General features: G+C 61.8%; 5 protein-coding genes and 1 long non-coding RNA gene across 14 annotated transcripts; 2 read left to right on the top strand and 4 right to left on the bottom strand.

Annotated features, from left to right (window-relative positions):
- The first annotated feature begins 16470 nt into the window (after positions 1-16470).
- BTBD2 (BTB domain containing 2) lies at positions 16471-37082 on the top strand. Its single transcript, XM_070491659.1, has 9 exons — positions 16471-16862; positions 27371-27490; positions 30487-30643; positions 31877-31982; positions 32090-32287; positions 34486-34678; positions 34796-34883; positions 35689-35835; positions 36199-37082. The coding sequence occupies exons 1-9, from the start codon at positions 16483-16485 to the stop codon at positions 36358-36360; spliced, it is 1551 nt and encodes a 516-aa protein (XP_070347760.1). The 5' UTR covers positions 16471-16482; the 3' UTR covers positions 36361-37082.
- Positions 37083-43437: 6355 nt separating this feature from the next.
- CSNK1G2 (casein kinase 1 gamma 2) lies at positions 43438-69705 on the bottom strand. 5 transcript variants are annotated; one of them, XM_070491655.1, is made up of 12 exons: positions 69566-69705; positions 51200-51633; positions 46220-46260; positions 46015-46084; positions 45780-45928; positions 45406-45640; positions 45255-45340; positions 45105-45189; positions 44713-44861; positions 44474-44557; positions 44291-44397; positions 43438-44200 (listed from the first exon to the last, which is right to left on the bottom strand). In XM_070491655.1, exons 2-12 carry the CDS (start codon positions 51381-51383, stop codon positions 44146-44148), a joined length of 1245 nt encoding a protein of 414 aa, XP_070347756.1. In that variant the 5' UTR covers positions 51384-51633; positions 69566-69705; the 3' UTR covers positions 43438-44145. The 5 variants fall into 5 exon arrangements, 4 of the variants coding, with proteins under 4 accessions (XP_070347756.1, XP_070347757.1, XP_070347759.1 ...); XM_070491656.1 differs by lacking the exon at positions 69566-69705 and adding an exon at positions 60322-60579; XM_070491658.1 differs by lacking the exon at positions 69566-69705 and adding an exon at positions 60330-60524.
- Positions 69706-78777: 9072 nt separating this feature from the next.
- On the bottom strand, positions 78778-98617 carry SCAMP4 (secretory carrier membrane protein 4). 2 transcript variants are annotated; one of them, XM_014845648.3, is made up of 7 exons: positions 98517-98617; positions 91696-91743; positions 89393-89521; positions 88923-89079; positions 87457-87558; positions 82274-82391; positions 78778-80441 (listed from the first exon to the last, which is right to left on the bottom strand). In XM_014845648.3, the coding sequence occupies exons 2-7, from the start codon at positions 91700-91702 to the stop codon at positions 80262-80264; spliced, it is 693 nt and encodes a 230-aa protein (XP_014701134.1). In that variant the 5' UTR covers positions 91703-91743; positions 98517-98617; the 3' UTR covers positions 78778-80261. The 2 variants fall into 2 exon arrangements, with proteins under 2 accessions (XP_014701134.1, XP_070347755.1); XM_070491654.1 differs by lacking the exon at positions 98517-98617 and adding an exon at positions 93130-93946 and having other exon boundaries at positions 78779-80441.
- ADAT3 (adenosine deaminase tRNA specific 3) lies at positions 93132-98604 on the bottom strand. The gene is made up of 2 exons (XM_044753684.2): positions 98517-98604; positions 93132-94883 (listed from the first exon to the last, which is right to left on the bottom strand). Exon 2 carries the CDS (start codon positions 94864-94866, stop codon positions 93799-93801), a length of 1068 nt encoding a protein of 355 aa, XP_044609619.2. The 5' UTR covers positions 94867-94883; positions 98517-98604; the 3' UTR covers positions 93132-93798.
- A 3109-nt stretch (positions 98618-101726) lies between the features above and the next one.
- LOC139041263 (uncharacterized) lies at positions 101727-111319 on the bottom strand. Of its 3 annotated transcripts, none has more exons than XR_011496090.1 (4): positions 111093-111319; positions 108593-108697; positions 107925-108237; positions 101727-106093 (listed from the first exon to the last, which is right to left on the bottom strand). It is a non-coding gene; the product is annotated as an uncharacterized lncRNA (long non-coding RNA). The 3 variants fall into 3 exon arrangements; XR_011496088.1 differs by adding an exon at positions 109107-109193 and having other exon boundaries at positions 107925-108697; positions 111093-111312; XR_011496089.1 differs by having other exon boundaries at positions 107925-108697; positions 111093-111312.
- A 263-nt stretch (positions 111320-111582) lies between these two features.
- On the top strand, positions 111583-120223 carry ABHD17A (abhydrolase domain containing 17A, depalmitoylase). 2 transcript variants are annotated; one of them, XM_044753688.2, is made up of 5 exons: positions 111583-111756; positions 115362-115898; positions 116956-117150; positions 119482-119661; positions 119738-120223. In XM_044753688.2, the coding sequence occupies exons 2-5, from the start codon at positions 115567-115569 to the stop codon at positions 119961-119963; spliced, it is 933 nt and encodes a 310-aa protein (XP_044609623.1). In that variant the 5' UTR covers positions 111583-111756; positions 115362-115566; the 3' UTR covers positions 119964-120223. The 2 variants fall into 2 exon arrangements, with proteins under 2 accessions (XP_044609623.1, XP_070347753.1); XM_070491652.1 differs by lacking the exon at positions 111583-111756 and adding an exon at positions 114822-114966.
- The last annotated feature ends 9017 nt before the right edge of the window (positions 120224-129240 follow it).

Raw genomic sequence — 129240 nt, 5'->3', positions numbered from 1 at the left:
ACCTGAACATGGGTCGGGGCTGGAGGGGGGCTCTTGGGGCTGTGGGCAAGGCTCGCCTGGCAAAGCATGGGCTCCAGGATCCTCTGGGGCAGTGGGGGGCAGTGGGTCACCCCCCTCCTGCCTAAGAGCCCAGCATCAGCAGGTGGCACACCCCCCAACCCGGCCCATCAGGAGGAAGCCTGGGCACCCTTGGGCCTGGTCCCTGCCCCCAAAATTTGTTCAGCTACCTCCAAGACCCTCCTCTCAGACCCCACAGATACCCCACCCCCAGTCTGGCCCCCACCAGCCCCCTCCAGGACCACTGACCCGCCTGGTTTCCTGGCCCACGCCACCCCCAATGTCCCCCCTCAATTCCCGGGGCCCCGCCCTGGCCCTGGCCGGGCCTGGCATATGCGTGGGGGAGGGGGTGTCACATGCCCAGCCACCGCCCTCCCTTGCAGGTGGCAGCGAGCCCTGCCCAGCCCTGCCAGGCCTGCCGCTGACCGCTCCCTGCCCCCTGCCACCCTCCAAGCCCGGGCCGCGGGCACAGCCTGTTCCCCAGCCTCACTCGCTGCAGCTCGGCAGCCCCGCTTCCTGCCGCCCGCCCGCCCCTCCCGCAGCGCTGGCCTCCAGCGGTGGCAGGAAACCCAGCCCTTCCCGACCGCCTGGGCCCAGGCTCCACCCCTGGAGTGGGGACGCCAGCTCGGGGCTCCCCTGGTCCCGCGAGTCCCAGCCAGCACGGAGCGCGTGCAGATCAGACGGTCACCCTGAGGTCACACCCGAGATCTGGGGAGCCGCCACACACTGATGTCAGCGCCAACAGGCAACCGGAGGAGGGGGGGCACGAAAACTGTGTGTTGTCTTCTGTCCACATGAGACTGTTTATTAAAAAATAAGTTGTATTAAAAAAATAATAAAGTGAGAGAAGCAGACACAGAAGGACACACGGCGTGTGACCCCATGGACGTGAAACGTCCAGAACAGGCAGATCCACAGACAGAGAGCGGGCTCGTGGGTGCCAGGGGCTGGGGGGGGGGGAGGTGGGGGTGATGCTGATGGCGACGGGATTTCTCTTTGGGATGGCGGAACGTTCTGGAATTAGATAGTGGTGACGGCTGTGCAACATGCTCAATGTACTGCATGGCACTGAAACGTTTATTTTTTTAACTTTGTAATTTTATGTTATGTGAATTTCACCTCAATAAAAATTAAAAAGGCAGTGAGACTGAGTCTGTGTAAGGTGCGGTGCACACAGCAAGTGCTCAATAAATGCATGGAGGAGTGACATCATCCCCAGGGAAGAGAGGAGGCCAGCTCGGGTGTCTCCTCCCTAGAGCTCAGGGACTCGTGCCAGAGTCTGTTCCCGTCATTGTCACTAGTCACCGTGCCGGGCCCTCCTCCGAACCACCCCATCTCATTGTTCTTCTTAGTCGTCCCATCTCCAGAGGAAGCCCGTGACCTGTCCTGGCCTTAGACTCCCCGGGAAGGAGGAGAAACTGGATCAAAGTAAAGTGCAATGAAATCAAGTCAGACGTGACGAAGAAGTCACCTCGTTGGTTGCAGCCTGGATGGGGTGATCCTGGGCAGGAGGGAGTGGGAGGGAGGGAGGGAAGGCTGGATTCCTGGGGCCGGGGACACCTGGGGGAGGACGGGATCTACCCGACCCACCTTGCTCGCCTCCGGGGTTTGGAGAGGCAGCTGGAGCCGGGCCGGCCATCGTGTGCCGTTGGCCCCGTCTGTTCCCGCTCTGGGCTGCGTCCACACCCTCTGTCACACAGGCATGGCACTCTCCCCTACGTAGGGTTTGGGGTGTGTGGGCAACCTTGGCAAGATGCTGTGGGGGTTCCGTCACGTCCATCATCACCCCAACGGAGACTCAGTTTCCCAACGTGGAATGGGAAAGCAACAGCTCCATCCTCCCCTGCCTCAGTTTCCCTTTTGTGACCTCCACGTGAGGTGGCAGAAGGCTCAGACACCAACAAAGGGGGACTTGCCCAAAGCTGCACCCTTGGCTCAGGGGTCAGGGAGACCTCCGGGGTCTGGGGCCCAGGCCACCCGTGTTCAAGGCCCTTGGGGCAGCATCTGGCATGAGGTCACCGAGTCCCAGAACAGACTCACAGACAAACAGGGACGCGCTCAAGTGGCCAGCGTTTTTTTTTTTTTTTTTTTTGAGGGAGATTAGCTCTGAGCTAACATCTGCTGCCAATCCTCCTCTTTTTTTTTTTTTTTTTTGCTGAGGAAGACTGGCCCTGAGCTAACATCCATGCCCATCTTCCTCTACTTTATACATGGGACGCCTGCCACAGCATGGCTTGCCAAGCGGTGCCGTGTTCGTACCTGGGATCCCAACCGGCGAACCCCGAGCCGCCGGGAAGTGGAACGTGCGAACTTAACCGCTGCGCCACCGGGCCGGCCCCTCAAGTGGCCAGTGTTTTATCTGCATGTTCAAAGCGGCATCTACTCCCTGGGTACAGGGGCCACATCGAGGTTGTGTATCTGAGCGCTGGTCACTCCCAACCTGAGGTCGTCAGCCTAGTGTCTCAACCCTGTCCAGCCTCTGGTCCTTCATTGTCATCCGTCACCGTCGCCGTCTGCCGGGGTGGCTTTATCCCTTCCCCGGTTCCTGGTGTCAGGCATGCAATGGTGAGAAACCGGCTCACAGCCACCCCCACGTCGGGGCCAGGACCAGGGAGAGGCGAGCACAACCCCTGCCAGGGTGCAAAGTTTAAGGCAGGACCAAAAAACCTAGCCATCAAGATAACACTACTCTGTGCTGGGAATTTTTGCTGCAACACTGGTGGATTCACAGGGAGCTGTAAGAAATAACGTTTTGCCCAGTTTTCCGCAGTGGTAACATTTTGCAAAACTCGATGACAATGTTGCAACCAGGATATTGACACGGCTACAAAGTGTCTTATTTGGAAGTTGCCCCTTTCACTCAAAACAGAACAGTGTCCTCCCTGAATTTGAGGACGCTCTGTTCGCCGCGTGTTCTCACTTGGAAATAAAAGCACATCAGACCGGACCATCAAACCTGGCGCCTTCCCATAGAACTTTCTGGAATGATGGACATGCTCTCCATCTGCACTGTCCAGTACAGCAGCCACCAGCCGCATGTGGCTCCTGAGCACGCGAAATGCGGTCGGTGTAAACGAGGGACGGAATGCTTCATTTAGTGCATTTTAATTGGTTAAATTTATGCGGCAGGTCAAGCCCTCCCTTTTCAGCCCAGGAGGCCCGGCCCCCCGCGTTGTCTTTGGTTGATCCTCAGCTCTCACGCCTTCAGTTCGTTAGTCCTGAGCTCTGGGCATACAGCTGGCGCTCAATTAATGCTCATGGAGGCAGAGAGGCTGAGTGGGTGAGGTCTCTGCATGGGTGGTCCCTCCTGACCTTCTACCCCCAACTCTGACCCTTCCAGGTGAAACTGGGCTTGTCCCCTCCAGGGCCTCACTATGCGCATCCGTGAAATGGGGTGGGGGCATCGTAATGCCGGGAGAGGGGGCTCCCTCATCTTCTGCACCTTCCCCCCTCACATGTGCAGCTTCTTGGGGTTCACGGCCCATGACAACCACCTAGAATAATAAACACACTCTATAGCAGTGGGTGGCATCTGGGGGAGGGTGTCACCCGGACCCCCACTCTACAGCAAGGGTGGAGGCAAGGGACCAGGTCCCATTGGGAAGACAGCCCCTGACCCCTCCACTTGGGGCCAAGGAGGGAGCACGCCGGGCACCCCGAGCAAGGAGGAGGAGGCAGTTTCAGATGGGGAAACTGAGGCACGACCATGTCAAGTCATCTGCCCCTGGGCAAATGGCCAATGTATTTGCAGGTGGAGCTGGGTTCTCTGACATCATCCAGAGTTTTAGTCGTTTTACTCTCTGGTCTCCTCTCCCTCCCTCTCTCTCTCTCTCCTTGACCCCGCCCTCCCTCCCTCCCACCTCCCTCCCTTCCCCTCCATGATAAAAAGAAGCGGCATAAACTTTCTTTGCTGTATATCCAGGACTGCTTTATTTCCCAGGATGAATATATCTAAAATATATTTGTGCTGTGGGTTTTTAAACATTCCCAAGTGAATAATTGTTTTTTTCTACCATGTCCACCCTGGGGGGGTGGGGATGACTGTTCTCCTGACCATCGGTGGGGCGGGGTGGGGCGGGAGGTCCGTGACACGTCTTGGCGTCTCCATCCCGCCTGGGTGGGTCGGGGGAAGGTGGCCTCTCCAGCTGGCTTCCTGGGGTCTGGTGTGGCCTGGACCCTCCCGTCGCTTGGCCAGGTTGCAGGGGCCAGGGAGGGCTGGATTTCTCCGTAAGAAGAATTTGGGAATCCAGAACCTTCTCAGAGGGGTAGGAGGTGAGAGACTGGAAACAGAGATGTGGCGGGGGATGGGGGAGCTCAGATGGGACCGTCCCCCCTCCCCAAATGGCCAGAATGTTCACAATCCATTTTGGGAGGTTGGTCGGGAGAGCTAAGGGCTGCGCTTTGCAATTGGGTTCGTGTCACGGGAACAAGACCAGACTCGGTACCCAAGGGGGTGGGGCGAAGATGGGACGACACCCCGCCTGCTACGGGGAGCCATACAAAACCGAGACAGAGTTCCAGCACCTTCTCCGTGCAAGGACCTGGGGAGAGGGCCGCATTCCAGTGACCTATGGCTGCATGACGTTCCCCAAAACCGCAGTTGAAAACAACCCTTTTGTTTTGCTCGTGATGCTGTGGGCCAGGAATCTGGGAAGCGATCAGCCGGGGGGTGTGTCTGGGACCCTCATGCCATCAGCTGAGGCCGCCAGGATGGAGGGTCCACGTCCAAGACAGTAACATCACTCACGGGGCTGGCTCCTCCATGGTGGGCCTCTCTCTGTCTCTACAGGGTGCTTCTCCTTCTAGAAGTTTCCAGACACAGCACGGTAGTCACACTTCTGGGTTACGCTGCAGTGACAAACAGCACCACCACCTTAGTGGCTTAAAACCACATCAGTTTCGTCCACACAAAGACTTGAATACAGATGTTCATGGCAGCCAAAGGGTGGAATCAACCCAAGTGTCTGGATGGATGATGGATACACACAGTGTGGTCCATCCACACCCTGGAATATTATGCAGCCGTGAAAAGGAAGGAGGTCCTGACACCTGCTCCCACGTGGAGGGACCTGGAGGACGTGATGCTCAGGGACGTGAGCCAGACACAGAGGGACACACACTGTGTGGTCCACTCACAGGAGGTCCCCAGAGGAGCCACATCCACAGAGACAGAAAGTGGATGGGGGGCCAGGGGCTGGGGGAGGGGTGGGAATCAGTGTTTCCTGGGGACCGAGCTGCAGTTTGGGGAGATGGAAAGTTCTGGAGACGGATGGAGGGGATGGTGGCACAGCAACGGGAATGTGCTTCATGCCGCTGAGCTGTGCCCTGAAAAACGGTTAAGATGGTCAGTTTATATTATGTATATTTTATTATAATAAAAAAAGAAAAAAAGAACCACAGGCTTATCTCCGGCTCAGCTCCCGGGTGGCTGGGGCCCTGCCCACGGCCCCCCATCCTGGACATGCAGGCTCCATTTCCAGTGGGAGCAAGGGACGGGCACCTGGAGGGTCTCGCCCCTTCTGTTCACAGCTCATCGGCCAGACCCTGCACGGAGCCCGCCCAGCCTCAGGGACTCAGGGACGCGGCCCTGCAGCCGAAGACGTGGACAGCAGACCTCCTGGCTCCTCGTCTGGGCCTGGGCCCAGGGGTCCACCGGGCCCGGCTCTGTCCTGCAGCGTTGGTGGGGGCTGGCGGGCGGGAGCTCTGCGGAGAACGGGGTTTGGCACCGGCACTTGGTGGGCAAGGGGAGCACATTGAGAGGAATAAACGGGACGTGGCGGGACCTGGCGCTGCCGTCCGCCTCATGTCACCCAACCGGCCGGGGCGGAATCGACACCCGCACTTCACCACTGAGTCAGGCCAGGCTCCCTGTCGTCCAGCCGCCGTTGCACCCGCACACCTCTCATCCGTTCCCCTCTGTGTCCCCGTGTAAAGACCTGGGACACCGCGGCAAACGACACAGAAACCGCGTCAGCCCCGTCGCCACCCCGGACTTTGCAAAATGGGTCCCCGGCTCTAAGCATCACCGGTTAACATTTCTCTCTTCCCAGAGGCCGGCTCGGGGAAGGAGGCGGGATGCCTCGCAAACCGTTGATGCAACCTCGTCAGTAAAGAAAGAATCTCTTTCTGTGGGGACTTCAGATTTTTCCAGTCCTGACGGGTGACCCTCCCCGATAACTTCCAGGAGGGGTGGAGGGAGACAGGTACGATCCTAACCACTTGGCTTGGGTGCCACCACTCCTCTGACTAAGGTCCCCGAGAGCTGCACCGTTCATTCCAGAATGTTCCAGAACATTCTGAAACATTCCAGAACATTCCAGAACATTCCAGCTCGTTAAATACGCATTCCTGGTCCACCTTCCTGGAGTAAAACGATTGACCTTGGAGCCTGTAAAACATTATTAGATTGTTGGCCAGTCTCTAGAAGACGTTTGACGTGGGGAACAGATTTGCTCCGTTGGGTTGTAAACAAATCAATGCGTTTAGTCCGACCCATCGCTCTATGAGTCTCAGAGGCCCTTCTGATTATCTGAAAAACTAGAGGTCCCCAATTCTAGTTTTTCCTTTGCTGTCTCTTTTGGGCCGGGATCCCTAGAATCAGGTCCTGAGACAGGATTTGTGGTTTATGAGGATTCCCCAGGAAAACCCAGTTGGGTGATGATTCTTATTGGGGTGCGATCCTGGCTCTCCCCTCTCCAGGGGACACTGGGCCATGTCTGGGGACACCTGTGGTTGTCACCCTGGGGGAGCTCCTGGCATCGAGTGAGTGGGGGCCATGGATGCTGCTCGACCCTCCAGTGCCCAAGACGGCCTCCTACACCAAGAGCCATCCAGCCTGGGGCACGGGAGCTGGGCTATTTGTACCCCACACCCGTCAGTCATCCGCTAGGGGCATCCCCATGGGGACGTGACTCCCAGGTTCTCCCCAGCTCGACCGGAGTTCAGGTGAAGCAGTTTCCAGCTGCCTGAGGGCTGTTCAAGGGCAGAGAGAAGAGGGTGCCGGCTGCCGGGGGGCAGGTGTGCACGAGCAAAGTTAGTAGGATCAGAGGGGTCAACACTCAGCGTCTGCCCCACGGGCTGTGTAAGCGGAATAAAAATGCACAGCAACCCCCAACATGTGGCCATCGACCAAGCAGGTGGCCCCAGGCTCGGATCTCCTGCTGCCCCCGGAGGGCGGGAGACCCATTTAAAAACCCTGCACTGGGGGCCGTTAGGGTGGAACTGCTGACACTGGCTGCCCACCACGGTCCGGGCTCCTGGCGCGGTTCGTTCCCTTTGCTCCTGGTGGTCACCAGCCTCCACGGTGGCCCTCGGTGACCGTGCTTTCGGATGCTCATGCCCTTGCGTGGTTCTCTCACCCCCGTGGAACAGGGCGGACCCGGGTACCAACGGGATGTTGGGGAAATGATGGAGTGTGGCCTCTGAGGTGAGGTCCTAAAAGCTGCTGTGGCTTCCGCGTCACGCTCCCTCCGGTTACTCGCTCCGGGGGACGCCAGCCACCATGCTGTGAGGACACCGCTGTGCTGTGGAGACGTCCTCAGGTGGGGACCAACAGCAGGTGGACTTAGCCACTTGTTCCTGCAGAAGGTCACCCACTGGCTTTAGCTCCTTTCCTGACCCCCTGAATTTCTCAGAAGTGGGATATTGGACCCCAAGCTTTTGGTGGAGTCCACTTAACACTTTTGGCTCCAGCACTTTCTAGGTGGCGCTGGGTACCTCATCTTGCATCACCTCTCATGATATCAGTCGTTCCACAGTTAGAGGTGCTACGATTCATCCTCATGCTAGAGCGATGCCAGTCACGTGGATGTGACCCGTGTGATGAGATCCCAGCACACAGACTGGCTCGGTTCCTCTTTCACGGCTCACCTAATTATCTCAACGCCACCAATCACCATCGCTTGAATCCAGGATTTCATCAAGAGCTGCAGACTCCTGGCCGGTCTCAGTCGAAGGTGTCTTCTTTCTTTCCGTAAACCCACTCACATGCCCCATTCATGACCTAACGGGGCCATGCTGTCCCTGTGAGTGAATATTCCGTTCTGTGCCGGGGCAAATCCCACAGCCTGACTGAGTGTGAGACTATTAATGGCCCAGAGAGTAAATCCAGGCTGAGTCCACTGGCACTAGGCAGCTGGCCTGGGCTCAGCCCCACCCGTTCAGGGTCACTGACCCATTCGTAGGAGGTCCCCTCCCGTGCCAGGGTGTCAAGGACAAGGCTGGGCTGGCTTGTCGGAAGTGTTTCCGCCTTCAACTCAGGCTAATGTTGGGCAAGTGGAATCAAGAAGTGCTAGCCCACAGCTGATCTTATTGGCAAACTTGAGTTGCATGGAGGATGAGAACCTTTCCCTCTTATGTTCTGTTCCTGGAGGCCTGCGAATTAAACTGATGAAAGGTATTTTAACAGGAGAAAAGGCATAGAATTTTACACACTCAGGGCATCACAGGAAGAAGTGAATGCCCAACGGAATGGCGAGATTTGAGAGTCCATGTACCCTCGTAACAGGGGAAAATGAAGGGAGAAAGGCCACTTATGGGAGAGCAAATGAATTTTAAGGAAGATAAATGGGCTTTAGGAGAACAAATGTGAGCTGCAATAGTTTGTGACAAAGTTTTTCTGGGAGCAGGGCTGACTTCTCTTCTCCGAGGAGGGAAAATTAGAGTTGATCTGGAAAGGGATTTATGACGATTGAGTTCTTTTCGGAGGCTCTCCTTTTTGGCAGATAAAGGATTTCAGGAACTCAAATGTCTTCAGCTCAAAATAATTCTTATGCCAAAGTGGCATATTTTGGGGAAGCATATCCTGATCCCCTTCAGTTGCAGTCCCCAAAATTATTGCTAGCCCTCCTATTTTTTTTGTCTCAATGCCAGGCATTTTTGTTGTGAATGATATTAAAATCCCTGGAGGGACCGGCCCCGTGGTGTAGTGGTTAAGTTCTCACACTATCCTTCAGTGACCTGGGGTTTGCAGGCTCGGATCCCAGGCACAGACCTAGCACTGCTCATCAAGCCACGCTGAGATGGCGTCCCACATACAAAATAGTGGAAGATTGGCAACAGATGTTAGCTTAGTGACAATCTTCCTCACCAAAAAAAAAAAAAGGAAAAAAAGGAAAAAATAATAAAATTCTTTGGATTGGCTATGTAAACAGCGCCCCCTAGAGGCCAACACCAGCTTAGACAGGGCGCGGCGGTTCAAGGACAGGTGTTGGATCAGCAAACAGCAAAAACTGTCAATGAGGTGGGGCAGAAAGGCTTGGTGGCTTTTCCTTGTCACCGAGGCGGCTCAGGTTTCTGCTTTCACAGCTAATGTGTGTGTGTGTCTTCAGAAAGACACCAGGAGCTGAAGATGTAATATCCTAATGCCGACGGAACTGAACTGAGGTGCAGTTACTCACAGGGACCTGCACGCACCCAAAGAGTCATTTGATGGGTTTCAGCAAAGGCAGGAACCTGTGCCACCCACACGCCATCAAGTTCTAGAACATTCCGGCATCCCAGAGAGCTCCCTCCACTCCCCGGACAGCCATCTTCCTGATTTCTGTCACCGCAGAAGTTACGCCCATTCCGGGATGTCCATCTAGTTGGGACGAGCAGGATGTCCCCAGCGTCCGGCTGAAGAGCTGTCCCCTCGTAAACGTGTGACCAGAGGTATGAGAGTTCGTGTTCCGAGAAACTGAGAACATTTTTTCCTTGAAACATAAACGCTTCTCTTGACGGCTGCGTTGGTTTCTCTGTCCCCCTGGCCAGGCATGGAAATGTGAGATGTTTAAACCAAAATAAATAAGGATCTTGTAAACTATGTCTCAAAAGCAACTTCACCCCCTTGACCGCTGAGGGGGTCAGTCGTAAAAATGGTCATTTGAAAAAACCGTTGTCGTCAATCCGCCAGCTTCTGTGTCTCAGGCTGATTTGTTTAGAAAAGATCATCCTGCTCGATTCAAAATGGTTGCAAATTTACGGGCTTTTGTGAAAGGCTTCCCGCTTAAAATAAAATAAAGAATGTGGCGTGTTAAAATGGAAACATCTATTTCTCACATTTCAGAATATTTCCTTGTTTATTAATAAAAGAAATATGTCCCAGAGATTCTTTTTTTTTTTTTTAGCGTTAATCCATCTCTCTAGCAATAGGGCGGTTACGAGAGGACACCACACTGGCGATTGAGAATTATTTGTCTCAATCCTTGCAAAGATTCCCATTTTTGCACCAAAGCTGAAATGGCGAAAACTTTCTGAATTCTTCTCTGCACTTGAATAAAAACTCTACCAGAAGGGGGACTACTACTATGTAAAATAAATTGTGAAATGGCTTTATGACCAAAATTCGCTATAATTTAATTGGCTGATGTCTTTTAAAACATTATTTGTGAAAACCCTTTTATTGTGAAATACAATGCGTTTTTGGAAAAATGCATGCAGTGCAAATGGATAGTTTAACAAGTTCTTGCAAAACCAACAGATGACCACTGCCCGGACCTCAGACGCTCTCCCTCGCTCCCTTCCACCACAGGAGCCGTCTGGACCCCGTCCTCCCTTCCCCCAGTGCAGCCAGTAACTCGAATTTTACGATTATTTCTTTCTCGCTTTGTTTATAGTTTGACCACAGGAGTATGCAGCCGAAATACATTTAATTTGCCTCTTTCAAAACTTTACATAAACGGAATTATACTGCATGTATTATTTTGTGTCTGTTTTTTTTCTTTTTTCTTTTTTGCTTTTTGGTGAGGAAGATTGGCCCTGAGCTGACACCTGTCACCATTCCTCCTCTTTTTGCTGAGGAAGACTGGCCCTGAGCTCACATCATGCCCATCTTCCTCTACTTTATATGTGGGACGCCCACCACAGCATGGCTTGCCAAGTAGTGCCATGTCCGCACCCGGGATCCAAACCGGCGAACCCCGGGCCACCAAATTGGAACATGTGCACTTAACCGCTGCACCACTCGGCTGGCCCCTGTTTGAGAGGTCTCGATGGCGATACGAGACAGCAGTGTGCATGATGAGCGTCCAGCAGTATGACGGCTCAGTCCCCATCAACAACGCACCCAAGGGTCTCCACGACACGGGTAACCTTTGCCTGGATCGCTCATTCCCGGAAGAAATGCAAACCCTTGGGGACATCATCCGCTTCACCAGCCTTCCGGTCGGCAAGCCCAGAAGCCCTCCAGCTTCAGAGTGAGTTGCAGGCTGTGTGCATTTGAATCCTAACTTGTCTCCACGGACAAATTCCATCGCGGGTGGGCGGTGGCAGGGTCTCTTGGTGAAAGCTTCAGACGTCGAATGGCCCACGTTGTTTTCCCTCCGTCTCATGAGTGAACTGCTCACAGCTAACCTCCGCGACCCTCTGGGGGCTAAATGCCATCATCAGGTAAGACCCGGCGGCTTAAAGCTCCAGAGCGAGAAATGTCAGGAGCCCAAACACCTTCTAACGGAACATGAACTGAAACAACGGGGCTGGAATACCTCGGTGGCTTGTGCAAAGGCCCCAAATTTCTCCATCCCCACATGCACACCCCTGTGTGTGCACGCCCCGGACGGGTCGTCTGTTCCTCCATCCGCTTTGAACCCGGGCTTGGCCCTGTGACTCGCTCTGCCCTACAGAACGTGGCAGAAGCGAGGTGCGGGAGCCCAAGCGCCACGACGTGAGGAAGTCAACGTGGCCTCTCGGAGGCTGGCGGGCTCCACGGAGAACGGAGGCCTCCCAGCCAGCAGCCAGCGCCAACCGCCCCGTATGCCAGGGAAGCCGTCTTGCACCTTCCAGCCCAGCCGACCCACAGAATGCTGAAAAATAATTTGAGGGGCCGGCCTGGTGGCGCAGAGGTTAAGTGCGCACATTCTGCTTCGGTGGCCCAGGGTTGGTAGGTTCAGATCCTGGGTGCGGACATGGCACTGCTTGGCACGCCACGCTGTGGTAGGCGTCCCACATATAAAGTAGAGGAAGATGGGCACCAATGTTAGCTCAGGGCCAGTCTTCCCCAGCAAAAAGAGGAGGATTGTCAGTAGTTAGCTCAGGGCTAATCTTCCTCAAAAAAATAAATAATAATAATAATTTGAGTGTTTTCCTGACAACATTTGGTTATGGAAATTTTCAAGTGTATAACAAAGTTTAAATAATTTTGCAGGGAACCCTCATATGCCTGACACATACATTCTACCATTGCCCTTTCACAGTACCTATGGGTGATCCATCCCCTTGTCCAGCCATCGCTCCATCTTATCTGTGATGCATTTCACAGTTGCACATATCAGTCCACAGCCCCTAAATGATCTGGTGTGCGTATCATCAGCTTATGATAAATGAGAGTTCAATATTCGTTTATATCTCTTCTTTCGAAGTAAAATTTATAGGTGATGACTTGCATAAATCTTTTTTTTTTTTTTTTTTGGTGAGGAAGATTGGCCCTGAGCTAACATCTGTTGCCAATCTTCCTCTTTTCGCTTGAGGAAGATTGCCCCTGAGCTAAAATCTGTGCCAATCTTCCTCTATTTTGTATGTGGGATGCTGCCACAGCATGACTCGGTGAACGGTGTGTAGGTCTGAACCCGGGATCTGAACCTGTGAATATACATTCTTAAGTATACATTTGCTGGGGCCAGCCCTGTGGCCTAGTGGTTAAGCTTGTGCCCTCGGCTTCAGTGGCCCGGTGTTCAAGGATTCAGATCCTGGGTGTGGACCTACACACTGCTCACTGGGCCGTGCTGTGGCGGCGTCCCACATAGAAGAACTGGAAGGACATACAACTAGGATATACAACTATGTACTGGGGCTTTGGGGAGAAAAAAAAAGAGGAAGACTGGCAACAGATGTTAGCTCAGGGCCAATCTTCCTCACCAAAAAGCACACCTTAAAGAAAAAAAAAAAAAGAGTAGTTTAAAAAAAAGTATACATTTGCTGAGTTTTGACAAATGCACGCTTCTGTGCAACTGAAACCTCCATTAAGGTGTAGAACATTCTATTCGCCCCGCGGTTGGCTGGATAATGGCTCTCAAGTATGTCCACTTCCTGAGCCCCAGAAGCTGACTCTGCAGATGGAACTACGTTAAGGATCTTGAAATGGGGAAATTATCCCACTAATTAACCCAGGGAAATTAACCCAGGGGACCCAGGGTCACCCCAGGGTCCTGAGCAGAGGGAGGCGGGAGGGTCAGAGGCCGAGATGGAGACGCTGCGCTGCTGGCCGTGTGGACGGAGGAAGGGGTCCCGAGCCCAGGACGTGGCGCCTCTGGAAGCTGGAGGAGGCGAGACACGCTCCTCCCCTGGGGCCTCCGGGGGGACCAGCCCTGGATTTAGCCCCGTGGGACCATGTCAGACTCCTGACCCCCAGGACTGTCAGAAAACAAACGTGCGCTGTTCTCAGTGGCTACATTGCTGCTGATTTGCTGCTGCGCCCCTAGAAACATGCACGCTCCCCGAAATTCCTCTCCTGCCCCTTCTCCCAGTGAAGCCCCGAGATCTTTCAGTGTTTTTGCTCCGTGCTGATAACCGAAATGCGCACCAGGCCTCTGTCTGTGTAAATCACCCCACGACGTCAGGATTATCATAAGGGAGGCAGGAACAGAGACATTTCGTCGTCTGTCCTTCCTGGCAGGGGTGCAGAGGAGGCCACGGGACAGCTGCATCCATTAGGCGCCTTGAGCTACACCTGACGCTGCCTGCCCAACTCCATAAAGACCTTCACCAGCTCGCAGAGCAGACAGCCCCGAGCGGGGGCGGCCTCCAGGCCCTGACGGATCAGCACGGTTCACACCGCCGGCCCAGACTCAGATTCCTTCCGTTTCCCGGCTCTGCCATCCTGAGGCTCCTTCCACGCAAACCTTTTCCCCACCAATCCCCCATCCCTGGAGACTCTTCCTCGCATCTCATTGGCCAGGACTGGTCACGTGCCCAGTCCCTGAACCAATCAGCAGGCGAGTCATTCACACACCCCGGCCCCACCCCATCCCCTGGGTAGCTTCCGGGATGTTAGATCTTAATTTTCAACTAGCAGTTATTTAAGATACTATCGATATGATTATTAGGGCCTGGACTTATATTTTACGTTAACAGATCAAACGAATAAAGAAGCCACATAAGCTATAATCGGGATCTTTAGGAATGTGCGGGGTTCACCAAATGCTAAAAGAAAAGGGTGAAATGATATTTATATATCATTTATATATAAATTTATATATATTTATAGAGCAGGGGTCTGCAAACGTTTTCCGTCAAGGGCCTGAGAGTAAACATTTTTGGCTTCGCCGGCCATGTGGTCTCAGTGGCAGCTACTCAGATGCACCCTGGACGCCTGGAAGAGCAGCCTGGAGACGATATGCAAATGAGTGGGCGTGCCTGCGTCCCAATAAAACTTTATTTACAACACCGGCTGGAGGGCCGATTCCGGCCCGCAGGCAGGCTGTACTTGCTGAGGACCCCTGTATGGACTACCCGACCAGTGAAGTAGCCTTTAAGTAGTTTTCTGCCTCAAATTTGTGTGCAATAATTGCCGCGCCTGATTTTATTCGGAGGAACCACTTTTCAGCATCCCCACCCTAAAGGCTGCCATCTCCTTACCAAATGGTGGGCATTCAGGGTGACCCCAGCTATATAAAAAGCTCCCACTCTTTGTGAAAAACAAACAAGAAAAAAAAAAAAATAAAGAAATACACCGAAGTGTTAACACTACTTATTTTGGGACAATAAGACGATAGATGACATTCGTCTTCTTTTCCCATATTTTTCTGGCATTTCCAAGTTCCTTTATTTTTCATGTATTGTTACTCTTAGAGTGAAAAAAATAAAGCTTTGGGAAAAAGCTTATCGCCAGGTTCGGGGAGCCCTTGGCGGTGGGTGTGTCAGGCTTGTTTACTGGGGTGAATCTCTCTCCCCAAAGGGCGGAGGCGGTGGGCCCGGGGCCAGGGGGAGTGCCCCGTGAGCAGCGGCTGCAAGGCGTGGAGCTGGCGGGGTGGGGGCGGCCCCCGGGCCTGTGGCTGCACCCTTGCCCCGGGGGGCGCCGTGTGTCTGTTGAGTCTTGAATGCCCAGAGCGCCTCTCCCACTCAGTGGCAGCTCCCTGGGCCTGAGTTCGCCCCTGTGCACAGTGGGGTGCCCTCCGCCGGGCAGACAGAGCTCCCGGGGCTGGGGACTGGGGTCCAGGATCCCAGGTGTGGACCCTGGAGTGCAAAGTCCAAGGTCTGGGATGGGGTCTGGACTGGGGACTTGGGGTTCTGGGTCAGAGATGGAGATCGACGATCCAGAGACTGGGCTTCAGTGTCTGGGGTTGGGGCCTGAGGTCTGGGTTCTGGGATCTGGAGCCCGGGGTCTGAGGCCTAAGGTCTGGGATGTAAGGTCTGCAGTCTGGGGTCCAGGCCCCGGGGTTCAGAGTCTGAGATCAAAGGGATGGGACCCCTGGGTCTGAAGATGTAGGAGCGGAGGCTGCTGACCTGGGATCTGAGGTCGGGGCTCTGAGGTCTGAGGTCTGGGGTCCCAGTTCCGGGGTCTGGGGCCTAGTATCTGAAGTATGAGGTCTAGGATCTAGGATCTGGGGTCCGAGGTCTGAGGTCTGGGATCTGGGGCCCAGGATTCTGGATCCGAGTCTGAGTGTGAGATCTGAGGTCTGAGATACGGGATCTAGAATCTGGGACCCAGGGTCTGAAGGAAAGGATCTAGAATCTGGGGCCAGGGTCTGAGATCAAGGATGTAGAATCTGGGGCTGGAGGGGGTCTGAGGAAAAGGATCTAGAATCTGGGTCCTGGGGTCTGAGGTAAAGGATCTAGAATCTGGGTCAACCTGGGTCCTAGGATCTGAGGTGAAGGATCTAGAATCTGGGACCCGGGTCTGAGGTAAAGGATCTAGAATCTTAGACCTGGGGTCTGAGGTGAAGGATCTAGAATCCGGGCCCCTGAGTCTGAGGTGAAGGATCTAGAATCTGGGACCCAGGGTCTGAGGTGAAGAATCTAGAATCTTGGACCTAGGGTCTGAGGTGAAGGATCTAGAATCTGGGACCTGGGGTCTGAGGTGAAGGATCTAGAATCTTGGACCTAGGGTCTGAGGTGAAGGATCTAGAATCTGGGACCTGGGGCCTGAGGTGAAGGATCTGGAATCCTGGACTCAGAGTCTGAGGTGAAGGATCTAGAATCTGGGACCCGGGGTCTGAGGTGAAGGATCTGGAATCTGGGACCCGGGGTCTGAGGTGAAGGATATGGAATCTGGGACCCAGGTCTGAGGTCAGGGATCTGGTAGGCGGTCCAGAGCGTGAGGGACGGGGCTCAGGACGTGCGGTCCGGGGTCTGAGGCGCCCGCTGTGGGCCGGCAGCGCGCCCCGCCCCGCCCTCCTCGTCGCCCCGCCCTCCTCGTCGCCCCGCCCCTCTCCCCGTCGCCCCGCCCTCGACAGGCCCCGCCCTCCGCGTTGCCCCGCCCCCGCCGGCCCCGCCCCGCGCCGCACCGACAAGATGGCGGCGGGTGGGAGCGGCGGGCGCGCGTCGTGCCCGCCGGGGGTCGGTCCGGGCGCTGGGGGCCCCGGGCCCAGCGCCAACGCCGCCCCCGCCCCCGGCAACGCGGCCGCCGCCGCCTCGGCCCCCGCCGCCCCCGGGCCGCCGCCGCCGCCGCCGCCGCCGCCGCCGGGCTCGGGGCCGGGCTCGGGCGCGCAGGCCGCGGCGGGCGCGGAGCGGGCGGCCGAGGAGCCGGCGGCGCGCGAGCCCGCGTACAACTGGCAGGCCACCAAGCCCACGGTGCAGGAGCGCTTCGCCTTCCTCTTCAACAACGAGGTGCTCTGCGACGTGCACTTCCTCGTGGGCAAGGGGCCCGGCGCGCAGCGCATCCCGGCGCACAGGTGGGACCGCCGGGCCGCCGGACCCCGCCCGGACCCCCGCGTCCCGGACCCCCGCATCCCCGGGCCCCCGCCATCCCGGGACCCCCGCCCCGGACCCCCGCCATCCCTGACCCCCAGCATTCCGGACCCCCGCCATCCCGGGACCCCCGGCATCCCGAACCCCCGGCATCCCGACCCCTGCGTCTCGGACCCCTGACCTGGACCCGCCACCACGGAACCCCGCCATCCCGGGACCCCCGCCCCGGACTCCCGCCATCCCGCACCCCCTCATCCCGCACCCCAGCCATCCTGGGCCCCCGCCATCCCTGACCCCCAGCATCGTGGACCCCCGCCATCCCCGGCCCCCGCCACCCCGGACCCCCGCCATCGCTGACTCCCAGCATCCTGGACCCCCGCCATCCCTGATGCCCAGCATCCTGGACCCTCACCATCTCAGACTCCCCCACCCCCCTCCCCCCGGCCCCCCTGATCCCCAGCATCCCGGGATCCCTGCCCTGGACCCACCATCCTGGAATCTGCCATCCTGGACCCCTGCATCCCGGAACCCCGCCATCTCAGATCTGCCATCCTGGACCCCTGCCCTGGACCTGCCACCCTACACCCCCAGAATCCCGGGATCTGCCACCCCAGACCCCCGCCCCGGGGCTCGCCACCCTGGGACTCACCATCCCGGATCCCCACCTGGATGCACAGCATCCCCGGGGCCCCTGCCCCCGACCCGCTATCCTGGGACCCCTGGGACCTAACCTCCCAGGCCCCCCACCCATCCTGCCCCAGTGACCTCCTGCGCCCAGTACCCCATCCTTCCCTGGTTGTGACCCCCAGGCCCCCTCCAGACTTCCCCCTCATGAACCCAGGACCCCAGACTCCCAAACCACACAACCCCCTGCCCCGTGACCCCAAGCTCTGTGACCCGCTGACCCTCCCCAGCCCCTGAACCCCTAGCCTAGGGCCTCCTCTCTGGCCAGGCCCCAGCCCTCTGCCTGGCTCCAGGGCGCAGCCGCTCCTGCTCCCTCTGACCCTGCTTCCATTGCACCCCACGACCTGGCGGGGGGAGGGCTCTGTTGAGGGAGGGAAGCGGGAGGCTTCTCAACGCTCTGCCTGGAGTGTCCCCACCCTGCTGCGAGGTCCTCCCGCCTTTCTGACGTGTGGCCTTTATCTAACCTGTACCTTCCAGATTTTTCTTTCCGGCTTTTTCTTGGTTATAACGGGGTCTAGATTCCTGCTGGCAGAAGGTTCCAGGCCCGCAGCTGGGTCCCCGGGGCCTCCTGTGGCTCGTCCCTCCCCCCTGTGTGTATTGCATCCCCCTCCCCCATCATCTGCATGGGCCTACCCCCAAAGCTGGGTGGTTTGTCTGCCAGCCCCCCCCCCCCGCCCTGCACCCGGGCCTGCTCCTAAATACTGCTCGGTCCGGTCCAGTCTCGATAGACGCTCCCCTCCTCTAGCCCACCCCCCGGCCCCCCGGGATGGGACCTGGCGTATGCAGCGAGAAACCCCACCAGTGGGGGAGTCCCGGGGTTTCTGCTTGAGTGGAGCGAGGGGGCCAGTGGGGGCCCCCCAGGCGCCGGCTGACCACAGGACTCGTACTTGATCGCACTTGGTGGCAAAGTGGGGACTCCCCGTGGGGAGCAGGAGAGGGGCCTGGCCCTGCCAAGAAGTGAGAGGGGGCAACAGGGCAGATGGTGGCCCCAGGGCCCAGGGTCTGGTGGGAAATGTAGGTTAAGTAAGAGGACAGGTGTGAGATTTAATAAGAATTTCGGAAAGCAGGCGGGAGATACGGGGTGGGGGTGGGGGTGACACCAGGCCTGACCCGCTCCAGGATCGACACCATGAGCAAGTGGCACTGAATAGGGCCAGGGGAGGGGAGCTTGAGGCTCCAGAGACCGGAGGAGCTGGGCACGTGGGAGCCACAGCAAGGCCAGAGCAGAAGGGGCGAAGGGTGCTGCAGGCCGCAGTGGCCAGATCTGCTTTGAGGGGTGGAATGGCCACAGATACTATGGGTGTCCGCAGGAGCTTGGTGGGGACCATGGAAACGGGGGCAGAGGGCTCGGCTTCTCTTTGGGGGAGGTGTGTCCCTGTGGCGTGCAGAGGCGGTGGTTTGGCAGGTGAGGGAGAGCGGGGGCTCGGATGGGGGTCCCCCAGACTCCAGGCTCAAGCATCCCGGGGTGGGGGCAGACTCGGGAGGGCCCTGTTGTTTTGGAGGGGCCGAGATGCCTGGAGAGAGATGGCCAGAGGTGACGTGGGTCTGGGGTCTGCGGCACGCAGGGGTCCGGAGCGATGGGAGTAGATGGGGTGGCCCAGGGACTGTGATAGAGGACGGGGTGCTCAGGAATGGCAGTGAGGAGCCCCCTGAAAGTGGGGTCTGGGATCAGGCTCTTGGGGGGTGCGTGCCTGACGCCCACGTTCACGTCACACCCGCCCACCTGGGGGACCTGGCCCTTCTCCTACCAGTGGCTGCACAGCTCGCGGTCCCTGCAGCCGTTGGCGGTCCCCCCGGCCCCGGAAGCCCCCTGACCTGTGTGCTCAGTGTCCGGAGGGCGTCTGGGCCAGGCTGATGGCGCTTTTCTGGTTGCTTTGCCCGGCGTCGGTGCCCCATGCTCTGTAGTCCAGGAGAGAAGCTTCTTGTTCTTTTTCTTTCTGTTCAGTCTTTGGATTGTGATTTTAAAGGCATTGGTGACATTTCCCCTGTGACAGTCATCAGATCACTGTCCAGTGAGTGACTCTGGGCTGGCTGTGCCTCAGTTTCCCCATCTGTGAGCCGGGACCGACCACTCAGACACCTCCATCCCGGGGCTGCTGGGAGGGTCGAGGAGGCGACCCAGCCGAGTGCTTGTCCAGTGGCCTGGGGCTCGTCTTCGAGACGCGCAGGCTTACATAAGGGTGGGACGGAGCCCAGCACGTAAAAGAGGGTCCGCGGCCACGCGGGTGGAGCCCAGATGGAGCACACGAGGCGGGCGGAGACCCCACTGTGCTTCCCCGAGAATTCCTAATATGGCGGGTCCTCCCCACCAGACCCAGTTCCCACCCCCTCCTGGGTGGGCTGGCCGTGGGGATGCCGGCCACCCCACCTCAGCCAGGCGGTCCAGGTCAACCTCAGGATGACGTCCTGTCGGCATCAGGGACCCCTGATGGGGAGTGACCAGAAGGGCACCTCACCGTGTTCTTGCCCAAACCCATAACCCCAGTGTTGTGGGTTGAATGGTGGCCCCCAAAAGGTGTGCCTGCGTCCTGACCCCCAGAACCTGTGAATGGGACCTCATTTGGATAAAGGGTCTCTGCAGATGTCATTAAGTTAAGGGTTTCAAGGGGCCGGCCCAGTGTTGTTAGGTTTGTGCGTTCTGCTTCTCAGCCCAGCCTGGGTCGCCCGTTTGGATCCCTGGTGAGGACCTACACACCGCTCGCCAAGCCATGCTGTGGCGGCATCCCATGTACAAAACAGAGGAAGATGGGCACGGATGTTAGCTCAGAGCCAGTCTTCCTTGGGAAAATAAAAAGGGTTTCAAGGTGAGGTCATCCTGGATTATCCGGGTGGGCCCTAAATCCAGTGACAAATGTCCCTAGACACACAGGGGAGACAGAAGAGATGGCCGTGTCACAGGGGAGGCAGAGACTGAGGGATGTGGCCACAAGCCCAGGGACTCCTGGAGTCCCCGGAAGGTGGCAGAGGCGGGAAGGGCCCTCCCCTGGAGCCTGTGGAGGGAGCGTGGCCCTGCCCACCAGGGTCTGGGACGTGTGGCCGCCAGGGCTGAGAGGGGAGTGGACTCCTGTTGGTCCGGTCACCTGGTCTGCAGGCCTGGGAACCTGGCGCGTCCAGTCGACTCATGAGAAAACCCTGACAAACTCTGGTCGGGGGACAGTGTCAGACACCCAGCCAGTCCTCAAGGCAGAGCGAGGAAAGGTGGAGGAGCCTGAGGGGGCGGCCAAATGCCACGTGGGCTCCTGGGTGGGGTCCTGAGCAGAAAGGAGACCTTAGTGTCGGAACTGGTGACGTGGGAACAAGGTCTGGGTTGACTTTGAAAAGCAGAGACGGGAGGCGCTCATGCTGGTTGCAGGAAAGGCCTGTGTGGTCTGGACCCACCTGGTCTGGAGCCAGGGCCCTGGCTTGGGGTGGTCACCTGCTGGGGCTCAGAGTGGCTGTGGACGCCAGGTGCCGGGTGACCTGGGCGTGGCGTTGGGCCTGGGACCCCAGATTAGAGGACCGTGGAAGACACTGGCCCGGTGAGCTCGGGCCTCGTTCAGAGCTGGGGGGGCCCCCCTCTGCTGAGCCCTCAGCCCGCACCCTCGCCTTCCGCTCTTCCTCCTGACCCTAATGACTGACGTCTGTCTGACGCTTGTCACTGGCTTGTCGTGAGCGGGGCCCGGCCTCCCTCCTTCCCTCGTGCCGTCCGAGTGCCCAGGAGAACGCCTGGCACGAGCGGGGCCTAGCACACGGGTGTCAGCCACCCTGCCCGCACGCACGGCTGTCCCCGTGGGGCTGCTCTGGGGAGGTGGCGGCTGTCTTTGGGGGAGTGCTTGTGCACGTGTGGCGGTCCCACAGAGTTACTGTCGAACAGCTTTATTCTGTCTTGGAAAACTTATCAACGCTGGGAAGTCTAGAAAGTGGGGCAGTCCGGGTCTGAGGCCTTCTGTTTCATCGATCCATTTGCGCATTCTCAGCCCACGAACGTTTTTTGATGACTGTGGCTTCGTGGCGTGTTTTGAGAATTTTATTCTTTGTCAAGAGTTTTTCGGTTGGTCTCATGTATTTACTCCTCCAGAATCAGTCACCCATGTAACCCGCCCTCCCTCCCTCCATCGTTGAAACATGGTGCTGGCTACAGGGGATGAGTGTGACAAAACGTCTCTTTCCCACGTTCTAGCGTGGCTCCAGCAAACCTATGTAAAGGGACAGAGCACATTGCTTCAGCGGGCCACACGGTCTCTGTCCTGACCACTGGATTCTGCCTTAGCAGCACAGATGCCCCCGCAGACAGCATGTAAAGGAATGAACATGGCTGTGTTCCAATAAAACTTTATTGACAAGAACAAGTGGTGGGCCGGATTCTGTCTGAGGGCCGCAGTTTGCCGACCCCGGGCGAGTGGTCCCTTACGATCTTTAGAATCAGTTTGTCAAGTGCTAAAGGAATTTCTGGGGGGGTTAGTCTTCCCAAAGGTACCAGGTCGGGGAGAACTGAATAGCGTTTAGAGTACGGAGTTTATTGGGAACATGTCTCTTCATTTGCTCAGGGCGTTTTTTTTGTGTGTCCTTAGGAAAGTTGTGTTGTTTTCTTCATGTTGCTCTTGCATGTTTATTGCTGAATTTTTCTGTATTTTTTGTGTGTGTTGTGAATAATCATTGTATTTTTCTAGTTGGTTCTTGCTGGAAAGCTATAGATTTTTTTTCATATATATATATGTATATATATATATAGTTTTTGTTGTTGAGGAAGATTGGCCCTGAGCTAACATCTCTGTCAGACACATTCTTCTGGAGCAGCGAGGACGCTTCTGTGCGTCCTTGTCTCCTGGGAGTTTCCCCGAGGTGTGGGGCGACGTCACCGAGTGCCGTCGGTACTGGGTTCTGGTTGGTTTGTCCTGGCAATCGTCCGCGTAGGAGGTTTATACAATCGTGTGGCCACCACCACGGCCAGTTTCAGAATGCTTCCCATCACCGGGAACGGTTCCCTCTGTCCCCTTGCAGCCGGTCCCCACTCCCACCCCGAGCCCCAGGCTGTCCCCCTTCTGCTTCCCGTCTCTCTAGTTTTGCCGTCTCTATAAAATTGCTATAACTCGAGTGAGAAATATGTCGTCTTCGGCCCGGCCCCTTTCTTTAAAGTCCTTGAGCTTCGTGCCCATGTTGCGAGTCTCCGTGGTTCGTGTCTTCTCATTGCTGGCTTCCGCCGTGTGGACGCCCGTTCACCAGGTGGCCGGCGTGTGGCTTTCCCAGTGTCGCCCGGTGCTGAGCGGTGCTCTGTGAGCGCTCGTGTGCAGATCCACGTGTGGGGATGAACACCGGGGGTGGCCTGGGCACCTCGAGGAGTAATGCTTGCTCCTGATACCGCCGAGCTGTTGTCTCAGGTGGCCGCACCGTCCCCCAGAGCCCGGGGTCCTGCCGTGTCCTCAGCCGCACAGGCGAGTCGGAACATGCTCCTTCCCTCTCTGTTTTCGGGAATACTTGGCCGAGGGCGGGTGTTACTTCTGCGTTGCTTGCTAGACTGTCCCCCGCGAAGCCATCTGGGGAAGCTTTCCTTCGTGGGAAGCTGTCTCATTACGAGCTGCTTTTCTTTACTTGCCCTGTTTGTTTCCGTTGTCTCTTTCTCCACGCGTCGGTTTCGGGCTCTGTGTCCTTCTAGGAAACAGTTCCTTTCGTCTGCGTTGCCTTCATCTGTTGACACAACGTCGTTTTAAGATCCGTTCACCTTCTTTAGGGTCTGTAGTGATGTCCCCTCTTCTGTCCCTGATTTTGGTAATTTGTACGTTTTTTTCTTGATCAGCCTAGCTAAAGTTTTAGTGATGGTTGATGTTTTTCCAGAGAGCAACCTTTTGGCTTCATTGATTTTCTTTTTCCCCCATTCCCAATCCCGTCAACTCCACTCTTGTCTTTATCATTTCCTTCCTTCTTTGGGTTTGATTTGTTCTTCACGGTCTAGATTCTTGAGATGGAAGTTACCTCATTGATTCTAGATCCTTCTTTACTAGATAATATTTACCTCTAAGTTCCGTTTTGGCTGCATCCCGTGCATTTTGATGCGTCATATTTTCTTCTTCATCCCAGTGAAGATGTTTTCTAATTTCCCTCGTGTTCCTTTGGCCCACAGGTTACTTAGAAGCGTGTTTGCTTTCCAAATATTGGGGGATGTCTCAGACTTCTTCTGTCGTCGATCGGTGAGCTAATTCCTCTGTGTCTGGAGCACGTGCTCTGACTGGTGGCAGCCCCTTTGTGTGTTTGCATCATTTTGCACGCGGTCTGTCCCGGAGAGGGTTCCACATGCCCTGAAGAAGAATGTGCCTCCTGCAGCTGTGGGGTCGAGGGCGCCGTGAAGGTGGGTTCAGTCAGGTCGCCTGATGGGGCTGTTCTGTCCATGTCCTTGCTGGCATTCTGGCTGGTTCTGTCCGTCTCTGAGAGTGAGGCCTGGAAACCTCTGACCATAATAGTTGAATTTCTCCTTTTCACACTCAGTCCCTGCTTGGCATCTTTGGGGACTCTGTTCCTAGGTGTGGGGACGCTGGTCACTGGTACCTGGTCCTGGCGTGCTGACCATCTGCTCCTTGGGAATGCCCGTTCCCTGGGAATGTGCCCCGTCTGACCGTCTGTCCTGTCTGGTGTGAGTGCAGCCGCTCCGGCTCCCCCACGGCTTCTGTCGGTCCCGCGTGTCTGTTCCCGTCTTCCCACTTTCATCCCTGTGTTGTCGGAGGCTAGGCGCTGGTGCGTGTCCTTCTCAGGCCCGCGGTGTCCGCCCGTCCCATCTCTGGCGACGTGAGCCCTGGTCATGGCATAGGGTGGCGTCTGCGAGTTTCTGCACCGTACCGTCACCACCGTCCCTGTTCATAAGTCTTCCCGCGTCGACGTTGAGACCGCAGACATCCCGTTTCTCCTGCTTCTGCCCGTGGTTGTGGCATCTGGGGTGGTGCTTCTCCCTGGAGGCAGCCTTTGCTCTGGTCTTTGATTTGCAGCGATGCTCTGCTTCCGTTGCCCCGTCTGCGTTTGTTAGCTGGAGTTCCCAGAGGAGGAGCCGGCCCTTCTCCCGAGTCGTCTGTCCATTCGGTTATTGACTTGTGTCCCCCTGGGCTCGTGGCCACGTGTTTCATCCTGGGTGGTCGTCCAGCACGATCACTGTTTCGTTGCTCATCTTGTCCCGGATTTGGCCGTTGGGGACCTTGGAGGTGGCTCCTGTGTCCCTTCAACCTTCCCCGCCATGTTGGGAGCTCTCCTCTCCTTGCTGACCCCCAGGGCACCCCCAGCTCGTCCTGTCCTTTCCCTGCCCGGCCCTGGATCGGCCGTTTCTCCAGGGAGCCTGGTTCCCGTCCGTGGAGGACGGGCTTTTGATCCAAGACCTGGACGCTGCTGCTGGGCTGTCACTGCTGAGAGGCCCCCCGAGCCGACGCTGGGAGGGGACTTACTGCCCGCTGGGTGTATTCCTGTGTCTGTCTGTCCCTCCATCCATCCGTCCAGCCACCCACCCATGAGACCGTCCTGAGACCCCGCCTGCGGTCAGCCCCGTGGAAGTCCTCCTCGCCCCGTTTGTAGCCCTTTCTCCCGCGGTGAGAGCCTGGCTTCCTTCTCCGCGACGTGTCTGCTTAGTCGTGTGACCCTGGACTATTCTTGAGGTTGCGTCGGAGTGCGGCCCCTCTCCTGTGAGGAGCACACTTGCTAACTCGAGTGCGGCGTGCTGGACGGTTCCGTTTGCCTTCACCTGGTTTCCAAAGCCACTTAGGTGGCCTTTTCTTCCCTGCCCCCTCAGGGTAGTGGGTCACCGTGTCCTTTTTAAATTTTCAAATTGTGGTAAAATACACATAGCATAAAATTCACCATCCTGGGGCCACCCCGGGGCCGAGTGGTGAAGTCCGCGCTCTGCTTCTGCGGCCCAGGGTTTCGCTAGCTGGGAGCCTGGGCGTGGACATGGCACTGCTCGTCAGGCCATGCTGAGGCGCCATCCCACATGCCACAACTGGAAGGACCCACAACTAAAAAATACACCACTGTGGACCCGGGGGCTTTGGGGAGAAAAAGGAAAAATAAAAATCTTAAAAAAAAAAATCACTGTCCTCACCATGTTTAAGCGCACAGCTCAGCGGCATGAAGCACATTCACGTTGCTGTGCAGCCATTCCCTCCATCCGTCTCCAGAACTTTCCATCTCCCCAAACTGAAGCTCTGTCCCCATGAAGCACTGACTCCCACCCCTCCCCCAGCCCCTGGCCCCCCATCTACCTTCTGTCTCTGTGGCTGTGGCTCCTCTGGGGACCTCCTATGAGTGGACCATACAGTGTGTGTCCCTCTGTGTCTGGCTCATGTCACTGAGCATCACGTCCTCAGGTCCATCCACTTTGGAGCAGGTATCAGGACCTCCTTCCTTTTCATGGCTGCGTAATATTCCAGGCTGTGGGTGGATGGGCATGTTTTGTTTGTCTACCTGTCTGCTGATGGACACTGGGTTGTCCCCCTCTGGCTGCTGTGGACACACTGCCAAGGGCACGGGGGTGCAGGTTTTGCGTGGCTGTGTGCTCACTGCTCTCAGGTACACACCCAGGGGTGGAATGCCAGGTCGCTTGGGAACTCCATGTCCGACCACCCCTGGAGCCTCCAGACTGTTCTCACAGCGGCTGCACGTCCTCTGTCCCCACCAGCGTGCCCGAGTGCCTGATTTCACCATATGCTCCTCGACTCTTGTTGTTGTCCATGTTTTTATTCTAGCCGCCCTCGTGGGTGAGGTGCCGTCTCACTGTGGCTTGATTTGCGTGGATTGTTACGTTTTTGGAGGTGGGAGGAGAGGGGAGGGTGGAAGACACATGGGGAGGCCAACCGGGTGCCGGGCGGGGCCTCCGGTGGTGGGAGGCAGGAGCGAGCGCAGGCACCGAGGGCTGTGCTGGTGGCTGGAACCTGACGACCCTGGGGGCATCTGACCAGGAGGGGCCGGGTGGGCCGGGCGTGGGTGCAGGGGCCTTGGAGGTGGGGCCCACCTGCCTCGGACCTGCCAGCCTTTGCAGGGCCTGCGGTTTGTCAGCGCGTCCACCACCAAGGGCCCCGAGGGTGCGTGAGGCCCTTGGCCGCCCCGTCGGTGGCTCTGCAGGACCCGCGCCGGGCCCAGGTGGGCCGCTTCCCCTTTCCGCCTTTGCATCGTTTCCCCCGCAGGAGAGCGAGGTGCTTTTTTAAGCGTAGAAAGAAGGGCGAGCAGGAAGGCGCTTTATTTATGGAGCTTGTGTGGGAGGGCGTCATGGGGCCTGGGGACCCGGCTGCTGTTCTGAATGGACGGGGCGGGGGTGGTGATGCAGGTGAGGCGGCAGCTAGATGGGCACGAGTGCCTTGGGCCGGGAACGCACAGGCCTTCGTCCTCTCCCAGCTCTGGAGCCCGATGCTTGAGAGCCAGGGGGGCAGGGCCGCTCCCCCCCGAGGCTCCTGGGGAGGGTCCTTCCTGCCTCTTCCAGCCTCTGGGGCCCCCGCGTCCCTGGGCTTGTGGCTGTGTCACCCCCCTCTGCCTCCGTCTTCATGTGGACTTCTCGTCTGTGTGTGTGAGTGAGTGTGCAAGTGAATGAGCGTGCGAGTGCGTGGACGTTGGCGGAGCGGCAGAGGCCTGGGCCATTCTGTCCCCGGGGAATGACCTCCCTCTGGCCTCGTGTTGCTCTTGACCGTGGAATCGCCTGTCGCCCCTCAGCCTCCTCCAGCAGCATCCGCCGCCGGGCACTGGCAGAGCGTCCCAGCCGTGTGCCCCTGGGCTCTGGGGCGGGTGCACTGGCCCCTAGATGGCTCTGGACAGCGCCTGGGCACCGGGGTGCCACGTGGAGGGTAACCGGCTCTTCTCTGACCACCAGGTTCGTGCTGGCCGTGGGCAGCGCCGTCTTCGACGCCATGTTCAACGGAGGAATGGCCACCACGTCCACCGAGATCGAGCTGCCCGACGTGGAGCCGGCCGCCTTCCTGGCGCTGCTCAAGTAAGCCATGTGGGCCCTTCACCCCGCGGCCGGCGAGCCTGGCGTCTCAGTCTACAGACGGCTCAGGAGGGAATGAAACCCGCGGGACAGCGCTCCCAGAGCCCTGGCTCCCCGGAGATTTCTAGAACTCGCCTCCACAGTGAGAGGGGCTCTGGAGACCCCATTTTTATTTTTATCAAGGTGTAATTCACATACCACACAATTCACCCAAAGTGTGTAATTCAGTTGCTTTCAGTATATTCACAGTGTTGTCCAGCTATCACCACTATCCAATTCCAGAGCATTTCCATCCCCCCAAAATCAGCCGCGTGCCCATCAGCATCCCCCCACCCCCTCCCAGCCCCTGGCCCCCACGAACCCACTCTCTGTCTATGGATCTGCCTGTTCTGGACGTTTCCCGTCCATGGGGTCACACGCCGTGTGTCCTTCTGTGTCTGCTTCTCTCCCCGAGCGTCGTGGGTTCAGGTCCGTCCACGTGCCGTGTGGATGTGAGTCCCCCATTTTGATCCTTTGTAGTCAACAGAGATTTTAAAGAAGTGGCATGAGGTGAGAGTTTTGAATCCACCTGTATTTTCCTTTTTGAGCGTCAGAACTTTTCTCAAGTGCTTTACAAGCCCCGTGAGAGCCTGGGGTGGGGGCTGCGCCCGGGCCGCAGGAAACAGCGCCCGCCTGCCCGGGGCGGAGGAGGGGAACAGCAGGCAGCGCGAGGGGCCGGGCCGCCACCCTCCGTGCTCAGCTGGGCACGATCCTCCCGCCTCTGGACTTTAAAGATTATCCCGAACGGTTAAGACAGCCCTTTAGATGTACAGTTGATTTTTCGCTTCTGATTATAAAAATGGCATAAGCTCACGCCCAAAAACACTTTTTTAAGAAAATACCGAGAACTGTAAATGAAAAAGTGGAGCTCCACTCATCCTCTCCCCGCGCAGACAAGCACCATGGGCTGGCGGCTGGTCCTGCCCGGCTGGCTCGTGCCGCGCTCGTGTCCTGTGCTCGCGGCCCCCTCTGCCCCATCGTGTCGCCGTCCCCGCTTTCCTCAGCCCGCGTCCAGCATTCGCCGCCGGGGATCATTTTGTTCCGGCCGCTTCCGTCCGTGGACGCCCCATCATCCTCGCCTCCATCCGGTGATGTTGGACTCCGGGGCCGGTCCCAGCATCCGCGATTACAGACTGCTCTCTGGGACACCTCATTCATCCGTCTGACCTCCCTCCTCAGGTCCTTCGCTCGACCAGGGTCCCGCGGGCCGCCGGGGGAAATGTCCTGGGCCGTGCGGCCATGTGGGCTCCACCCCCATGACTCGCCTGGCCGCCGTCACTGCGGAAGCAGCCGTGGGCGATTTGTAACCTGCGTGGGGCTGCGTGTCAGGAAAACTTTATTTACAAAAACAGGAGACAAAACCACAATGAGATGCCACTTCACACCCAGCAGGACGACTGTTATTAAAAAAATGGAAAACGACAAGAGCTGGTGAGGGTGTGGGGAAGTTGGGACCCTTGTGCATGGCTGGCGCGAATCTGAAATGGGGCAGCCTCTGTGGAAAGAATCTGGAGGTTCCTCAAAAACTTACTCAAGAGATGTATGATCCAGCAGTCTGTGTCCTGGGTACGTCCCCAAGGGAAGTGGGAGCAGGGACTCGGATCTCTGCATGCCATGTCCACAGCAGCGTGATTCACAGACTAAAGGTGGAAGCACCCCCAAGTGTCCATCCACAGATGATGGACATACACATCTAGACGCTGGAATATTACGCAGCCTTGAAAAGGAAGGAGGTCCTGACGCCTGCTCCCATGTGGACGGACCCTGAGGACGTGATGCTCAGGGACATGAGCCAGACACAGAAGGACACACACTGTGTGGTCCACTCACAGGGGGTCCCTGCAGGAGCCACATCCACAGAGACAGAAAGTGGATGGGGGGCCAGGGGCTGGGGGAGGGGTGGGAGTCAGTGTTTCATGGGGACAGAGCTGCAGTTTGGGGAGATGGAAAGTTCTGGAGACAGAGGGAGGGGATGGTTGCACAGCAACGTGAATGTGCTTCATGCTGCTGAGCTGTACCCTGAAAATGGTGAGGACGGTGGATGGTATGTATACTTTATCATAATTTAAAAAATAAAAGAAAATGATATCCGTTAAAAAAAATCAAAACGCAAACCAGGTGGCAGGTTGCGGTTTGCTGGCCCCGCCTCAGGCACAGCTCAGGCAGCGGCCCGTCGCAGGCCGTTCTCCGTCTCCGTGCCCCTCTCCATCCCTCTCGGTTTTGATAATGTTGCGGGGTTGCCCCCCGAGAGGGTCGGCACTGTCACCATTGGGACACCCGCCACTGGCGTGAGGGGCTCACCCGTCTCCTCTGCACTGATGGCCTGTCCCCATTGCAGGGTCCCCTCCGGCACTGCGGACAATGGGGCTGGGTCATTCTCTGTGGGGTCGCCCTGGGTGCCTGGGGCGTGAGCAGCATCCCCGGCCTCCTTGGCCCGTGGTCTCCCTGACCCCGCGGGATTCCACCTGCTGTGTTGGGGTCGTGCCTGGGCTTCCAGCGCATTCTGGGGGGCCTGGGACCCAGGAGCGGGCGTGTCTGCCGCTGCTCTGCGCCGTGTTCACTCCAGCCGAGCCCGGCCTCACAGGGAGCCAGGGCCGCGGGGTCTGAGCGCGTCTGTGACTCGGGCTGGCCCCGCTCCTGACATTACCTGGCGCCCCGAGCTTTGCGTCAGGCCTGACGTCCGGTGCGGAGGCTAGGGGACCTCTCCACGTCCCAGGGCAGATCCTACGGTGCCACGGGGGCCCTGGCGTGGGGACAGGAGCAGGCCTGCCTGCCGTGGGGCTGCGTTTCCCGGGTGGAGTGTGGGGCTTTTCCCGGGATGTCTTTGCCAGGTCACGTTGCAGGTCAGAGGGCAGCAGCTGCTGCTCTGGAGGGGCCCTCCGGGCCGGGCTGAGCTGAGGTCCCACCAGCTGCCGGGGCCGGGCTGGGTGGCTCCTGCCTCATGGCCGCTACCCCTCCAGGTTCCTCTACTCGGATGAGGTTCAGATCGGGCCCGAGACGGTCATGACCACGCTGTACACGGCCAAGAAGTACGCGGTGCCGGCGCTCGAGGCCCACTGCGTGGAGTTCCTGAAGAAGAACCTGCGCGCCGACAACGCCTTCATGCTGCTCACGCAGGTGCGGGGCCAGGACGGGGAAGGGGGACGGGACAGGGGACCGGGGGTGGGGGACCAGGGAAACGGAGCTGGGGCACGAGATAGATAGGGGCACAAGGGTGACAGCGGGCTGGAGGGCCGGGGGCTGGGGCACGAGATAGATAGGGGCACAAGGGTGACAGCGGGCTGGAGGGCCGGGGGCTGGGGCACGAGATAGGGGCACAAGGGTGACAGCGGGCTGGAGGGCCGGGGGCTGGGGCACGAGATAGGGGCACAAGGGTGACAGCGGGCTGGAGGGCCGGGGGCTGGGGGTCCTGGGGGGATTCTGAGGTTTTGCCCCTTAAATTTTGCTCCAGGATGAGCCCCCTCACCCCCGACCCCAGTCGCATCCCCATGGGCTTTCCAGGTCGCCGTCCATCCGCTTGGTGGCGGCAGGGATGTGCTGACGGCTCCCGGGGCGTCGTGATGGGTTTTGGGGGCGGGCATGGGGTTTCTCCAGGGAGCCCCCTCGGGCTCTGTGTGGACGGACCGGCTGCGGTGGGGCCAATGCAGCCACGGGGGCCAGGAGGCCGGGAAGGCTGGGGACGGGGCAGCCCGGGCGTGGGGGCGCCCCCTCCCAGGCGGTCACAGCCCCACAGGCCAGATCTGCAGACCCCTCGCAGAGGTGGCACCTGGGCTTCAGCATTGACCGGCCGCTCACTGAGTCGCCCTAAAGGGCCTGAGCCAGGACTGTTACGGGGCCGCCCGGCCATCTGCTGAGGGGCAGCCTCAGGGGGCGTCCAAGCTGGGCCCCAGCAGAGCGCAGGGCAGAGGGCGTGGGGGCTCGCTGCCCACCAGCGTCCCGGGCAGAGAGACCAGAGTCTCCTCCATCCCCGGCCTGCCAGAGCACGAGTCCCTCATGGAGCGGCTGCACCCTGACCCTGGGACGGTCAGGCTCGGGCTCCCGTGTCCTGCCGGTCACTTGTGGCCCTCTCCCCGGTGGCTCCAGCCAGCCCCGAGGGGACTGCGCACATCTCCTGGGTCCATCCTGTCTGCTGTCCCCCACTCGGGCCTGACCTGCGGGGGACGCGGCGTTAGCGGTGCTGGCAGGCCCGGAGGGGGTCGTGCACGTGGTGGGCCCCGGTGCGTTACCGCGAGGCTGGGAACTTGGAGGGAGAACGTGTCACCGGCTCCCAGGCTGACACCCGGGCCGACATGCAGGCCCGGGAGCGGGCGCTGAGCCTGGGGCGGTGGTGCTGCCGCGCTCTCCCCGCAGGCGCGCCTGTTCGACGAGCCGCAGCTCGCCAGCCTGTGCCTGGAGAACATCGACAAGAACACGGCCGACGCCATCACCGCCGAGGGCTTCACGGACATCGACCTGGGTAGGGCCGGCGCGGGGGGCTGCCGCGGGGTCCGCCCACCCTGTGGCAGTCAGCGATGCCCACGCGGAGTCCCCGGCCAGGCGCCCGCTGACCGGCTGTCCCCATAGACACGCTGGTGGCTGTCCTGGAGCGGGACACCCTGGGCATCCGGGAGGCACGCCTGTTCAACGCCGTCGTGCGCTGGTCGGAGGCCGAGTGTCAGCGCCAGCAGCTGCAGGTGACGCCTGAGAACAAGCGGAAGGTTCTGGGCAAGGCGCTGGCCCTCATCCGCTTCCCACTGATGACCATCGAGGAGTTCGCTGCAGGTAACGGGCAGGGGGGCGAGGCCGCTCCAGAGCCCGACCCCCAGGGACCCCGCGTGTGACTCCGTCGCGTGTCCTGGCTGTGTGTCCACCACACGAGCCCGCTGCCAGGGACACGCATGTGCTCCATGTGCTGCTGACAGACCCGCCGTGTCCTCGGGAGCTGGGACCCTGCCTGAGCGTGTGAACCTGGAACGACCCCTGGTGCCGCCCTCCTGTGTCTCTGTGTCCCCTTCCTCTGTCTCGCTGTCCACATGTATGTGTTGAGTGCCCCGGCCACTGAGGGTCCCTGTCTTGGGCTCGTGTCCTGGGGGCCGGACTCTGGCGTCAGCGTCCGTTACGAGCCCCATGAAGGGGTGGGAAGTGGCCGCAGCTGCAGGCCTGGGGCTCGGGGCCAGTATGGGGTGGCCCTGCCCGTGCCCCCACCCTGTGTGGATGCATACTTCCTGGGGCCACGCAGGCCTGGAAGGTTCTGGACGGGGCTCTGTGACGCAGCCCTGTGGCCAGTGCACACCCACCGTCCTGTCTCTCCTGGGTCTGCACTGCCCTGTTCCCACCAGTCTTAGGGTCACCGCATTTAGCAACACAGCAAACAGATAACTTTCTAGAATGTGTCCCCCAGGCCTCGGCTGGGGCACTTGCCCCATGGGTCAGTCGCCTTTGACCTGAGATCACATGTGCCTGGAATCCTGCGTGTGTCTTATCCGGCGGCCCGCCGTGTGCACAGCGCCAGAGTGATGCCTCAGAGACTGTCCGTGTGCTCTGGGGTCACTCACTCATCAGACACTGAGGGAGCCTCCCTTGGCCCAGGCCCCGGCAGTGCGTGGTGACCGGGGCAGCCTGGGCACTGTGATATCGGGGCGGGTCGCTTGCTGTTGTGGGGCCGTCTTGGGCACTGTGGGGGTTGGACAGCATCCCTGGCCCCCACCGATTCCAGGAGCACCCAACTTGTGATGACCACAGATGTCCCCAGATGGGGCCCAGTGTCCCCCGGGGGCCAAAATTCCTAGTGAGAGCTCTGGGCGACAGGGTCCGACTGTCCCAACCTAAGACACCTCCTGCTCCAGCCTGGCCTGCACCCCCAAAACCACTCTCCTTGCAGCGCTCCCCCCAGGTCTCAGGCCCCTGTGACACCACCTGCCAAGAAGGACTGTCCCCTCGTCCTCAGAATGGAGCCTGTGCTGCCCCCCACTGCCCCCCCTTGCCAGCACCAGGAGGGACAGTGTGTGTGTCCTGTGGGTCTGCGTTGGGCCTGGTGGCCCTGTCTCTGAGCCAGCAGGGGGCGCCCACGGGCCCCGGCCCTTTGTCACGCTGTGTCAGAGTCCCCACTTAGGATGTCCACGTGACAACCGGAGAAAGCAGACGTTTGAAGCCCGTCTCCCTGGCGGGCGGCGGTCGAGCCTGCCCTGTGTATCCTTTCTGCGTCTTCTCTGCAGAGATTAAAGGCGACAGTGGTTAACGTTCTGAACTCCATTTCGTATCTTGCTTGTCCCCGACCCCGTTCCCCCGGGTGAGGCTCGCGTGTTGGCTCGGAGCACTGCCCCGGCCGACCTCGCGCGGAAACGCGTTCAAAGCTGGTAAATGAGCGAGTCTTGTGAACTCGAGGACCGTGTGGGGCAGGCCGTGTCCTGCGCTCTGTCCTCCTGGCAGAGGCGTGACGGGCAGGGGTGTGTGTGAGGTTCCCGGCCCCTGATTTCCACCCCTGTGGCCCAGCGGCCCCCAGCCCTACCTGTGACCCCCCTGTCGCATCTCTGCATCTGTTTCCCCCTCCCGGACCTGTCATCTCTCCGTCTGTGGAAGCCCCTCTCAGCCCCCCGCCAGGAGCACTGACTGCTTCTAGCCGCCAGTCGCCCCTCGGCCGCTGATGGCCCTGTGTGGGGACGGACAGGGCGGCCACCTGCTCTGTGAACCAGGGGTGACCCCAAAAGGTAGTCCGCGAGGGGTGGCGGCCCCAGTGGAGGCAGGAGACCTGGGGCAGGGAGGGGGCTTGGCCCAACGAGCCAGGAATCAGCGCGTCAGCCGTCGTCTGCGCGGGACCCTCCCCAAAAGCCAGGCGCCCCAACCCCTAACGTTTGTAGGGAATCCGACGTCACCTCTGAGACGCCGCGGACGAGCCGCCCGTCCCGGCATTGGGGGTCTCCCCGCCCTCGGGCTCACCCCGCGGCCCTGCCGCGCCGACGCTCCGCCCCCTGTGCCCGCAGGGCCCGCGCAGTCGGGCATCCTGGTGGACCGCGAGGTGGTCAGCCTCTTCCTGCACTTCACCGTCAACCCCAAGCCGCGCGTGGACTTCATCGACCGGCCGCGCTGCTGCCTCCGCGGGAAGGAGTGCAGCATCAACCGCTTCCAGCAGGTGGAGAGCCGCTGGGGCTACAGCGGCACCAGCGACCGCATCAGGTGCGCGGCCGCGGCCGGGGCCGGGGTGGGGGCCGGGGCGGCGGACACGCCCTGGGGGCGCCGGCCGTGCTCTCGCGGCCTCCGGGAGTCCAGCGTCCCGTCCTCCGTCCGCGGCAGGTTCTCGGTCAGCAAGCGCATCTTCGTGGTCGGCTTTGGGCTCTACGGCTCCATCCACGGGCCCACGGACTACCAAGTGAACATCCAGGTGCCGCCCGCGCCCGGCCTCGCCCAGGTCCCCCCGCGCACCCCGCCCCCAGGTCCCGGCCCCGCCCAGGTCCCCCCGCGCGCCCCGCCCCCGGGCCCCGGCCCCGCCCAGGTCCCCCCGCGCGCCCCGCCCCCAGGTCCCGGCCCCGCCCAGGTCCCCCCGCGCGCCCCGCCCCCGGGCCCCGGCCCCGCCCAGGTCCCCCCGCGCGCCCCGCCCCCAGGTCCCGGCCCCGCCCAGGTCCCCCCGCGCGCCCCGCCCCCGGGCCCCGGCCCCGCCCAGGTCCCCCCGCGCGCCCCGCCCCCAGGTCCCGGCCCCGCCCAGGTCCCCCCGCGCGCCCCGCCCCCGGGCCCCGGCCCCGCCCAGGTCCCCCCGCGCGCCCCGCCCCCAGGTCCCGGCCCCGCCCAGGTCCCCCCGCGCGCCCCGCCCCCAGGTCCCGGCCCCGCCCAGGTCCCCCCGCGCACCCCGCCCCCAGGTCCCCCCGCGCACCCCGCCCCCGGGCCCCGGCCCCGCCCAGGTCCCCCCGCGCGCCCCGCCCCCGGGCCCCGGCCCCGCCCAGGTCCCCCCGCGCGCCCCGCCCCCAGCCCCCGCCGCCGTCCCACCCGTCTCAGCGCCGCTCTGCTCTGTGTCCCGCCCCTGTGATGCGAGGGGTGTTCCACAGTCCGCGGGACCCTGGGCCCTGCCTCCCCGGCCCCCGTCGGGCTCCTCGCGGGTCCCAGGCTGAACCCGCTCCGGACCTGGGGTGGGGCTCTGCCCTCGCCCGGCCTCGGTGCGGTCCCGCGGGTGAGCGCCCGTCCCTGCCCCGCAGATCATCCACACGGACAGCAACACCGTCCTGGGCCAGAACGACACGGGCTTCAGCTGCGACGGCTCGGCCAGCACCTTCCGCGTCATGTTCAAGGAGCCGGTGGAGGTGCTGCCCAACGTCAACTACACGGCGTGCGCCACGCTCAAGGTGCGCCGGCCGACCCGACCCTGGAGCCCCTCCCCGGGCCACACCCCATCCCGACTCGGAGCCCTGAACCCCATCCGGGACCCCCACCTCGACCCTGGTCCCCAGACCCCACCCTGGACCCCGGCTCCACCCCGATCCTGATGACCCGGGGCCTCGGCCCCCGACTGCCCTCCCACTGGCCACCTCAGGGCTGGGCGGCCGGGAGGGGCAAGGGCCTCGCACGCCTGGAGGGCCGCTGCCCTGAGGCCCCGACACCTGGGTGGGGCTGCTGCCCCCACGCTGGCCATCCGCCCCAGCCCCTCCCCGGCCTGCTGGGGCCCGGCCCCGCGGGGTCCTCACCTCGCCGTGACCCCACCCCGGCAGGGCCCGGACTCCCACTACGGCACCAAGGGCCTGCGCAAGGTGACCCACGAGTCGCCCACGACGGGGGCCAAGACGTGCTTCACCTTCTGCTACGCGGCCGGGAACAACAACGGGACGTCCGTGGAGGACGGCCAGATCCCCGAGCTCATCTTCTACACCTAGGCCGCCCGCGCCGCCCCGCGCAGGGAGCCAGGCTGCCGGGCTTCCCCAGGACTCAGCGGGCAGACTGGCCCGCGCCCGCCCCAAGCCGAGGCTCCGCCAGGTCCCTGGGTGGGGCGTCCCCCGTCCCTGCGGCCGCCGGAGCCAGGCCTCGCGTGGGACGTCGCCTCCTGTCTGTCCTGTTAGCTGCACACGGCAGTGCATCCTGGATCCCCGTTTCTGCGGGAGGAGACGGTGTGTGGGGGGCGCTCCTCCCGCGTCTCGGTGGGCTCTTGGGTCCCTTTTGTTCTGGTCCGTTCACTGCGGACGCTCAGGCCACCGTGACCCCGGGCCCCGGGCCGCCGGCCTGAGCCCTGGAGAGTGAGACTCGTGGGGGGGCTCAGCCCCTCGAGGCCCTGCAGGCCCCCCAGGGCCCAGCCTCGGGCCGCCCCCGCCGGCCCCTGCAGCTGGGCGCACAGGCCCCACCCTGTCTGCCGGGCGGACGCCACGCCCCGACGGCCACCGCACCCGTGGTCCTGGCGCCCGTGGTCCTGGCGCCGCTGCCCCACCAGGGAGCGCTGTGCCCGGACGCCTGGAGGGCGCAGCCCCTGCTGCCCCCCCACCCCCCATGTCTCCGCCCCAGGGATTCCTTCTGGAACCTGTGTCCCCGAAGCCGTGAAAGGTGTGCCCTCCTCACGCCGCGCCCCAAAATGATTTTTTTTAATAAAGGAAAGAAACACCCCCCGACCCGCGTGCTTCTTCCTGGGGAGCGGCGGCCCGGCCCCCCTCTGCGGTCGCCTGCCCCTGGGATCGCCGCTCCCCACACAGACTTCCGCCCGGGCCTCGGGAGCGCGGGGAGCACGGGGGTTCAGGACTCTCCCTGTGCCCTCCATCCTCCTCCGCACCAAACCTCTGGGCTCCTGGCCTGCTCCTCTGTGCAGCAGCAGGGGCCCCGGGGACACCACGGGGCTGTGCCGGGAGGGGACCCTGTGGGCTCTGCCTGGGGACCTGGGGCTGCACCTGGCACGATGCAGCCGCGCCCAGCAAGGTCCCGCTGGGCGCCCGGCCGCCCTGTGCGTGGGCGGGAACCTGGTACTGCCAGTTGCCATGACAATGGCCAGCATCCTGCAGAAGTCACAGAGTGAGCTGAGAAACAGCACATGGAGACGCACCCACGCCTGTTCAGAAATCGGAGCTACCGGAAGTCGGGTGTTGAAGACAGCAGAGCAAACGGCGGACAAAACAGACTCGGTGACGGAGAATGTCAACAGCGTGGGGACACATCTGCATCTGACGTTCCGGAAGATAGGCCATCTGTAAGGAAGCGCCCAGGGGCTCGGCGCACAGAAGACGGGATTAGGGAACCAGAGAACCAGGCGATAGAAAATGGCCCAGGTGAAGACAGTGGCCGGGAGGGGAGGGGACCGAGAGGGGAGCTGAGGAGATGGAGACGCGGAGGAGGGGAGGACGCAGGGTGGGCACAGGCCGTGCTTGACAGGGGGGAGCCGAGGATTTTCCAAAATGAATCAAGACATCAATCCACATAGTTAAAAATCTCCGTGACCCACACCGGGATTACAGAAAAGTCACATACAGTCAAACTGCTGAAAAGCCAAGGAAAAAACCCTCAAAGCAGCCAGGAGGAAGAAAGGGCTCCCAAACCAGAGTTCTGTGCGCTTCAAAAATGAGAGTGAGGATGAAAGACTCACAGAGTCCAAAGGAAACGAGCCCGGGGGACTGAGACGCGCCCTGGTTGGTGAGGACTCGATGGGCCACAGATTCACACACCCCGACGAAAAGACCGATGGTCACAGTGGCTACCAAACCCAAAGCAAACGACTGGCACATTATGAGTATCTCGCTTTAATCATCGAGATACAGAAAGACTGAAGGTAAAAGACAGAGTCATACAAACACCAAAAGATGGCCGGCGCGCCTGTGTCACACCAGACAGTGGACCCCAAGGCATTAAGTCTCACTTCACACCCAGAGGGACGTTTCACGGTGATGAAAGGGTCCCTGACAGGAAGCTGGAACAGTCCTGGCCAGCTCTGCGCCACAGCACAGGTCCAAAGACATACGTCGGGGGCAGACTGAGCACAAACGAGAGACGGGCGGGGCTGGAGGCTGATAGCGTGACACTGTGAGAGGGCTCTCCCAGCGACAGGACAGCAGACACAGGAAGTCAGGACTCAGTCCGACAGCAGCCCCGCACGTCTGCCGGGTGTGGAGCACGGCCTCTCGGGCCCAGGAAGCCCCGGCCAAAATGAGGACACTCAGGGGAGTCCAAACGGGAATAATGCATCTCATGCCGAGGGCGTGCTCGGCCTGCCGCGGGCTCCGAGTGGACATCGATCACAGGAAGATGACAGAAAACCCCCCGGTTTGGTAATTAAGAAACACTTTTGGGGCCGGCCCGGTGGCACAGCGGTTAAGTGCACACGTTCCGCTTCGGCGGCCCGGGGTTCACCAGTTCAGATCCTGGGTGTGGGCATGGCACTGCTTGGCAAGCCATGCTGTGGTAGGCGTCCCACATATAAAGTAGAGGAAGATGGGCACGGATGTTAGCTCAGGGCCAGTCTTCCTCAGCAAAAAGAGGAGGATTGGCAGTAGTTAGCTCAGGGCTAATCTTCCTCAAAAAATAAATAAACAAACACCTGACTCCTTTAAAAAAAGAGAAATCCTATATAGGTGCAGCCACTGTGGAGAACGGTATGCAGCTTCCTCGAAAAACTGAACATACAACCAACCGTGTGGTCCAGCAACCCCCCTTCTGGGGATACACGCAGCCAGAGGAAAGGCGATCAGCACTTTGAAGAGGTCTGTGCGCGGCCGGCAGCCAGGATGTGGGGACAACCGAAGCTCCGTCGATGGGGGAAGGGATCGAGACGACACGCACAGGCACGCGAGGCCTTGGGAAAGCAGGTAATGCTGCCATTTGCAACAATGTGGCCGGGCCTGGAGGACGATGCTCAGTGACATGAGCCCGTTACAGAAAGACAAACACTGTGTCATCTCGCTTATTTAAGTGGAATCCAGAATTAAAGCTGAACTCGCAGCCCTGGGGGCAGAATGGGGGGTGCCGGGGCGGGGAGGGGCTGGTCACAGGGGCCCAGCTTTCTGGGGCAACCTGGGGACAACAGCTGACAACACCGTACTGTACTGTCGGGATTTGCTACGGGAGTGGATCTTGTGTTCTCACCACACACACACACTCGCACACAGGCACCGTGAGGTGATGGCCGCATTAGTCACCTTGACTGTGGGATCCGTTTCACAGTCTGTAATCTACCAGATCAGCACATCGCACACCCTGAGCTTAAAATAACAAAATCTTAAAAAGACGGAATCCTATATAATTATAAACACGTCAAAGGGATGAGGATGCTGAGAAATCCAGAGGGTAAACCCCAGGGAGGAGAGAGCCCTCCTGGTGGGCAGGGGCTCGGGTGTCCCCCTGCGGCGTCTGGTGGGGACTGGGCCTGCTGTGGGCAGGGCATCCTCCGGGCAGATGGAAGCCCGCGGAGCACGGACGCCCATGTGGGCTGGCGGAGCGGACCGGAACGAGGCAGCGCAGGAAAAGCCGGCAGATTCTCCCCCGTGGGCCTTGGCTTAATGCCTGGGGATGGGCAGCGGGAAATGTCCTGCCGTCTTTCCTGCTAGAATCCAGAGTCCTGCTAGACCGCGGGGCCAGCAGTGAAGACAAGGCAGGTCAAGACGCAAACTTGAGGAGCTGTGGACTGGCTCCGACGCTGACCCCGGGCAGGCCCAGCCGCATTAGGCGGCTCCACTCCCAGCGAGACCAGCCCCGCCCACGCTGCCGGGGAGGAAGGAGGGTGCTCTTTCTGGGGAAGGATGTCTGCTGCTGCCTTCACACCCGCTGTCTGGGATGCAAGAAAAATTACGAGATGTGCAAGAGCAAAATGTTGCCCGTAATCAAGAGAGGGGGAAAAAACAGCCTACAGGGGCCCGCTTTGTAGCATAGTGGTCAAGTTCGTGCGCTCCGCTTCAGCGGCCCAGGGTTCGCCAGTTCGGATCCCGGCATGGACCTCTGCACCGCTCATCAGGCTGTGCTGTGGCAGGCGTCCCACACATAAAGTAGAGGAGGATGGGCACCAATGTAGGCTCAGGGCCAGTCTTCCTCAGCAAAAAGAGGAAGATTGGCAGCAGATGTTAGCTCAGGGCTAGTCTTCCTCAAAAAAAAACCCAACAAAAATAAAAACAGCCTATAGAAGCAGACCCACAGAGGATACAGATGTTGGAATTCAGTGTCAAGGATTATGAAGTTGCTCTTAGAAGGCTGTTAAAGGACACAGAGGACAAAGAGATGGAGGATTGAAACAGAGAAAGAGAAACTCCACAAAGGGAGAAACAAATGGAAACTCAACAACTAAAAGTATGGGAAAAGAATTCATCGGGCAGCTGCCAAGCAGACCAAACGCGACAGAGAGGATCCGTCCACGCAGAGACGCAAAATGATCCCGACTGAAGCACAGAGGGAGAGAGAGAGAAGAAAAACACCACAGGGCATCAGCGGCTGTGGGGTCACATGAGACAGTCCTGCACACGGGGACCTGGGATCCTGGGAAAGAGAGAAAAAGGGCAAAAGACATACTTGGAGGGATAAATACTTGAAGAGGGAACAGCAGGAAATTTCCCCAAATCGATGAAAGATGTCACCCTGCAGATCTAGGCAGCTCAGCAAATGCCGAGCAGGACAAACACAAAGAAACCCACACCCCACTCCGCACGGCCTCAAACCAAAGACGTTCTCAGAAGCTGCCGGACGACAGGACGGGGGGGGGGGGGGGGGGTCAGGCTGAAGGGAGCAACACTGACCACTCGCCTCTCACCAGAACTAACAGGACGGTGTCTTTAAAATGCCGAGAGGCAAAAACACCAAACCACACCACCTGCCGACCCAGAACCCCGCTCCCAGCAGAGACGTCCTTCGTTACTGCAGCCGAAATGAAGATGTTTTCAGGCAACCAAGAGCAGAGCGCGTTTGCTGCCAACAAACCCGCACCGTTGGGATTAAAACATCGTTGGGGGGGCTTCCGGCCGAGACGACCCTCTGGTCGGTAGGAGAAGCGAAGGGCGGCGGACGGCATCCATGGTGCGTGCACGTGTGACAGTCTTTACAAAGAGGGGTCTTGCAGGCTCGGCTCTACAAAGCGAATCCAGTCGCAGGGAACTGGGGCGGACGTCAGGAAGGAAACAAAGGGCAGAGATGACACAAGTCGGGCCAGGTGGGCACAGGCCCCAGTGTACAAGCACACGCACGCATCTCTGCATTTACCCACCTGCCCACATGATGGACACCGTCGTTGGGCTGGATCCCCCGGTCCCAGCCCAGCTCCACGGGCCCGTTCTGGCCCCGCTCCCCGTCTCGCTCTTACAGTTGCTTCTGCTTCACGACATCACAGAGGCGGCACCCTGGTCCCAGCCCCGAGCCCCACTTTGTGTCCCGGGTGTATGTTTATGCGTGTTACACGCTCACCAGCAGGCAGAGCTCCTCCGCCAGCTGAAGCCACAGGCAGGGCTGCGGCTGTGAGACGGAAGGACGGCCCGGTGGCCGGGCGCCCTCCGCTGTCGCTCGTGGCCTGCGCTGTCGCAGAGGGTGCTCCGTCGTCGCCTCGCCGCGTGCGCCGGTTTAGAAAAGTCTGGTGCCGACTTCTCTCGCCTCGCTGGATTACGTGTCTTTCTGCCCGCGGCCCGAGGATCATCACGCTCTTAGACTGCAGTCGTCCTCCGAGGCCTGACACCCCCCAGCTTTCCCAGGTCCCCGGCCGGCGCGGGGACGCGGGTCCCTGTGTGTGGAGCAGCCTGGACAGCAGCTTCGGCCCATCCGCGTCCCGTCCTCAGAGCCGGAGTCACGCGGGCCTCCGCCTCGCTCCCGACACCCGCGCTCCGGCTCCTCGCCGCCTCCTCCTGACTCCGAGCCCCTTTCTCCAACCTTTGCTGGAGGCCTGAGCACCTTGCGACTTGTTCTTCGGTTCCAGTGGCTTTTCTTCTTGCGTTTCCCTCCTAAACGCAAGCAGCCGCTTTCGCTTCTCCTCTTGGCCCGTTTCTGTCCTTACTGTGTGAACTTCTGATCCCAGATGGTTTCCGCGTCTTCAGACGCTGCTGGACCAGGTCCTGCCGCCTTGGCCTTGCGGCTGCCCACCCAATGAAGTCGCGTCGGGTGTGGCTGTGACTTCCCTCCTTTGCTCCTGGCCCCTAGTGTCTGTCCCCACGGTCCTGCAGAGGGGCAGGGCAGACACCCGGGGACCTGCGCTCACCTCCGAGGTGCAGACAGGGTTTAGCGCACACAGGGTCTCCCCTTCTGCTGGTTCTGGGTTGCTGGGGAGAAAGTGCCAGAAGGTGCTGCGATCCACCTGGGACGGCCCTTTGGCTCTCTTCAGGAACTCCCGTGGATTTCCATCACCGCCTTCTGGGCCACCGTCTAGTCAGCACGGCTGCAGTAACCCGAGACCCGGCGGGGGTGCGCCTGGAGGCTGTGTGCCCAGGGACGGGCGGCACGGCTCCAGAGAGGGCCCGCGCCCTGGCCTGCAGACGGCCGCCTGCGCGCGTCCTCACATGGGAGATTCGAGTGCTGGCGCTCTTCTAAGGCACTGGGCCCTCGGCGCCCCACGCCCCCACGGCCCACGTGCTGGGGTCAGGTGTCCACAGGACTGTGGGGGACACTCAGTGCACGGCCAAGCAGACCGCTCTGCCTGGCCTGCTGCGCTCACGGCCGCCACACGCTTCCTCCTGCCCCTGCTGTGGGCGCGCTTGGCCCCTCCTGGCACACGGGGCCTGGGCTGTCCTGGAAGAGGGAGCCGCGTAGTTGGGTTCACACCGTGTGTGTGGATGGCCGACGCCATGCCCGTCACCCAGATCCCTGCCTGTGACTCCCCACTCTCCTCCCGGGCAGGCAACCGTGTCCCCTGCCTGTCCCCACAGGACCAGCCGGCCCTCCGCTGCTCCCACTGCCCGTCCCCCAAGAGGGGGCCGCCACGCCCAGGCTCCATCCAGATCGTCCCCACCTGCGGTGCTGTCCCTTCCTGGGGGCAGGGCGCTGCCTCTACCTCTTGGAAAGACCGGACACCACACTCAGGACTGGTTTCGTTTTCCTTTATTTTTTTAAAAAAGCCCCTAAGTTCTATGGCTTCCAGGAAGCATGAGAGAAACGGAAGTGCCATTCTGTACACTCGGTGAAGCAGGACCCAGACGCACGGCCGCCCGCACAGCGCCCGGGCCTCCAGGACGCACGCAGTCCCACGGGTGCCGCCCCCGCGCCTGTGGCCCAGCCGAGCGCCCGTCCCCTCGCTGGCCAGCGCCGCGGCGGACACAGGAGCCCACATGGGCCGCCAGGCTGGGGCGAGCGGGCCGCCCGGGGCGGGTCTGGGCGCAGCTCGGGGAGCAGGCGCGGCTGGCCCGAGGGCCACGGCAGCCCAAGCTTTGGTGCAGCATTTTGGTTGGGGGCCGCCCACCCCGTCGTGCCCTCTGGCGCGGGGAGGCCCAGGCGGCTCGCCCCCGGCAGCGACGCCCGCAGCGCCCCCTCGAGAAAACGGCCTTTGGATCGAGGGAGACAAGCTGGACTTTATGACACCACCGGCGCCTCTACTCACTGCAACGGCGGCCAGCGCGCTCCGGGCGGACAGTTAGTGCTCTCGGAGGGGCGGCCAGACACGGGGGGAAGCTCGGCCCGAGTCTGTGAAGGGCGGCCGGGGGCGCGCAGCCCGGCGGCCACAGTCCACGTCCGCTGGGCCACGGCCGTGACAAGCGCCCTGAGGGCCGCGGCAGAGGGTCCAGAGACCGCCCTCGTCACTTGTGTCGCTGCAAGGATTTTCTCTTCCTTCTCTTGAAAAAACAGCAGCACCTGGAGGGACGGCGAGGGGCGGGAGGTGGGCCAGGGGCTCGGGGGCGGGTGGCCCAGGGCGCCCCAGCCTCGGCCGCCACCTAGCCTTACTTGGTGTCGTCAGCCACCTCCACCTCGGCCGGCGCAGTGATGGGCGCGTTGGAGTGACCGGCAGTGGGGTCGTCGGCATTCAGCTCCCCGTTGGTGGAGTTCAGCGCCTGGGGGGCAGGGGGGCAACATGGAGTCACGTGGCCCCCGCCCGCCCCCGTCTGGGTCCTGGGCCCGGCCCCTCACCTGGTTTTTGCCGTGTAGCTGGGCTTTGTCCCGAGACTGAGGCTGCGAGGGCAGGTCGGTGTGGACCGTGCCGATGGGCGTCGGCTGCGGGGCACAGGACGCACGCTGAGGCCGCCACCCGCACCCCTGCTGCCCGGGGCCCGTGGCTTCACGACCAAAGTCCTGCCCCACATCCAGGGTCCCACCCCCACTTACCAGGGGCTCCCTGCACACCCCCCGGGTCGTCCCCGCCCACGTACCAGGGGCTTCCCGGCCCAGTCGTACTCATAGTCGAACACGAAGCCGCTGCGGTCGAAGAGGTCGGTGAAGAGCTTGCGCAGGTAGTCGTAGTCCGGTTTCTCGAAGAAGTCCAGGCGCCGCACGTAGCGCAGGTACGTGGCCATCTCCTCTGCGGAGAGCGAGCGGCAGGCTGGGGCCGGCACAGGGCGGGGGTCCGGGGATGCACAGCGAGGGGCACGGGCAGGGCCGGGGGCAGGGGGAGCGAGGGGCAGGGGGTGCAAGGGGCAGAGGGCGTGGGGAGCAGGGGCTGGGGTCAGGGGGTGCGGGGAGGAGGGGCAGGGGGTGTGGGGAGCAGGGGCTGGGGTCAGGGGGCGCGGGGAGCAGGGGCCGGGGCCGGGGTGGGCCGGCTCACCTGGGAAGCTCTCGCACAGCACCTCGATGGGCGTGGCCCGCTTGGTGTCCCCGATCTTCTGGTAGCGCTCCTTGAGCGTGTCGGCCTGCGGGAGAGCGGTCAGCACCCGGCCGCGGAGGCCGCCCGGCCCGCCCCCCGGCCCGCACCCACCTTGAGCCCCTGCCAGGGCAGGCTGCCGCGCAGGAAGTACATGAACATGTGGCCCAGCGCCTCCAGGTCGTCGCGGCGGCTCTGCTCTGCGGGGGGACAGCAGGTCAGCGCGGCCCCCGCGCCCCCCCCGCCCGGCCCGCGCGCCGCTCACCCTTGCCCAGGTGCGTGTTGATGCTCATGTAGCGCGCCGTGCCCGTGAGGCTCTTGTGCTCGCGGTACGGGATGTGCTTCTTGGTCTCGGGGTCGATGTACTCCTTGGCCAGGCCGAAGTCGATGATGTGGATGGCGTGCTGCCGCTTGCTGCCCGGCCGGCCCACCAGGAAGTTCTCGGGCTTCACGTCGCGGTAGATGAGGCTCTTGGTGTGCACGTACTCCATGCGCGTGATCTGGGGGGGCACGCGGTCGTCGCGGGTGGGACCCAGGCCACCCAGCCCCGCCGCCGCCCCCGCGCCCGCCGCCCCCCCCGCGCCACCCCCTCCACCCCGCGCCCGCCGCCGCCGACCCCGCCACCCGCGTGCCGCGCACCAGCTGGATGGCGATCATGAGCACCGTCTTGAGCGTGAACGTGCGGTCGCACAGGTCGAACAGGTCCTCCAGGCTGGGCCCGAGCAGCTCCAGCACCATGGCGTTGTACTTCCCGCACGGGCCGAAATAATAGACCTGAGGGACGCCCTCTGCGGGCAGACGGACACTCGCTCGTGTGGCGCCCGCGCGCCCCCGCCCCGCCCCGCGCGCCCCCCGCCCCGCGCGCCCCCGGTACCTGCGGCGCTGAGCTGCTTGTAGAAGCGGTACTCCAGGTGCAGCTGCGGCGCCCGGGACTTAATGGGCTCCTGCGGGCACAGGCGGCCGTCACCGGGGCACCGGCGCGCTCCTCCCCCAGCCCCGAGACCCCACCCCAGGGCTGCTGCGCGGGTGTGAGCGGGGCCCACGCGGCTGGAGGGGGCGGGGTCAGGGCCCCGACTCACCAATTTGATAGCTACGTATTCATTTGTATAGAGATTCTTCCCTGTGGAGGAGAGGCAGTCAGCTCGCAGGGCCCTCCGAGGGCCAACTCCTGTCCCCCAGCCCCCTGAGCTCCGCCCAGCCCGCCCGGTCTGCAAGGCACCCCGTGCCGCCGTGGGAGGCCCCGAGGGGCCCCGCACCCTCCTCTCTTGGCACCCCCACCACCTTCCTGCTGACCCCCCAGCACCCCACCCACCCCAGCCCCCAAAGTCACCCCAGCACCCCGCCCACCCCCAGGCCAACCCTGCCTCGGCCCACTCAAGGGGCTGCTCCCAACTCCTCTGCGGGGTCCTCCCCACCAGTGCGCCAGGGCCTCCAACTAAAAAAGGGAAAATAGAACAAAGACCCCGTGACCCCATGGCCCTTCTTCCGTTCCCGCTGCGGCAAAGCTGGAGGAGACTCGGCAGTGCCCTCCCCACCGCACTGCCCCAGATGCTCGGGAAGCCCCCCATGCGGGCGCCCCCACCCAATCTCCCCCAGGGCTGCCCGGTAACTTGACTGAGTCCGCTCGATGCCTTCATGTGGGACTCAGAGACTTGAGGTGGCAGACTGCAATCCTGGAGCCGCCCCCCACCCCCAGGGGACGCAGGCCGTGCCTCCTCTCCCCCGCCCCATGACTGTGCAGTGGGGGGCCCAGGACAGAAGTCACCGGGAGCTATGTTACACCCCCACACGACTCACTCTCCTCCCACGCCCCTCGCCCACACTGGGACCCCGATGCATGCCCCGGCCCGGCTGTGTCAGCTGAGACCCTGCCCACTCAGCAGGGCCCACGGCCGGCTCCCCAGGCGACAGAGCCGCACGCCCAGGTGGGGAACCCGCGTCCCTCTCAGGGTGGAAACAGACGCGGCCGGGCCAGGCCTCCCCGAGCCCAGCCACCAGGACCCCCAGCGCCTGTAGAGAAAGAGCCTGCCCGCACAACCTCACGGAGCTGCCCCAGCACGAGCCCAGGGGTCTCCTGAGGTCCACTTTTCCACCTGTTATGGTCCCTAGTGTGGGCAGAGTGCCAGACAGTCCTGTCATCGCCCCTGGTGACCTGCCACGGGAGGCAGGGCCGCCCCAGGCCCTCGTATCATTTTCGGGTTGCCGTACACAGCGCTGTGCGCACATGCGCCGGTGCTCTGGTCCCGCAGCCCTCCCAGCGCCGTCCTGTGCAGCCTTTGTCCCGAGACTGCCTTCGCCAGGTGCTGACCGCACGCACACAGCCCCACGCGGGTCCCCACTCCTCCAGGTGCTGCTGTTGTCAGGCCTGAGGGGGTCCACCGTGGGAGGAGGCCTCACCCACATCCACCCTGCTGCAGCGGGACAGTCCGGGTGACATGGGCTCGGGCCGTCCCTCTGTGGACGACCTCAGGTGGTGGCCAGGTCCCCCCGCCCGCTCCATCTGGTCCTGAGGCATCTGCGTCCGCACACAGCCAAGTCCGCCGGTGGTCTCCCCAGAGCCCTGCTGCAGCGCCATGGAGTCTGCAGACCTCAGGGGGGCATCCTACACCGACCCGCCCCTTCCAGGCGGCTGCTCGTGGTGCCCGTGGCTGGTGGCGTGGAGAGCCCGGGTGTCCTTCCTCAGATCCGGGCAGGAGGCACCAGGCGGGCTTGGCGCTCGGATGCCTGTTGACGTTTGTACATTTTTTCCCGACTGGTGGCTGCTGGGACAGAGAAACACAGCTGATGTTGTGCTGGCACAGGCAGCGCCCGCCGAGCCCTCCACCTCTGGCTGCTGATGGAGCCGCCGCCGGCCTCCACGCGCCACCACCGTGCATCCAGGGCCGTCCGCTGCTCCTCTCCCCATCTCTTTCCCGTCACGAGGACCCCGTTTCCTGCCCCTGCCTGGATGGGGCGCGGGGGTGCCAGTCTCTGCGGGGACCGCAAGGCCCTCAGGCGCCTGTCAGCAGGGAAAGCCAGCTCGCTTCCAGTCCTGGTTCCTGGGTTTGACAAAGACCGAGGTGCCTCACGTGTTCCCCCAACGCTTTCTCAGGGGAGTTTCAAACGCACAGCACAGCCAAACCCTCACCGCCTGGATCACACCATCGGCTGTTCACCGTGTCTGTTCCGTTGCTGATATATCTGCACGTCCGTCACCCGTCAATCTCCTGCTCTTAGCAGCCCCGGCCCCAAAACGCTCCAGCCAGAGACCGAGTTCAGTGCCTCCTCATGGTCCCCTCCTTCCCTCGGGGGGCGCCATGTCCCTGGGCAGCGCGCACGTCGGAGCGCACACCTGTGAGCCTGGGCCACCCCCTCCCATCATGACAGAAGGTCATGGCCCCTCCAGGTCAAGGCCCACCGTCTCCTCCGGGAGGGCCCCCAGGGTGAACCGCCGGCACGCGCTCTCCTCCCTGGCTCCTGTCCCAGGGCCCAGTGCGGTGGAGACGCCCCGTGCTGTGGTGTGCCCAGGGCTCATTCCTGTTCCCGGCTGGGCGGCATCGGGACATACCCCATGTGCAGGGGACGCCTGGTGGTCTCAGGCATTCCCTTACAGCAGAGCTGCTCTGATCGGTGCCAGACGGGCCATCGTCCGTCTGCTCTTGCGAAGCGTCTGTTCCAACCTCTTGCCCGCTTTTAGTTGGGGCGTCTGTCCCTTTACCATCGCATCCTCATCCGGTCGGTCCCCTGGGTACCAGTGCTTTGCCAGCTGGGCTCTGACGGCAGCACCTCCTGGGCCATGGCTCGCCCGTCCAGGCTCTGACGGTGCTGACAAGCAGACGCGCTAAACGGTGTCCGAGTCTAACCGATCCTTCACGGTGCCTGGCGCTTTCATCCTGTGTCTTGAAGACGCTTCGTGCTTTGAGCTCTGGGAGACCCAATACTTGGAGTCCAGCCCGAGGTTGAAGGGAGCGTGTGTGCGTGTCTGTGGGCACATGTGCGTGCACGCATCTGAGGTCTGTGGGTTTACAGGCTCCGGCCCTGAGAGCCTCAGCGATGCCCGTGTCGCTGTTTCAGCTGAGCAGGCGGAAGGTGAGCATCTGCAGGACCTCAAAGAGCAACTCCCCAGGGCCCGTGCGCAGACGGGAGGTTCTGGGGCCGCACGAGGCGGGAGGACGCTGGAGCTGCAGCCGCCCAGAGCGTGGAGGCCTCCTGAACCCGCTGACACTCCACCAGGAATCCAGGAAGGCCACACCCTGGGGACGGCAGCTCTAGCCCTGGGGGCATCTGCTCTCAGCTCCCGAGCGGGGCAAAAACCAGTCCCAGACGGAGTCGAGACCAGTCGGCAGGACAAAGCTCAACCCAGACCAACGCGCGGTGCCACACTGCCCAACGCACGACGGAGACCACCAGACGCGTGAGCGTGGGGGACAGGGGAGCGGGACGAGCAAGAACACAGTCAGAGCACCACGGCCGCAAGCACTCGAGGATTTCAAGAGAAAGGTCCAGAGGGAAACGGGAGTCAAATGAAGAGAAAATATGACATGTGAAAGGAGAAATCCCCGGGTGGCTCCCACCAGACTACAGTGCAGACAGGAAGAAAGGGGACCCTGGAGCAGGGCACGAACACTGTCCAGGCTGAAGCGAGAGAAAAGGGGCTGCACAAGGGGCCCGAGCGACAGCGCCCGCTGCCTGCCTCCGTGCAATGAGGGTGGAGGAGCAGAGAGCAGACCGAGGTGGGCAAACATCTGAAGAGATAACAGGTAAAGTTTCCCGAGTCTAATGAAAAAGCGTGAATACCACTGAAAAAGATTCAAGAAGCTCCACGAACCCCAAGCAGGATAAACAGAGAAAACCACCACCAAGCAAGGCAGCATGGAGATTTAGAACTGAAGATAAAGAAAAAATCCTCAAAACAACCCGAAAAAGACATGAAACACAATGTTGCTCAACATCTGTCAGCAGAGAAGTGCAAACAGCTCACGTGAGACACACTCACAGCCGCTGACACGCCCAGACAGGGCGGCCTGACCCCAGGGCTGGCGGGACGTGGAGCCCAGCGCTCCGGGCGCCCACAGCACTTCAGCGCGGCCAGTGGCTGCGGGGACGGGCCTCGGGCTTCTCCTAGGCACGGCCCTCCTCCCGACCCCGCGCTTCAACGAGGACACGCGACCGAGACCCAGAGAACGATGCTGAGCGTGGTCTCATTCACAGCAGCCAAACCTGGGCGTGGCCCAGCATCCCCGAGCAGGAGGGCGGACAGTGAAAGGCACTCAGTTGACACACGGACAAAGCAATGGGGCAACCACGACCAGCACCATGACAACGTGGCAACTCTCAAACCACACCAAGCCGCAAGAACACGCGCCCCAGAGTTAGGAAACGTCTGAAATAAAAGCAAGCCTCCCAGGGCCCCCGATGCACACGCGCTTGTCTGTCTACACAGACTTGCTCTGTCCAGGCTGCTGCTCCCGATGCCCAGGACGGGGCCACGACGGCCGCTCAGGCCATACAGGGACCCTCAGGCTGCAGGTCAGTTCTGGGCCTGGGGAGAGTGTGTGTGTGCCCACGTGTGTGCGAGCATATGTCTGTGTGCACACACACGTCCTAAGGAGCAGCAGGGCCAGGTCAAAGAGGCGCCATCCAGGGCAAGCTGAAGAGTGGCCGCTCTGCCGGGCAGCTGGGCTGGGCTCTGGGGAGGGTGCCGTCTGTCTGGCGCCCACAGCCGTCTCCATCACTGACCGTGACAGCCCTGCGTCCCTCCCGCCGGCAGACAGAGCTCGGGCCCCCGCCCTCGATGGCCTTTTAGCTCAGGAACCCCAAGCCTGGCTCGCCCCAGCCCCGAGCCAAGTGCTGGACTTGTAGCCACACCTGGACCCCCAGGGTGGCCCTCTGTGTGTGGGCCCAGACCCCTTGGAGTTTGGGGGGGACCGGGCTCCCGCACAACCTCCTCCTCCTGGGGTAGGGGACCCCACACACGTACCTGTGCTCCCGGTCCCGACAGTCTGGGGGTCTGTCTGCGTACGGCTGTGCCCCCAGGCAGCCCTCCCCCGACCCCCCGAATGCGAATGAGCAGGGCTCACCTAGCCGGAGCTCCCCGAAGTTGCCACAGCCTATCTTCTTCCCGACCCGGAAGTTGGGGCCCACCATCAGGACCCCTGAGCTGGTCCCCGAAGTCCGGACGCCGTGGCTGGTCCGGCCGCCGGCCTTGGACATTCTCCGGCCCTCCTCCGATTCCCCTTTCCCTCCTTTCTTGTCAAAATCCATAAGTTTGTGGTACCCTGGCCTCTCCACGGTGACTCTGCTGCCGTGCAAATCCCGGGTCTGTGGAGACGGGAGGTCGCGGGTGGCTCTCCAGGGCTAGCACACCATGGCGGCCGGCGGACCCCGGCTAGTGAGACGCTGGTGCTTGCGAGGGCCAGGCCGCGGCTCTCATCTCGGTGGCCTTGGGGCTGTGCGCGGGGGGAGGACACATTCTGCTGACAGGTCCCGCCGCCTCAAATCTCGTGGCTCCCGGCTGGCGGAGAAACAGAGGCAGAGATTAGTAGGTGTGATGCCCCCCATGATGCTGCGAGACCTGGCACGCAGCCCAGCAGGGGACCCGGGGGACGGGGGAGGGCAGCGTTAACTGAGGGAGACACCACAAAGGGGCTCCTGCGGTGAGACAGCATTCTGGAAAGAGCTCTGAAGGCGCGAGAGCGACCATGACTTCCTGGGGCACAGAGAACAGGTGCCTGAGGCCCTCGTGAAGCCCCACGTCAATGGGGGGACACTCTATCGTGTGACCGCCACAACACAGCTCAAGGACGACAGTGCTAGGACGGGTAACGCCAATCGAGTGAGAGGCCCCAGAACCCTGGAGCCAGGAGGGGGCCCCAGGCCTGGCGCAGAGACACTAGGGGTCAGCCCGCCACAGCCCCCTTCCCCAAGCCACAGCGCCGCTCAGAGGAGGAAAGATGACCAATGGCAGAGCAGAGTCCCTGGGGACCTCCAAGTTGTCCCCTGAACCTGGGACGTCCAGGAGATGTGAAAGGCCCCGGGCCTAGTTCCAGGAGCCTGTGACCCTGTGGTCAGCCGGGTGACTGGCCGCAGTGGCAAGAGCAAGCCTGGCAAAGGGTGACCGGGCAGGAAGGGGCCGCAGAGAGGATGGCGGGTGCCCGAGCAGCCTCCCAGGACGCAGGGAGGGGCAGACATCCCAGCAGGGCTGGGCACAGCGTGGGCACCCAGGGCCTGCCCGCAGCCCTGGCTCCCTCCCTCGACCCATCCTGAGCCCACAAGCTCTCCCCAAACCTAGTCCCCCCATCCCAGCCAGTCACCCCACTCAAATCAACCAAGAAGTGCCCACCCAGACGTCGAAACGGAGCGCTGGGGATGGCAATGGGGACATGAGAGTGGGGCCTGAGAAGCAAATGGAGGACAGAGCCCTCTGCTGGCCCTGGGCTCCTGGGAGTGAGGGGGTGGGGCTGCTCCACAGAGGGGATCCCCGCCACACGTGCACGGAGACATGGGACCACAAGGTGGAAAGGACCCGGGGCGTGCACGCACTCCTGCACTCCCCCACACGCGCACCACACACGCGTGCACACCACGCACACCCCACACGTGTGTACACACCCGCCCCGGCTCGGCCGCCCACGCAGACTGCCCACCTCCTGGCGACTGGCTGAGGCTGGGTCCCGTCGCGGCCACCCGGCCAGAGCACAGGCCCACAGCGGGCAGACCCCGCGCCGTCCAGGCGGGCGGGGGCCCAGGGCTCAGGCAAAACCTCACAGTGCTGAAACCAGGGTGACTCGCTGGCCTTTCCCAAGGACGACAACAAGCCGTGCGGACAGGTCAGCCCCAACAAGAAGCACCGCACAGGCCTGGCGGGCCCCTGGGCCCGGCTCCAACGCTGCAGGCGCTCCCCTAGGCGGCCCTTCCTGGTGAGCTGCCAACCCAACTCCCAGGTCCCCCACTGACCCCGGGGTCACTGGGATCGGCCGCCACAGCGCCTGCCCATCTGGACACGCCTCAGTGCCCTCCTGGCCATCCCCATCCAGCACAGTGGCCAAGCGTCCGGCCCACCCCAGCCCGAGAACAGCACCTTCCATGGCGTACAAAGGACACGCTAGTCACCAGGCTCAAAGCAGAGACGCCCGGGCCAGCTCAGAGTGGACCCCGTCCCGGAGCCCCCGCTCCCCGTGCGTCTCCATCTCCCTGGGCTCCAGGGAGGCCCCGTGTGAGGACACAGCCCTGTGCTCCCTGGGGCCTGGGACAAGCCCCGCCCACGGGGGGGGCGGGCGCTCCCACTGGAGGGCGAGGCGGCTGCGAACCAGGAGCCTGGGCCGAGGTGGCGGCAGGGAGCAGGCCGCAGGCTGCCCACTCGCAGCTGTCCTGGAATTTCAAGAGAGGGGCCAGGCCACCTCCCAACCTGTGACCCATCACCTGTGGGGACTGTTTGCTGTTGGGAATTTGGGAGTTGACCGCGTGCAGCGGCAGTGCAGATGAAAGTACGTAAACTTACATAAACTTACAAGGAAATAATTACAATAAAACAAAGGTAATAAACCCTGGACCCCCCATCGCTTCACTGTTGGCCACTTTATCTACGTCCAGGGTCTTCTCCATCCATCCCCTCCGGGTGAGACACAGGGACAGTGACACACTGCTCCTCGTGGTGCCTTCAGCCCCGGGGACGGTCCACCCTCGGAAGCCGGCGGAGCTGCAGGTCCCGGCCCGTCCCCGCCCTGTGGGAACCCCAGTGAGGCGGCTGCCACGATGGCAGGCGATGGGGAGCGGGCCGCAGGGGTGCCGTCCAGATGCGAACAGCACTGAGCCCGCAGAGGCTGCTCCCAAGTGGGGTCTGCGGCCTGTTTCAGGTCTCAGTCTGCACAGGAAGACCTGGAACCCAGGCTGGTCACCAGCGGGAGAATCTGGCCATCAACCCAAGCTTCCTGAGAACCACGGGCTCTCCGTGTCCACAGGCGCCGCGTGGTTCGCTGACCTGTAACGCGTGTGCACTGCGAGTCACGCTGGGCTCAAGCGCCGCTCTTCTCGAGGAGCTTCCGGTGCCCCAAGTCCCCACCCTTGAGGGGACGGGTAGCCTGGCGAGGGGTCAGCACGTGGACCTCTGCCAGCTAAGGGGCTTCCTCCCCTCTGGGCCAGGGGGCACTTGGAGGACCCAGCCCCAGACTCGCGTGCTCCACCCCACTGCATGTGGAAGTGACCTGGGGCTTTCAGTCAGGAAGGGGTGGGGCCTGGCCTGCTTCGGGGCCATCACTCAGGTGGGCACTGGTGACCAGGGGGGTTGAGATGAGAAGGCACCAAGGGCATGTCTGCCAAGAGCAGGGGCTGGACAGGGCGGGGGGAGGGGGGCCTGTGGGGATCCCCACCTGCCGGGCTCCATCGATGGCACCCGCCACGCCACTGGGCACAGCCTGGAAGGCGTGAGGGGGACAGGGGCCTCGGGACAGCGGCCAGGAGGGAACATGAGGCGGCTGGGCCAGGGGTCGCGTGCACCTGGAAACCCCACGAAAGCCTCCAAATGCGCCTGTGGCTTCGGCTGCAGGCGCATCTGCGCAGACAGGCCTCAACCTCCAGCTGGCTGTTCAATACCAACCCTCCTCGCGTCCTCCCAAGCCCCCAGGCCGTGTCCCGGGGTGAGGCCCACAGGGCACATCTGGGGTGCAGCAGCCGCTGCTACAAAGGACGCCCAGCACTTTCCTGCGCTGAGGGTGGGAGGCCCACGCTTTTGTGTCTGAGTCCCTGGCTCACTGCCGTTTACATCAAGGAAATAGAAACCCCGAACCACACGACTCACCCTTTCAAAGGGGACGGTTCAATGGCTGTTACTGAACCATGGTTTCTATCAGCAGAGCTGGGCAACCAGCAGTTCCAGAACATTCCATCACCCCAAAAGCAACCCTGTCCCCATCAGCAGCCACTTCCACTCTCTCCTTCCGGACCCCCCTGGAGCCGAAAATCCACGTTGTTTCTCTGGATTTGACTCTAAGCACCTCACGTGAGTAGATCTCATTTGTCCCCCGGTGTCTGCTCCTCTCCCCGAGCATCGTGGGTTCAAGGTCCGTCCAGGTGCAGCCATGCCAGGGCCTCACTCCTCTTCAGGGCTGCGTCCCGTTCCAGCGTGGATGGACCACATCTGCCCATCCACTCCCCTGTGGAGGGACCCTGGCTTGTTGCCACCTTGGGGCTTCGGGCCTCAGGCTGCTGTGGACACTCATGCACACGTCTCTGCGTGGACCTGTGCCTTCACTTCTCCTGGGCGCGTGCCTAACGAGGGGAGTGCCACTCAGACGGGACGCTCTATTATGTGTGAGGAGCCTCGAGCTGCTCTTGCACTGACACCATCTCCCGGTCTTGCCCACTGCGCCCGCGGCACCGAGGGTGCAGCTGCGCGGCCTCCAGCCCTTCCTGAGGTCTGGCTTGGTCACGGCCGTGCCAGCGGGCACAAGCTGATGTCTCGCTGTGGTCCTGATCGCACTCCCCGCAGCTCTCGCTTTACTTCTGGGCACGTGGCTGCTCCGCTGCCCCGACAGAGCCCCAGCCCAAGCCAGAAACGAGGGGCGGCCAGGCACGTTCATGTGAGGAAGTGACGGTGGCCGCACAGAAGACGATGAGAAGGAAGCCAGCAGGGGACAGCCACGGGGGCCGAGGGTCTTCCATGGGGGGCAGGACCCAACCACACAGGAACCTGTGCACACGGTTCAGCTCTGGAGCCACCGAGAGGGCCAGACAGAGCAGGCACGGGCGGGAGGCTGAGCTCCTCAAAACAGCAACCAGCTTGGGCGGGATCTTCGCAAAAGATGCCTGTGCTGGTAACCTTTTTTTTTTTTTTGAGGAAGATTAGCCCTGAGGTAACATCTGCTGCCAACCCTCCTCTTTTTGCTGAGGAAGACTGAACCAGAGCTAACATCCATGCCCATATTCCTCTACTTTATACGTGGGATGCCTACCGCAGCATGGCTTGCCAAGCAGTGCCATGTCCGCACCCAGGACCCGAACCAGCGAACCCCGGGCCGCCAAAGTGGAACGTGTGCACTTAACCGCTGCACCACTGGGCCGGCCCTGTACTGGTAACTTCTAAAGGCAAAAAGCCGAAGGCTTGGCCCTGTCCACTGTGTAGAGGCTCGCGCACAGTGACCCCAAGCCTCTCCTGTTCCCGGACCAGACACCTGGACACACAGCTCTCATTCCTCAGAAAACAGCCCAATTCCAGCGAAGGGTCACTGGAATCTGCATCCCACCCCCTGGAGAGACACGCAGAGGTGGCTTCCAGCAGATTCTTTCCTGCCCGAAGACAATTACAAACACACACATGTACAAGCACGCGCCCAGATGCGCAGACACCCATGCACACAAAGGCATATTCGGAAAACAAAGACACATGAGAGGTGGATGTGAAGCCCGTGTGCATTTCAGACACTATGAGGAGAGCCCTGGTGCGTGTACTCCCGCGCCCCTCCATCCGCACTCTCCTGGGGCCAGGCACACCCACCTGCCCCCGGCAGGACCACAGGAAGCATCTCGCACAGAGCCGCCATCTCGGGGACGCACACAGAAGGGGCGTGCTGGACGGTCCCCACGCAGGCGGGGCACAGCGGGGACAAGTGAGGACAGAGGTGTGGTCTCTGCCCCGGGCCTGGCGTCTCTGCCTGACAGGAGGATCTCTCCTGTTCACAGGAGACCGTCCCCTACACCTGAGATCACACCGACGCATGACGGGGGTCGCCTGGTCACTGGAACAGGGTTGGGGCAGACGGGGGTGCAACTCCGGGACCACGAGATCAGGCAGCGTTCACGCTGTGAACAGAGGTACTGGGAGGTGGCCCAGGGCGCACATGCTGCCAAGTCCTACTTCCCGGCAGTGGCTGTGCCCTGTGGTCCCCTCTGCAGGCAGAGACACTCGAGTCTGGGGTTCAACTGTGTGCACTGCCTTTTATGGGCAGGAAGGACCAACACCGTTCTGCCCCCCAGTACGCTCGAGGAGCCCCTCGGGGGTCCTCACTTCCCTCCTGGGCAGTGGCCCCACCTGCTTTCAGGTCAAGGCGGGAGGTGCTCTTGGCCCTGCAACCCGAAATCTGTCGTCGTCTCCGCCCGGCCCCATGCCAGGGCACAAACCCCTCCCGTGCCCCTGCAGGGGGCCCTGAGGGCCAGGAAGCTGCCACACCTCATGCCCCCGGCTGGTTCTGGGGATCCCACGAGTCCACATCCTCGTGCCAGCTCCCTGTGACAAGGCCTGGGGTCTGGCAACTCTCTCCCCGAGGAACCCTCTTGCGGCCACCTTCAACGACCCTAGTACAGCGGTGGCCTCCGGCATTTATGGGGCACCTACACGTGCTCGGAGTCCGGCAGATGCCCTCCACACACCCTTGACTCCCCTGGCATCCACTCCACCTCCGTGTTCAGAGGAAGAAACCGAGGCCCAGGACGGCCAGGCACCCACGGCACTCCACCCTGCTCTGTAGCAGCCCCGCTCTCGTGGTCTCACTGACCGGAAGAGGGACCTCCACCCAGCAGAGACGCACTTTTATAGACATGCTTCCAGCTGCCAGCGGAGGGGCTCAGAGGAGGCCCCTCAACAGAGGACACATGTGACGGGGCATGGGGAGAGGACCGGCCCACACATGGCCTGAGAGCCCGGGCACAGCTGACTCGGAGCAGTGGCTTGATGCGCAGTGTCGGGCCCCGTGGGGCCCCGTGGGCAGCACACAGCCAGCACCCGGGTGTGAACCGGAGAGATGCTCACATACGTACGCCCCACCTCAGGTCCCTCGGCCCACATGTCTGCCCCCACCAGCCCCTTATGACAGGAAGCGCCCGCGGGCGCCGCCTGTAGGGCCAGCAGGCACCAGGGAGGCAGGCGAGGGGCCCTGGACCCTGAACCCTCCCAGGGACGGCCCGAGGATGCCAACCCCTGCTCGGCCCCCAAACCAGAGTGGCCTCCCCCATTCCCAGCAGGCCACACACTCGAAATGGCTCTAGAAGTGATGACCCGGCATGCCCTGGGTGTGCTCCCCGCCCCCCAATGGCTACACAGGGCCTTCTGGGTCCTCTCCTGGGACCCTCTCAAGCCAGACAGGACCTGTGGGGGACAGCAAGAGCGAGTCACATGCTGACCTATGGGGAGCGGAGACAACAAGGAGGGGCCGATGGGGCCAGGACTAGAGCCGAAGGCCGGCCTGGGAGGTGACGGGTGCCCCGCCCGCACACCTGGGTGGAAGCTAAGACTGAGACCTGAGCGGAGGGAAGTGTTTGATGTCAGCCAGCTGGGCCCAGGGCTAAAAATACCCACAGTGGGGAGGTGGCCCCCCATGCCTCACTCAGCCCTAAAATAAACCTGGGCTCAACCCAGCCAACACGGCCCCCAGTCCCATCCAGAGCCCTCCCCGACGCGGCCAGGCCCTCCCGGGGAGTGGGCTCGACTCGGCCCTTGTGCCAACCTAACCTCCACGTCAGGACGTTCCCACCCACCCCCACCTGCTGGTCCAGGCCGTGGCTGACCGCTGGCCAGTCTGCAGGCAGCTGCCGTCCCGCCCGTGTCTACACTGAGCGCATCTTGCAAAGACTGCCCCGTGGCCAGGGCCGCATTCCCTGCAAGCGCCCTCCTCAGCTGTTACCTGCCGTGTTCTTTTTGGGGTCCTCCATCTTGTCAAGGCCAGGGATCAGCTCCCCTGGCAGAGGCCCCAGGGACCCCCTTCTCTGCCCGTCTCCACTCAGTGATGTCACAGTCCCTGGGCTGACATCACCGGCACATCCCCAGCCCAGAGCCGGGAAGAGGCTGGAGGCAGAGGTGGGGCAGCCTCCCTCCCGGGAGCCCTCATGGGCTGCCCAGCACACGGCGGACACGGTCACCAGTCCCAACTAACACGCGCCCAGACTCAGGTGCGATCCCGGTGTGGCCCCTTCTAGGCAACTCTGGACACACACGTCCCTCCCCTTAGCCCCGCTCTGTCCCAGGAGCTCCTCCCAGGATTCACCAGGGCCGGGGATATGGCCACCACACCCCACCTGGCCGAGGGCATGGGTAACGAGTGGAGCAGGCCAGGTGTAGCGAGGAGGGGCGTGAGGTCGCCTCTAAGTGCCCAGGGGGCACAGACCCCAGGACGGGCTCAGCAGCTGGCACAAGCTGGCCGCGGCCCCCACCATGCCCTGAGAGGGCACACGAATTTCCTGCCGTGAGGACGGAGCTGGTGTGGACGACGGGACTGTCGGTCACAGTGCCCACTCACGAAAGGCGCACCAGGCGGACGAGATGTGCCGATGCTCTGGGGAGAGGGCCGAAGACTTACAGGGGACGGGCCACCTCAAGGCTACCTGGGCAACATGCTGTCAACCAGCCCAGCAGTGTGGGTGGAGCCGTGCACGTGCCAGGCCAACTGTCTCGGTCTTTGGTGTGGGCTGTGTCCCCAGAAAGACACGCCCCAACCCCAGAGTCTGGGAATGCAACTTCGTTTGCAAATGAGGGTGGGCCCTAACCACAACAGGTGTCCACACAAGGAGACAAGAGACATGCAGGAAGAAGCCACGTCGTGACGGCGTGAGACTGGAGGGACGCGGCCACAGCCCCAGACTGCCGGCATCCTAGACGCTGGAAGAGGCGGCAGCGGCCTCCCCGGAGCCCCCAGAGTCGGGATGGGGGGAAGGGGGGCTTCCCAGGGCTGCTCTCGATGGCCCCGGGCGTCCACACAAGGAATGTCACAGGAAGTGGCCCGGCCCAGAGGGGCCCGAGGACCCATGGCACCTGCCTGACACATGGGGTCCCAATGGGGTCCCGGGACGGAGGAGGACACCAGGGGACTGAGGAGTGTGAGGAAAGCGGGGCCCCAGGTTCATGAAATGCACCAGCCCCGGCTCAGCGCCGGGAGCATGTCCGGCTCCAGCGTGCGGCGTGAGCAACGGGGGTCTCCGAGCTGCCTTCCCGCCGTCTCTGTGACTCCAGAACTGCTCTGAGATAAAGGCTGTTTAAAAAGAACCAAACCTTCCCCTCCCAATCCGCCCCCCAGCCCCAGCGTCGCCCCGCGAGCCGGCCCTCCGGGCTCCCAACACCCCTGCGCAGCGTCCCTGCGCCCACTCACTGCCCGCAAACTCCTTGAGGATGCAGCACCTTCTGTCACGGCACAGGCAGGAACGCCAAGACTGGGGACCAAGCGAAACAGAACAGACCCACAGACACGGAAGACGGGGCAGAGCCGCAGAGGAAACACACCGCCTTACAGACGAGCATCTCTGACGATGACGCGAGTGAACATGGCTGCTCAGCCCGCCAGAGCCACAGGAGGGCCGGCGCACAGGGGGCAGCTCACAGGGCTCCACTGTCAGCCCCAGGGCCCGCCCAGCCTCTGCGAGGACCACCCGCACAGCCACATGGCTGCCAGGGCTGCCACAGCCATGCTGGGGCCACCGTGCCCCGCCCTGTGCGCAGCTGACAGCAGCTGCGCACAGGGAGAGGAAGCGCACACGGAGAGGAAGCGCACACGGCGCAGCCCCAGAGCCTGCCCTGCAGGTGGCGGGGGCCAGGAAGTGGTCGCCCAGCTCTTTCTGGCTCGGAGGAGCGGAGGCGGGCGGGGAGACGACCTGGGACGCCCCTCTCCCCCTTTCCCACCCTGGAATCCTCTTTCCTCCCTCCCACCGAGCACGTGCCACCTTCGAGATGACAGCACCCAGCAATAGTGGGGACACGGCAGGGAAGGGGGACGCCCTCCACGCATCCGCCTGGCCGCCCTTGGGAGCAAGGGCTGCTCCTGTGGGCATGGGCCCAGCCCCACCCCCGCAGAGCTGGCGAAGGCGAGGGGTGGCTGCTGGTGGATGCAGGTGAGGGGACCCAGGAGGCAGGACACAAAAGGCCCCCAAGCACCGGCAACCAGGCCCATGCACACGGCAGAGGACACTGCCCCTGTTCCCCAGTTTTCCTGGGGTGGGCTGAGCATCCCCCACAGGGGCCCGGTCCTCTCAGCCCTGCCCAGGGGACCTGACCACCTGCAGGAGGTGGGCGGGGGCCCGGCCAGCTCCCTCGGGGTGACATGTCCCCCAGAACTGGGCACAGCATTGGACAAGGGACGTTGGCAGCCTTTCTCAGGGTGAGGAGGGCGGCGGTTGAGTCAACACAGGCAACACCGAGGCAGGCCCTCCTGCAAGAGGCGCCCAAGACGCCAGGCACCATACTCCCCTCCCCCCACCGACGGCCACCCTCCCCTCTGGCTCAGTTCCCCATCCTGAGCCGCCCTCGGCACTCCGACAGGCCCCTCCTGCCCAGAGGTCCCCACACACAGGCCTCACTTCCCCTCCAATGGCAGAATCCTCACCTGCAATTCAAGGAAGCGCCTGCTTTGGGACTGGAGGGCTGTCACCTCACCTGGAGGCTGAGCTCGGGGCCCTAGGGACAGCGGGGGGGGGGGGGTGACTCTGTTGGCCGGGGCGCAGCCCGGAGTGGTCTGTTCGCTCCACTCAGAGGAGGCCCGAGGCTGCTCCCACGGGAGGCGGCTCCACGGCAGCGGCTGGTGCTGCTGACGGACACACGGGTGTGTCGGCGTCTGGAGGGGTCTCACTGCAGCGCGAACGGTGCCCAACACTCGGAACCTGACTTTTCAAAAACGTCCTTTACTCTTTGCTGAAACGTTTGTTTTCTTCATGTGCACGGGTGGGTTTTGCTACTTAAAACACCAAGAAAGCAGGGTGGTTTTCTGGTCTCACGGGCTGGGGGCGCCTGGTCCTGGGGGGACTGTCGGTCACTCTAAGACTCTGGACATACCTGCTCAGAGCAGCGCGGGCGAGGAGGCTGAGGGTGCCTGGCCCCAAAACTCGCCATGACTGAGGCCCAGAGGCTGGCACGTCTGTCTGTCCGTACAGGAGCCCCGTGCCCGGCACATGCTCAGAACTCCTGGTTTTCTAGAAAGTGCAGGGCAGCAGGACGGCGGGCTCCGGAAACCAGCCAGCGTTCCTGGACTCTGACGAGGCGGAGAAGCTGGGATACAGGGTCAGGAGAAACCTCAGCCCAGGAGAAGCGATGCGAGGAGACGCCAGGATGCAGCCGCTGGAAAAGCGTCCGCAGCAGGGATGTGAGGAGACGGGACCCTCCCCCACGGCAGTGGGGACAGAAATGGCACAGCCACCCTAGAAATCAGTCAGCGGCTCCTCAGAGTTCATCGCAGAGACGCGGAAGGGCCCGGCAGCCCCACTCTTCAGTGTCCACCCAAGAGAACCAAAACGCACGTCCACACAAGACCTGCACACGCGTGTTCTCAGCAGCGGGACTCACGATGCCCAAAGGTGGAAACACCCCGAGTGCCCACCAGTGGACGACGGGTCCACACACGTGTCCACCCACACGCTGGAACATGATGCAGCCGTGAAGAGCAGCGAGGCCCTGACACAGCTGCACAAGGACGGACCTGCACACACCACGTTCAGGGAGAGAAGCAGACACAGAAGGACACATGGCGTGTGACCCCATGGACAGGAAATGTCCAGAACAGGCAGCTCCACAGACAGAGAGAGGGCTCGTGGGGGCCAGGGGCTGGGGAGGGGGTGGGGGTGACTGCTGGTGGGGACGGGGCTTCTTTTGGGGTGGCGCAATGTCCTAGAACTAGACAGAGGTGGTGGTTGCACAGCTCCTCGAAGGTGCTGAAAACACCACGGGACACACTTCACTGACTCTCATGGTCTGTGAATCGCATCTCAACTACAAACCGTGGAGTGTGTGTTCTCCCGACACAGCAGTCCCACAGAACTTGAGGGGGAGGCTCTGGCCGGGCCTCCCTCCGAGCACATGGCTCATCCCCGTGCAGATCAGAGCCGCCCGCATGCTGGGCCCGTCGGGAGAGCCTCGGCTCCTGCTCCTGGGCCCTGTCTAACCGACGCCGGCCTCCACGAGAGATGCTGCCCGTAAACATTCCGGAGGCACCGAGGGGTGTGTGTGCACAGGAGGCAAAAGACAGCGAGTGGCGAGACGCTGGGGAGGAGGAAGGGCTGACTCCCACTGCCCACGGGAGAACTCGAGTCCCACCCACGAGCTTGGACCTTCCCCACGGCCCTGCCAAGGCCCCCAGCACCCAGGTCAGGCTCAGTCCCTGGGCCGTGGGCACCATGCCCACGCAGCACACCACAGTGCTCTCAGACCCAGGCAGGCGACAGCATAGGTCATCTGTGCGCACACACAGCTCCACCTCAGGAGGCCCTGGGCACACTCCAGGCTGCCCAGCCCGGCCGGGCCCCACCTCCGGCCAGACATGCAGCAGGACAGCCCCTCTCTCCCAAGGAGCAGGCGGCACCCCGACTCTCCATGTCACACCTCGTTCCTGGCCACCCAGAGCCCCAGCGGGCCAGCGCTGGCCCAGGGTGCTGGATGGAGCAGATAAACACAGGGCGCCCAGCACAACGCGGAGTCTCAGATAACCAACGGATCACTTGGCGCATGGGCGTCCCACGCAGTGTTCGGGACAGACTAGCAGGAAGCAATTTTCAGTTGTTCGTCTGAAATTAAAACCTAGCTGGGGGCCCCTCGCCTTCACCCGGCCACAAGGACACGACGTTTCCCAGCTCCCAGGCCCTCGGGCCAAGGCGCGGGCAGGAGCCGGGGCCACAGGCACAGGGAGCTGGATCGACCCCCCGCAGGGCTCACTGGCCAGGGTGCGAATGGTTTCTACGCAGTTCTGTATATTTCCCAAAGCCAAGCATTTCCAAAGGAAACTTAGCTTCCAGCTGGGGACGAGCTGCGGTGTCAACGCACACCCAAACGAAAGAAGCGACCAGCCACCTCAGTGACAGTCTCGGACGCCGACCACACGTGTAAGCGGTCAGGTCCTGTATGCACCGAGATGAATAAAACAAATTTCACCTGCTGCTTTTTGCATTTTAACGAGGCTACTGCATACTGTCAACCACCCACGCAGCTTGAGTCCTGTTTCCATGGGGCCATGGGCCAGCTGCCTGCACCACTGGGGTCTGGAGTACCTGCTGCCCCCGCCCCCCCGCCCCCCAAAAACACTCAGCAGCATCCACAAGCAGGCTGCTGAGCTGGGTGCCAGAGTAACCATTACAGACGGGGGTCTGTGGCCCGAGGCGGCAGAGGTGCCTGGCACACCCCGCAGCTCGCCTGAGCGAGGGGCACAAGCTGCAGGGCGCGCCAGGACAGGCCAGCTGGACTCCAGTTTGGAGGGAGGACTGCGGAGTGCCCGCCCAGCTCTTTGCTCTCCGCAGACCAGGGAAATGGCATCCTGATCAGCTCCCCGTCCCCGGCCTGGGGCAGAGGCGTTCCCACAGCCGGGCGCCCCCACCTGCCGAGGCAGTCCCGACCCACAGGCAGCAGGTGTAACTCCCCCCACAGCCTGGAGCCCCGGGATGAAACCAGGAGAGAGCCACATGCCAAGGGGAGTCATCCTCAGAGGCACAAGGCGAGGAGGGGAGACGCTGATGCCACATATGCCCCATGGGGGACCTCGGCCAGGCCACTGCTCCAGGTCCACTTCCCTGCTGGCCGTCAGGAGGACAGGCTCCCCCAGTCCCCTCCCCTCTTCCTCCCTTAGAGGTCCAGCTCCTGGGGGCAAGGGCGGGCTGTGCTTCTGGACCCCAGGCCCACAGCTCCCACCCACCGGGTGGATGCAAGCAGGTGGGAAGTCTCTAGGGGAGGGTCTCCCCCATACTTGGTGACGCCTGGGGACAGCTGTGGTTGTCACAACTGGGGGCGCCCCAGACAAGGACCTAGTCCGATGTCCACGGCGCTGAGGGGAGAGACCCGGGTCTAGAAAGCGTCCCCAACAGAAGCCCCCGCAGGCCGAGTGGGGCAGCTTCAGGAGAACAGGGGGGCCCCCGCAGGCCCATTGGGGCAGCTTCAGGAGAACAGGGGGGCCCCCGCAGGCCCATTGGGGCAGCTTCAGGAGAACAGGGGGCCCCCGCAGGCCCAGTGGGGCAGCTTCAGGAGAACAGGGGCGCCCCCGCAGGCCCATTGGGGCAGCTTCAGGAGAACAGGGGGGCCCCCGCAGGCCCAGTGGGGCAGCTTCAGGAGAACAGGGGGCCCCCGCAGGCCCAGTGGGGCAGCTTCAGGAGAACAGGGGGGCCCCCGCAGGCCCATTGGGGCAGCTTCAGGAGAACAGGGGGCCCGTGAGTGGGGCCGGCAGGCCAGGGGAGGGTGGGCACTGACAAACAGCGCCAGGTGGGGACACCCTTCACACCCTGGCCTCCGTGCTGCTGAGAACAGGACAGAGGGAGGCGCCAGCAGGGCGGAGGAGCGTGCCATGAGGGGTCCTGGGCCCACTGCCCCTTACCACCACCCCCCAGCCCTGCCCTGACGTCCCGGCTGGGTCACCCACCAGCCTGGCCCTGGGACCACAGTGAGTGCGGCCCCCCCGTGACAGGCACAGCCACAAATGCTCGCCGTCTCAGGGGTACCTCTGGGACGAAGGCCCTGCAGCCCCGTCCGTCTGTCCCCACGTGGAGGTAAGAGCGGCTGGTGGTCTGCAGCAGAGGACACATTCTGCAGATCCACACAGAGCCGACTGTCACCTCCCTCAGGAGGGCGGGGATGTCTGCATAACTGAGTGGTTACCTTTAAGCACAACTATTTCCAAGACTCTCAGAACACGGCCCAACGTGAAGTCACGACACGCGACAACGTGTGATAGCTATTTCTACCTTTCAAACAGCACCCGCCCACCCCGGGGCCACCTCGGATCCCTCCATGACCCGGGACCCTGTCGGGCGCCTGGCCTGCACCCAGGCCCCCACCTGCTGCTGGCGGGAGGGGCTCTGAGCCACGTGAGGACACCGGACAGCTCGTCCACTCTTCCAAGAACGTCCTGCTGGGCTCCCACTTCTGGACAGGGAGCTGCTGATGGGAGAGACGTCCAGCCCTGCAGGGTCAGGCAGAGCGAGCTGGGGTCCTCTCCTCCTTGTCCCCTGGGGTAGCTCCTGGGCACCTGCCCAACCCTAGCGAGGAGTCCTTGCCCCCGCCCTCACCGGGAACCCTCTCAGCCCACACACGCTCTGCAGGCTCCATCCCTGCCCAGCCGCCCTCTCTGAGAAGCAGTCCTCTGCGTCCACACGGTCCTTTCGGATTTGCAGAATCCCCTAAGAGCAGACTTTGCGTCGGAGCCCGTGCACCAGTGAACCAACTCCTGACACAGGCCGAACAGAGCCGGCAGGACCGAGACTGTTCCACACCACGCGGCCGCCAACCGTGGACACCGCCGAGCTCCCGGATGAGAGAAGACCCCTTCTGGGGGCCAGGCTCGGAGCAGGGGGCTGCATGCTGCCCTCTGAGGGGAACTGGGAGGTGTTCTAGGAGAGGAGACCCCCAGACAGGACCAGGAAAGCAGCCGTGTGACAGCAGGACCATAGTCTGTTTACGTGCTCAGGGAGCCGCGTGGGAGTTCTGAGCAACGGGAAGACGTGCCGCTGACTACCACCCTCCCCGAGAGTCCCTCCAGCCCTCCCACGGACCCTCACGAGGCAAGGGCCCAGTGCCGCACAGCCTGCACCAGGAGCCTGTGCGGAAGACCAGGCAGGAGCAAGATGCCGGGGCAAGGCTGACAGCCGGGGGGGGGACAGACAAGGGCTCACTGGCAGCAGGCGCCCACCCCCCTCTCTGGTCCATCGGGCCCGTCACCCCAAATCCTCCCACCACATCCCTCCTGCTGAGGCCAATTCCAGCTGGCACCCTGTTTACCTCCTCGCCAGAGTGGCTCGCTCGGGCCTCGACCTCCTCATCCGTACCACGGGGACAGGGGCCGCCCAGCACAGCCCCCAAAGCTCCTGATGGGGAGGGGCAGCGGCCCAAGGTTGGGGCTTCCAGACCCACCAGGCCCTGGCTCAGGCGCCCCTTCCCTGATGGGCCGCTAAACGGAAAGACACTGCGTGCAAGAACGTCCCCGACCAGACAGGAGGGGCTCTCCAGGCACCCCCGCTGCCCAGCTCGAGACGGCAAGGCCTCCATCAGGACACTGGCCACCAGGCCCAGGCCTGACCCCAGACGCTGGCCAGGACCCCATCAGCACGCAGGATCCTTCACAAGGGCCTCTCCTGCCCAGGGGTCAAACAATGACAGCCAACCGGCCCACGCAGACTGGCCCGTGCCCACCGGAGGCCTGAAGGCACCACTCCACCGGCACCGCGTGGCCGCCTCCCCTGCTCCCTCCCAGCCCAGCCTGAGAGGTCCCCATGGACCATGAGCTCCGCATAGGAGAGCAGGTCCCCGGCCACTCAGCCCTGGGTTTTCAGGGCCCAGAAAGTGTCCGACAAGACAGAGAGCCGACCCCACCACAACCCCAAGGGACCCGCTGCTCCTGAGCCGACCTGGGGCAGCTCACAGGGGCCCAGCAGGGACAGCCAAGCCAGCTGTGGGACTAGGTGTTCCTGGCGCCCCAGGGGAAACACCGCTGTGCAGCTGGCGGGGACACGGCCGCAGGGTGCCCAGGCCTGCCCTGAGAGCCTGCTCGGACCCACCGGGAAAAGCACACGCATGCGGGCGGCCCAGCACTCCTCTTTACTGGCTGGTCGCCCAAATTAATGGCTGGCGCCTGGCTTCCCCAAAGCTGGGATGAGCAGATAAGGCGGCTTTCAATTTTTAACAAACCTCACCTACTTCCTCTCGCAGCCCAGAGGTAACTACTATGTAATTAAGAAGAGAAGGAGAGTCAGGCGGAACCGGAACCAGCCGTTCAAAGGAGGCTGTCTGCACAGGGTGCTGTCATCGCAGCACAGGGACATGCCCAGAGCCCGGCCACAAGCCGCTCGGCCCCAATCCGCTTCAGCGAAGGGAGAGAGGGAATGGAAATCAGACAAGAAGGGCCGGCTGCCAACTGCGGACAGGAAAACCAGACCCGTGCCGGTGACCGCAGCGGACCCCAGGGCTCCCGCCCACAGCTGGGGTGGGGGGTCCAGCCAGCTCCTTCCAGTTCTCCGTCCCCACCCCCAGCACGGGCCACACCTCCACGTGCCGAATGCAGCAGACACAACTGCCCCCTAGCCTGCAACCTGGCGCTCTCTATGGGACCCCGGCCCAACCCCAGCACCCCCCCCCCCCCCGACGCTGCGTTCCCCGAGGCAGGGCCACAGACACCGCCACAGCGGCTGAACAAAACATCTGGGCCCCGGAGACGCCGGCGCCGGGCCGCGTGCACTCCCGGGGGCGCTGCAGCCAGCCCCCGCCCATCCGCCCGTCTGTCCGCCTGCGGGGCCCAGAGCGGTGCTTTCTGGGGCACAATGTGGCGGAGACACAAGCAAACAACAAAAACAAACTACCAGCCACAACCGCAAACTTCCCTCTTTCAAACCTGTGGCCCGGCTCCCAGTCTCTCCACCCCCAGCGGCCACCCCCTCCCCGATGGGAACGAGCTCGCCGGCGCCCACCGGCTCCCCCCTCGATGGCAGCCTTTGTGCCTTCCCACTCATCTCTCCCTCCCACGAGCTCCAGGAACCCCTGGGGGCCGGGAAACGCCAACTGAGCCTGTCCCTGTCCCCCGGGGTGGGGACAGAGGACCCAGGGACTGGAGCCCCACCAGATAGACACTCGGACACCCCCAGAGTCCCAGACAGTGGCCAGGCCTGGGTCCCCCATGTAGGGAAGTGGGGAGAAAAGGCTGGACTCCACCTCCGCGCACGCAAGCCTCCAGGGCCGTTTCCTGCAAACAATGCCATCCCGAGGCCAAGAGAATAACCCAGCTGGCCCCGCCGCGCCCGGGACGCCAGCCTGGGACATCACCAGGAGGCTCTCCCTTAGGCCTCCAGCCCCTCATGTGAAAGCTGCCCCCCCGGAAACGTGGGGCAGAGGGGGCAGGTAGGGGATCGGGGTGGCCGCGCCCGGGGCACAGACTCTCACCCCCTCCCTGATCCGAAGTGTTTCCGGAAAACAAAGCCGGTTGGCGAGGGCGGAAGGGGGAGGGGCAGGCAGGGGAGAGCCGCGAGTTCCCAGGCAGCACCGGCAACAGGTCCCCCCAGACGAGCCCCCTCCTGCTGCACGCCCCTTGCCCGCCCCGAGACCCCGGCTCTCCCAGCAAGGCCTTCAGGACCCCAGGGCGGGGGAGCGCGTGCGGCGGCGTGGGCAGGGGCGCGGGGACCAGGTGGGCAGGGGCGGGGATCCAGGGCCCAGAGCTGGAGGGGTGGGCACACGGGGAGTGGGCAATGGGCCTGGGCACCGGGGGCAGTGAAGGCGGAGGTGGAGCGGGGCTGAGAGGACAGCGGGAGCAGCGGGGTCTAACCTGGGGGGACAGGGAGGCTGCCGCGTGGGGATCAGAGGGGGCGAGAGGCGGCAGGGTCTAAGTCTGGGGGTCGCTGGGGGGGGGCAAGGCCTGGAGAGCAGACGGGGGAGAGTGAGGGGCTGGGGTCTAGGCGGGGGGTCCGTGGGCTGTAGGGGCTACGGGGTTGGAAAGTGGGGGTCACTGGGGTCGCGAGCGCAGGGGTCCGCGGGGGCGGGTTCCGGGGAGGGGGTCCGCGGGGTCGGGAGCCGGGCGCGCCGTTACCTCTCGGCCTCCGCCGTGGCCGTGGCCGCGGCCCCGCGGGCGGGCGGCCGGCCGGGCTGGGCGGCCCGGGCTCCCTCAGCAGCGCTGCGCCGACCCCCGCCGCGGGCCCCGCTCGCGCTCCGGCTCGGGCTCCGGCGCCCGCTCGGGCCCCCGCTGCCGCGCCGCCGCCGCCGCCGGCCTCCGCATGTTGGGCGCGGGCCGTCCCCGCCGCGCGGGCGCCCGGTCCCCGGTCTCGCAGCGTCGCCCGCGGCCCGCGCTTACGCCGCCAGCGTCGCGGGGGAGGGCCCGGCACCCACCGCGCAGCCGCCGGACGCCGCGGGGCGCGCTGGCGTCACAGCGCGGGGCGGGGCCCGGCGGCGCGCCCGCCGCTTTGCGGCAGCCGGGGGCGCCGCGCGACGGCCGCCGCGCTTTGCGGCCGCCCGGTAGAGGGACGAGCGGGCCGCCGCCTGCCGCGGGCCACCGGAGGCGCGCGGGCGCGGGGGTGCGCGCGCGGGCGGGGAAGTCGCGGGGTCGCGTCCACCTTCCCGGAGGGGCGGGGCTCCCGCCGCTCGCCCGGGCCCGCCCGTCGTTGCCATGGCGACGCGTGGCCGGTCGCCCCGGCGCTGCCCGGCCGCGCTTCTGTGGCGTCACGGTCTCGCCACCTGACGTCACGGCCGGGCGGCGCCGCGGGGCGTGGTCAGCGCGGGGACAGGCCGACTTCCGGGGCGGGCTGGGTGGGGCCGGGCGGGGAGCGGACTCCAGCGGGGCGGGCGGGCAATGTCCTAACACGTGGTGACGTAAGCGGGAGCGGAGGCGGGGTCAGCACGGCCCAAGTCCGACGGGGTCACCCGAGGCGGCTGGTCCGCTGTGCTGTCCGGCCTTGCGCCGGGCCCGGGCCTCCACGAGTCTGCAGCGTGCTGGCTCACGCGACGTCAGTCCACCGCCGCCCGGGAGGGAGCTTGGGGAGGGGGTGATGCGCAGGGCCCCCCGCACGCCCCCCGCGGTCCTGGAGGCATCTTCACGTGGGAGGAGCCCTGTCCACTCGGGTATTTAATTAAGTGCCTGCCGATGGCGCAGGGAGTCGAGCCGCGGGGAGCTGGACCGCTGGCCTCGCTTCTGGGGGAGTCAGGACAGTAAAGCAGTGGACACGATGCTTTCAGGTGTTCTAAGGTGGCGTCGGGCAGAGTGACCCGGGGCCGGACCCTAAAGGCTAAAAGCTGGATGGGATCAGACGGGAGGGAGATCGGGGGTCTGTGGTTATTGTCCTGCTGTCTCGCAGTCGGATGGGATGCTAAGAAAAAGGGGAGAGGAGCATGCAGCTGGAGTGGGACGGCAGGATGGCACCGGTTGCGGGGCCCACTTGCAATGTCACCGCCTCCAGGGAGCCCAAGTCCCCCCCACGCCTCCTGTTGTCCTTCCTCACTGCCTCCTGATCTTTTCCAACCCGAGCCTTACCATAAAGGAGTGGGCTGTTTAAAACCGGCCACGCCAGGCCAGGGGCTGCGTCTGCTTTGCTCGCTGCTGTGCCTTTGCGCACAGTAGGCACTCAGTCTGCGGGTGGTCACCCTGTGTGGCGAATGAACAAGCGAAAGAAGGAAGGAAGGAACAAACTCCATGGTCCTCCCAGATTCCGGAAACTCGAGTGTTTTTATTTTCTCAAAATTCCCAGCCCTGTCTCTTCTCTCCCACTCTTGATGTTCAGGAAAATCTGCCCTCAGGCGCTCAGCTCCCAGAGGTCAGGGGTCAGGGGGCATGGTGGCCTCTCCTCCAGGGGTATTTGAGCCTTAAACCTGAGCTCCAGCCTTGCCCCTATAAAGGCAGGCTTGTGCAGCTGAAAGCATGCAGAAAGTGAGGCCAAGGCTGAGATTGTGCCAGTGAGAAGCTGTGTGACTATGGGTAGGTCACTGACCCTCTCTGGTCCCCTGCGTCTTCATCTGTAAGTTAGGGCTCACGATAGCCCGTTTGGGTATATCCTGGGATCCCATGAGATAATGAATAAAGAACTGCCAGCAAAGGACCTTCTGCCTCAAACGAACATATTTCTCTCTAATCACTGGAATCTGAAAAAGCAAACGGCCTTTTGTGCTTCCTCATTTCTAACGCACTTCAAATGTGGTCCACACGTTCCTGCTTCCTTTTTGGCTTTGATCTTGCAGTCGCCATTTGGGAAAGCTAGGGTAGGAACGGAGCTTTGGGGGCTCTCCATAAAATAATAAGAACATTGTAAGGAGGGTGAGCTGGTCTCTTCATGGCCCACACGCCGCCCCCCCCACCCCCACCCCGAGAAAGTCAAACAATATCCCGCCTCCCAATAAAACCCAGACAGCTGTGGGGTCGGGGGACAAGACGGGCAGGAAGCACCCCTTGCGTTCCTTTATCCTGATAAGAGGCAGGTCCGTCTGCGTCCCCCTCCTTGGAGGGACCCCAGGACAGGCTCAGGGCTGCGTCCTGCTGTCCGGCGCCAGCCCACAGGCAAAGCAGGTGGCCCAGTTCACTTTTGTCACATTGAATCAGCACTCCCCGCAGCCAGGCCTCTTCCCCCAGGGAGCAAGGACGTGGATGTGCACATCCTCATTTTCGAGACGTGGAAACGGAGGTTCAGAGAGGTGAATGGACTTGCCCGCTGTCCCCTGGCTTCGAACCTCCAATGCTGCTGCCCTGCCCCGGGGGGGGTAGTGCCAGCCCCCACTGTTGTGAGGGTGGGCCCGGCACCCCCACCTCAGCCACAGTGGCTGCAGCAGAAGAGGGCGCTCAACCGAAGGCGAGGCCTGGCGCCATATGCTCATGAGTGATTGGAACAAGTCAAAGTTCTCTCTCTTTGGATGTTGTGTGCTACGGAGGGGAAACTGAGGCCGGAAGGCTCATGAGAGAGGTGGTGAAGGGCAGCCATGAAGAAACAGGCCTCGAGGGTGCAGAAGCTCCTGGGGTGAACTCTCCCCCTCAGGGGGCTCCCCATCCTAGAGAACAGCCCCCAGCAACCAGGTCTGTACCATGTGACCTCCCGGCCTTCTCTGATTGGCCCAGAGTGAGCCAATCAGATTCTTCTCTGGGATAACTAAGCAGGAGGCAGCCAGGGTACCACCATGTGAAATGTGACCTAGCTAGTGTCCTGGCGTTGTGTGCCTTCTCAGGCATCCCTTCCCACAGCATAGGATGACCAAGCTTCCCAGTTTCCCCAGGTTTCCTGGGACCTGGGACTTTCAGTGCTAAAACCACGGAAATCCCTGCAAACCAGGATGGCTTTGTCCCCTGAGCGTGGGGCATGCAGGGTCCTATCTGTCACCAAGGAGCCATGACAAAGAGCTGCTGCTTCACCCTGCTCCCAGGAGGCCAAGGCCTGGGCAAGGGAGAGGGTCAAATAGTGTCCCCACAAAAATTCACGTCCACCTGGGACCTCGGAATTTGGCCTCATTTGGAAATAGGATCTTTGCAGATGTGATTAGTTAGGTTCAGATGAGGTCACATTGGAGTAGGGTGGGCCCTAAACCCAGTGACTGGTGTCCTTATAAGAAGAAGACAGGGGCTGGCCCAGTCGCGCAGCGGTTAAGTTTGCATGTTCCGCTTCTCAGCGGCCCAGGGTTTGCCAGTTCGGATCCCGGGTGTGGACATGGCACCGCTTGGCACGCCATGCTGTGGCAGGCATCCCACATATGGGGTGGAGGAGGATGGGCACGGCTGTTGGCTCGGGGCCGGGCTTCCTCAGCAAAAGGAGGAGGACTGGCAGTAGTTAGCTCAGGGCTAATCTTCCTCAAAAAATAAAAAATATAAAAAAAGTAAGAAGACACAGAGACAGAGAAGACGGCCACATGACGGCAGAGGCAGAAGCTGGGGTGATGTGGCCACAAGCCAAGGACGCCTGGAGCCCCCAGAAGCTGGAAGAGGCAGGAAGGACCCTCCCCCGGAACCTCCGGAGGGAACGTGGCCCTGCCACACTGTGACCTTGGATGTCTGGCCTCCAGAACGTCAGAGGATAAATTGTTGCCTGGAGCTGCCCAGCTTGCAGTCCTTTGTCACAGCAGCCCCCAGAGACTCCTACAGATACAGACCCAGATTTGGCCACTGTTATGGGTTGAATCGTGGTCCCCAAAAAGATATGCTGAAGTCCTGGCCCCCATTCCTGTGAATGGAACCTCATTTGGAAGTAGCGTCTTTGCAGATGTAATTAAGTTAGAATGAGGTCATCCCGGAGAGGGGTGGCCCTCAGCCAATGGCTGGTGTCCTTACAAGATGAGGGAAGTTTGGACACAGACACACAGGGAGACGGCCATGCGAAGACAGACAGATGGGAGGGATGCTTCTCCAAGACAAGGGTCGCGGAGGATCGCCGGAGCCACCGGAAGCTGGGAGGGACCCGGGACAGCCTCTCCCTCAGAAGGATCCAACTCCGCCGACCCCTTGATTTCGTACTTCCGGCCTCCAGAACTGGGAGGAAATAAGTTGTTTTCAGCAATCCCATTTGTGGTTCTGTGTCACGGGGGTCCCAGGAGACTAACACAGCCACTGAACTGTCCCCTTTGGGATGTGGGATCTGAAGGGTGAGATGGAAAGAGGAGCCAGCTCACAGCGGCTCACGCCAGGGCCAGGCCAAGGGTCCTGCCCTCCCGCCCTCTCTCTTTGCTAGAATGTTCCACCTCCCATCTCTTGGTCCTCCCGGCCACCTTCGTTCCTGGTCGGGGTCTGATTCAGGGTCCCCAGTCACCCATCAATTTCATGGGCATCTAAGTTCCCATTAATAAATTGACTCTGAGAAATAAATTCCAGAGCATTCCTGGCCGCCTGGCCGCCGTTGAAACGTCGGAGTTTGTTTCTGGGGCTGAGGCGAGGTGCCTGGCTGACGTGACGGGGGAGCGGAAGCCACCAGGCTGAGGGGAGAGATTCTGGGTCGTGGGGGAAGGAGTCGGTGGTGGTCCTTGGAGTCCTAGGAGCAGAGGTAATGACTGACCGGGCGACAAGACAACCCATCTGTGTGAGTTTCCCCGGGTGGTCGCAACAAAGTACCACACACGGGACAGCTCCAACAACAGCCGTTCATCGTCTCCCAGATCTGGAGGCTGGGAGTCCGGGATCTGGGTGTCGACAGGGCTGGGTCCTTCTGAAAATGAGTCTGCCCCACATCTCTCCCAGCTTCTGGGGCCGCTGGCCGTCCTTGGCGTCCCGCCTCCCCGTCTCCGCCTCCATCTTCATGTGGCGTCCTCCCTCTGTGTGTGTGTCTGTGTCCAAATGTCCTCTTTTTTCTTTTTTTTTTTGAGGAAGATTAGCCCTGAGCTAACATCTGCCGCCAATCCTCCTCTTTTTGCTGAGGAAGACTGGCCCTGAGCTCACATCCGTGCCCATCTTCCTTTACTTTATATGTGGGATGCCTGCCACAGCATGGCTTGCCAAATGGTGCCATGTCCGCACCCGGGATCCGAACCAGCGAACCCCAGGCTGCCACAGTGGAACGTGTGCACTTTACCGCTGTGCCACCGGGCCGGCCCCCAAATGTCCTCTTTTTATAAGGACACCAGTCTTATTGCATTAGGGCTACCCTGCTCCAGCATGGCCTCACTTTAAATAATTACTCCTGTCAAGACCCTATTTCCAAATAAGGTCACATTCGGAGGGGCTGGGGTCTAGGACTTCACCATAGGAATGGTGGGGGTCATAATTCAACTCATAGCAAAGCACAAACACACATGTATGCACCTCGAACACACAGGCACCTACAGGTGCACACGGACATGCATACAAACCAGTGCCCCCCCGCCCCGCCACCTGAGGGCAGGGTCAGGGCCCCCAGCCCCAAGCCGGGTTGCCAAGAGTTGTAGGATAAATGCCCCAGCTCCCCAGCTGTGGACGGACAAGCTGAGACAGAGCCTCAGTCCCTCCCAGGGGGTCCCAAGGGACTGAGCCCCGACAGCCGCAGCTGTGGGAGGCTCATCACTGCCCCCCTCCTGGCCTCTGCCCTCCCGCCTCCCAGAGAAACCTTTTGCCCTGGACCTTGGTCTTGGGATCAAAGCATCATGTTGCAGCGGAGTGAATGCAGCAGCTGACAGGAGAATCCAGCTGTCTCCCATGAAGCCAGATGTTAAACAGATTTGCTAAATGAGAACAATGCCACTCATCCCTTTTTTGAAAAAAAAACAAAGATTTTTTAATGTTAAAATGTAACTTTTTTTTTTTTTTTTTGGTGAGGAAGATTGGCCGTGAGCTAACATCTGTGCCAACCTTCCTCTATTTTATGTGGGATGCCTGCCATGGCATGGCTTGACGAGCAGTGCATCCACAGGGGATCCAAACCGGCAAACCCTGGGCCACTGAAGCAGAGCGAGCGAACTTAACCACTGTGCCACCAGGCCAGCCCCAAAATGTAATGAATTTTTAAAAAATGACATTATCAAATGTTTTAAAGTTTTCTGTCTCAAATCCTAAATATTAGTGTTTCACTCGGGGAGGCAGGAAGGACCCTCCCCTAGAGCCGTCAGAGGGAACACGGCGCTGCGGACACACTCACCTCACACGTGTGGCTCCAGGATGTGAGCCCCCAGCCTGTGGGTCTCCGTGGCGGCCGCCCCGGAGCCTGGTCCACACCCATCACTCACGTCGTGGCCTTCCCCCCCGCCCCCTGCCCCGGCCCCGGCCCTGGTGGGGGGGGTCTCTGCGTCTGCACTGCTGGAGGCAGGGCATCTACGAGTGAATTTTCCTTCCCATGCTCACGAGCTTCCTGCGAGAAAGGAGGTCCGGGGTAAACCCCATCAATCAGACGTCATCCTGATCGATCACTAATTCTCTCCACAGTGAGGTGAAATCGCTGCCAGTTGCCTTCACGTGCCTGCTTCCGGAAATGACTTCCATCAGGATCGATGCTTTTCTGTGTAACGAGTACTCCAGCCCTCGATCAGACTTAAACAAAACCAAACCCTGTGTTCATTTTTCTAATTCAGTTGCTGCTCTATCATTTCCACAAACGACGATTTTGCCAGGTCAGATCTCGCAGGTAAGGCAGGGGGGTCTCACCCGGGGTGAACCTGCCCCCCGGGGACACTGGGTGATGTGTGGGGACATCTGTGGTTGTCACAACTGAGGGTGCTCCTGGCATCGAGCGGGTGGGGCCAGGGATGTTGCTCAACCCCCCACAGCACCCAGGACGGCCCCCCAGAGATGACCCGGCCCCAATGACCCCAGCGCCGAGGGGGACAGACCCGGAGCTAAAGCCAGGCTCACAGGAAACAGACAAGTAGTCACAAATGACTTGTGGCAGGGCCCTCCTCGTCCACCGGCTTCCTCTCACTAGAGGTGAGCTGTCCCTGCTCCTGGCCGAGGTCAGTGCCTCCCTTCTGGTCCCACTGAGTCCTCTCAGCCCACACTGTCCCCTACAGGGAACCTCCCCAGGGGCCCCCAAGTCCCCTCCCCATATCCTCACCTGAGGTCCCCCTGCAACCATTGCACCATGAACACAGCTCTCATCCCAGCCCAGGGATGCCGTCCCCCACGGTCACACCCCTTGGTGCAGGCTTGGCAGGGCCTGGCCAGCGGCCGCTCCTGCCCTGGGCTGCCTTCTGCTTTCCCTCCCACTCCGAGGCCCATGGTCCCCCCCCGCAGGGGCTGAGCAGTGGCCCCCAGCGACGTGTCCATGTCCCAGAACCGGTGACCTTACTTGGAACCAGGGTCTTTGCTGATGTAATCAAGGATCTTGAAAAGAGATCATCCTGGATTAGGGTGGGCCCCAAATCCAGTGATGGCGTCCTCTTGAGAGACGACAGCAAGCAGAGGTAGACACAGAGAGAGAAGGCGTGTGAGGACGGAGGCAGAGACCGGAGGGACGCGGCCACAAGCCCAGGGACGCCTGGGACCCCCAGAAGCTGGGAGAGGCAGGAAGGACCCTCCCCTGGAGCCTCTGGAGGGAGCACAGCCCTGAGACACCCTGATCTGGGACTTCCGGTTTCCAGAACTGGGAGAAAAAATCCGTGTAGTTTAAGCCCTGGGGTCTGTGGTCCCATCACGGCCGCCCCAGCGAACAGCCCCTTCTCAACTTCGTCCCTGGTGGCCCTCAACCCGACCCCCGTCCTGCGTCCTTGCATGTCACCTTTGAGGCAACGACACGCCGATCCTTTCTGCAGGCCTGCGTGTCCCTCTCCTGGGCAGTCACCGGCCCCACCTCCCCGCCCGCCGGCTCCCTGTTCCTCCGGGCCCGCGTTTCGCAGCACCGCGCTCAGAGTTGAGTCTCCTGTTTCCTCCTTTCTGACCTTCGCTGCCCCTCTCCGGCGGCTGTCGCATGCTGTCCCGGCTCTGGGGGCCGCTGGCATCTTCGGCGTTCCTTGGCTTATAGACACGTCATCCCATCTCTGCCTCCGTCTCCACGTGGGGTCCTCTCTGTGCCTGTCTCTGTCCAGGTGTCCCTTCTATAAGGACACCAGTCATACTGGGCCAGGGGCCACCTTCAAGCTCTCATCTTGACTGTTGACGACTACGACGGCCCTATATCCAAATGAGGCCCCTCCTGAGGTCCTGGGGGCAGCCTTCCACGCATGAATTCGGGGGAACACAGTTCCACCCCCGCCGTTTGCTTGGCGCTGTCTGTCCAGTTTCTCTGTGGGTCTTAGTTTCCTTCCACTCTGTGGGAGCCAAGTGTCCTGTGGGAAGACAGACGCCTGCCCTCCCTCCCACGTACACGTAGGGCGTCCACTCTCTGCCACCAACAGGTCCCCACCATGCGCCCCGGGAGGGGCCCCTCCGGCTGGGCCTCTGTAAGGCCTGGCCGGTTCTACTCCAGCTATTTCTACCACGACTGTGCCTTTATGGCAAGCGACACTGGCTTCTCATTTTCTGTGAATTCCAATTTTCAAATGAAAACCGTTGAGCATGAAGAAAATGGGTTGATGTAAAAAAAAAACAAGGAGACCTTCACATGGAGTTCTCTGTGTGCACCTCTGTCCAATGTCCCTTCGGTACGGGACCACCAGGGACAGGGGTGGCATGTGGCCACGGCGTGAGGGTGAGGCTGCCAGGGGTGGGAGGTGGTGTTGGTGGAGCCGGGCTCCCTCCTCAGGGCCCAGAGAGGTTCAGGTGCCCCGTCGGGGCTGGGTCCACAGGTGAGACCTACTGCAGGGTGTCTGGGGTGTCACCCTCGATGACAGGCCCTGCGGCCAGGTGCACAGGCTGGTCCTGGTTTATCCTGCTGGAGGCCGAGTGCTGGGACCCTATGTTGGGAGGAAGGCCCGGGCGGGGACAGACAGACAGACACACACACACACACACGTGCCACAAACAGCCCCCCGGGAGGGAGGCTGGCTCAGATGCAGAAAGAACGTATTTATTTCCAGGATATTTTCTGATAACAAAAACCACCTCAACGTATTAACAAAGGTGCCAAGGACAGTGGGGGCACGGGGGAGGGGGGAGCCGTGGTGAATCCATGTGTCTTCCTCCGACATGGGGTGACCACTCGCTGACCACCTGGCCAACGGGCTGTGTCACCATCAGCGTTAGGGTCATGACGAGATTCGGCCCCACGGTGAGCACCTCTCCGTGCGAGAGGCCGGCTCGGGGACGTTAGGGGCACCAGGAGACCCGGGGCTGGGTTTCCATCCAGGAGGCCTCGTCCGCTGGGGACCTGGATGCAGCCACTTCCTCCAGGGACCATGGCACAAACAGCTCAAGCAAGCAAGCGCAGGCCCAGGGAACAGCGTGGCCCTCCGGCCGAGGGCTTCTAGAAGCAGGCGTCCCGGGGAAGCAGCCGAGGGGCAGTGCTGGGGAGGGAGGGGCACCTGGCAGCCTGAGGCCACCAGGAGGCCTCCTGTGGTCCGTCCATTCACAAAGCGGCTGCAGAGCCCCCGGGACACTGGGTTCCTTCGTCTGGAAGAAGCCAGCAGAAGGGGAAGGGAGCAAGCACGGCGAGGCTGCTCAGACTCCTCGATAAGGCACAGAGGTGGGTCGCCGTCTCCTCCCAGGGCTGCCCTCCTGAGAAACTGCACGCCCCGCCTCCCGCGGATCCAGAACAGGGCCGGCCCAGGGCAGGCGTGACCTCAAGAGCCGCCCGCTCTCCTCTGCGCCTGCACGGGGCGGGGTGCTGGTGGGGCCTCTCTCCCTTAGCCTCCCCGGGCGTGGACTTCTAACCATTACAGGGAAAAGGCGTCTCGGGATGCGAGTGACCGTGGGCAGGAGGTGGGAGGCAGGCTGGCCCCCACAGCAGCCGAGCAGCCCGGGGCGGAGGGACTGGGATGGACGGACAGACAAACGGGGGCGGGGGCAGCGCTCAGATCGTGGAGGCGACGGATCTGCCTCTGGCCATCCTGAGGGCTCAGCCGGTGGGCCCTCCCGCAGCAGGCGGTGGGGGACTCAGGAGGACAAAAGTCCCGAGGAGCCGCTGTGCCTCAAGTCCCTCTGTCGCCCGAGGGGCCCAGCAACCTGGTGCCGAGGCTCCCTCGTCCTGGCATGGGGCGAGCGCCCTGACGAGGAGGCCGCGGTGGGCCCTCTGAGACCGCACGGGGAGTGTGAGGCCGCCGCGGTTCTGGGGCGAGCGCGGTGGGGGTGAGGAGAGCATCCTTGTGCCAGCAGGGCAGGGAGAGGAACGCGGGGCAGCCTGGCTGGGAGCCCTGGCGGCCACTGACCCCTCCTGCCGTCCCAGCTCGGGGAGAGGCTGAGCTGCTGCCCGGGAGGGACGGGGTACAGGCTCCAGGGCTCAGGGGACCCAGGGCAGCAGCGGGAGTGGAGGGGGAGGCAGGCCGGCTGGCTCCCTCTAGGGCCACTGGCCGCCACCGGCCGGGTAGCTGGGCACCGTGGGGTACTCGGGCAGGCTGTTCCCGGAGAAGTTGTTGTACTGGGCCTCCCGAGATGGCGGGTTCCGCCAAGCACCTGTGCTCCACTCCGTCTGCGCCTTCTGGAAGCTTCCGCCAGCCCCTCGATAGATCCTGTGCACCTGCAGGGGTGGAGGGCAGGGAAGCAGAGGAGTCAGCGAGGGTCTGCGGGACGAGGAGACCCATTCGTGCTGCAGGTGACGCTTTCCTTAAACGGATCACAAAAGTAACAGAATGCTCTTTGTGGAAACTTTAGAAAACACAGACACCGGGATCGGGCACTTGGGCCACGGTCACCTCTCAGAGTTGATCTCAGCTGCCCCTGCCTGGCCCACCCTCAGCCACGAGCATTTCTGTCCTGCGGGCAGCCTGGGGTGTGTCTCCTCAGGGACCGCCCCCGCCTGACACCCACCGCCTCGCGGGGCGGCGCCTGGTGGCAGAAACGCACAAAAAACTCAGGTAATGATTCCTCGACGGCCTTGTGACGCGGGCGCGTCAGGCCTGGACCCTGTCCGTCGCAACAGCCATCTCTAGGCAGACGATTATTTCCCCCACAGGGGCCCCCAGGGACGGACCACCGACTCCTCACTGTCCAGAAAAGCTGTGCCCCTAGGGGCACCGGGCTGCGCTATTTCTGGAAAGTGGCAAATTCAGGAACCAAGACAATGGCCTTTCCACTCGAGGTTCCTGACGTCGGTCAGGCTGCGCGGTGGTTGCGTCCCGCTGGAGTCGTCTTCTCTGCAACCCCCCTGCCAGCGACCCGCCAAGCCTGCAGTGCCCCTGGGGACCCCGTCCGGTGGCCTGTCTGTCTCCCTCTTGTGCTGAGCAGAAGACCCTGCTGGACACGGGCGGCTCCCGGCCAGGGCTCTAGAGATGTTCACGGTTTCTGCTCGTTTCTCCCTCCTCCCTGCAGGTCGTCCAGACGGCTGGAGGGATTTGGGGCGCCAAGCGCTTCTCTGTCCTCCCAGACAGCCAAGGGCACGGGGTCAACAGCCCAGACTGCAATGCTGCTGCAGCCATGAGGGCGCGTGGCAAGGAGGCCGGAAGGGACTTAAAACTTTCCTTTTTTTTTTGGCGAGGAAGACCGTCCCTGAGCTGACATCTGCATCAATCTTCCTGTTTTGTATGTGGGACGCTGGCACAGTAGGGCTTGATGAGTGGTGCTAGGTCCATGTCCAGGATCAGAACCCACAAACCTTGGGCCGCCAAAGTGGGTCACACGAACTTAACCACTGTGCCACCGGGCCGGTGCCTCAAAACCAGTTTTTAAATGTCGCTGGCAACCCTGTCGCCCGGCGCAGGGCTGGCTTCCGGAGCAGCGCCCCTGCACATGGCGGGCGGCCAGCCGGGACGGCACCTCTGGGAAGGCTGGGCAGACGCACCGTGGGCCTCGCGGCCCGTTGGGTCTCACGTGGTTCCGGGACGACCCTGGTGCGGCCGATGCCTCCGGGGCTACAGTGCGCACGTCTCCTGCAGGGAGGCTCCAAACAACCGGAGCGCCGGCAATGGGGGAGACGGTCGGCCCTGAGCACTCGCAATGAGGCGGCGCAAGTGGAGATGCTGAAGTTTTAGTTTCACTTAATTTTACTCCACTTGAATCTAACTGTAAATGGGAACGCGCGGCCGGTGGTGGCCGAATCAGGCGGCGTGGGCTACACCTGGGCACACGTGTGTGCCGGGGCTCCAGCAGACAGCGCCCCCAGAGGCAGACATGTCGTCAGCCCATGCTCTGCCACTTCCCCAGGCCTCCCTCACTGCCAGGTCGTGGTGGGCGGGGCAGGCAGGGTCCCCGCCCGAGCAGTGGAGGGTGCGGACCACGGAGGGTCTCCTTGCTTCCTTGACACTCAGGCTCTTGCTGCTGACAGAGAGACAAGACGAGCCCTCGAGGCTGGGGGGGGCACGTGGACAGGAAGCATGGGAAGAAGCTGGACGTCCCGGGACCCAGAGGACTTACCTTCATGATCACAACGGCCATCAGGGCAGCTGACATGGAGAACATGATGGCTGGAAGCAGCATGACCACAGCAGCCCCGACATTGGTCTGGAAGAACCCGATCGCTGCCAGCCAACCACTGCAAGGGGCAAGAGAGAGCGTGGGTGCTAGCAGGTCTGCCAGAGCAGGGTGCACGATCCTTTCTATGTAAAGAGCTCCGACAAACCAACAAGAAAGATAAACTAGCAGAGAGATGGGCAATTTGTACGAGGAGTACCAGGAGGCCAGTAAACAGGAGAAATGACGTTTAAACCCACCAATGAAGACACACACATCAGAATGTCATTCTTCCGCCGTCGAACCGGCAAACTTGGTGTGTGTGAGGTAAGGATGTGGACACTGCCCTGTCAGCTGGAGTGTGTGGCCTTTACCCCAACTATTCAACTTCTAAGAATTTAGCCACAGTAATTATTTGTAATAATGAGAAGCTGGGAGGAAGCTAAACATTCACCGGCTGGGATGACACAAACATGAATCATGCTACAGCCGCACGTCGGAATACCCAGGAGATGCTAAAACATAAGAGGGAAGAAAGAAAGCGGAAGACCAGCCAGGAGCAGCAAGAGCCCGTGAAACCCGCGACGTCATCAGTCCGTACACAGAACATCCATCTCGTTACCCGTTCTCGCCTCTGGGAGTGGGCAGACAGGAAACACGGAATTGTTGAGAATACTTTTTCTTAACGAGTCATAAAACCACACGGTTTGAGATCCAGGAAACTCAAAAGAATATACAATGAATGGCCTCCCTCCCGCCAACACCCTCCCCAGACCAAAGGGAATGAACGCAATCCTTCTGCCACGTCTCCTTCCACAAAGTGTTTATAAACACGTGCGTGTGGTACACACCTGCACACGAGAACACAGTACTCGCTCTGTGAAATGAGGGGCAACACTCCATGCACAGTGCTCTGCGCCGTGAGGGGTGTGAGAAAGGCCAGTGGCCGAGGGCTCAGTGGACGCTGGGCGGGACGGACGGGCAGCTGGGGCCGGGCCAGGTGGGGCGGCTGGAGCAGAGGTGCTGGGTCTGCCAGGGGCATCCTCTGGGGATCAGTATCTCCCACAGGATCGGGGCCCTGGAAAAGGGGCTGGGCAGGTGGGGGGCCAGCCCGAGGAGCGGAGTCTCTGGGGAGGGAGGACGCACCCCCAGTGGGAATGTACACGGGAGAAGGCTCCACGGGGGCACCAGCCTCCCAGACACGCCCAGGAGCCAACTGGCGGCCGGCCGCTCCCAGGAGAACAATCTCAGTTACAACCCAGGATGACGCCCCTCAGGAACAGCAGGGGACACACTGGCCTCGCTCAGCTCCAGGCAAGGGAAGAGCCGCCGCATCCCAGCCGCACCCGGCAGAGCCACGGAGAGCGGCGGGGGGCAGCAGGTGGCCGCAGAGAGGCCTGCAGACAGGGGCAGGCGGCAGGCAGGGGACAAGGGGTGCCAGGTGCTCCCCTGAGGCCGCTCAGCCAGGAACTTGAACCAGGGACAGGGGACAGAACGTGCAAGGACGGCACAGGGACGCAGCCTGCAGAACCTGTGGGGGCGGCTGCAGCTCCTCAGGTTAAAATCGTCACCAGGTCATCCAGCCATTCACTCCAGGGGGGACACTCGAGAGACATGAAAACACATGTCCACAAGGAAACTTACAGAAACTTCAGAGCTGCACTCACGACAGCCAGAGTGGACACGACCCCAGCGCCCATCGACGGCTGATGGACACACGTGTCCCCCACACGCTGGAGCACGACGTGGCCGTGAAGAGGAGCGAGGCCCGGACACGGCTGCACGTGGACGGACGCAAACACACGACGCTCAGGGAGAGACACAGACACAGAAGGACACACAGCGTGTGACCCCATGGACGGGAAACGTCCAGAACAGGCAGATCCATAGACAGAGAGTGGGCTCATGGGGGCCGGGGGCTGGGGAGTGAGTGGGGGTGATGCTGATGGGGACGGGGCTGCTTTTTGGGGTGATGGAATGTTCTGGAATGAGACAGTGGTGCTGGTTGCACAAGCTTGTGAATGCACTGAAAGCAGTGAACTGTACACTCGTTAAAAAGGTGGCCTTCTGGCCCGTGAAAGCTCTCCGGGTAAAGCCATTACCCTAAAACCCCAACTGCGGCAGTCTCTGCGGGATGACGGAGCCCACAGGCGGGGGCCTGGGAGAGATGCCACCCACGAGGCGGGCGACCTCACCTGGCGCCCGAGGTGAACAAACCGCTCAAGCAAAACTCAAGCAAACGCCACACGGGATCCAAACAGGAAAAGATGTTGGTGGAAAGGTGGTGGGACCCGCAGAGCCGCGGTCAGGGGCGCATGGCACCCAGCGGGTCTCTGTTGCGGCCCAGGCCATGGGGGGCTCCTGGGTGCGGGGAACGGCCGCGTTCCGGCCCACCTGCGCCCTTCTGCAGACCTCCAAGTGGCCCGACAGAGAAAGCCAGTTGAAGAGAAAACGAAGCTCAGAGCCATGGACGGTGGCAACACGCTGGGCGCCCTGTGGCCCTAGGGGGTCACAGTCACCTTCTCGGGTGTGAAGAGCATCACGCTCATGTGTACACAACATGTTCATACATTTCAGAAGTCCCTCCGCTTTATAGGTTCACAGGCAAGTGTCTCCCGGGGAGACAGATGACCAGAGCGTGTGGGGAAGGACGGATGGAGCCACACACAGGACACAGGCTGGGCGTGGAGCCCGGACGCAGGCCTCCTGGGGGCCTCGCTCTGCACGGGGACAGCCTGCAAGGCTCCCCAGCAAAGCGCTGTCACCAGGAGCTGCCCTGAAGCCCCAGGAGGGCCGGGCGGGGAGGAGCCGGAGCCCGCGGTCTGCCCGCCCCCTGGTGGTGACACAGGGGACTGCCGCTGCGCAGGGCCCGCACGGCTGGGGTGGGGGGGTGGGGGGGGTGGATGATGATGGACAGACAGACCAGGGATGGGAGACCCAGGCAGGATGTGGCTCCCTGCCCTCAGCCCCGGACAGGGCCAGCGTGGTCCCCTCCAGGCCCCGGGCTGGCACGCACGAAGAAAGCACAGCCAGGAGGGCCGGCTGCCCGCACTCTCGCGTCTCCCACCCTGCCTGGGCCCAGTCTCCCCATCTGCGAATGGGAGGAATGTCGCCCCTTTATAGGGAGCACACGAGTCAGGGCCCGCCTACACAAGCAGCAGTGTCATTACTGTTCTCATCCTCTTAGTTTTACAGAGGAGGAAGACGCCTCGGCCACTCCCTTCCCCGAGGGCACCAGCTGCTGGGCGCCCGTCCCCTCGCCCCGTCCTGCCCTGACTCGAGGAGGAAAAGCTCGCTCCTGGAGGGGCCTTTCTGCAAGCCGGCCCCGCGGAAGAAGGGCTCACCCGCCCTGCATGGAAGCCAGGAAGTGGGGCACCGGGCAGAAGAGAGCTGCAATGGTGGGCCTGAGGCCGCCACCTCGCAGAGGCCGGCTCACCAGGCCGGCCCCCAGTGGCGTCTGGACCTGGACTCGGGCTCAGTCAGCCACACTACCCGGGCTCCCAGCCCTCAGCCGTCTGTGCAGACACAGGCTCTGGTCGAGCTCTGCTCCCCTCCTGAGCCTGGAATCCCATGCCCGGCCCGAGAACCCAGTCCTGGGGACGGTCCCTCACACGTGCTGTCACATCTGGTTTGGGGGAATCAGGCACGTCCTGTGGGACTCCCCTGGGAGAGGACTCTGGAAGCTTCTGCCTGGTCTCCCGCCCCCGCCCCCGCCCCACATGCCCTTCCTTCTGCTCATTTTTACTCATGTCCTTTCTCTGCAGAAACCACAGCCGTGAGGACGACCATGGCTGAGTCCTGGGGTCCCCGGGGGTCCCCACACCTGGGAGGGTCCTGGGGACCCCAAGACAGCCCATTACTGGTCCTCCAGACCCAGATCTGGGAGGGTGTCAGCCAAGAAGGAATGCAACATTCAGGGTCCCCGCAGAGCCCACCTGCTCCCCACGCAGGAAGGGAGTGCCAGGGCCATGTGGGGGAGGCAAGATTCTGGAAGATCTGGCGAGAAGCAGACGGGGCAAGGCTCTGCACAGAGGATGGGGCAGGCACGGCAGGAAACAGACCACAAGGAAGGAGCTCAAGAAGCCGGGCCCACGAGGCCGCGAACACCCGCACGAGGCCTCCAAGGCCAGAGAGACGGCATGACCTGTCTCCGGGCAGGACAGATCGCGGCAGCACTCCCAGCTGACAGCGGAGAAGAGTGACGAGAATGAGAACCGCGGAAATGAGGGCAGCCCGGGGGCCCAAACCAGGAGCCAGGAGGCCCACAAGTGAGCAAGAAGACCCCAAAGTTGCGAGGCCAGACAACCGGGGTGGGCAGAAGGCCCCAAAGATGACCCTGTCCTGGTCCCTGGCCCTGTGGATGTGTCACCTCACGAGGCAGAGGGAACTCTGCAGACAGGTTAAGTAGAGGCCCCTGGGATGGGGGTGACCCTGGATTCCCGGGGCCCAGGGTCATCCCAGGGTCCTGAGCAGAGGGAGGCGGGAGGGTCAGAGGCCGAGATGGAGACGCTGCGCTGCTGGCCGTGCGGACGGAGGAAGGGGCCCCGAGCCCAGGACGCGGCGCCTCTGGAAGCTGGAGGAGGCGGGACACGCTCCTCCCCTGGGGCCTCGGGAGGACCCACCCTGCCCTCACCTGGGTTTAGCCCCGTGGGACCCTGTCGGACTCCCGATCCCAGGATGTGAGATGATGTGTGTGTTTCACTTTAAGTCCCTAGGCTTGGAGTCATTTGTACAGTTGCCACAGAAACGTCCTGTAACACCTTACAGGCAAACCAACGAAGGTCGAGCGCTCTCTGGACGCCGGGGTCACAGGCGGTGCTGTGGGGCAGGCCCTCTCTCCATCTCCCAGCCCTCCTCCCAGGACACGCCGCAGGACCATGCTGCCCAGCAGCCAGCCGGGATGGAACGCAGCTGTGGCCGGCAGAACGTGGCCCTGGGTCTGTGCTTTGGGCCCGGCCCCCCGCCCCACAGAGTGTTTCCAGGAGCAGGGGGCAAACCCCCGGTCCCTCCCGGCCGGCCCGGGTTCTGGGGCCCATCTGTCAGCACGTGGCCCACGTTGACGGGTGTGTGTGTCCTCCCATGTTTCCACAGCTCCCACGCATCACACTGGCGCGTCTATCCACACGGCTCCCACGGGCCCCGCTTACCATGCGCCCCAGCCCGAGAAGCCGACGGCCTGGATGACGGTCAGGACAAACTGGGCTCCGAAGATGAAGAAGAAGGCCATGAAGTTAAAGGAGCTGTCGGCTCTGGGGAGGAAACGACACGCCGTTACCGTGGCCCGCGCCCCGGACGGCGCCCCCGAGGAACAGGGGCAGCAGACGGCAAAGCGGGCTTCCCTCCTCCTTCCGACACTGACGCTCGGGTCACCGCACACGAGCCCAGCGGGCTCTGACCGCAGGGGCTAGCACGCAGCACCTCTGAACAGATGCTACAGCCATCGGACCTCCACTGGGAAGGACGTAGGGCCGCTCTCCTGCGTCCTAAGGGTTTGACCGAGTCCCGCGTGCACGCCACGCTCACGCGGTTGTCAGAGAGTAATCTGGGCAGACGGTGCATCTCGGGTTCGAGGGGCCCTGCACGCTGCCCTGAGCCCGAGGGACAGCTGCAGGGCCCCCGCCCCAGGCCGCTGCCAGTGCACTGAGGGCCGGTAGGTGCTGGGGGACCCGGGGCTGGAGGAGGAGGGGAAGCTCTCACAGAGCAGGGCTGTCCCCGAGGGCCCACGGCGCTGTGCTGTCCTGCACATGTCTGCCCGAGCCAGCTGGGGACCTCGAGCCCCAGCCCTCCTCCAGCTGCTGCAAATGTGGGCGGGCTTCTGGTTCTTGGCTCCAAGAAGGGCTGACACACTCTGAGCCTGGGATTCGGGGACCACCTAGCAGCAGACACGGCACAGGCCTCAGAGCGGGGGCCGGCTCGGGGCAAATGTGCACAGCAGCACAGCTCACAACGGCCAAAAGGCAGACACAACCGGAGTGTCCATCAACAATGAGTGTGTCCATCCACACACTGGACTATTACGTGGCCGTGAAGAGGAGCGAAGCCCTGACACAGCCGCACGTGGATGGACCTTGAACACACGACGCTCAGGGAGAGAAGCAGACACAGAAGGACACACGGTGTGTGATCCCATTGACGGGAAACGTCCAGAACAGGCAGATCCACAGACAGAGAGCGGGCTCGTGGGGGCCAGGGGCTGGGGAGGGGGTGCGGGTGACTGCTCATGGGGACAGGGCTTCTTTTTAGGGTGATGGAATGTTCTAGAACTAGAGATGATCATACAACCTGGTGAAGATGCTAAGAACAGTGAACTGTTAAGTAGGTGAGTTGTGTGCTACGTAAAGTCCATCTCAATAAGCTTCTTACAAAAGAAAACAAAACAAGGAGCAGCTGGATTCAGTCTGCAGACTCGATATAAACTGTCACCCAAACTGGACAGGAGAAAGGGACACTTACTGATCTCTGGGCCAGAGTGACAGGTGTGGGCCAGGGCGCAGGCCCCAAGAGGAGCTGAGTACACACCTGGTTGATGTCCCGGCCGCCTTGGTCGGGAGCCGCGCATCCGCCCCACACACTCCCAGAGGCCCCTCGGGGTGCGGGCCGCACGTCATCTTACCGGAAGGCCTTGTACGCGGGCCGGAACCAGCACACATAGCTGCAGGGGGAGAAGAGCAGCAGCCAGACCAAGGCCAGGCCGAAGTTGGCTCCCGAGCCGCCGCCGATCCACCAGGCCAGGCAGGCGATGAGGTTGACCCCCAGGGTGGCGCAGTAGACTGGGGAGGGGCGACGAGGAGGGTGAGCCGGGACACCTCCCACCCCCCGGGCGAGCCGGCAGGGCAGGCAGGCCAGCTCCCACCAGCGCGGGGACCACGGGGCCAGACAAGGGCTCCCACCCAGCCGGCCCCATCAGCTCTGTCCCCCACACCATGTCGCTGCCGGGACAGAACTTGACTAGAAAGACGAGGTTTATCACAAAACCCTGAGGCTCTCCCCAGCTGAGGATGGGGCAGCTTCGTGGCCTGGACGTGCCCCGGCCTGGGTGTCTGGGGTCCAGGGAGCCCCCGCCCGGCCCCGCCCGCCGCTCACACAGCCACAGCCGGAAGATCCTCTTCACTAGCAGCTGGTGCTCGATGGGGATCTCATCGGAGAAGTTCTGGTAGAAGCATGGCTTCAGCGGGATGAACTTGGGCAGCGGCGGGAAGTTGTTCTCCTTTCCTGCGGGACAGACGACAGCACGGGACCACACCGGCTCAGCTCAGTCACGGCCCCAAAGACGTCCCCGTCCTCGTCCCAGGCCCTGTGCACGTGTCACCTCACACGGCAAAGAGACTCTGCAGACGGGCTAAGTCGAGGCCCCTGGGATGGGGGTGACCCTGGATTCCCGGGGCCCAGGGTCATCCCAGGGTCCAAGCAGAGGGAGGCGGGAGGGTCAGAGGCAGAGATGGGGACGCTGCGCTGCTGGCCGTGCGGACGGAGGAAGGGGCCCTGAGCCCAGGACGCGGCGCCTCTGGAAGCTGGAGGAGGCGGGACACGCTCCTCCCCTGGGACCTCCGTGAGGACCCGCCCTGCCCGCCCTGGGTTTAGCCCCTGGGACCCTGTTGGACTCCTGACGCCAGGACGTGAGACGATAAATTTTACGCCACCCGTTTGTGGTGACTTCTTCCAGCGCTCACAGGAAACACAGACCCGGCGGCAGAGCCCACGTGCTGTCAACACCTGTGACTCCAGAGACGCTTCTGGCACTGGGAATGGATGAGCTTCCCGGGGCCACTGTAACTAATGAGCACAAACTCAGGGGTTTAAAACAACAGAAATTTATCCTCTCTCAGTCCTGGAGGCCACACGCCCCAGATCCAGGCGGGCAGGGCCGCAATCCCTCCACACACTCCAGGGGAGGGTCCTTCCTGCCTCTTCCAGTCTCTGGGGTTCCAGCGTCCCTGACATGTGGCTGCATCGCCCGTCTCTGCCTCCGCGGTCACATGGCCTCTCCCTGTGTGTCTGTCTCTAACTCTCCCTCTTCTCAGAAGGACGTCTGTCACAACATGTTAGCATCCCCCATCTCGTGACCTCATCTTACCCACTTACACCTGCAAAGACCCTACTCCCAAACGAGGTCCCATCGTTCCCAGGTAGTGGGGTCTGGACTTGAACCTATCTTTTGGGCACGTGATTCAACAGTGGCATGCTCCCCAGCACGGCTGCAGGACAGGTGTCCTGGGCCCTGACGAGGGCCGGACAAGGGGCAAAGCAGACGGAGGCCTCTGTTCCCCAGGGCCACCGTGCCACAGGGGCAGACCACAATATCATAACAACTGAGTATCTGTGCACTGTGCAAGAAGATGCTGTCAGGGAGAAGAACAGAGCAGGCAGGACTGCCAGGCACGTGTGCTGGGGTCGGGGGAGGCCTCACTCAAAGGGTGGCATCTGGACAAAGACTAAGCCGGTGAAGAAGGGAACCCAGGGGCCTCTAGGGGAGGGTGCCGCCAGTGCAAAGGCCCTGGGGTGGGTACCTGCTGGGCTAGGAGCACCGAGATCAGGGGCAGGAGGGCAGGTGGGCCAGGCAGACCACACTGTGTTGGCGGCTGAGAAGCCTCAGGACGCCACGGAGTGCCCTGAGCCTGAGCAGACAAGGGATTCGATCTGCTCTGAGCCGGCCCACTCGCTGCTTCTATGATGAGAGGCTGGGAGGAGGCCTCCAGCCTGCCACTGCGGGTCATAGACCCCTCACCCCCGTCCCAGCCCTGAGACCGGGTCCCAAGGCCACCACAACGGTTCCCCCAGCTCCCAGCCCCAGGTCCTGCTGCTCCCTTGGTCACCGGCACCCCTCTCCCAGCCTGATGTTGACCCCACACCTCCCGCCAGCCAAGCGAGGACAGGGTGACATTCTCAGCAGCCGGTCCCGCCAGCAGGCACTGGGACAGGACGGAGGCTAAAACCGCCAGCCGAGTTGCCCGGCACCGTGAAACCTCAGTTTCCGGGCAGATAGGGAGCCCCAGAGGGACAGTGTGTGCAGACGTGGCCTCGGGGGCCTGGTCCATGGCCGGCTCTGCCCCAGCCGGCTCAGCGTGGTCCACCCACCTCCCTCCTCTTCCCGGTCCCCAGCAGGACGAGGCGGGCAGCCCGGGGGGGCTCTTCACCGCGGCCGCCGGAGCGAGGGTGTTGTCGGACACGGGCAGATGTGAACCCAGGTGCCCGGACCTCGATGCCCACCATCATGTCAACGACAAAGCGAGCCCTGAGGCAGAAGGCCGGCTGGGCCGGACACTCGCCTGGGGGACAAGAGTGAGGTGCGTCCCGAGGGGGTCGCAGTGCGTCCAGCTGCCCGGGGACACTTCCTAGAAGGACAGAGAAGCCGGGACGCCCGCTGCAGGGCCCCGGGCAAGACTCACCTGACATTTCTGCTGTGATGACCGGCTGGGGGCGAAGCCTGCAGCCACCTAGGGGGAGACAGCCACAGTCAGGGGGTCCCCACGGCTGCCGGGTACAGTGCTAGCTGCCAGGCCACCCAGGGGGTGTCTGGACTCTTCCCGAAAGGCCAGCCCCAAATGCGGGACCCCAGTCACCAGCTGGCCTCACAGCCTCCTGGGGGGCATCTGCACTGACGGGGGGTCAGGCTGCAGCCCCACCCCACAGTGGCCACAGCCAGGACGTTCCTGGGAGACCAGCGACCTGCCCCCACTGCTCTCCCTCCTCCTCCTCCTCCCCCACCCCAAAGGATGGCTCTGAGCGCCTCCGCAAGGTCCCACGTCCAAGTCACCGAGAACTGTGTGCACACTTGCTGTGTGACCTCAGGCAAGTCACACAGCCCAGACTCTCTGGGTGTGCAGGGTTTGCCCCCGTGAGCCTTGCAGGGCCAAGGTCCCCAGTGCACCCCAAGCGAAGCACCCAGGGACAAGTGGGCACGCAGTGGCCCTTCCTAAAGGGAGCCAAGTGACTGTGTCACGGAGCAGCCCCCACGCCAGGCTGCCCCAACGCGCACAACCGAGCAGCATCCGCCGGATCCACAGGGGCTCTGCGTGCAGACGGCGCCACTTCCAGACAGGGCTGGGCCCACACGGCCACAGCCAGTCCCTGCCCAGTCATCACAGCACAGCCGGGCCTGAATGTCCCCAGCACCTGGCACTGGGGCGTGGACACCAAGGCCTGCAGGCCAGTACGGGGCAGGAAGCTGGGACGTGTTCTCACCCACAGTCCAGGTGGGAAGGGTCCAGTGACATCGAGTTCCCCAGGGCCCACCCCTCAGCCCAGTGACGGCCCCACCTGGACCTTCCGTCTGGCCCAGCCCAGCCTGCCTGCAGGCCTGGTGGACTCATGGCCCATGCCAGTGTCTGTCCACTGCACAGAGCCCACGCGTGCCCTGTGCCACGGGCGTCCCCCACTGAGGGCTCGGGGGGGCTCAGAGCAGGGCTGCCTCGGGGCCCCGCAGGGTCGGGGTGCTCAGACAGGGCACGGTGCTATGTGACAAACGGGCCTGCTCTGAGTCCTGACACCTTGCTTCTATCCCTAGCTGCTCTGTGGCAGAACCCCGCTGGCCCCCTCTGGGGACCCCCCTGGGCCCCTGTGAAGCAGACATGGGATGGCCTCAAAGGAGCCTTGGGGTCAGCTGACTCTGAGCTAGCGGGCTACACCAGCGGAGACACACCCTGGCCAGTCACGCCCTTCGAGACCCAGGACACGGGCAGGGAGGTACACCTGGGGCCCCACTGTGCCCACACTCGGCTCAGAAGCTCCCTGCCCTACAACCCCAGGCCCTCAGCGGAGGGACTGCCCCGAACCTGGGACCCTCGGCCACCATGGCCCCGTGACTATCAACAGACACCAACCTGGTTTGGGGGTTGTGTTTATTTTACAGGTCACATCTGTTTTCCGACCCGAAACAGAGGAGACACAATCCTAGAGAACCCATGGGCTCGAGGCTGAAGGTGGCTGGAGGAACGAGGCCTGACTGCCCGGCTCCACGGTCCACGGCCCGGCTGGATCCCAGCTGTGCTCCAGTCCCGGGAGAGCTCAGTCCGGGCAGAAACGTGCGCCCACGGGCCGGCGGGAACAGCACGGCTGCTGGTTCCGAGGCTGGCAGGCGTGAGTGTCCCTACAATTGAGAGGACCACAGCCTCCTGGATGATGGCAGGGGAGGCCGGGGCAACAAGTGGAGTCCGCGAGGAGGCCGGGGCAACATGTGGAGTCCACGAGGAGGCCGGGGCCACGCCTGGAGTCCGGGAGGAGGCCGGGGCAACAAGTGGAGTCCGCGAGGAGGCCGGGGCCACGCCTGGAGTCCGGGAGGAGGCCGGGGCAACATGTGGAGTCCGCGAGGAGGCCGGGGCCACGCCTGGAGTCCGGGAGGAGGCCGGGGCAACAAGTGGAGTCCGCGAGGAGGCCGGGGCAACATGTGGAGTCCGCGAGGAGGCCGGGGCAACAAGTGGAGTCCGCGAGGAGGCCAGGGCCAGCGCGGAGCAGAGGAAGTCCGGAAGCCGGCGGGCGGGCGGGCACGGGGCCTACGTGTCGGGGTCCAGCCGGCGGCACGTGGCCTCCAGCACTCCGCGGAACACCTGGAAGCGGTGGTTGAGGTCGGGCCGGGCGTGGAGGCGGAGGCGGGTGCCCAGGGCTCCGTCGGGCGAGGGCGCGCCGTAGAAGACGCGCCGCACGCGGGAGTGCACCAGGGCCATGGCGCACATGGCACAGGGCTCGCGGGTGACGTAGAGGTCGCAGCCGGTGCACACGTAGGGGACGCCGTCCTCATCCGTGTCCACGTCCTCGTCCAGCTTGCGCACGGAGCCCACGCGGACAGCCTGGGCGGTGGCGGCCGGGGCGAAGGAGCAGGCGGGGTGGGGCCTGAGGTCGTAGGTGCCGCGGCCCTGGCCCTGGGCCACCAGGTCGATGCACACCATGGTGGCGTGCAGCAGGGGGGTGGCCGGGCTGCGGCAGTCGTGGCCCGTGGCCAGCACGCGGTCCGAGGCTGGGTCCACCACCACGGCCCCCACGGCCCTCAGGCCCCTCGCGGCCGCCTGCTGCGCCGCCCGGATAGCCCGCTCCATGTGGCCCTGCATCGCAGCCCTCTCCTGTGCTGAGAAGAGCCGCCCGGCCAGGGCACGGGTCACCTGCCTGTCCTCGTGGAAGGATGTGGGCCAGTGGGCACGGGCCTCCTCAAACTGGCCCCTGGTCAGGGGCGGCCGGGCAGGCACGGGCACCAGGAAGGGCTGTCCCAGGCCACGGGCGTCCACAGCTGGCCACGGCAGGAGCTCGGCAAGCGAGCACGCGCCCACGGCAGGCTCCGCCAGGCACAGCAGCATCTCCAGCGCGTGCGGGCGGCTGGCATCGCGGCTCGGCCGCACCCTCTTGAGGTGGGACTGCGCGGGCAGCGGGTGGACAGCTGACACCTCCTTGAGGAGCCGTGAGGTCTGGCGCTTGTCGAGGACAGGTGCAGCGTAGGCCAGCACCAGCTCCACAGCCCCGCACTGCTGTTCAGACAGGACCGGGAGGGCCTGCCACGGCGCGGGTTCTCGCTCCGGGCTCTCGGCCTCCTGGTCCCCACGCTGCTCTGCGGCGCCCGGGGCAGGGTCCATCCTCGGCACGGCTCCGACTGTGGGAGACAGAGACCGGAGCAGAGCATCATCCGTCAGCCGCGGGAGGCCGGGGTGAGCCGGAGGGGTCCGTCCCAGGAGCGCGCCGCATCGGAAGGCTCGTCCGGAGCTCCAGCCCAAGGACAACGCGTCACTGGCCACCGCGCTCTCGCCCACATCCTACTAGCTCTGGGTTTACACAGAGTTTAAACTGCCACCACTTTTTCTCTTTCTCTTTTTTTGAGCTGTGCCGTGAGCAGAAACGCAGCCCGGATGTCAGAGACTTAAGACGGACGAGAGAGCGTAAACCGCCTCGGCTGCCTTATGTTGACTGTGTGCTTACGTGGTAATGCTTTGTGTGTCTTGGTTAAACAAACACATCCTTAAAATTGGTTTCACCTGTTTCTTTGTGCGATTTAAAAACTGGGCTTCTAACTGCTTTTACCCCTCACAATGTGCACCCCCGGCTCACTCTGCACCCCACGGGCCCCCATGTGGTTACTGGCCAGGCCCCTCGGAGGGCACGTGAGGTCCTCATCCAACACAACGTGCCCTAAGGTCACGACGCAAGTCTGGCAAATGCACAGAGCGGAGGCGTGGGGGCAGCTGTGAGAAGTGGGAAGTGGGGGGCCCCACTTGCACCCCCGACGCCGGTGCCAGGCAGAGCCCCCAGGAGGACCCACGGCACCGATGCCAAATCCTGCTCCCGGCACACACCAAGTCCAGGAGCCACGGCCCGGATGGCCTGCCCCGGGCCACAAAGCTCTCACTGTCTCCAGGGCAAAAGACAGACACAGCCTCGTTTGTCCCTCCCAGACTACATCCTCTGCCCGATTAAAACAGAACAAGCCACAAGGAAAGGAGGCTGCCAGCGGGACGCTGCTGGCTGGGCCACCAACCCCTAGGGAGGATGGGTAAAAGTGACAAAACAGTCACTATCTGAGCCAGCAACTCCACTCCTAGGTATGTGGCCAGGAAAACTGAAAACACACATGCACACAGAAACCTGCACACATGTGTCAACGGCAGCACAATTCACAACGGCCAAAAGGTGCACACAACCCCAGTGTCCAACGACAGCTGACGGATCCACACACGGGTCCACACACACAGTGGAGTATTATGAAGTCGTGAAAAGGAGTGAGGCGCTGACATGGCTGCATGCGGACAGACCTGAACACACGATGCCAAAGGAGAGAAGCAGACACAGAAGGACACACGGTGTGTGATCCCATTGACCTGAAACGTCCAGAACAGGCAGATCCACAGACAGAGAGCAGGCTTGTGGGTGTCACAGGCTGGGGAGGGGGCAGGGCTGATGCTGATGGGATGGGGTTGCTTTGCAGTATGATGAGGATGTTCTAGAACCTGATAGAGATGAAAGTTATTCAACTCCGTGAACGTATTAAAAACCACTAAAACGCTCCTCATGAGTGGGTGACCTGCAGTCCGTGAATTGTATCTCAGCAGAGCGGCTGCGAAAGGGACCGAGAGGGGAGGATGTGAGTCAGCAGACCCCAGACGAGGCCCGGCGCCTCGAGGACAGCTGCGGGTCCTGTGACCACCACGGGTCCTCAGGCTTCCACGAACGGGCTCCCCTGCATCTCCACTGACCCGGGGAGGGAGATCCGGGGACCATCCCTGTTCTAAGGGCCGAGACGAGGCTCCCAGAGGTGAAGGGACTTGCCGGGAGCCACGTGGCTGGGACGGGCAGAGCTGGGACCTAACCTGGCAGCCGGCCACTCACCAGCTCAGTGACCCTGCCTTCCGAGACAGACTGGCAGGCTCCAGCCCACGCAAGATGGGTCCATACCCCGTTCTACACGAGAAGGAAACAGCTTCTGCAGAGGGTGACGCCTGGGCCACCTGCGGAGCACCCACCCACAAACCTCCCGCTTGAACACTCCGGGGGGACCTGATGCGTGGCGGCGGGGGCCACCGCACCTCAGTTCCTCTTCTCCCAGCTCCTGGCCCCCCACACCCTCCGCCTGCGCTCTCCCCAGGTCATGCCCAGCTCAGTCCCTTCCCTTTGCCAACAGCTTCCGTCTCCAAGTCTCCAAGGGGCTCAGGCGGGTCCCTTCACATTTACCGTTGCAGTCCTGAGCCTGCTGCCTCTGTCCAGGGCAGAGAGGGTTCAACTGCAAAGACAGCCCCTTCCCCATGGACCACACACCCTGGAGGGGCTGCCTGGACCAGAAAGACGGGACCCCTAACGGCGATGGGGTCAGTGGCTTAGGACCACCCACCCTTCCAGCATCCCAATGGAAAACGGGCGTGCTCTGGAACTCCTGGGGACAATGGGCAGCCGGTGGCACCCAGGGGCTGTGGGCCTGGGGTCCCAGCAGGAGTGAACTCGGCTCCAGGAGGACGGGAAACGGCACTTCTTCCACGAGCGAGTCAGGCTCTGCAGGCGACACCCAGTAACCCTTGGGCTCGAGGCCTTATCTCACCCCCAGGTCGGGAGGGAGAGAGCCTGGACTGGGTGCGTCCGGGCCCTGCCCCAGGAGCCCTGACCCCAGCTCGGAAGGAAGCTCTCCTGTCCCCTGAGGCCTCAGGCACCAGTCCTACCCCCCACGCCAGCTTCCCCCTCTGGGAAACGGGAACCCACCACTGTCACTCGGGGCTGTGTAGGGCACAAAGCAAGAAAACCCAGGCCTGGCCTGGAAACCACCCTACAGCTTCTCGGGGGCCCCGACTGTGGCGGGTGGAGCCCAGGAGGGCTCCTCAGAGGCAGTGACCCACAGCCAGGCCTGGAAGACAGGCAGAGCAGGGCAGTGAGTCCTGAGCATTAGGAACAGCCAGGGCTGGGGTCTCGGAGGCGCCCATGGGCTGGGTGGGCGCTGGTTCCAGACGCCGTTTCCAGGACTCGGCTCCACCGGAAAGGGAGGGGGCTTCAATTGAATTCGCATTGCTAACACGCCCCCAATGGAGTGGGGTTGCGGGGTGATACCTAGGACGCCCCGATGAACCCGAATTCCAGAGGCGGCGCATATGATCTTTTGGGGTGCGCCTGTCCCATGCGATCTTTGGGACGTACAATTAAAAGAAAAATCACTCCTCGTCTATCAGGAATTCGAATTTAACGGGGCGTCCTGCGCTTTTACTTCCTGAACCTGGCCCCCCTACAAGCGGCACTCCTGTGCATGACAGCTCGAGACCCTCGGAAATGTGGGGCGCGGGAGAGGACCCCTGATCCCCGGGGCCCGGATAAGAAGTAGTCTCGAAAATTCACCCTTGGATTAAGCATCGTGCGGGATGATGAGCGTTTAGGAGAGTCCCCGCGCCCAAGGCGGGCAGGAGGCTGCAAACGGGGAACCCCCGAGGCAGGGGGCTGGCCGCGATGACCCGCGGGCACGCGCACCGGAAGCAGCTGGACCCGCGGGGCCTCCACGCCGGGCCGCAGGGGCGCGCGCACGCGCAGAAAGGCGAGGGTCGCGAGGAGCGGGGTCCCGCAGCCCGGCCGCCCCGCGCGCACGCGCACACGCGCCGCTCCCCCCGCCCGTTTGAGGCACGCGCCAGTCCGGCCCGGCTGCCCCCTCGCTCCCCGCGCGGCCAGCGCCCCCCGCAGCCGAGACCCCCCCGTGGCCGCCCCCTCTCGCATCCGGGGGGGCCCGGGTCGCGAGAGCCCGAGACCCCAGAGGCCACGCGCTTACCTCAGGAGACGAGCGCGAGCGCTGCGCTTCTCCAAGTCTTAGCAACCGGCCGCCCGCCCCGCCTCCGCCTGGCGCCGCGGGGCACGACGGGAGCGTAGTTCCAGGGGCGGGGTCGGCGCGCGGCAGAGGCGGGGCCCGGACTACAATCCCCACAACGCCGCGCGCGCGGCCGCCTCGCTCCGCCCCTTCCCAGAGCGCCGCTCCCGTGACCGGCAGTTGAGCGTTGAGTTGAGGGTTCGAGACCCGTGCGGGCGGCGGAGAAAAGTCGGACCCTGGGGACCCTTGGAGAAAATCAGTAGAGTAGGGAGACTGAGGCAGAAAGGCACACGACACCCACTCCAGTCACTCCCCGAGCATACTTTGGTGCTGCCACGTGGTTCCCGAGGAGCTGTCCCCAGAGACCTGGGTGGACTCAGGTTCCAATTCTGGTCTGAGGCCCAGGCTGACTCCAGGGCTCAGTTTCCCCATTTGTACCGTAGGCAAAGGGGATTCTTGACTCTTCCGGGAAAGCCATGCTAATTTTATGAGCAAATCCAGTTATTCATTCCAGTGAAACGGGGTTTAACTCAGTGATTCTCAGCATCTATTCCTGCAGAAAACAACACTCTGGGAAACCATTTTGCTTGTAGCTGGTCACTTTCTTTTTTCTTTTCTAAATAAAAACTCAGATTGATTGTGTGGTTTAGTTTTTCTTTTTTTTTTTTTTGCACATCTCTCCATCACTGGATGTGCCAGTCAAGCTAGCCAAGAGCCCCCGTTTTGCTGATTATTAAAAAAAAAATTGATGGTCTTTCATTGGGATGTCGCTGGAAGCAATGCCTAAATTTTCTGCATGTCGAAAGTGAATCTCTTCGCTGTGTTTTTCTGCCTATTTTTAATTTCTCAGAATCCAAAAAGACATATAAGTAGGGATGTAAAATGGTCCATCAGCTGGGGTAAAAACAGTTTGGCTGTTCTTCAAAAAGCTGAACATAGAATTACCCTAAAACCCAGCAATTCCACTTCTAGGTATAGACTCAAGAGGATTGAAAGCAGGGATTTCAATGGATGCTTGGACACCATGCTTATAGCAGCATTATCCACAATAGACAGAAGCTCGTCAATCAGAGCATTTCCCTCCCCCTGATCACTGTGATTGGTTCAGGGATGGACATGTGATGCAGTGATACCAATGAGAGTCAGCCCTGGGACTCTGTCTGAAATGTGAGCAAAAAAGTGGCTCTCATTATGCTAGAGTTAAGCCTGGAATTCCCGGGGGGCGGGGGGGCATCGTTTTTGCCACTCAGCAGTGGAGCCTGTCTGAGAATGAAGCCAAAGCAGAAGAGAGCAGATCCCAGAGAGAAAGCGAGGTCCATGCCTTGAAAACATTGTTTGAGCACCTGGATCCAGCCATGCCTGAATCAGGTAGTCTTTGGGCTTTCCCGTGATTTTTGGTTTTGCTTTTTTTTTTTTTACTTAAGCTAATTAGAGTCATAATTTCAGTGCTTTAGAAATCAAGATCTTTGACTGATAAGGTCCCTTTTGTTTTGACATTGTTCATCATCTAGCCCCTTTCACAAGTAACATGACCCTCAAAATTCGTGGTGATAGGTTAGTGTCCAGCACCAAAAGGTTGGAAAAACTGTGAAATCGGTTCCTTAATGGTAAGCTTAATGGCAGCGGAAAGCACATTGAAATCAGTCAGAAGCCTGGTTAGCTGCTGACGGGCTGGGTGCCATAAGCTCTTCCACATCTGCAAGGCAGTCAACAAAAGACTTTGGAGGAGGACAGGGACTTCCCTACAAACCCCCTGCATCTCCATGGGGCTGGCGCCAAAATCAACGCTCCTTGCGCCAAGCATGGCTCGTGTTTATCTGGCTCATTATCCTGTTGACTTTCTCAGGCGGCTCCCGGCAGCTGTGTGGGCCCCAGGTGCTTCCCGCCTCGGCCGCGATCCTCAGACAAGGCTTTTCCTGGAAACGCGCTGGGGGGACTTCCTTCACTGCCCGGGGAAGGCAGATGCAAGCCCGCCACAGCCTGACAAGGAAGGGAAAGTTGCCATCCCCTGCTTCCCAGAGGTCACAGGACACTTTACCACCCCCAGCAGGGCTCTCGGTAAATGAGACTCCAAGAGGGCTCTATGACGCGATCACACGTGCGCACACACACACACACACACACACGCACACACAGAGCCGATCAGCCGCCAACCACCTGTCATCGGTCAGTTCCTCCAGGCTGGAAAACATTGGTTTCTGAAAAGCAAACTTAAGCGTCCTGAAATTCATTTTTTTTTTTTTTTTTGAAGATTAGCCCTGAGCTAACTGCTGCCAATCCTCCTTTTTTTTTTTTTTTTTGCTGAGGAAGACTGGCTCTGAGCTCACATCCGTGCTCATCTTCCTCTGCTTTATATGTGGGACGCCTACCACAGCATGGCTTTTGCCAAGCAGTGCCATGTCTGCACCCAGGATCTGAACCGGCGAACCCCGGGCCGGGCCGCCAAAGTGGAACGTGCAAACTTAACCGCTCCACCACCGGGCCAGGCCCTCAAATTCTAAGACCCAACCTCTCTGAGCACAACCTTTTAACCCTTAGTTTGCACACAATTATAACCCACCTTGTTCTCTGTTTTCCCAGGTTCCAGAGGCTGAGCCAAATGACAATAATTAATAATGAGTGATATGGGGCCGGCCGGCATGGTGGCACAGCGGTTAAGTGCGCATGTTTCACTTCAGCGGCCGGGAGTTTGCGTGTCATGGGGTGGAATGCACCCTGCGTGGCACACAGTTCCAACCAATTCCTCCCAAAAACCATGAGCACACAGGACCAGGGGGTGTCAGGGGGAGCCCCCAGCTCAAACACTCCCAAGTCGCTCCTGGGACCCCTTTATTTTATTGTCTTCCCAGCACTTATGATCACCTGGTGATATGTTATTTCTCTAGAATGTCCACTCCACCAATGCTGGAAATTTTCTTTGATGCGGTATCTGCATCGCCTGGCTCAGAGCGAGGTCTCCATGCACGTGAACAGAAGAGGTCATTATTACTATTATTTTGGCAAGACAAATGGGATCGCCCACGCATCCCCCCTACAGCCCTGTGACCCCCCCCACCCGCCGACTCTCCAAGGATCAAACGGGCACTGTCGCCACCTGCTGACCAAGGGCAGCACAGCCGCCGTGGCCGGTTTCAGGCGGATGAGCAGCAGGTTATCAGACCACTTCCCAGACACCGACACCCACCGGCCTCCCCCTCCGCAAGGCCAGAGGGGTCCAGGTCGCTGAGCGAGGCAGGGGTGGTGCATCAGCAACGGGTCTGCAAGCGGGGCACCCCCAGCAGCGGCACCTGGGGTCCTTTAGAAATGCAGATTCTTGAGCCCCACCCTAGACCTGCCGAATCAGAAACTTGGGCCTGGGCCCAGCCATCTGTGCTTCGGTGCCCTCCCCCAACCCCCGGCCCTCGGGGGGGATTCCGGGGCAGCTCAAGTTTGAGAAGCGGCACTGAGCAGCAGTTCTCAAGCCTAATGACTTTGCAATGTCAGGGGACATCTGTGGTTGTCACCGCTGGGGATGCTCCTGGCATCGAGTGGGTGGGGGCCAGGGATGCTGTGCAACACCCCACAGCGCCCAGGACGGCCCCCCACAACCACGAATCGTCCACCTCAAACGTCAGTCGTGCCGAGGCCGAGAAATCCTGCCCCAGAGCCAAGCAGGTACACTAATCATCGTGGGGGACCTTGGGCACGGGTCTTGGAGCTCCGAACCTCAGTTTCCCCACCTGTAAGCTGGGAACGATGACAGGACCTAGTCACCTAAGGTTGTTGCAAAAACCCGGACGAGTGACGTCAAGGAAGGACCCAGCCCCCGATCTGGGGGAACCTATGGGGCAGCAGACCCCTCCCCTGAAAACGGAGGCCCCTCCCGGACTTGGGGAGATCTAATCAGGGAAGTGAGGGCCCTTCTGCAGGAGAAGGCTGTGCCCCTATGTCAGGGGCTGGGGGAGCCCTCTTGTCCTCCTGTCCCCCTGCTCGGTCCTTCAGGTCCCAAAGACGGCCGGGTCTCTACCGCGAGCTGCGGGGAGCCACGCGCGACGTCCCGCCTCCGCTCGGAAAGAGCGCTTTCTATTGGCCCCGGGGCAGGGCGGCGAGGTGCTATTGGCCGAGAGGCGTGTCGCGGGGAGTGATGGACGGGCCGAGGGCGGGGCCTCCGGGGCCCTGCGAGTCTTAGGTTTCGCTCTGGTCCACGCCGTCCGGAGGGAGGATGCGCGGCGCGCGGAATCCCCCGCCCGCAATTCCGGGGTGAGGGACCGCGGTGGCCTCTCTTTTCCTTTCTCAGATGGGGAAACCGAGTCTCAGCCTCCTGTTATTTCCTCCACCGTGGATTTTTTTCACATTAATTTTGATTTTTAAATATATGGCAATAAAATAGTTTTTACCTCCATCACCGAGTTTTTTGGGCGCCCTCTTGAGTTTGGAGCCTAAGGCGAGTGTCTCACTCTCCTGACACGACTCCCAGTTCTGCAGAGAAGGGTGGAAGCAAGCGAGACCTGTGGGTCTGCAGCGGCATCTTTGGGCTTCCCTGCTGGGGTCCAGTCATTACTCCCAGATCTGATCTCCAGGGGACCGGTGGGGGGTCCTGGCTCCTCCTTTGGCCTGAGCTCCTCCTTAAAAGTTGATTAATTATGCACAATCATTCAGTTTTGTAACATCTGTATTGAGATATAATTCGCACACTACACAATTCACCCATTTACACTGTCCAGTTCAACGGTTTTTCATACATTCATAGAGTTGTGCAACCTTCACCCCAATCTATTTTAGAGCATTTTCAATACCATAAAAAGAAACCCCACACCCAACAGCAGTCACTCCTCATTCTTCCTCCCCAGCCGCTGGCACCCACGAGCCCGCTCTCTATCTGTGGATCTGCCTGTTCTGGATGTTTCACATCAATGGGATCACATGCCGTGTGTCCTTCTGTGTCTGCTTCTCTTCCTGAGCGTCGTGTGTTCAAGATCCATCCATATTGTGCCGTGTGTCCATGCTTCACTCCTTTTCATGGCTGAATAATATTCCAGGGCACGGCTGGACCACATTTGTTTATTCACTCACCCATTGATGGACATTTGCGTTTTCCACTTCTTAGCGATTATGAACAATGCTGCTGTGAACAGGTATGCATGAGTTTTTAGTCGGACATATGTTTTCATTTCTTCTGGGTTTATCCCTGGGGGCAGAATTACTGGATCACCTGGTAACCTGAGACCCATCAGACTGTTTTCCACTGCGGCTGCCCCATTTCCACTCCCGCCCACCGAGAGCGAGGGTTCTGGTTCTCCACACCCTCGCCAACACTTGCTGTTATCTATCTTCTGGAATACTGTTGTCCTAAGGTGGGGCGTGCCATCTCACTGTGCCTTTGGTTTGCATTTTCCTGGTGGCTCTGGATGGTGAGGAGACAGTAATTATTGAATGCTTACTGTCTGCCTGGGCCCTGCACGCAGAGCTCTGGACAACAGACTTGGTCCCTGCTCCTGCAGAGCTCATGAACAGGAGACGGATGGTAACCGGGTAAGATAAAACACTGCTGAGATCTTCCCAATAGAGCAAGTGCTCCACGGGATGCTGAACGCAGATGTTGCCTTCATAGTGACCAAGTGGCTGTGGTCCCTGGAGCGGTCAGGAAAGACATCTCCGAAGCGGTGACACTTCCCCTGAGCCCTGATCATAAGTTTTCTGTGGGAAGAGCATTCCAGGCAGAGGGAACAGCCCATGCAAAGGCCCTGAGGCAGGAGTTGGCTTGGCATGTTCGAGCCAGGAAGATCCCGCAGCCTGAAATTTGGTGAACACAGGGGCGCGTGGAGATGAAGCCGTGAGAGCCAGAGAGCCCGGCTGCTTCAGAAAACCATTTGGCAGTTTTGACTAAAGCTAAGCTCATGTATATTCTATGACCCGGCAAATGGATGAGTGTCTGTCGTGGACTGGATTGTGTCCTCCAAACTTCATGCACTGAAACCCTAACGCCTAGGACCTCAGGATGTGACTGTATTTGGAGACAGGGCCTTTGAAGGGGTAGCTAAGGTAAAATGAGGTCATTAGGGTGGGCCCTCATCCAGTTTGACAGGGGTCCTTATGAGAAGAGGAGATGAGGACACAGACACGCGCAGAGGGCACGCCGAGGAGAGAGGCCTCAGAAGAAACCAGCCCTGAGGACACCTTGGTCTCGGACTTCCAGCTTCCCTCGCTGGGAGACGATCCACGTCTCTCGTTTAAGCCCTCGGTCTGTGGTACTGTGTGATGGCAGCCTGAGCAAATTAATACAGGGCCCAATAAAATGTGTTCACATCCAGCGAAAGATTTGTATGAATGTTCATAGCAGCTTTGTTCATAATAACCCCAAACTGGAAACAACCCAAGTGTCCATCTGTAAGTGAACGGGTCAAGAAGTTGCAGTCCATTGATACAACGGAATACTACGCAGCAACGAAAAAGGTGAGTGACTGTGCCACCCTACCCCCCGGCTGCACTTCTTGGACATGATGCTGAGTGGGAAGTAGCCAGCACAAAGGGAACACACCACAGGACTCTGTTTAGAGAAAGTATGAAATTGGGCAAAACGAATCAATGGTGATGAAAGTCAACCAGTGGTGACCTCTGGGAGGGGAGAGACGCGGACAGGGCAGGAGGAGGCCTCTGCGGCAAAGGAGGCTGGAAGTAGGTGATGGTGCTCAGGGTTGTATATATATGTGTGCAATTTTTTTATAGACTATTTTGTTTTTGAGAAGTTTTAGGTTCATAGCGAAATTGAGCAGAAGGTACAGAAATTTCTCACTGACCCCTTTCCCCAAAGCACGCACAGCCTCCCCTCTGATCAACATCCCCCACCAGAGTGGACATTTATTGCGAGGATGAACCTACGTGGACACGTCGTACTCACCCAGACCCCGCAGTTGACAGTGGGGTTCACTCCTGGTTTTGTACTTTCCATGGGTTTGGACAACGCGTGATGTCATGTGTCCACCATCATAGTGTGATACAGAGTGGGGTCACTGGGTCACTGCCCTAAAAACTTCCGTGCTCCGCCAACGCCTCCTCCACAACCCCGGCAAGCACAGATCTTTTTCCCGTCTCCATAGTTTAGCCTGCCCACGGGCACTTCAATGCAGCCACGCGCTTAAGACTTGTGCACGTCACGGTGTGTAAGTCCTGTCTTCATCTTTTTTTTCTTTTTTGAGGAAGATTAGCCCTGAGCTAACATCTGCCGCCAATCCTCTTCTTTTTGCTGAGGAAGACTGGCCCTGAGCTAACATCTGTGCCCATCTTCCTCCACTTTATATGTGGGACGCTTACCACAGCATGCTTGCCAAGCGGTGACATGTCCACACCCGGGATCCGAACCGGAGAACCCTAGGCCACCGAAGCGGAACGTGCGCACTTAACCGCTGCGCTACCAGGCCGGTCCCACGTCTTCATCTTTTACACATTATTTCTGGTGTATCTATGAGGGGGTTTCCAGACGAGGTCAGCCTTTGGGTCGGTGGTCTCAGTAAAGCAGACGGCCCTCCCCAAAGTGGGTGGGTATCATCCCATCCATTGTGGACCTGAATAGAAAAAAAAGGCAAAGGAAGGGAGGATTTGTCCCCTCTGCCTGACCGCTGGCGCCGGGCCATCCATCATCTCCCGTCCTCGGACTCGGCCTTACAGCGTCGGCCCTCCTGGGTCTCCAGCCTGCAGACGGCAGATCCTGGGACCTCTCAGGCTCCGTAATCATGTGAGCCAAATGCTCGCAATAAATCTCTTTCTGTATATCTGTCTTTACACCCTTATAGATCCTCTAGGCTCTGTTTCTCTGGAGAGCCCCGACTAATGCAAGCTCCCAGGAGGGTCTTCCCGGCACCCCTTTCTTTGCTTCAAAATCCCATTGCTTCCTGGGGTAGGGCAGGTGGGGAGGTGGGTGCTGGGCCTGGCTGGGTAGCCAGAAGGAGGGGCTGGGGGCTGCTCTGGAAAGTCCCGGGGCCTCCTGGCTCTGTCCTCCAGTCCCCCTCCCTGCCCCCACCTGATCAGCTGGGCCGCCGTGCTATTTTAAGATGCTCCCCACCCCCCCTTCCTTCCTTGCCGTGTCAGGAGCCCACTTCCTGATTGGGTCTCAGTCTTCCCCCTCGGGGTGGGGCAAAGACAGATTCGCCTGTTGGGGTGTTTCTCTACCAGCCCCAGGTGCCCAGCCCCCAATTTGGGCCTCCCTGCCCCTTCCTCAAACCAGGACTGGCCACATAATGTGCAGATCCCCATTCAAAATGAAAGTACGGGGCCCCTCGTTCAAACATGATTAGGAATTTCAAGACGGTGGCCACAGAGCAGTAAGTCATGCTCGGGGCCCTTCTGAGCTGGGGCCCTGAGGCTGGCCCGGTGTTGCACTCTGCTTCGGCGACCTGGGGTTTGGATCCCGGGCATGGACCTACACACTGCTCATCGAGCCATGCTGTGGCAGCGTCCCACATACAAAATAGAGGAAGATGGGCACAGGTGTTAGCTCAGGGCCAATCTTCCTCAAGCAAAAAGAGGAAGATGGGCAACAGGTGTTAGCTCAGGACCAATCTTCCTCATAAAAAAATCCCCAAAACAAAAAACACCGAGCTGGGTCCCTGGGTGTGTGCGCAGGTCTCAGCCCAGGAAGCTGGCACTGCCCTAAGCTTGGAGCCCTGCCCCCTGCCTTGTCGTTTCATACACTTGTGCTTATTTATTTTATTGTGGTAAAATACACATAATGTAAAACTCAAAATCCTCACCATTTTTCAGGGCACAGCTCAACGACATGAAGCACATTCACATTGCTGTGCAACCATCCCCTCCATCCGTCTCCAGAACTTTCTATCTCCCCAAACGGAAGCTCTGTCCCCAGGAAACACTGACTCCCACCCCTCCCCCAGCCCCTGGCCCCCCATCCACTTTCTGTCTCTGTGGATGTGGCTCCTCTGGGGACCTCCTGTGAGTGGACCACACAGTGTGTGTCCCTCTGTGTCTGGCTCACGTCCCTGAGCATCACATCCTCCAGGTCCCTCCACGTGGGAGCAGGTGTCAGGATCTCCTTCCTTTTCAAGGCTGCATAATATTCCCTTGTCTGAATGGAACATGCTGTGTTTATCCAGTCATTCGCCTATGGACACACCTTTTGGCTATTGTGAATAATGCTGCTGTGCACATTTATGTACAAGTACCTATTTAAGGCCCTGCTGTCAATTCTTTTGGGCCTATACAGAGATAGAGAGACGCATCAGCATTAATTTTTAATAGCCAGTCTTCTTTTCACCGTCTAGTTTTATTTCAGCTTCTGGCTGATCATAACAGTGAAACACACCCTTTGCCAAGTAAAACTATCACTAAGTCAGAAAACACATCAAAGCGTGAAGGGAGAAAAATCACCCATAGTCTCACCTGCCAGGTCACTTCCCGTTCCTGTTGTGGCGTGTTTTTATCAGCGGGGGGACCAATGATCGCTTTGTTTCCCAGACGCAGCTTTCTGAACCTTCTCATTAGAATTCTCTGCTTCCAGGAACCTTCCCCGAAGGTCCCCGTCCAGGAGGGTGAAACACCCCATGTGCATTGCTGTGGCTGGAAGCAACCTACGTGCCCATCAAGAGGGGACTGAATGTACATGAGGTGGGCCAGCCCTGGGGGTTGCATGGGAGGATCACAAGACGGGCCGAGGCAGAAGAAGTGAGCATCTGTGCAGTTTTATTGAAACCCGCTGTGTGTGTTAAAAAAAAAAAAAAACAGTGAAAAAGTCAGGGTGATCTCTTTGTACCTGCTCACAGGCGCACACGGATGCAAGCTGAATGAATTCTCAGCGCTGAATGAGGAGCTATTGGGAGGATTGGCTGCCTTAGGATGGGGTCACCTGTTTCCTGGGAAGAGGCTTGGGAGAGAGACATTCTGTGCACAGCCTTTTAGACACTTTGTTTGTTTGTTTGTTTTTTGCTGAGGAAGATTGGCCCTGAACTAACATCTATGCCAATCTTCCTCTATTTTGTATGTGGGGTGCTGCCACAGAGTGGCTTGATGGGCGGTGTGCAGGTCTGCAGCCGGGATCTGAGTCTACAAACCTGTGAACACGGGGCCGCTGAAGCAGACCGTGCGAACTTAATGACGACACCACCAGGCCGGCCTCTGGTAGACGCTTTGAATTTTGAACTGTGCAAATATATTTCCTGTGAAAACATAAATAAAAGTAAAACTATTTGAAAAAACAAGACAAAACCAACAGCCTGGTATTGGTCCCTGTACCTCGGGGCCGCATTTTTTTCATCAAGGGTTGACCTTAATCTTTTTATCCAGTCGGCTCTTGCTACACCTTGAAGACGCTTTTGTTTTCACTACTATACGTAACGCCAGGATGGACAGCCACGGACAGAACTTGCTGTTTTCATCTCATATTATTTACTTAGATCCTTAGAGGCGAATTCTTCCCTCCCTCTCCCCTCCCTCCCTCCCTTCTTTCCTCCCTTCCTTCCTTCATCAACATTTCTTGAGCACCTACTGAATGCTAAGCCCTGAGCTGGGCACTGGGGACACACAGGGGACAAAGCTGACACTGACCCCTTTCCTGGTGGAGCTCACCGTCTCGACCTGTGCTGTCTAGAACCTTCCAGGTGACAGACCTGTTCTCCACCTGTGTGTGGCTCTTGAGCACTTGAAATAAGGCCACTGCAATGGAAGAAGTGACATTTAAATGTTCTTGACTGTTCATCAATTCGTTTAGATTTAAATAGCCACCTGGGGCTAGTGGCTTCCGTATTGGACAGGGAGGGGCTGGCATTCCTGGCTCCAGGGTGGAAGCGTTTTTAAAGACCATGGATTCCTGTGGCCAAGTGATTTTTTCCAGACAGGTTGAGTGTCTCAGGTCAGGAATGAAGGAAAATCACAGTGTCGGGATGGCCTGAGGGCGGTGCTGGGAGGTCCCCCAAAGCTCATACAGCTTCCCTCCACCCTAGCAAAAACGCAGGGCCATGGACTGGGGAATTATTCACACTCCATGTGTTACACACCCACAGATTCCTCAGACAGCAGGGGGCAGCCAGGAACATGGTGGACATGAGTCTGGGTCCCTGCTCTGAGGAGCTCATGGGATACAGGGAAGACAGGTGATAAACCAGGAAACAACTCAGTAAAGTGATGGCAGGTGGCAAGTTTTATGATGGAGATAAAGAGGGCAATGGGACTGTGGTGCCCACATTAGGGACTTTGGCTGGGGGTGGTCAGGGAAGGCCCTCTGAGGAGGTGATGTCTGAGTGGACACCTGAAGATGAGGAGGTACTGGCCATGTGTCTCTGGGGGTGGGGCACTCCAGGCAGGAGGCATAGCTTGTGCAAAGGCCCTGGGGTAGGAACAAATCTGGCAAGGCCAGTGTGGCTGAAGCAGAGAGAGCAAGGGAAAATGGGGTGGGAGGTCACCCAGGACCTTTCAGAAGGGGAGGTGGAAGGGGTGGCTGTCCTTCTGAGATCCTGGGAGGTTTACAGCTGTCCCTTTATCTTTTGCAATGTGACATTTGGCTGGGAATTGAGCCTCATCCCTACCTCCTGGGCCCACTCCCCCTTCACCGTGTCTGCCAGTATTCCCCTCGGGGCATGTAGGTCAGGTGGAGCTGGCCTTTCTGGTGCCCTTCCAGCCCAGGGGGAGAGGGGCTGGAGGAAGGAAGGAGACTGCAGAGAAGCTTACCCCGCCCCCCTTCCCTCCGCTCCCAAAGAAGTCACAAAGAAATTGGCAGGAGCCTGGCCTGGTTGTGACCTTTGGACCCCAGGAGAACTTGAGCTGACGCTGGGAGCCTTCAGGGGGGCAGCTGAGGCAGGGGGGCTCCGGGGCACCCCTCGACAGCCCCCTGGCACACAGCTGGGGGAGGTGGCAGCTGAGCCCCGGGCAGGAGGCCAGTGGAAGCCGGCTGGAAACCACCCCTTGGCGGTCTCCATTCCTGAGACTGAGTCCTGTCTTGGCAGCTGACCCAGGAATGGGGGCCCTAGGGGAGGTCTGGCCGGGAAGGCCAGAGCCTCAGGCTTCTCTCTGTAAAGGAAGCTAAGATTAGAGTCCCTGGCAAGGACAGGGGGCTGGGGCTGCCTGCAGCGGGTGGGGGATTTCGAGCTGTAAAATGTGAAAGGTACTTGCCTGGAAGGGCAAGCCTGGCTAACTAATTTACAATCCTGCCTCCAGGCTGGACCCTATTGGCCTCTGCAGTTTTCCTGCCTGTGTCCCTGTCACCTGCTCAGAGACTCACCCTGACACCCTGGCAAAGAGCTTCCCTGGTCATCTTCGGCCACACTCCCATTTTGCTCTTAGCCCTCATCCTCATCCATCTCCTCTCCTTCGTGGTATGATGCTCCGCCTCCCTCCTTGCAGTGTGAGCTGAGCCTGCGGGACCAAGGTGAGGAGCGCCGGGCACTCGCCTCGGGCACAACATTTAAGGGACGGCGGGGCAGGGGGCGGGGGGAACCCAGCTACCAAGATTCATAATACTTAACGCAATATAAAAAAAGCAGAAACGAATGCAAAAGAATCCACGATGAACAAAACATCAAGATTTTAAATAAAGGCAGGATCCGATCCTGCACTTACTTGCACGACCTTGTCCCCCGCCCCTCACCGTCGTCAGGATCCTGGTTCCAGTAAGACTTTTTTTGGTTTTTGGTTTTTTACTAGTGCATTAACATATTCCTTAGGTCGATGACTGAGTTTTTCGGCGCCTCTGTAAATATTGTTTCCGGGGCGAGTGCCTCAGTCGCCTCACCCTAATCCCAGTCCTGGAAGGAGCGAAAGAATAAATGAATGATGCTGTCTCCGCTGAAAACCAAGGCTGGAAACTCGGGCCCCGCCCACTCCGCCAGGGCACGCCCACTAACGCTGGCCACGCCCACCCAACCCCGCCCCTCTGTCCCACCAGCGGATAAAGCCCCGCCCACAATCCTGGCCCCACCAACCACAAATCGACCCTGGTCCCACGCTCGGCCACGCCCCCGTCCAGGCCCCGCCCCCTGACGCGCGCCGCGCCGGCGCCGGGTCCCCAGTCCCTCCGGCCCCCCACGCGCCCGCGCGTCACTTCCGGGGCGGTGGCGGGAGCGAGGCTGACTTCCGCCCGCAGGGGAGCGGCGGCGGCGGTGGCGGCGGCGGCGGCGGCGGCGCAGGAGGCCGGGCCCGGGCGCCGAGGGACGGACGGACGCACGAGCGGGCGGCCGGGAGCCATGGAGCGCGGCCCCGGGGCCGAGGGGCGCGAGCCGCGGCGGTGAGTGCCGGGCAGGGGCGAGCGCGGCGGCGCGGGGCGGCCTCGGTGCCGCCACGGCCGTTTGGGGAGCCGGGCCGGGCCTCGAGGCCAGGGCAGCCGGGTCGGACGCCTCCGAGACCCCTCACTCCCGGCCGGGGGGCCCCGGACGCGGGTGCTGGGAGCGCGGGCCAGCGTCCCCGGCTCCGGCAGAGCCGTGTCCCCGTCCATGCAGCCCTTTAACGTGGGGTGGGCGCCCACCCTCCTGGGGACGCGCCCCCGCCTCGGGGAGCCCGCCGTCCGACCGCGGACGCGACCCCCGCGCCCGCCGCAGCATGTTATAGCCGAGCCCTGCTTCTTAAACGTCTCCCAGCCGCCTCTGCCCCTTCTCAGGCGTCCTCCCGCCCGCTGGGATCCCGGGGCAGGCTTCCCGGCCTCTGCTCCAGCCCGATTTCCAGGCCGGGGACATCCCATGGCCTCTAACCCATGGTGTCCACCCCCGGCCCGGGAGTCCCCGTGTCCCCCAGGATGAAGTCCAAACTCTGCAGCAGGGCTCACGGGCGCGGCCCGACCCGGCCCGGGCTCCCTCTGGGAACCCCGCTGCTCCCCTCTTCCTCCCGGTGTCCCCTCTAGCTGGGGACCCGCAGTTCCTGGACTGCTCTGTCTGTCTGTCACCTCTGGGGTTTTGCCCATGCTCTCCGCTTTGCTCTGTCTCCTGGCCATTGTCCCTGCACCTCTCAGACTGCACCTTCTTCCCAGCCGCTTTCCCACCCCGGCTGGCTGGGTGAGGTGCCATCACAGTCGTCCGTATTTAGGTCGTCTTAGAGTATTGCAACTGCCTGGTTCCTTGTTCGTTTTTATAACACCGCCAGCCCTCACGGCGCCTAGCAGAGTGCCCAGTATGTGCTTGTGGACGGAGCCCCTGGGACTCCGGGTGCCACTGGTGTGTGCCTAGTGAGCGAGGCGTCTGGGGTGTGCACTGTCTGGTCCAAGGCCCGGCTCTGGGGGCACATTCGGTGACACCCGTAAATGACAGTGGGAGGTCCCAGGTGCGTGTGGCCCAAGAAGAGGCTGTCCCCCTTCCCTGTCACACCTGGCAGACTGTGGCTTCCGTCTTTCGTCTTTTTCCCTTGTCATTCACCCGTTTGTTCAGCAAGTGTTTGTTGAGCAAGAACAGATAGTGGTCCTGCTCTCATGGAGTTTCTCTTTGTTTGGAGGGGAGGTATGGTTGAGCTTGTAAATACAGGCTGTGATGAGTGCTGTGGAGATGGACCTGGAACCGGAAGAGTGTGTGTGGGGCACCTGACCCGCTTTGGGGGGCCCTCTCCAAGGGTGCTGGAAGGGACATCTGAAGGGTGGACAGGACAAGGGGCAAGGACCATCTGGTGAGGTGGAGGAGGGGGTTCCTGGCAGGGGAACTGCATGGGCTCTGGTGCTGAGGCAGGAGGGCGCAGTGCAGCTCGTCTGGGGAGAGCGAGGGGAGTGGGGGACAGGATGAGTGAGGCTGGCCCTGGGGGGGACTGCTGGCCCAGCAGGCTGTGGCGAGGGATTTGATCTCCATCCTGAAGGTAGTGGGAGGCCACTGGGGCACCCCACAGGGGAGGTGGGTGATCAGACTTGTGTTGTGAAAAGGTCCTTCGGCTGCTGGGGGGAGAATGTCCTGGAATGGGATGATGGTGGCCAAGGGGACTAACAAGGAAGGAGCCTGCCACCGCGGTCTAGGTGAGAGGTGACAGAGGCGGGGACCAGGTGTTGGCAGGAGAGAGAGAGGTAGAGCCAGCAGGCCCTCGTGATGGGTGGATCAGGGTGGAGGAAGGAGGCAAGGACGACATCTGGGTTTCTGGCTTGGTCAGTGGGGCTTGTCCACCTTGGTGTGCCCCTCATCCTCCAGGGTGCTAGGGGCCTCCCCCTGTCCGCTGGCTCCCAGCCAGGCGTCCCTCTCACAACCGAGCTTCATGGGGCTGCCCGAACTCCAGACCCTCCAAGCTCCCCTAGCTCCCCCCAGCGGAGTGTCGCCTGTTGGGGCCTGGACCGCTTTGAGAATCTACTGGAGCAACCTTGGTTCGGTTGACACTTGGGGACAGATAATTCTTTCTTGGAGGGGGCATCCTGGGTGCTGTGGGGGGTTGAGCCCCATCCCTGGCCTCCACCCTCTGCATGCCAGTGGCTCCCTTCCCCAGTCATCACAACCAGAAATGTCTCCAGGCTTCGGCAGGTGTCTCGTGGCAAACTCCCCAGTGTGTGACAGCGGGTGTGACGGACTCTCCCCTCTGAAAACTCCCTGCCTAGAAAGCGTGCACCTGGCCGGGGGCTCGGGGATGCCTAGAAGCTGTCGGCATCCCCACCTTGCTTTTGGCCACTCTCTGCCACTCCCCGCCGCGTGCCCTGAATCCCAGTGCCTGCGGGATGTGGCCCTCCAGCCCTCGGGCTCAGATCCCAGGTCCGGAGGGAGCAGGTGTGTTTCTGGGCCTCGGACTGCTCTGAATCCACGCGTCCCTGGCCCAGCGCTGTTCAAACGCTCTGGCCCCAAAACTGAACAAGGTGCCCTGCTGCTCAGACGGCGTTGCACACGCGCGCGTGCGTGTGTGTGTGTGTGTGTCTCCTCTGCCGGTTCCAGGCCGTGGGGAGAAGGCAGTGAGCGCACGGGTTCTTCTCAAACCTTTGAGTCCCTTCCAGCCTCTCCGTTGGCAGCTCGGATCCACTGTCGTTGCTTTAGCAGTTTAGCTGCCGTCTATTTAACACAACACTTCACGGCGTCCTGCCAAACGTAAGAACGTTTGTGTTCCACTCTGAGCCGTGCCCCTGCCCACCACTAAGCCCCTCGTCCCGTTTACTCCTCTCTCAGGTGGGTGGTGTCTGCGGTGGGAGATGAGCCCCTGGCCCAAGGTCACAGACCCCTGCACTGGCAGAGCTGGAGAAGGAGCCCGGCTCCTGTGGCCCCCTGTCCCTCGGCAGGCCGACCCCCCAGCCTGGCCCCAAGCACAGGGGCCGCCATTGTGCCCGCTCAGTAGGCCTTCCGAGCCCCGAGATGTATCCTGCTTTTGTTCCCCGAGCCTTTGTTTGTTGTATTTCCTCCATCTGGGCTCCTCTGTCTCTGGACATCACAGTCCTGCCCTCTTGGGCCCCTCCCATCGGGCAGCAGCCTGTCCTTGCCTCGGCTGCTCCGTGTTACCTGTGGGTGGTGGATGAATCCTTGAAGGATAGCACGGAGATGGGCCAGCTGTGTGGCCAGAGGCATGGGGGTGACAGGGTTTCCCTGGGCCTGGAGCAGGGGCTGTGGGAGGAGAGCTGGGGTGGACCAGCAGTCTGATCGCCAGCACTGCCTGCGGGCCGAGGCTGGCCTGACAAATGGGCTTAACTGGCAAGAGCTGGTGACTGCAAGCTGTGGAAGGGTGGTGGCAGGCGGGGTCCTGGTCAGCTTTGGGTCCCACTGAGGTCCCTCGGGAGGTGTGTGGTCCCTGTGGAGAGTGGGCTTGGCCCGCGGGTCCATGGGGGCAGTGGGTGGAACTCTCTGGGCAGGAGAGGGTGGGCTGGACTGAGGGGAAGGCCAGGAGGCTCGGCATGGACGAGGTTGGGTCCCCCACCTCCCGGTGGTGCCCCCAGGACCCCGTATCTGCTGTCCCCTGTAGGGTTTTCCTCTGCACGATGTGGAGACACGAGGCTGTGAGGCTCCCGAGGGCTCGGCTTGGACCGCGATGGGGCTGGGCTGCCGCCTCCTAACGGGGTTCTCGTCTGGGGCGGTGGCCGGGGGTCGCCCTCCCCCCTGCCCACGTCTCGGAGCACCCCCACTCCTGCCCTGCCGGGTGCGGCCCACCCCGGGGCGCGGCGCCCGCCATGAACGGCCTGTCGGTGACCGAGCTCTGCTGCCTCTTCTGCTGCCCGCCTTGCCCTGGCCGCATTGCCGCCAAGCTCGCCTTCCTGCCACCGGAGCCCACCTACTCACTGGTGCCCGAGCCCGAGCCAGGGCCCGGCGGGGCTGGGGCGGCCCCCTCGGGGACCCTGCGGGCGTCTGCTGGCACCCCGGGGCGCTGGAAGCTGCACCTGATGGAGCGCGCTGACTTCCAGTACAGCCAGCGCGAGCTGGACACCATCGAGGTCTTCCTGACCAAGAGCAGCCGCGGCAACCGCATCTCCTGCATGTACGTGCGCTGCGTGCCCGGCGCCAGGTGAGCCTCGCCGACACGACCCGGAGCGCGGAAGGCCCAGGGGGACCTGGAGGGGCGGCGCAGGTGCCCTGCAGATTGTCCTCGGTCTGCCCGTGCTCGCCGCGGCACTGCCCTGGCCCCTGATGCCGGGCGTCCTGCACAGGAGGACCCCACGGCTCACGGAGGTGGCTCCTGGTGGCTTCAGGGTCTTGGTGCTCACCTGCCCAGGGACGGTCTGTGGGTTTTTGGGGCCTGGTACCTGAGGCCTGGCCAGCAGCTCAGGCCAAGTCTGAACCCCTGGAAACAGGTACCCTGGGCCTGGGACAGGCAGAGCCCTTCCCTGAGCCCCATGGTGGGCAGAGGTGGGGCCTTCCAGGGGCTTCTGCCTTCAGACCAGGCGGGGTTCTGCCTCCAGGCTGAGTCCAGAGGGCAAACTCTACCTTTTGGCGGGGTGGGGCAGGACGAGGAAGACTCGAAAGTCCATCGGCCAGGGTCCAGCCTGGTCACCTGCTCTCGGTGTGACCTGGGGCAGATCCTGTTCCGCTGGTGGCCTCGCAATGCCGCCATGGGACATGAGGCAGAAATGGGTGCTGTGGTCATTCTCTGTAGGGCAGGAAGAGCCGCATCGCTGTGAACAGGGACTGGCTTTATTGGTTTGTGGGCAGGGCCAGCTGTCCAGAGCAGAGGGGCCAGCCCTGCCCACAGAGAAGCTCCAGTCTCATTCTCCTGGACGGTCCTGAGCAGCGGGCATAGGTGCCTGCCAGCCTCGGGGGCTGTCGGACTCCCTCCGAAAGGAGTTATTTCAGAGAGGCGGCCGCTGCCCAGAGGGGACATGTGGTGGTCACTGCAGCTTGCCGAGCTCATGCTGTGGGGCCACCCTGGGCTGAGAATGTGACCGATGGTCCTGGTGGCCCCCTTTCACGGAGGGGAAGCCCGAGGCTCCACTGGCCGTCCCCTGCCCAAGATCACACAGCCGGGAGGAGCTGGGCCACCATGCCCAGGCGCCCCGTCCCCCTCGTCAGTGCTGCTGTCCCCCGGGGGCAGTGCGGATCGCCCCTGACCTGTGGCCCACCCCCAGGTACACGGTTCTCTTCTCGCACGGCAACGCGGTGGACCTGGGCCAGATGAGCAGCTTCTACATCGGCCTGGGCACCCGCATCAACTGCAACGTCTTCTCCTACGACTACTCGGGCTACGGCGCCAGCTCGGGCAGGCCCTCCGAGAAGAACCTCTACGCCGACATCGACGCCGCCTGGCAGGCCCTGCGCACCAGGCGAGCCTGATGCCAGGGGAGGGTCCCGACCCGGTGACAGTGGGTGGACTGGAAGGTGCCCACCCAGGGACTCTGGCCAGCATCCCTGGGGTGGGAGGAATCCCAGGCTGGGTCCTGCTGGGTGGCCCTGAAGGAGAGGGAGCCGTCAGTGGCCACACTGGGCTGGAGGGTGAGGCCTGACCTGTGTCCCTTCTCTGGTGACGGGCATGCTTGGTGTGCGGGGAGGCAGGGCGGGCAGCCCGCACACCGCCCCTTCCTGGGCGTGGGCCCCCTCTGGGAGCCCTTGGCCTGGTAAGAGGTAGGGACGGGGCTGGGGCTGTCCCTAGGGGAGTGGAGGCTCTGTCTGGAGGGAGGGGCGGGCAGAGGATGTGGGCCCCGGAGGTGGCGGGTGAGGCTGTGTGAAAGGACTTGGGGAACCCCGAGGCCAGGGAGCTCTGGGGATGCAGGGTGGGCCCGGGCAGTGGCATTGGGCTCTAGGGGCTGGTGGGTGGCCTTGGGGCTTGGTCCCATCCTGGGGGTGGAGGGTGGTGGTTGGGCTGCTCTGGGCCTGGAGAGTTCTCGAGGGTTCCATCAGGCAGCTTGGTGCTTGGCACAGCCCTGGTGGCCAGTGGAGGTCATTGAGCAGAGGCCGGGTCCTCCCTGGGTGTGGGCCCCCAGCACACACCTGCGTGCTTGACTCAGACGGAGCCACCTGGGTCCGGGCCATGCCTCCCTCCCTGGACCCCGTCCTCCTGGAGGCGGCACCCACTGACCTCCTGCAGGGACCCAAGTCAGCCTGCCCTGGGGAGGCAGGGCCCAGGTTGCCAGAGTGACACACCAGGCTCACCAGGCACTCCTGCTGCAGGTCCCCGGAGTGGTGTGCCCTGGCACCGCCCTGGCTCCAGGGACCGGTCCTGGTGCAATTATGTGCCTGCCCTTAGCTGCCTCAGCCCTTCCGCCGCCCTGCTGGCCGGGGCTGCTGGTAGTATCACGCTGCTGTGGGGTGAGGGCTCTGAGCTTCATCCACTCGTTTAAACTGGTGTCACCAGTGTTGTCCTCCAGAGACCTGGGCCTTCAGCCCAGCAGCTGGCAGAGTCAGTGGGAGGCTGAGAGGCTTGGGCTCAAGTGGTGACCAGGGCTAGGGAGCCCCGGGAAGAAGAGCTGCTCCATCTGGCACCTGTCGCGTTGGTCCAGGTGCAGACGCACAGGTGATAGGGCTGGGCTGGCGCTCAGCACAGCCGTGGCCATGGCAGCCCGTGGAGCAGGCCAGGGAGGAGCGCCAGATGGTGGGCACAAGGCCAGGTGGCGTCCCGAGGCCCTAGGGGCAGGCAGTGGTTAACCTGGAGTGCTGCCAGGATGGGGACAGGTTCGGACCACCCCTGGGTGGCCAGGGAGGTGGAGTCTGGCTGCCCAGGTGGGTTGCCCGGGTGAGACACAGACCTGCCCTGGCCCCTGTCCGCCAGGAGAGGGGCGTCCACTCGGGATCGGGGTCTTGGGTGTCTGGGAGGAGAGCTATCGCCGCCTCTGGCATGGAGAGGGTGGTGAGTGGGTCCCTGTGCGGTCGGAGCTCGCACATGGAGGCGTGGAGCGGGCTTGGGGCTGGGTCAGCCATGCTGGGGGTGGGGGTGGGGTGCTAGGGGAGGCCTGTGGGGGGTGGCGGCCCCGGAAGGGGCCGGACTGGGGCCCGGAGGTGGGAGTTGGTGTGGAGGAGGCGCGGGACCTGGCCGCTGTATAGGGAAGGCGCCGGGGAAGGAAGCGCAGCCCACCCACCTCACCACAGCAGCCCCTCTTCCTGCTCACCTGTGGTTACTAAGCTCGTAATTGGCTGAGACATCAGGGGACAGGGCTGCCACGATTCCCCGCAGCAAAGGGGTGGGCGAGGGGTGCAGGGAGGAAGACAGGCTCCCTCCCAGTGTGACCAGGGAGGGCTGTCTAGTCCTGAAGGCCGACACAGGAAGGCCCAAGCAGGTTCTGGGTGTGGCCCTGGTCAAGTGTGTGTAGGGCTGGGGGCGCGGGGTGAGCAGGCGCAGGAGAGGCCCCAGGGTCTACCCTGTCCCCGGGAGCCACAGCGGGGCGTGGGGCCCTCACCAGGTGCACTCCCCATGTGCTAGCCAAGTGGATACTTGGAGAAACACAGCATAGAGCCAGGTGACCTGGGGCGGCTCCGGCCGGCTCTCCTCACGCCTGCCCGCCTCCCCACTGAGCGCACTGCGTCGTTTTTGGGGGCCCCTGGGCCAGCTCCTATTGCCCGGAGGCTGTGCGCGAAGGGGGGCCCGCCCCAGCAGGCCGGGCAGTGGGAGGGGCGTGTGCGCCGGCGGCCCCGGCTGAGCCTGCCCCCGCCCCCGCCCCCAGGTACGGCATCAGCCCGGACAGCATCGTCCTGTACGGGCAGAGCATCGGCACGGTGCCCACCGTGGACCTGGCCTCGCGCTACGAGTGCGCCGCCGTGGTGCTGCACTCCCCGCTCACCTCGGGCATGCGCGTCGCCTTCCCCGACACCAAGAAGACCTACTGCTTCGACGCGTTCCCCAAGTGAGCGCGGGGCGGGCCCGGGGGGCGGGGCCTCGGCGGGGGCGGGCGCAGAGGCCTGACGCGCCCTTCCCCGCAGCATTGAGAAGGTGTCCAAGATCACGTCGCCGGTGCTCATCATCCACGGCACGGAGGACGAGGTGATCGACTTCTCTCACGGGCTGGCGCTCTACGAGCGCTGCCCCAAGGCCGTGGAGCCGCTGTGGGTGGAGGGCGCCGGGCACAACGACATCGAGCTCTATAGCCAGTACCTGGAGCGCCTGCGCCGCTTCATCTCCCAGGAGCTGCCCAGCCAGCGCGCCTAACCGAGCGGCCGAGCCGAGCCGCGCCGGACCTCAGCAATAAGGCGGCGCCCGGCCCTCGCCCCGGCCCTGCCCCGGGGGCTGCATGTGAACCCTCGGGCGCCCCAGGACTCCCAGGCAGCCGGCGCGCAGGGGGCTGGGACCTGCCCCGGCCCAGGGGCTGTGGACAGTGTACAGGCGATGAAGCTACGCTCTCCTTTGCTTTGGGAAGCAAAACGAAGGAAAAACGTGAAAACAGAAATTAAAGATTTAAAATTTTAGGATTTCTCTTTCATGACTCCTGTGCTTTTCCTGCGGAAGAGAGTGGGTGAGGTTCGGGTCCCATCCAGAGCGCCCTAAGGCTGCTGGTTGCTTGGGTGGTGATGGAGGGGCGGGCAGCATTCGAACCCAGGACCCTGCCGGCCTTCATCGGGCGCGCCTCCTGGTAGGGTGGTGGGCTCCCTGTGTCCAAGACAACCCTGGGGGGCTGGCCGCGGCGGGTCTGGGCTCGGCCCGCTCTGCGGCCCCAGCGAGGCACCCTTCCGCTCCTATGATAGTCCTTGGCCCCCCTGCAGAGAGGGTCTTGAAGGCCCCGTGGGGGTTTCCCCAGGAAAGGGGGCTGACCTTGGGGAGGGGGTTACGGGAGCGCCCCTGCGAGACACCTTGGGGCCTTTGAGCTGTGTCCTCCGCCCAGGGTGCCCTTGAAGGCGGGACTGGGACCAGGTCTCCACCACCACCCCCTGGAGTGCCCCCTGCGACCTCCAGGGGCAGAGCCCTAGAGCAAGGAAGGTCCCGGGGGCCGGTGGCCTGTCCTCCACCTAGGCAGTGGCAAGGCCACGGCCGGGAACTGCTTTCGCCCTGCCGTCGTCCGAGGTCTCGCGCGATCCGCGGCCCCTGTAAGAGGGGGCGGTGCTTCGACCTGGGGGCGGGGCCGACGCCGAGGGGGCGTGGCCGCCGGGAACCGGCGTCGCGTGCGAGGCGGTGGCGGCCGGGGCGGAAGCGGAAGTGACGCGAGCGCGCCCGGAAGCGCCTGCGGCGGGCGGCGGAGCGCGGAGGAGGCCGCGGCTCGGCGGTAAGTGGCTGCTCGGCCGGGCCCTGCTCTCCGCGCCGCTCCCGCCGGGCCCCGCCTTCGCGCGCCGCGGCCTCCCCGGTGCAGAACGGGCCGCCCGGGCGGGGCGCACGCACTTCCCCGCCCGCCGCGGGCTCGGTCTCGGGGTTCGCGCCGGTCCGCGGCCGTCCACGCCGCGTGCTGTGCTCTGAACTTCCTGTTCGCCATTCGGGATCGGGACCCGGGTGCTCCCAGAGCTGAGGGTGGCCCGCCGGGCACAGAAAGGGCGGGCCGCATGGCTGTGCTGACGCTGTCACGCAGGAGGGGAGGCGACCCCCGGGGCCCTCCTGCCGGCCCCTCCCGCCGCCGTCCCGGGCCGGCCTCTGGGCTGACCCAGCCCTTGGGCCCGTGGAGTCGCGGCCCACCCTTGTCTAACACGGGGAGGTGCCCTGGCCTGGGTGTGGGCGCTCAAGCTGCCGGTGCCTTTGTCCCTCCCGAGGCCCACCGACCCCTCTTGCTGGGGGTCTAGGGACATTTTTGAAAATACAGGACGTTTAGAAGCAGAACTGAACGTGAGTGTGTCCTCCCTGAAGCAGAGAACGTCTGAGGTCCTATCTCTCGTCTGCCCTTCCCACCACCGGGCCTTTGCACAGGCTGGTCTTTGTGACCGAGGGGCTCTCTTTACATCCTGGTCTTGGGACGATGCCCCCAGCATGGGTAACATTCCTTAACACGCCTGAATTCCTCTCAGTCTCTTGCTGCGGTGTTTCTGCCCTGAAGTCGTGGCTCCCCTCCACCCCGACCGTGTCCTGCCCCCACGGACCCCTGGCCCTGCGCTTGTCACAGCGCATGTTGCCCTTTTCACCCCATCAGAATGTAAGTTCCCTGAGAGCCGGGCGTCCGCAGTGCATCGAGTTCAAAGCAACTGCTTACAAGTGGACAAAAATGTCTTCAGATACCCCGAGCAAGAAATCCAGAGTGTGAAGGGTGTTGGGCGCAAGCTCAGTGTCCTGCCCACCCCTGAGCTGCAGGGCCTGGTTCCGCTCCCCCGGGGGCAGAGAGAAACCAGTTTCTCATGTGTCGACAGAGAAAGTCCGTGCGTGTGCATCGAGTGTGTTTCTACCCGATCCTGATTTTTAGCTCGGACAGTGTTCTCCGCGTTCCCAAATACAGATGGGACTCATTCGTTTGAATGGCTGCACCGTATTTTATCGATGCTTTAATTTACTTATCAGGTTTCCCGTTGGTAGGAATTTAGGTTCTTTCCAGTATTTTGTAACAAGCAGTGCTGGATTGACTGTCCTTGTACGAATGCCTTTGTCCCCAAGCACGAATATTTCTGCAGGCTGAATTCCTTAGTGCAGAGGTGCTGGGTCAGAGGACTTTCCATAGATCTCTGAATGGATAAATGATCTCTAAACAGGTCCTGCCACGATGCCCCTTCCCTGCAAAGGAGGGGTGTCCCCCATTGCCCATCAATGCTTGATCTTGCAGATCTGGTAGGCGTAAAATCGTATTTCATTGTAGCTTTTTTTTTTTTTTCCTGAGGAAGATTGGCCCTGAGCTAACATCTGTACCCATCTTCTACTTTACATGTGGGACACTGCCACAGCATGGCTTGACAAGCAGTGCATAGGTCCACGCCCGGGATCTGAACCCTCGAACTCAGGCTGCTGAAGTGGAGCACATGAACTTAACCACTACGCCATGGGGCTAGCCACTCCCTGTAGCTTTATTTGTGTTTCCTAGAAGTATAATTGAACATTTCAGTGCTTTTGTCAGACTTATTTTTATGTTGATCATTTCTACCACTAAGATAATCATTTTGAAACCGGAAAAAATATTTATTGTAAACATGAAGCCAGTTGTGTTTCATTTTCTTTGCCCAATAGAGTCATCCGTGTTATTGTTTTCCTGGAGCACTTTATATATTAAGGAAACTAGCCCATTGTCTCTTAAAAGTGTTTTTTTTCCAATCTGTCCTTTGTCTTTGACTTGCATGGTGCTTTTTTGTTTGTTTGTATTTATTTTTGCCAGGTGTTTAAAATCGCCATTCATCATGATTACTTTTCTCATTTATGACTTCTGGATCGTGTTGTGCTCAGAAATACCTTCTCTACCCCAAGATTATAAAACATTTGATGTTTTCTTCTGGAAATGTAATGGTTTCTTCTGGAAATGTAATGGTTTCTTTTCTTTTTTTTTTTTTTAGTATATATTTAAACTTTTGGTCTAATTCTAGAAAGGACTTTTGGTAAGGAGTGAGGTAGGAACCCAGACTGCTTTTTTCCAATCGTTTGCCCCAACTCCATTTCCCGAAAAAGCCACTCTCTCCCTGACTGCCGTGCCGTCTTTATCCTCGCGTGCCGAGCCCTCGCATGCCTGGGTTTCTAGACTCCGGCTCCTCCTCGTCAACCCCAACCCTGCTGTCTCCTTTACCGAGTGTCCAGAGGCCCTGTCTCCCTTCCTTAAAGTCAAGAGAAAATTGTCATCTCACAATAAAGAGTGGATGGCAGGAATGTGTGCTCGGTCACCAGGCTCTCTCTGATGGGGGTTCCAAAGGCTTAAGTCCGGGCCCCCCGGATGCTCGGGGTGTGTGGTGCAGGCCGTGGTTGACGCAGTGGCTTTTCTCACGACGATGTGACTCACGCTCACACGCCGGCCCCTCTCCCCAGTGCCCGCCCATTGCACAGAAGGATAAGCCAAGGCCCGCCGCTGTGGCCCGCCGCTGTGGCCCGCCGCTGTGGCCCACCGGCTCCCTGACCTCGCCTGGCCTGTGGGCTCTGTCCGTCTGCCAGGACTCGCCCCTCGCCCCTCTCCATGCCTGGTGTCTCTGAGGGGCTCACCCTCTGCCTCTGGCCTCGGGAGAACCAGGCAGGGGCGGTGATGGTGATGGGGGGAAGCCAGTGGTACATTCCAGGATGCAACCCCCACACACACTCCCCCCGCTTCTGCTTGGTATGGCCCGTGGGCCAGGCCGCCTGGGACAGGGGCCAACTTTCAGTTCTCCATTTTGTGAATTTCCCAGGACACGTGTGTTCACACCCGGCAGCGTTCTCCTGCTGCCCAGCGGGCGCCTGAGCACACTCCCCCTGGGCAGGGCCCCCACGGCTCGCCGGAACCTGCCGCCCTCCCCAGGACACCTGAGTGGCTGCCCCTCGGACATGGGCCCTGAGCCCCAGAAGCGGATGCCAGGCTTTCTGTTCTGTGGCCTGGGCACACCCTGGTCCCCGGAGAACCCAGGGGACAGAGCCCGCGGGGGCTGTGGGTGCAGCAGGGACGGCTCAGGGTGTGGCGGGTGCACCTGCCTTGGGGGCACAGAACTTCCCCAGGGTCGGGTCAGGACCCTGCAGATGCGCTCCCCCCAGGGCTTCCCTCCTGGGACCCTGATCACCGTCGAGCCCAGACTGCACTTCTCGGGGGTCCCAGCACCGAGGGCCGGTCTGTCCATGCTCCTCCCGTCCTCTGTGACCCTGCTTCCCCGTCATCCCATTAAACTGAGCTGGCAGGACCACCCCGCTGGCTCTGCCCGTCTCTGTGTGAACTGGGGCCCCCCCGAGGTTCCAGAAGAGGATGGGGCTCTGTCCCCTCCTTCTCCCCTTGTGGCCGTGTCAGGAGTGACTGCCCGGAGGGCCCACATCTGAGATGGGGTCTCCAGTGGTGCCACCCCTCAGGGCCCCGAGTGCCTGATCTAAGACATCGTGCCCCCCAGGACGGGCGCGGGTCTGTCTGGTTCACGTCAGGGGGCAGGACCGAACTGTTGGCTGTGGGATCCGTCAGACGGGCCCCGGCCCAGCATCTGGTCCCCCTTACGTTTTAGAGCTCCTGCCAGGCGCCAAGTCAATCTTCACGACAACCCTGGGCCAGTGGGCCGCCATCCCCACTGTCCCCACCCACAGGGGACATGACTCAGACCAGGCTACCCCCAGAGAGGAAGCCCTGGGACCCCAGCCGGACTCAGGCCCAGGGCTCCCATGGTGGTCACAGTCTTGGGACAGGCGTGCCCCTGCTCGACAGTGGGCTCTGTGCCTTCAGACCCCAGCGCCACGTGTGTGTCCACAGCATGTGCAGGGGAGACGGGAGGGTCGGGGCCTGGTCGAGGTCACTCGGCTGGAAGGAGCCGAGCCAGGGTGCTCTCAGTGCAGCCCACCACACCTAGCCGAGTGCCACGCGACTCTCTTAGAGGAGGGGACCATCTTGCAGAGGGTCTTTCCTGTCCTTCAGCAGATCACGTGGAGCCCAGAAGAGCACAGGCCTGCGGGAGGTGGCCTGGAGGCCCGGCCCAGGGTGTCCCCAGTGGGCCCGGCAGATAAGACCCCCTTTGCGGCTGGCCATCTGAGGGTGCATCCCAGGGGTCCTGGGCAGCCAATGAGTGGAGGCTGTGAGGGGGCTGGGGAGTGACTTCCCATGTGAAAGGAGGTGAGAGGACACCCATAGGGCCATATCCTGCTCCTCTCGCGCCTAGAGAAGCAGCTCTGAGCAGAGACCTGGCACCTCTCGCGTGGAGTGTGTGCCAGCAGTGGCCTCGTCGTCCCCCAAGCAGACGAGCTCAGCCATGTGCCCCCCAGTCTGGCTAGGCCTGGCCTGGGGCCGGCTGCACCCAGGCTGGGCCAGTGTCCGTTGTCCCACCTCGAGTTCTCGTCTGCTCACCCTCCCGCGTGTGGCGGACCTCCGGGCGCCCGGCCCCTGTAAGTAACTTCTCAACACGTTAGAAATAAACACGGATAGGTTACAGAGGAGAACAAGAAACGTGCATTAATTTTTAAAGTGCTCTGTCACCAAAGTGTAGCATCCTGCTGGCACGGTGGCTCCCCCAGGGGTGGGGTTTTTGTGTCTCGTTTGAGAGCAGTGAGCAGGACTGTCACGGAGAGGTCAGGGGTCGCACCCACGGATGCCCGATGCCATGCAGGTGGCAGACACGCGGCCGTGCTGCCTGGCGTGCCCCCGAGGAGCTGGCCCATCGCCTCCTGACCCCCCATGTCCCCTCTCCCTCCTCCCGTGCCCTGGGTCCCTGCAGGTCCCTCCAGAGGTAACTGCTGGGGACAGGCTGGCACAAGTGGCTGCAGATACGGGTGGAAAGACGGAGAATTCCCAGCACGAGTCCCCAGCGCTGGAGCGTGCTTGTCCCTCCTAACCCTGTGGCCTGCGGCCCCGCTCGCCCACAGCCACGTCCTCCTGGCTCTGTGGCCGACCTCTGGGTCCCTTCTCTCCCCGTTACAAACAGCACAACGATACACGACTTCCTTCCTTCCTCATGAATGTTTCTTGGGCTCCTTTTTAGAGAGGAATTGCCGGCTCCCAGGGTACAACGTTACTGTTTCGATCAGCTACTTACAAAGTAACAAGAATGTAAAACTTAACGTGGTCCTTATTATTCAATGATTCCCACCTTTGCTCTTGACTTGTTTTCTTTTCTTTTGTGGGGAAGACTGGCCTTGAGCTAACATCTGTTGCCAGTCTTTCTCTTTTTTGTATGTGGGATGCCCCCACCGCGTGGCTTGGTGAGCTGTGTTTAGGTCCGTGCCCAGGATCCAAACCCGCAAACCCTGGGCTGCCGAAGCGGAGCCTGTGACCTTAACTGCTAAGCCACCAGGCCAGGCCCCACTCTTCACGTTTCACAATTTTCATCCTGGAATAATTTGGGGTTTACAGAAAAGTTGCAAGACAGTACAGAGAGTCCCGGCCGCCCTTCACCCAGCGCCCCTCATGTTAATATCTTGTCAAAACCAGGAAGTGAACTCGTGTGCATTCCCATAAACCATCCACCAGACTTGCCTCCCGTCTCACCAGTTTTTTTCCACAGATGCCCTTTCCTGTTCCGGGGTCCCCACCCTCCGGGACCCCACTGGCCTCCGTTTGTCACCTCTCCTTAGTCTTTTAAGATCTCCAGCGCGTCCCCGTCTTCCTTGTTTTTCGTGACCTTGACAGTCTGGGGGATGGTCAGGTATTTTTGTAAAACGCCCCCTAATCTGGCTTGTCCGTTTTCTTGTGATCAGGCCCAGGTTATGGGTTTTGGGGAAGGACACACCGAGGTGAGGTGCCTTTTTTGATCACTTCCCATGGGGGTCCCCGACACGCACATGATGTCACCCTGAGGTTCACTCTGACCGCTGGGCTAAGGTGGGGCCCGCCGGCTTCCCCACGGGCAGGGTGCTGGCCGCCCCCTGCCCTGCTCTGCTGTTGGGAAGCGAGTCCCTGAGTCCAGCCCACACCAAAGGGGGGCTTATTCCGAAAATGACTTTTCATACAGAAAACAATAAAAAAGAAGGACGCATGGCCCCTAGTGCACTTAGATAACCTGTTGACATTTAAAGAAAATAAGAGTAATAAATACACACATGAGTAAAAAAAACCTGAACTGTACAGAAAGTACTGTTAAAACAAAAAGTAAAGGCTTCACCGTCTTTGAAAAAATAAAGAAGATCTGGTCATCCCAGGACGTCTATACACACATCCACATCCAGGCACATGCAGACACACGGGGAGCCGGATCCCCACCCAACCCATCTGTGCGCACGGCCCCAGGGCAGCCATGATGTGGAGGCACCCCGCTTTATGCAACCTCCCCACACCTCACCCCAGGAGGCCGACCGTGGCCCGCACCCCTCTGAGCCCCCTCCCCCTCCATACCTGGCTGCAGCTGTCCCCCACCCCCACCCAGCTTGGCTCCACGGGCCCGGTGGCCTGGCAAGAGCCCCCCTGAGCCCCTGGGTGCCGTCAGGCAAGGGTGGAGACAGAACCCGGTGTCCCATGTCTGGAGAAACAAGGGGCTGCCCGCCCCGCCTAAGCTCAGGCCACCTCATGGGTGTTTTCCCCAACCCCCCGGCTGCCTCTCAGTGCCGTGCAGGGCCACACCGCTGCTCAGCCCTCTCCTAGCCTTGGTCTCTTCATCTTGGAAATGGGGATGACTCCTGAAGGCTCGTGGGCGAGGATGCAGTGAAACAGCACGAGGCCCAGCTGAGCACAGGGGCAGAGGGAGCGGGGGCCTCAGGCTCATTGGGTTTGAATATGCTGGGGGTCGAGGTGTGAACATGTCCCATAGACGAAAGCCACCGTCTCAAGACCCTGATTCCGGCTGGGAAGGGGCGCATACCTGAGGCTCCGGGAGCGTGTCCTGTCCCGGGCCAGCAGCCTGCCGGTCACGGCCAGGATGGCGGCCCTACCCCCTGCTTTGCTGCGGCTGCCTGTTCCTCCCCGTGGGAAGAAAGGCCCTTCCTCAGCCATCGCCAGTGTCCCTGTGGCTGCCCCTTGCTGCCCCCTGCCACCTCGGCAGGGAGTTCTTCCACTTCAGGCCCCAGGCGGAGCCATGCTGGCCCTACTGCCTCCCAAGTCAGGGCCTTGCCCACCCACCTGCGCCATCGTGGGACTCCCAGCTGCCCTGCTCAGACTGCGAGCCCCTCAAGGGCAGGCCGCTGGGGACAACACTCTGGGCGCAATAAACATCGCTGGAAGCAAGGATGTGTCGTGGCCTCTTTCTCAATCCTGCTGGTGCTCGCGTGATCTTGGGGGAGAACCCGCAAGGCGCTTCCTGCCTCATCTGGACTTGGAGAGGCCGCCCTGGGGGGCTGGGCAGCACCTGTGCGTGGGGCTGGGGGGGGGGGTGGTCCGAGGCCCCCTAGGGCTGCTGAGATGGGGGCTAGGAGCCTGCCCAGGAGGTCCACCTCCTCGATCCTCAAAGGCACCTGGATGGGCGCGTGGCTGGCCAGAGTTCGCCTCCAAGCCCACAGCCTGGGCCACTGGCCTCCTTTGTCAAAGGGAACCCGTCCCAGGCCACACTTCATCTCTGCAGCCTGAGTCAACACTCCGTACCCCTCTCCCTCCTGTTTGTCCAGCCACAGCATACAGGGCATTGCTGGGGCCCGGGGGGGTGGGGGTGGGGGCTGGCACAAGCTGGCACCACCAAGGACAGTCTGGCCTAGGGGATGGGGAGGACCCAGGGGACAGTGCCTGGGGGCAGAGAGAACGGGTCAGGTCAGCGGGGTGGCAGCTGAGGAGGATGAGGATGAGGCCCGGGCCAGGGTCACGGCCGCTGCCCACAGCTAGGCCAGGGCAGGTCACCCAGCAGGCGTTAGTGCCTGGAACCCGTGCAGGTCCAAGCAGCTCCGCCCCCTGGAGGCCGCGCCGGTCACTGCACAGCCCCCAAAGCCGGTTTAGGAAGGGGCGGGGGCGTGGTCGCAACAGAGGGGGCTACCTCGTCGCCCCACTTCTGCGCGCGCCGCCTTGGGCGTGTTTGGTTTGGCGGACCCTAGCCAT

This window comes from Equus asinus, chromosome 20 (assembly GCF_041296235.1).
Source record: "Equus asinus isolate D_3611 breed Donkey chromosome 20, EquAss-T2T_v2, whole genome shotgun sequence".
Taxonomy (NCBI): Eukaryota; Metazoa; Chordata; class Mammalia; order Perissodactyla; family Equidae; genus Equus; species Equus asinus.
Note: the sequence above shows the minus strand (reverse complement) of the source record. Positions and strands in the feature narration are given on the sequence as shown.

Excerpts from the sequence above, each read along its gene's own strand:
- BTBD2 (XM_070491659.1), top strand. The coding sequence starts at position 16,483 with ATGGCGGCGGGTGGGAGCGGCGGGCGCGCGTCGTGCCCGCCGGGGGTC. Across the intron at positions 16,863-27,370 it reads CAGCGCATCCCGGCGCACAG|GTTCGTGCTGGCCGTGGGCA; the intron begins GTGGGACCGCCG and ends TCTGACCACCAG. Across the intron at positions 34,679-34,795 it reads GGCACCAGCGACCGCATCAG|GTTCTCGGTCAGCAAGCGCA; the intron begins GTGCGCGGCCGC and ends CGTCCGCGGCAG.
- CSNK1G2 (XM_070491655.1), bottom strand. The coding sequence starts at position 51,383 with ATGGATTTTGACAAGAAAGGAGGGAAAGGGGAATCGGAGGAGGGCCGG. Across the intron at positions 45,641-45,779 it reads TCATGATCGCCATCCAGCTG|ATCACGCGCATGGAGTACGT; the intron begins GTGCGCGGCACG and ends GTGCCCCCCCAG. Across the intron at positions 44,558-44,712 it reads ACTGGGCCGGGAAGCCCCTG|CCGACGCCCATCGGCACGGT; the intron begins GTACGTGGGCGG and ends TGTGCCCCGCAG.
- SCAMP4 (XM_014845648.3), bottom strand. Across the intron at positions 87,559-88,922 it reads CCCGCGTACAAGGCCTTCCG|AGCCGACAGCTCCTTTAACT; the intron begins GTAAGATGACGT and ends TTTCCTCCCCAG. Across the intron at positions 80,442-82,273 it reads TGGCCGTTGTGATCATGAAG|GTGCACAGGATCTATCGAGG; the intron begins GTAAGTCCTCTG and ends CCACCCCTGCAG.
- ADAT3 (XM_044753684.2), bottom strand. The coding sequence starts at position 94,866 with ATGGACCCTGCCCCGGGCGCCGCAGAGCAGCGTGGGGACCAGGAGGCC.
- ABHD17A (XM_044753688.2), top strand. The coding sequence starts at position 115,567 with ATGAACGGCCTGTCGGTGACCGAGCTCTGCTGCCTCTTCTGCTGCCCG. Across the intron at positions 117,151-119,481 it reads TGGCAGGCCCTGCGCACCAG|GTACGGCATCAGCCCGGACA; the intron begins GCGAGCCTGATG and ends CCCCGCCCCCAG. Across the intron at positions 119,662-119,737 it reads TGCTTCGACGCGTTCCCCAA|CATTGAGAAGGTGTCCAAGA; the intron begins GTGAGCGCGGGG and ends CCTTCCCCGCAG.